Source organism: Conger conger, chromosome 6 (assembly GCF_963514075.1).
Source record: "Conger conger chromosome 6, fConCon1.1, whole genome shotgun sequence".
NCBI lineage: Eukaryota > Metazoa > Chordata > Actinopteri > Anguilliformes > Congridae > Conger > Conger conger.
Window position 1 is genome coordinate 16,302,003 of NC_083765.1, and position 114,362 is coordinate 16,416,364.

At 44.2% G+C, this 114,362-nt stretch overlaps 1 protein-coding gene across 3 annotated transcripts; it reads left to right on the forward strand.

Annotated features, from left to right (window-relative positions):
* Positions 1 to 6,937: 6,937 nt before the first annotated feature.
* On the forward strand, positions 6,938 to 113,706 carry LOC133130183 (A-kinase anchor protein 13). 3 transcript variants are annotated; one of them, XM_061244514.1, is made up of 39 exons: positions 6,938 to 7,172; positions 29,852 to 29,895; positions 38,828 to 38,981; positions 44,155 to 44,454; positions 51,374 to 51,557; positions 56,247 to 56,436; positions 56,813 to 59,240; positions 60,460 to 60,545; positions 76,455 to 76,542; positions 79,694 to 79,797; positions 82,223 to 82,542; positions 83,931 to 83,978; positions 84,618 to 84,680; positions 86,549 to 86,732; positions 87,241 to 87,343; positions 87,779 to 87,904; positions 89,844 to 89,874; positions 90,192 to 90,306; positions 92,977 to 93,133; positions 97,844 to 97,911; positions 98,970 to 99,036; positions 99,175 to 99,319; positions 99,460 to 99,572; positions 99,871 to 100,017; positions 100,529 to 100,779; positions 100,869 to 100,994; positions 101,427 to 101,544; positions 101,857 to 102,108; positions 102,825 to 102,901; positions 103,683 to 103,864; positions 104,375 to 104,457; positions 104,540 to 104,722; positions 104,891 to 105,040; positions 105,375 to 105,445; positions 106,040 to 106,084; positions 106,464 to 106,514; positions 108,221 to 108,658; positions 109,473 to 109,782; positions 110,507 to 113,706. In XM_061244514.1, exons 2-39 carry the CDS (start codon positions 29,863 to 29,865, stop codon positions 110,563 to 110,565), a joined length of 7,650 nt encoding a protein of 2,549 aa, XP_061100498.1. In that variant the 5' UTR covers positions 6,938 to 7,172; positions 29,852 to 29,862; the 3' UTR covers positions 110,566 to 113,706. The 3 variants fall into 3 exon arrangements, with proteins under 3 accessions (XP_061100498.1, XP_061100499.1, XP_061100500.1); XM_061244515.1 differs by having other exon boundaries at positions 98,973 to 99,036; XM_061244516.1 differs by lacking the exon at positions 87,779 to 87,904.
* The last annotated feature ends 656 nt before the right edge of the window (positions 113,707 to 114,362 follow it).

The following is a 114,362-nucleotide window of genomic DNA, read 5'->3' on the forward strand; positions in this document are numbered from 1 at the left end:
TCTCTGGGATGGCTCCTGGTCGCTGGATGCGTGTTGGAACACCTTCCGAATCTCATCGGCGAAGACTGGGTAACGAGGAGGAAAAGAATCCCCGGACCACACCGCCGTAGCCCAATCCAATGCCCTCCCCTTGAGCAATCCCATCACATAGCCTATCCGACGGTCGTCGCTGTTGTAGGTCTGGGGCTGTTGCTTGAAAACAAACTCGCATTGGAGTAGGAACGCCTTGCACCTCTCAGGTTCTCCACCGAACCTCTCCGGAGGGGGTTGTTGGGGCTCCCGGAATTGCCAGGCTCCCGAGGGGTTGACCGCCGGGGAAGTGGGTGGGTGGGTGGGTTCCTCCTGTGGTTGTGGCAGGACTGCGATGGCGAGCCTCCTCATCTCTGCACACAGTTCACGAATCTCCAGGTGAAGCTCGGAGATTCCTTGTGAATGCAGCCGGACGATGGCTCCTTGTTCCTGGAGGGCGTGGAACATGGCAGTTGAGTCAGCAGGGTCCATAGTGGCGAAATTGTTCTGAGACGGGTGCGTGGGGGTTGGACCCAAAATGCACGACTCAGAAACAATAGTAATATAAAGACCCCTCAGGGCTTTATTCGGGACGAATCCCAGGAGAGTAGTCAATCCAAGCAAAGTCCATACACGTAGATCCAGCCAAACAAAAAATAAACAAACAAAAAGCACGGTGCCGAGGGAAGAGGCAAACTCGTAGTCGGTAGACGTGCAGGGAGGTCCGGTAGCGGGAGAGCTGTCAGCGGGGCAGATGAACAGACGGGCGGCAGGCAGAGGCGTAGTCGTGGGCGAAGCGGGAGTCGAAACCATGAAACAATCAGCGAAGCAAAAGTACAAAAACGGTAGGCGAGGACGTAGTCAAAAAACAAACGATGGTCACAAAACAGAAATCAATAAACAATGGTCAGTAAACAGGCATGGATCGTAACGTGTAATCAAACAGTAAATAATGCTCAAGAGTTGCGTGAAAAAACAGAGGCAGACAATTTCGCAGTGAACAGTTGCGCGACTGGGCTATAAATGCAGGTGTAGACAGGTGTAGACAATTAGTAAGAGCGTAGCAAGGAAATGGAAAACAGGTGCGATGGATGACAAGTTTAACAAGGAGATTAGTAATCGTTAGTAATAAACCTATCCTGCCCTAGCATTAGTAAATTAGTAAATGACATGCACGAGAAACATAAGGTAACATGAACACATGATTAGTCTTGTTAGTTTCTACCCAATCCTGATCTAGCGTTAGTAGTTTTAGTAAATAGACAAATAGAACATTAGGGGAGTGAAGGACAGAACGAGAGAGAGAGAGAGAGAGAGAGAGAGAGAGAGAGAGAGAGAGAGAGAGAGAGAAAAGGCGGAACGCAAGGTTTGCGGAAAAACATGTAAAAGTGTATGCATAACAACGACCAGTTAAACGTAACAATAAACATACATCGAAACATAACACAAAGCGAAACTAAGACGATAATCACTCAACATAACCAGGTAATATAATCGTACGAAAACATAACTAGACATGACGAGAAAATAAATCGTAACGAGACATAACTAAACATGACAAGAAAATAAATCGTAACGAAACATAACTAAACAACATGACGAACCTAGACAACATGATACATGATAAAACACTACGTGACTAAGACAACATGAATAAACATAAATCAACATAAAACATGGTGAGACAGACCTGAAACGTGACACACCTTGTGTCATTCACATTTTTCACACATAAACATGATACATAAATGCGATTTATATAAATCACATCTTTGTCAACAAAAAATATATAGATGAATGACACTGGTTAAAGTGGCAAATGGCAACCATTAACAATTATAATAGTTTATATTGTTTGGAATTGAGCGAAATATATGACATATTATGATAAGTATACCTGCATACACTTTATTTGTATATTGCTTTACAATAGGCCTTCCAATAATGTCCTGAGTATATTTGACCCATGCAGGCTAATATTTTCAAAGTTTGTTTGCACACCCATATGGAATATAGTATGAATTGTACCACAAGCATAATTTAGAGACCAGAGTATTGAAATCCAATCAGCAGCATTTTTCTATGTTTAAAAAAAAGTACAGTGTGGTATGGATTATGTGGTTGTCAATTTTATTTAAGGAAATATGTTTGATTAATTTGAATTAGTAAGTAAGAAGTGCTATACTGGGCTCTCAGCTATATATTTGTTTGCAAAATATGCAATTTTCTATCATGCCATTCAACATTGGCTATCATAGATAAATACATATCTTGTAGATATAGATGTCTTTATGTGCTGATATTGTACAAAAAGTAGTTAATATATTTTACTAATTTTATTATGCTTGGAACCATTTGAATTTCACTGTACAATTGTGCTGGTTGCAAAGAATCATGGATTCATAGCCAACAGCACCCTCTGTCTGCCAAATGCATGCATCTAGTAGAATATGCATAATCGGTAGTAATCGCAGAAAATGCGCCACAAATGACACAAATCTTATATATTTTTCACTATATGGCCTCATTCAATAAAAGGCATTATGATCTAAATAATGACTGTATTTACATCTCATTAAATGTTTACAGACAGATTGTTACACCCAGGCATGAATCAGGCAATTTGACTTCTAAACATTTGCAATCAAATGGTCAAAATTAGTCCAATTAAAATTAAATTTAAAAACATTAATTGCAATTTTTCCATTAGTTACGAAAGGTTAAATGTTTTCCACAGACAGTCTGAAAATCAAGTGAATCACTGAAGCAAGCAATTTATTTGTTCTTACCCATACCATCATATGTTCAGCAGCCACTAAAATGACTATATTTAAACACACATTATATTAGCTACACATTAATTTCAGGTTTTTTCCCTCTATGTTTTACCTCAAATTTAAATGTCCATTTTGACCCGTGAGTTGAGATCCTGGGAGTATTACTGTAAAAATGTGCATCATCACAAAATATTCCACAGAGCATAATGGCAGAAAATGGCTTTGATATGTATTTACTGTACAACCTCCTATCAGCCCCCTAGTAATTGTGTGGTTCTTTGCAAACTGAATGCATCATTGTATTGAGGTGAATGAATGACCAAAACACACTTATACACATAGAAAAGGTACATTATTCTTTTGCCAATCAATTTATACATCAGTCATTGTTACAGCATAGTGGCAAAGTATCACCAAGTTATAGGTTGTAGATATGCCAACATGCTTGTTATGCTATGGATTGCAATTAACATAATATTTTCATGACAATTAATACTTCCACAGTATTATGTAACACTGTAGAGCAATTCACTATTACATTTTCCAGACTTGTCAAGGGAACACTTGTGTAACAAATAAAGAAAACAGCATAATTAGCCTATACCGTTAATTTGGGTTCCATATTTAAAAATTGAAATCTTTAGCACTCAGTGTTTGCTAATAGCCTGCATGCCATGTTGGAAACAAGTCATTATTATTTACAAAAGTGTGTCCAAAATGTTCTCGTCCAACAATAATGAAAACTACGCTATTCCACGGACAAATTAATTCATTATGTACAATTTCCGCTGAACTCCTACGTCATGTTAAGTGGAATTTGCGGTAGACGATATCAGTAGCTACTGTTTATGTGTTGCCGTGACAACTTAAGTGCTGTTGCCATGCCTCAAACGTTGGACGCAAGTGTATTTGCTAGACTGACTCCAAGGACTCAAGCGCGACAAGACGCAAACCACTTTGTGTTGCACTTCCAAATTCTGATTTTAATGTGAACGATTCAAGTTCATGATTTAACGCTTATCTCGAAAATATTCTGGTACGTATCCTCCCGTCAGCCCAGTTCATCGCATCCCTCAATCGCCAACTTCCATCAACTCATTCAGCTTACAAAACATCTTTTGTTGCTACACAAAGCGTTAGATGTACTTCTTTGTGCCCTGCTTGTTCCGCCGTCTTTCTCCCTTGGCAGTCGGCAGTGCTCGCTGCAGAATCTAAAGTTAAAATTCCCTTCACGTCTGATTAGACGTTTGAGCGCTGGGGCAGTGGTTGTAAATGTGTTTAGACATGTTTGTATACGATCTATGGTTTAAACGCAACTTTGCTCTTACCCTAGAATTGTGCACAAAAGAGAAAGAAGCTCCTTTTTTGCTTCAAAAACCATGAACGTTTTCAGCGAGGACTGTCAAGAACCTCCAGCTTCACGTCAACTCGAGCTTTTCAGTGACTTGACATTTGGACTGGTGCACGAAATAAGTTGTCCAGCATCTCAGCTCTCATGAAGAGGGAAAGCACATGCTAGAGTAAAGGGGGGGTTCTGGATGCAGCTTGTCCGGAGCTTACTTAACACAGTTACTCAAATTCTCAAAATTAAAATGGTTAAATTTAAGGGTTAGTTAGTTATTTTTTGCAGAAATGTAGGCCCCCTCCACTGTGTGGGACACATGGCCTTTGGAGGTTATAGGTGCCTTGATGTTACCTCAGTAATACCTCATTGCATCCACCCAGAGTTGCTCATGCAGAGTTCAGTTTTTTGGGGGAAGGCAGGGGTTGGTTCTAGCTCACCTGGCTTTATGGTATTTTTATCTCAGTTTCCTCGCTGTCTGTAATGCTGTGGTCCCTTGCTCTGACCAGCTCTCTGTTCCAACATCACTTGCCTCTCTTCCCCTCCAGACAATTCCCCCACAGTTCAGCCATGATACTACATCCAGCTTAAATTTACATGCAAGCACGGCAGAAACTGACCACCTGGTTTCACTTATCCCAAGCAGCTGGGGGAATATTTATGATCTGCTATATCAGGGATGCATAGGCCTTCTGCAGCCAGGTGGTCCATAGGATAAATATGTGATTCTTAGAACTATTCATCTCTGTTGAATGGATATGAATTCAGCACACTGTTGGTTTACAGTGCCTGTGCTGTGTCTTCCAACACTCAGAGTGTTTATATTGACTGGATGTATGGTGAGTGGATTCTGTACATAAAGGTCTATGCATTACCTAACAGAAGAGGCCAGTATTCCAACAGAACCACCTTGCGTTCCTTTTTTTATGAACGGACTCCAATACTTCCTGAAGACTTAAAAACACAGCTTACACTCCACTCATCCACAAAGTGCCCCCACTCTCTTGCAGCCATTGGATTGAAAGAAGTGTGTCAGTAGGCAAAATTGGATATAAAAGAGTACTGTTGCAAGGTGTTATTTCAGCTTGGATGCAGATAGGCCATTATTATTTGCTTTTCCCAGTTCCTGGAAACTCATGTTTTTGGGTCAACCACAGAGGAGCTGTTTAGAGTTTACTCAGATAAACTGTTGGGCTCATTGATTATTTTGGTTTGTTTTATATATTTTTCTCTTTCTGACATGATATCTGTTATATTAAAGGTTGTAACAGATATTTGATACAGGATGCATGCATTGGTTATATTTTCTGAAAATATCAGAAGGGAGCAGTGCAGAAAAGAGGAAGAGAGAGAGCAAGAAAAAGCCTGAGAGGGACACAGCTGTATGCAATAAGGTTGTTTACCAGACAGAAGATGACATCACTCCAAGCTCAGCCAAGACAGAGAATTGTACAGTGAATGAATTGTCATACATACAATACCTCAGATAAGAACTATTAAACAGAATGAAAATGCATTAACCCTGACTGTTGCTTGTACTCCTTCAACATTGGTGTAATGAAGTCGAGTTAGTGCAGACACAATACGATTTCAAAACTATGCTGAAACATTCCCACATCTGTTTTACTCACATGGTAAGAAAATATTGATTTCAGGGACCGATTAATCTGCATAAATTCAGATTCGTATGCATTCTACAAATAAAACTGTTCGCAGTTGCATACTTCCAGTAGAACGTCAGGCTTAGTAGTAGTAGTAGCCTGCCCTGGGTTTGAAATCTATGACCTTCCACCCAGGCGCAGCGAACACTTCTGTGTGCCAGATTACAAGACCCACGTGTTTGGTTAATAATCGAGGTGAAAATGCTGTTACTTTGCGCGTTACTTTGATAGGCCACTAGAGGTCTACAATATCCAGAAGAGATTTAGTCGTAAACGAAGCAACGATATTCAATGGAAATCTTACAATCAATAATAGCCTACATTATTATGGGTTTAGCTGTCTGAAATACATATTTGAAGACATTTCACTTCTTACCGGTTTTAAATCGAAATATATGTTTTATGTAAATTAAATTAGTTTAAATGTAAAAAATATAACAGTAAAGTTATATAGATATATATATATATATATATATATATATATATATATATATATATATATATATATATATATATATTATACTCACAAACCATCTAATATATATTAGATGGTTTGTGAGTGTAATACAATTTCTAAACGTCATTTTAAAGGATCTCACACCAGAAAACATGGAGACAACAATTTCTTTCTTCAACGTTTTTTATAGGAAGTTACTTGTTTGAATTGGGCAAGGTGATTAAAAACTGTTTGAGATTTTGCTTTACAGTACACTATCATTAACTAGCTGAGACAACGATATAAGCATTTATCTTGAAATAGGCCTGGTCTTTAAAGTTGAATTTCGGATAGACAGTAGACTACTCCGCTATTATGACGAGACAAAATACATAGGCTGCAATATCAAAAGGCATCTTGTTTCGAGATTTGGCGGTTCTTATGAATGTATCGCCCGGACCAGAAAACTGTAAGAACTGTGGCGCTGAGTTCGTTGATTGATGAAATAAAATGTGCAAACGGTGTCTATTGTTTTAATATAAAATGTTTGAAGGAAGATTGTAATTGACAGGTTGATGGCCCAATGAGAGACACAATCCAGCAGAGTCCATCGTTTGTACCAATCAACTGACTCCAACCGACTTAAGAGCCTCCCATTCCGACATGCGCTCTGAAATGCTTCTGAACAAGAATAGTTCGTTGGAGAGTGTAACAAGTGGGCGGGCGCTTTCCTTTAATATTGGTGTATAAAGTAGAAAAATAGTACTATTGGTAAATTGCTGCACCAAAGAAGTGACGGATTAATCAATGAAGCGGGCTGAGTTGATTATCGGGAATAGATCTTTGTTCAAAACAATGTTGGTTTGCCTTGTTAACTTGTAAAAGAACACAGAAGAGGCTATGCTTCTTAAAGCGGAACGCACACATTAAACGTCCAAAAGTTCGAGGTAAGTGATGTGTAAATTCTACATGGCAATAACGATTAAGGAGTATATAGTATTGTAAAATGCATCTTTAATGTGTGTGAACTCTCACTGGAAGAATTATTATTACCATTTATTGTAACCTAGCGACTGCATCTTGATAATTTATTTGGACATATTCTTTGTCAAATAACAATGCATCGGCTATTTAATGTCAAAACACTCACGGTAATGTTAAGAACACAATGATTACGTTGTGGTTTTCATTGTCTGTAAAATTGATTTTTTGTTAACGCTCGTAATTATTGGTGTCATTGCCGTTACGTTTGATATATCTGTAGCCCCGAACTCGGGAAGATTTAGTAGGCTACTATGAGAGCAGTATATTTAGACGTGCTATATTGAGGGTTGTTAGCAATTCATTGTGCTTGAATGATATAATGGTATACTGTTCCACGCAGCATCTTAAGAATGATCATTCACAGTAGCCTGCACTTCCCCATCCCCAGCATACACAGTATGACACCCTACAAATGGCTTTAGAATCTAGGCCAGTCGGGCCCCTGCTCAGTAAGTTTTCAGAACTGGACTCATGCCTGGTGGTTAGTAGGCTATAGTTGAGGAAAACGGGGGACTGTAGTTCATTGTTTTAAAACGAGGAACTATGGCATCTTGTGCTCTATGGCTTTCCACGCTCACAATCAGTTTAGTTACAACGTTATTCTGTTTTTTTTTTTTTTTTTTTTTTAATCACACGGGTATCTAACGAATATGTGTTTATTCTGAAAAGATTGGCAAATTTCTAGAACTCATAACTCCAGTTCTCAAAGTTGATGTTCGCTGCATTACGCCAAATAAGGTTCTGGTCTGGAGAGCTAGAGATACAGCAACGCAAGCTGCTTGATACTTTATGGCTATCAATGTCAAAAGAACAGAAGTCACAGCATACACTTTTTACATTTTTTAAATTATTTTTTATTTTATTTTATATGGACGTGTTGCATTTTATTATTCTGACCTATAGGCCTACTAGTCTCTATAAAACATTGTTACACAACTATTAGGGGTTTCTGTTTATAATACTTAATGTGCAGATACTCAGAAAGTGCTTTCATGGATGCACACTGTACACTACTGCTGCAGTTTCATTCTGAGACACCTCATTTGAAATCAATGGTTCCTTCTAGGCCATCACTTATACAGAAGTGTATGTATGCTTGTTCCTTCACTATTTCAAAACAAATCTATTTCTACATACTTTGCATGTACTTGAGTAAGAGTACATTTTAAGGAAGTATATGATGTTTTAGGCCTAGTATTTTCTGCTCTGGATTAGTAATTAAGACATTATTGCACTCATCATCTACAGTATAAAAAACAACAAATGTCCAGTCCCTCTTATTACACCTGTACACATATTTGTAAGTTTCAGTCATCCATATGGGTATAAGAATAAATGATTGTTTTCATCCTGTTTTCATTTCTCTCCACAGTCACAACTGTCACTTCCTTCCTTTTTGTTTGAATTTAATCAATGGCATTCTGTTTATTTTGATTTTCACAGCAACTGCTTTGTACTCTTGTCACCAAAATACATGGTAACTAGCACATGTGTGAGCAGTCTTTTGAATACATTTACTTGAGTGGTAAGCAACTCAGAGTTGTAGACATTGCAATACAGCTAGTGCACACAGACATTTTAAAAACTGAAGCCTTGTTATTTGTGGCCTTTTCCACTTTATTTGTTTGACTGAAAGCTTGGTGGTCAGATTAATTGAACCTGAAATAAAGTACCAAATTATTCTGAAGAAATATATTATTTTCTTACGTATTATTGACTTGTTTTGGTGAATGTAGCCACCTCCATGCATGCTGTTTGGGTTGGATTAGGACTAGTTGCATTATGTTTATACTATTGAGACAACACCATCTCTTGTCTACATTTGTGACAAGCCGGCAGCATAACGGTGTGAATCCTGCATGGGCCATGTGAGAAATGGCAAAACTGAACAGTGCTCTCACACAACTGGGGATTAATGGGAGACGTTATATGAGATGACATCCGGAAAAGACGTGAGGGTGTGGCTGATGCATCTCTCCCACCCCGTACGTTTACAGATTGACTGCAGATTAGATTGTATGCATGCCTGAATGATACAGCGTATACAGTCTGTTACTGAATGTGTCAAAGTGATAAGGCTGCATTCTGGTCCTGCTACATAACGGTATAACATCGGTACTCGTGTGGTGACTGAAACTGAAATGGGGCCGCAGTGGCTGACTTTCAATATTTTTGACCTACAATTTCAAGTAATAAGGCTTTAACTCGTATGCAAATTGAAGTGTGTTTAAACACACTTACTTGATGCCTACTTGATTTTACAATACATTGTTTATTTGATTGGCATAATGCCCTTTTTCAGCACTTCAGAACTTCTACCTTGTTACCTATTTATCTAGCATGATCAATGTGGAGTGGTACAGGCAAGCTGCCTCTTTCAAGATTCTTGCACCTGGGATTCTTGCACCTACAACCCCTTAGGTCTGAAGTCCATCACTTTAACCACTACACCACATGCTGCCCCAGCAAATGGCATATTTATTTGTATGTAATTATGTAACAATTACCATGTTGCTAGATGTGCTGTTAACCCAACTCCTAATCGTAACCTCAACTATCTTTAACTCTTTCAGACCTGACTACATATGTTCGTACTTCCATAGCCATTGCCTAGAACTTACTTGCAGTTCCACTCTGGTTAGATTTGCAAATAAGTTAATTTATGGAGCAACTACTACTATCATACAAGGTGTGAACTTCATATTATTCTTGATGTATTGTAGGATGCATGTATTGGGAAAACGGAATACCAAGGATAAAGAGAACAATGTTCAAGTTATCTGACTTAACTTGAAAATGTAGCTTGACAGTCGAAAGGCTGGCCTAGTTCCCCTTTAAAAGTTGAACCACAAACCTCATGATTTCTTGGCATGGGTGAATAATTGTTTTTGCATTTTCTGTCCTCTCTGTGATTACATATACCCTTGAGTTTGTTGTTGTTAAGACTAGAAGCATTGGAATTCCTTGGGCATGCTTGGACTCCAGCCTGTCTTCCCATGCTGTTCCTACAATACATTTTAACTCTCATACATTTTAACTCTCACAGACTTCCTTCCCCCAGTTTTTACCAACGCTTTTGCACTTGTGTGAAGCACCAGTTGGCTCTGTCCCAGTGCTGGTCTGGTTCACTGTGGTGTATTTTTAGAAGCCTGGAGGGTATTGGATATGCAAGATCATAGTGTATCGTCTGAAACAAGTCTTTGTGTCATTGCTTCATTGGGGCACATTTTGAGAACGCCTTTTTGTTCAAAAAGAAAAAAAAAGAAAAGAAAAAAGCAGTATCGTGAAGCTATTACCCTGGCATAATGCATATGGATGCTGAAGCCACTCCATATACATTCTTCCAATATGGATTTTCTATGTACAGTTTTTCAATTGTTCATGTTGCTTTACAACTGGACCACTCGCCACAGAACTGTAATTTGTGAAGACTGGTGCTAACAACCATACATTAGTATAGGACAAATCAGAATATTTGTAAACCGAGTTCACTAAGATACTGCACCACTCAACGACGGAATGAAGTAATGTTACTTCAAAATCGATTGAATCAGAGCTCTGTAGAAACCGTTAGCTTGGTAACTATGCCAAAATTGTGTGCTGTTTGGGACTGTAATGCCAAAGGTAATCAGGCACACAGTGGATTGGGCCTTTTTCGATTCTTAAAACGGAGGATAACCCAGATCTTGCAGTCCGTTTACAGGGTGGTCTCAGTTTTCACAGATGCTTTGCACAGTCAATGACAGCTGACACAGAGACGCCTGACATAAGTTTCAAGGTGTCGGAAACATGGGGGGAAAAACAAAACCGGAACTGATTGTTTTGCTCATGTCCTTCACAAACGTTGTTGGCAGCTAACATTTGCTAATGAAATGATGAAACGTTAAATTCGACCTTGCCTGTTGCAGGGATGTGGTATAGTAATGTTAAAGTAATAGGGTTGCCAATAACACAAGCTAGCTAGTTTGCCGTGGTTATTCATGTTAATGATGTTGGCTAGCTGACGTTAGCTACAAAGTTAGAGGGGTGCTGACCGCTAACGTTAACATTGCGTTAACTCAATTTCATTTTCAGTAATTATTTTTACATGCCAGCATTGACTTGGTTAAATGACACGGAAAACACTGCCTACTATTCATATTCCCCAAAGTAAGTTCATTGCTGTTGTGACGTCAGGCCTGATCGAATTCTCAGTACAATGAAATTCTAGACCTGCCCATGACTTGCAGCTTGATTTGAGTTCAGTTCATTAAAGAGGGGAGCAAAGCACAGGCCTGAATAATTTGCCTGAAAATTATTATAATTTTTTTTTTTTTCTGTCATTTTCAACTCCACCGAGGTAACCTTCTGCCTTCTCCTAACCTTCTTCACAGTCTGCCTTATGTATTTTCTAGATTCCATTCCAAGCAGGGTAAAGTTAATGAAGATGCAGCCAGTATAGTCCTCTTCTGTGCACTGTGGGTTATGCTCTCTATTGAGCTCTTGTGGTTTTATTGCTTTGTAATTCTATGGTCACAATTCCATACATTCCTACTTTTCCGGTTTGAAAATTATTCTCTGGCTAAAAAGTGGTTTTCCAGTGCTTAACCGTCTTACACACTGAAAGATTATATTTGTCTCGCGACTTCCTTTCATGAAATCATCCAGACAAAAATTGCGGTCACGTCTTTAAATGTGGCCCACATTTGCTGTAAATAAAAGCGTGGGGCTATTGGCAGGGTTTCTCAGATCGATGTCATGCAAACGGCAAAAACAGGCCGGAAAGCTTGTCTTGGACACATCTATTTGTTACATAAAGTCACAGACCATGTGGCTGGAACACAGAACATGTCTTTGTGTGTGTTGCAATGCATTACGATACACCCCAGCCTAAGACACAACAGGGGATGCGTTACTCAGCAGTTGCAGTCATGACACTGCCCATTGTAACACACCAACATAGAGACTTGCTTTGTTTCCATCCCGTGACGCCTAGTAGAGCTGTTCTGTTAAAATGCAATACAACAGTTATTGACAAAATGATTTATGCTTTGGTTTGAGTATCATTTTGCAACTTCAAATAAAACAATTTTTTTAGGGAAAAAAGGCCCCAAGCTGGGAAGAATTAGGACCAAGGAATATCCTTAGTCAAAACTGTTACGCATGCAATAAAAGTTACTGCACATAATTATATAGCAGAATTTTAAACATTTGGGATGGCCAACTGAATACTTTCCCTGACCTTCATCTTCAAATTGATCTAACCAAGTTGCCTTTTCTGGAGATCATAAAATAACAGGAAGATGATTGAAGAATGAATAAACAAGATATGTGTGGATCTGGAACGCGTTCACTGTTCTTCACTGCCTGACATGTAGCCAGCCTCTTCTGTCTCCCTCAGAAGTCGCATTTAGTCAGTAATCTGGAGAATAATTATCTGTGTACAAACCCCCGAAACTATTTGTGGACCTGTTTCTCGGCTACAAGGCTGATCGATGTTGAATCACGACACAACCACTTTTCTACCTATGATCGGTGTTTCATACTCGTCGAATTACCAACATCAAAAAAAACACATCTTCACCTCTAATCAATGTCATATCGACCTCCATGATCGATGTTGATTCGACATTTTTACATGCATTTTCATGCTTTTATTAGGTTGTATGATGGATGGTAGAGGCCTTTACAGGACAGGCCTTAACAGTTTGCTCTAGATAAAAAAAATGTATTTCTCTTTTTATATTTTAACATACTTTGCATATTTGTATGGCTCAAATGCTTCTTTAGGAACCGGTAATTAATTTAGAATCTTCACACAGCGCTGACGTTCGGTATGGTCCAGTTATCTGGCCCTTCTGTGACCTCAGGAAACGGAGCCCTCTATTATCACCCTGGACCGTTCCCGTTGCGTTTGGTTGGAAAGCATGTGTGCAGTAGTAATGAGCTTACATGTCTGGAGTGTTTCCTGTGAGCACTGCTGTTCTGGCTCAGTCCTGCTGCTTGGGTCTGTGCAGAGAGGCTGGCTGTTTCCTCACTGTGTGTGCTCACTGCAGCTCATCTTTGAGTCTTTGTGATCCAATGTCTAATGAGGTCCTTGCCAGTGTCCCATTATGGTGATAAGCATACGTGATTCAGTTTCTAATAATGTCCTGGCCACACTCCTATTTTGGTTATATCTCTCAAGACCAAATGTCTCTACAGTGACCTACAAATCACCCTTTGACATATGTATCAAGCCAAAATCATTTTGAATAATAATAGCTGTGCTTGTATGCTACTTGAAATTATGTTTCGGTTAAAATGGTTGTCTAGGATTCAGGTTTTAATAGGCCCACCTCTGACCCTGTGAGAGTAACTCTCGAGTGTTCTTCATTGTTACCCATAATACAATTAAACTAAAGGTAAGAGCGGTTGTCTGGCAGTTGGAGGTTCGATCACCCGCCCTGTGTTGAAGTGTCCCTGAGCAAGACACATAACCCCCAATTGCTCGCAACAGGCTGGTTGGTGCCTTGCATGGCAGACGTTAACAATAAGGCATTCATTGTAAAGCCCTTTGGATAAAGGCACTATATAAATGCAGTCCACACACTACAAATAATAATACCTAGGCAATACTAATGACATTCCTTTTTTAATTGTTATTAAAAGCAATACTTCTAACAATAGAGCCTATTTAATAAGTGCAATATCTGTAATATTCAGTAAATTAGTCCATTTGATCTTATGTGAACACTTCTTCTAGTAATAATAAAACTTAAAGGAGGTGATTCTTACATGTGATTGTGGGATTGTTCAGAAATTTATACCATGTCCTCTGAGCTATCAAAAATCATACTTGATGATTTATTTTATGGTCTGATTGACTCATGCAGTATCATTCGGTTAAATGTTTAGTCATTATGTAATCAGCACTAAGGCATTTGGTCATTTTTTGGGGAAATTGATCCCTGCTAAGTATTACTGTTTTTCCTTGTCCTTGTTCCTGGAATAAGTTGACATTTATATATAAAAAAACAACGTATCTAAGCAAAGATGGGGTTGGATATACAAGCCCTATTTAATAAACTGAAAGTTTAAATTTGTTTTCTGCTTTTAAGTGCAATGTGATGTCCTTTTTTGTGGACAACGTGTTTGTTTCGCTTGTGTGCTACTGTCAGTGGATTCTTTTTGTAATGCTTTGAAACCCTGCTTGTGACTTGGAAACCACTGTGTGAAATCTCTGCACATGCGGTAGGATCTGCTGAAAGATGACGCTTTCACAAACCACATGTATGTCTAGTGTTGCATCTACTTACAACTGAATCTTCCATTTTATAACAAAGAATAATATTAGTCTTTTTGATACTAATTTATCCATCTCACAGAAGGGCTCATTTCAGCCATGCTGGTGAATATACTTTACTCTATACTTTTGGTTCCCCTTAGGGCTAAATGGTATTGTGTAAGATGTGTTACAAAATGCTGATGGAAAATGCTGATCTGTATGTGGTATCATTATCAGTATTATTTCTTCTTAATGCAAAAGGCTTTACTTTGTTAGGCTATTGATTCCACAGCATCCTCCATTTTAAGGATTTAGTGTTGAATGCTCCAGATCTTGCAGCACCTCTCTGCCGGGTGGCCAAAGTCTTACAAGCTGCTTTAAATTAGTAACCAATTTATACCAGGAAACCCTGGTGAATTCACTTCCTGTCCAAAAAGGCTTCAGTGTGATGATTAAGAGGTGAGATGGAAGGAAAACCAACAGACCCTCCGGCCCTACAAATTGTCTGAGGTAATGAAAATTAGACACCACTTCCTCTGACATTTTTGGTCATGTTTCAGTCGTTACCATAATGAGATTCCCAAAGTCTGCGCTTCTCCCTGTGAACCTGGAAACTGTATTTTGGTTAGCCTTCATAAGTTCATAACAATTATTTTGCTGTCTGAGTAGAAGGGGGTTAAATGTTGACAATGAAACAATCAGTTTCACCTTCACTTCGCAGAAATCAACATTAGTTTGCAACCTGGGATTTACGGTACATTCCGAAGTACATGAGGTGCATTCCCAGGCCGTGTACCCAACCACTTGGCACATTCGGGTGTAGACGGACTGTACTCTGCTTGACCTTACATGGAACAGTAGCTTGCATTTTTGTCAACATTTTTTGGATATGCATGACCCGGGATCGATTCCAGCAGTGTCAGAGGTCAATTGCCCTAGTCTCTGCCCTTACATGCCAGCTGTTGATACAGGGTGACAGAGTAGTGGCCTACTTGCAATTTTTTTTGATGCACCTACTATTTTTAAAGTTACTCATTTGAAAACCAGCTTGAAAACCAATACATATGGAGGCTGAAGGAAAGTAACTGCGTGTCAGTACTATGGGTTACTCCTGTCATGACATAATTTGCATCCGGTACAACAGTGGTGCCCAATCATGTGCCGTGGATGTGCGAGAGTAGGTAGGTTTTCATTCCAACCAATCATTGACCTGCTGATTGCACTGAGTAGTTTGTGCCTCTCTCATTGTAGGTATGTTAATTGGTGAAATGAGCTGGTGTATTGATCGGTTGGAATGAAAACCTACATGCTCTTGGTGCTTGTTTGGGCACCGGTGCTGTAACAGAAATGGCTTTTCCTGACACGGTGTGAGACTGGATGCTACATCAGAAGAGCATCAAGTCTGTAATTCCTTCTCTTACTCCAAACCCCTGGGGATCATGTACTTTAATTAAACCTCCATTGAAGGGTGAACAATATGGTGAAACAAATATTTCAAATATACAAATATACCCGATTTTTGGGTGGTGCACAAAAGGTGTCACAATGTTTGTGATAATATGGTTTATATAGTGATGATAACATGATTGATGCATTATCCTTTTTGATAATGCCGATTTCGGAGTTTGCATGTTCTCCCCGTGTCTGCGTGGGTTTCCTCCGGGTACTCCGGTTTCCTCCCACAGTCCAAAGACATGCATGTTAGGCTGATTGGAGAGTCTAAATTGCCCGTAGGTATGAGTGTGTGAGTGAATGGTGTGTGTGCCCTGCGATGGACTGGTGACCCGTCCAGGGTGTATTCCTGCCTTTCGCCCAATGTATGCTGGGATAGGCTCCAGCCCCCCTGCGACCCTGTTCAGGATAAGCGGGTTCAGATAATGGATGGATGGATGGATGGATAATGCCAATTTCCATTTGTTATATAATATACTTTTACAAGTAAAGTAAAGCTCTTCCTTTACTGCTCTATTTGCTTCTGAAAATGTTCATTGTGTTACAAGAAGAATTTTGATTGGAGGTAGAGGTCACGTGATAGAGCTGGGGCAGATGTAACATCCCAAGAAGGCAGGGGTGCTCTCAGGTTGGCAGAATTGTAGGTAGGAGTTCACACAGGGGCTCTGGTTCGGGTTTGTGCTGGGGAAAGAGGGTTGGGTTGGGGTCCCAGAGTCAAATGGTAGAAAAATGATCATGGACCGAGGATGATTACAGGTTCTCCCTCCACTCTTATTACTTTCAAACTAGCCCCACAGGGGTTTGCTTTCATTTCAGGAGCAACAACTGTCATTACCTGCCATGACAACAAGGTCACTCTACTAGCAGCCTGCTTCACCTCCAAATGCCCCCGCTGACACTTCTGGCGACTTCACATTCAGGGTGGGACAGTGTTACTGGGTGATTTGTGTTTTCATTCAATCTATTCAGCCCCATTAGACCCCACATGCTTTCCAGTGTAAACAGTGTCATATATTGGTGAACTCAGGTCTCTTGCCCCTGACATGCTGCTCATAAAATATTTTGTCAAGAATAATTTCATATGAAACCCTCTTGTTTCATAAATTCTGTGGTCTGCTAATTAGTCCAATGAGCACTGTAATTAATTTCCTCTGTCCTCATGATAAGTGGTGCTTTTTCAGCTAGTTCTACCTGCAGGACGACATCTTGAATTCTTATTTTCTCAATAGCACACTGAGAGGGAAAGCCTTCATGGTGAAATGCTTGTCTCATTTTGACTCACAATTGGATAAAAAATGAACATGGCTGTTTACAGTTCTGACATTTTTAAATGGGAAAAAAAAGCTGAGGCCAAAGAGTAAAAGAGTGAAGTCTTTTTAAACCATCCACTGATTGATTCCAAACAAGTGACTGGGAGCGCATTGTTTAGCTTGTTTTGTTTCGTGTGTGGCATTGTTGCTATGTTGTTGCCTTAAAAAAACAATACCAGCAACACTGACTGTACATTGTCTATTTTTCCGAAACAAATGGATGGCTGTTCAAAGAGACACATGCAAGTGTGAATACAGGGAGAATGGTAGGTTTGTAAAGGAATATTGGGATGGTGACGTATAGGCCATGCAGTAGGCATGTCTCTGCCAGTTTGGCTCTCATGCCCGGCCCAACACCACACTGTTTAGGGAGACTGAGTTCAGCAAGGCCACTGGCAGAGGTGTTCAGATGGTGTGTTATTGTGGATCTGGCTGTGCTCATTTTACTCATAATGGTGCACTAAGCATCGCCTATAAACATTGAAGGGGCACACTTGTGGGTTTAAAGCCTCCCGCATTTTCACAAGCGTTTTAATTGCACCTCATTTTGCGCTTATTGTGCAACCTCAAGCCTGCTGCAGCCACACTGCTTAGAAGAGCGGGATTTTCTTTCGATGTCTAACTCTTTTCAGTCTAATATGCCAGGAAATCTGGTGTGAACTCTAGTCCGCTGGTATATGTGAAGATTTGATTTGATGCAAAAGTTGCAGAGCTATGGATGTCAGTGTTTTTGGCGAGTGCAACCCACAGTGTGCCTTCAGTTGGAGGCAAATTTTTTTTTACCCGACAGCCAGGTCCCCCAATCCCCTTTTCTTCTTGAAATGCTTATCCGTCTCGCAGGGGGAGGGGACTGTGTCTGGTACAAAGGCAAACCTACAGACAAGAGAAGGAAAGGTCCACCACAGATTATGTACGCTATTAGGGAAACTACTGGATCAACCTGTATATTTTCATCTGGAAGTTTTTCTTGCATGTTACAAAAGGTAACAATGAATACAATTCAGTTCAACTGGTACTTTGCATGTAGCAAAAAATGAAACTAACTGAAAATGTATCCCTCAAACTATTAACAAAGCTGTTTTTATCCCGAGTGTTTGTCATGTAATTTCACTTCCTTTCATAAGGGAAAGGAATAATGTTCCTTTCTACGCACCTGCACGTTGATGTGCATATCTCCACTCAGAAAACACAGACCCTTTGTAGGACAACTAATATCTTCTAAAACTGAAAATTATGATTATAGGAAATGCATTGGGGAAAAAAAGTGTTTTAATATCAAATCTCGAAATTACCCAAAACTATCTCACCCCATTGGTGATATTTTTGTCTTATTTAGCAATGATGAATATTCATGAGATTTAAGTCTCTAAATATAACTATACTTAATTATTTTTTGTGGTTTTGCAGTGTGTGATGCATTCATCTTTAAATTATTCCTCATTACCTGCACCCATGTGTTCAGACCCAGTAACTCTGCCATGTTTAATCCCACCTTTGACTCACTGTCCATTTTCTGAGGTCCACGGTCTTACATGCTTACCAGTCTGTGCTAGAAATGTCCCTGCAAACACCCAGGTGGTTGGCCCTGTCCATTTATGACATTACATTACATTATTGGAATTTGGCAGACGCTCTTATCCAGAGCTTGCTAGTTGATTAGACTAAGCAGGAGACAATCCTCCCCTGGAGCAATGCAGGGTTAAGGGCCTAGCTCAAGGGCCCAACGGCTGTGCGGAATTTATTGTGGCTACACCGGGATTAGAACCCCCAACCTTGCGTGTCCCAGTCATGTACCTTAACCACTACGCTACAGGCCGCCCTACGAGACATGCAAACATGCTCCCACTCCCCCGACACGTTCTAAACCATCTACCTTTTCTTTTCTGGTGTAGAAACCATCCCAAAAGGTTGTTAGTTACTTATGTAGTGACCCTGGGATGGAGGCTGTTAAACAAACTCTTGGTTAAAGTTCAAACCCTATCGTAACCCCTCCTCCATCTCTCCCTAGCCCAGCACCAACCCCTAACCGACCCCCGACCCCCCACCACAGCGCGCGCACACACATTTACACACACCGCCACTCACCCATGGCTGACACAGCTCCCTGGCGACCGAGTGGTCGCGGGTGCGTTCGTTTCACAGACCACAGTTGGACAGACTCTTCAGTGCAGCCCATGTTTATTGTCTCGAGTTTCATTTAAAAGGCACCTCGGGTGCTCGAGATGTAGGAGGAAGTGAAACGCGGGGGAACCGTTGGACACTGCTGTGGTTAGGCACACTGAGAACTTACAAATCAGCCCTGTTATGCTTACTGATGATCAGTGTGCGATTGGTACATGCATGGTACAAATACCCTTGCTCAGGATTCATGGTAATATTTTTGCTGACTTGTAAAACAAAAAGTTCCAACGACAAACTTTTCTTTTAACAGCCTGATGTGTTTCTTAATATCAGGATCCAGTAGGGTTGTGGCAGATTCTAGATTTTTCGTATTTTGTAGATTTTTGGTGGCATGTTCATAGTATATTCTTTAAAAAAAAAAAAAAAAAAAAAAGGTTTTATAAATTTGCACCCGATATGGGGCTGAGCATATCCAGTTTCCACCCCAATTTGTAATGGTCAATCATCTACAAACACGGCCGCATACCTGCACAAACCCCTCTGCCCATTTGGGAGACCGTAGACATCCATGGTTCTCCCATACATACACGTGGTTTCTCCAGCTGCGTCCTTACACACTTTCTTATGCCGGTTTCATTGCAATCTACAGGCACCCGACTGCCCAGCAGGGTCCCACTTTCATTGATATCTGACTGAACTCTTCCATTCCTTGGGGGACACAATTCTGTATCGCCCCATCAACCGAATGGCCACACTCTGTACTGGTACGGTCCGGAATCGGATGGCTTTTTTTAAATGTAGCTAGTTCAGTCTACAGTATTTTTTTGATGTTGATATGAATGTGTTATACAAGGTTCATATTCCTACACGACATACGCTTTGTCAGTTTGTTTACTCAGATTAGCTTTCATAACCAGTACACAGTGTGGTATATATGCTGTCTCCTGCCTGGTCCTGGAATGTCAGTCACTATTTTTAGCACACAGGAATAAATCTACAGGAAATTAAATGTAGATTCATTTTGATGTGCCAGTTGGTGGATCGATTCTTATCAACCCTGTATGTATGTCAGTTCAATGGTCAAACTTTAGTGCCTGCTGCAGTTACTCTTATTCTTTCTGCATCTTTTCTGCAGTTATGTTTGCCAGCCACGTACTTTCTTAAATAGTTTTAGCATGAAAACATGCCATTGCTTGGATTTGTCCACTCATCTTTCCTTATTTGTTTCTGCTCCATTCCTGTGTTGCCTTGCATCTTTGGCCACCTCAGACCTGCTGGCTAATGCCATCACAGGCTCATTAGAAGTCTCTGGGATTCTGAGCCTGTTTGCATTCAGTGCGGATCACGGCCCAACCTCCTTTATTTTTCCTCTTCAGCTTGCCAGCGCTTCCCTCGCTCTGGAGGGGCTCTCTGCAATTAGAAATCTCTGGTACTGACACGCTAGAAGGACCTCCTGACAGAGATATGGCTGAGCTGTTTGTGTGTTTGGTTGGCCTGGAGACCAGAGCTGAGAGCTGCTCGGTAGCTGATTGGTCAAACTCCAGCTGTTGCTGTTAGTACCAGCTTAGGAACTGTGGTACCAAAAAGATGTGTCATTGGCCTCTCTCTCACTCAGTCTCTCTCTTCCTTTCTCTTTTTCTTTCTGTATGTGTAAGTGTGTGTGTGTGTGTGTGTGTGTGTATGTGGGGGGGGGGGGTTTCGGCTTTTCTTTCACACACATTCAGTATTGGTTGATGACACCTTGGGAGTCACACGGCTCTGAAGTCCCTTGAATAACACTATTGTATTCCTAGCCAAATCAGGAACATGAAATGGCACAATGCATGTGAAGTGCTGGTTATTTTTTTGAGGAAAGCACAAAGAAATCATGGAATATAGGCCAATTTACAAGCACTGTTTATCTGGGGTTCAGGCGGTGTCCTTTGGCTCACAATTAAATGCAAATTGTACTTTTTTCTTAAACCAGTTTGGTGAGCTTGGGACAGTAGCAAAATGTTTTTTTCTAAATGGTATTTGTATTTAAATTTGCTTTAGGTTTTTTGGGACAATGTATGCCAATGCAGCAGGCTACTCAGTAAGAGAATGCGCCTCTCTCTGGTTACTATATAACCAATAGGCTCCTTACTGTTCAGCAGCCAGTGCTGCCACAGGCTGTTTGGGTTTGTCATTAACACCTTGTTGCCTAAGGCTGTACCACAGTTGGTAACCAAAGGTTTGTGCAAGGTTTGTGCAAGATGTGTGTATGAGGTGCCTCTGGTCATTGGATAAGGGCAAGCTCCTGAAATCACACTTAGTATAATTGGACTCAAGTTAATGTAACCCACGTTCATTTAAATTCCCTTTGCAATGTAGAAGATGGAAGCAGAATACACAGTAGGATGACACATTAGAGGAAGGCGCTTTTTCCAGTTGAAATTCCACACACAGAGCCAAAGACCCGCTGTCACAGAGTGAATTTCCCCCTCACAAGCTGCCTTTTATGTCCCTTACCGGCTGCGGACAGCTCGGTCTCACCGGGACCGCAGACACGCTACATCCTGTTAGTGTCACCAGGGTGCCCGCTACGGTGACCCTCTCTCTGCGCGCCTCCCCCCGCGAGCCGCACACACAAGTCCTTCACCGCGGTCGACATTCAAACTATTTTGCGAGGAGGTGTGACTAAAGATTAGCCGTGTAGCCGAGATTGTTCATGCATTCTTGGAGTATGACCCCCGGCTTCAACCGCATTAGCAGGGTGCCATATTCTGGCCTGCTTCCAGGGAAGGTCTGTTCCCCACTTTATTATCTGGGGATTTGAAATGCAAATACGGTGATCACGCCGTCTAACTTTGGCACACAAAAGTATCCCAACAAGATGCCGTTCCTCACTTTGGCATGAATGACCAATAAGGATTTTTTTGTCCTTACTGTGGGTGATTTAGAGGGAGCAGGCTGTCTCGTCGTAATGAATGAGTTACCAAAGTTAATCCGTTATCCCCTAATCCTATTTCAACCTTCATTTCATTCATGCTGCACAAGTAGCCGTCTCCCGGTTATTATTTAGCATTTTGATCACGAAGACACCGCTTTATTTCACCCACTGAGCGTAGATTAAAGGATCCACTGCCTTCAGCTTATTTATCTTTGGCATTGTTCTCCTGACAGTTTAAGATTTATTGTGCGGCTGGTGTTGGTAGCACACTTGAACTTGTCATACACTGCACACGTTTTATGGCTTTATTAAGAGTATGAGGCCTTTTAAAAGCAGTTAGTAACACTTTAATGGAGGCAGGTGTGTGCAGTGAATGAGCGTACTCTCGCCAAGAGTTTGAAACGTACGGTCTATTTGAGTAAAAAAGGTGTAGCTGATGAGCTAAGAGGCTGTAGTTCCTCTCAGTGGGACTGACCGTAGGGTAGGGCTGAAGGTTATTTTGGCCTGCTGTGAGGTTTGTGCACCCGTTTGGTGGTCAGGAAGTGTTGTCACATAAACTATCTGCTTGTTCGGACTTCAGACAATATAGATACTCAACAAAAACTTCATTCATTTCGGGTGGGGCATGGCACTGCTATTGTGGGTGGGATGGGCTGTGACAGAGACCCCAAGACCCCTTTGGTCCCCTACAGACTTCAGAATTGGACAAACAACACCTTTAATATTAATACATTGTTTCATGTAGTATAGCACTGTTTCAAAACCCAAGCTCACTACACTTTAAATTATATCAGAGTAGGTAGGCAGGCAGGCTATATCATACAATTAATAATAAACATATGGCAGTGGGTTAAAACCAAAATGCATACAGTGTTGAAAAATATGATTAAACTTCAATTGAAACTAAAACTGAAAAGGTTATGACAAGCAAAAAGACTGGAAAATATGAACTGTATGTCTAGAAGCGATAACTGATTAAATGAAACGAAGATTAAACACCCAACAGGTATTTAGATCAATATAATGACCTGTATGAATGTGTTTTTATTGCTCTGTGTAAAAAGTTCGATTTTCACTCACTACTCATACTGATATATTATAAGAGTGAATGTACTCAAGTTGTTGCTGTATAGCTGGGGGGTGATTTTGTGTTCTACCAAATTTTAGGATGTCTACTGTTATTTTGTGTTATGTTCATCTCTCTAGAGTATAGCATCCGTTTCAGGTGGGAGGAAGTCTAAATTTAATCTCCAGCTGCCTAAACCAATTACATTACATTAGGAGGAAACTGAATGTGTGAGTGGGTAGTAAATTTAGCACTTTATTCCTATGTTCATCTGACCTCAATGGAAAAATTCAATGGAAATATTTTCAAGAACACTGTGTTAATACAATGCTACATCACTCATAAACATGTTCTAAAGCTGTTTTGTGGGCAACTTAGTATTTATATTGGTAGTAAAGTAATACCAGCTTTGTATGGATGCCAATGCATCTGTGAATAGTGGCCTATTGTACAAATCAAGAAAGTCATAAACATAATAACATCTTCATTGTCTTGACATTTAATGCTCTTCATCATTCAGTCAGTCTAATTTATGATTTGTTAGTAGTGATTTAATTAATACCATCTCACTTCACTCCCTCGAAATGATGAGACGATGTGTTCTGTAGTGGAAGCCATGTTCTGTTTGAAGCTCCACGCATTAGCATCCTTGGCCGTGTATTTGCTGTATGTTGCGTGAGCCATAAGCCCTGGTTCAGAAACATTTCTGCACTGTTTCTGCGAGTCTCACCTGGATTCTGTCCCCACCTCGCTGTCCACACCTGCTCCCGGGCATTCCGTCTCCAGGGCTTTGGAGGTAACTTTAAACCGGCAGTTGAGTGACACCTCGGACAACATGTGATCAGAGCTCCTGTCCAATGAGCGGCTCCAATCACTGCACCACTGTGTGAACAATGGCACTGAATCCTTGAAGATCTGGTCTGCTGGTTGAATGTAGTACAAACAAGTACCTCACAACTGAGGGCAGCAACATCTGTCTGATAACCTGTGTGAATTCAGTCCATATGTAGATGTGGTGATAGCCACATTTTATTTTATTTTTCTCTGTAGTGTAATAATATTATGTGCAAATCCTGTCATGTTTGTGTTGCGACCACTGTATCAGAGCCATTCAGAATAGCATTTATATTAATAGTTTGTACACTCAGTAATGCTACTTAGAGAGTATTGCATTGGCTTTACTGTGTTGTTTAAACAAAGCGCTATACAAATGCCTTACAAGATGCAAATTTCCACATATTACGCTGACTGTGCTGTTTGTGTCTGTTTTAAGCATTGCGCACCTAATAAAATGATTGGTTTAACTGACATGCTCAGGCTGTTGCCCTTCTGGGAAAGAAAGTGAGGCCCAAAATAAAAATATGATTGTTCTGTTTTCAGAAACATAGCTTGCATAGCTGTGGAATTCTTTTTTCTTTTCTTTTTTTCTCGGAGCCAGTATTTGTTTTTGTAGACTGCAATGTTATGCTTCCCAGTGTTGTGATTTTGGTGTTTGCTTTTGGTGCAAAAGGGGTCTTACTTCTATTGACTGCTTTGGCGTTGTGCCTAGGCCCTAGGATTATATCCATCCATTGCTATCCATTTGCTTAATGGGTCTATTGAACAGTCCCAAACATATTATTTAGAAGTAAAATGTAATTGCATGCTTCGCTGCGTGAATTTATTGACAACCCAAAAGCAGTTTTACAGAAAATGGCACCTGGAAAGTAGAACTATTATGAAATTTGTTCAAGAGAATATTTTTGGAATGAGGACAAGAGGAAATTGTGCACTGAAAATGCGCTGGGATAAAAATACTAATTTGCGTGCGTACTTGTCTGTGCTGTCAGTGTGTCTGTGCATGTATCTGTGCATGCGTCTATGTTGTCATTATGTGTCTCTGTGTGTGTGTGTGCATGTTGCACTTATGTGCATGTGTCTGTTGTCATTATACGTCTGTGTGTGTGTTTGTGTGTGTGTGTGTATGTTGTTCTTAGGTGCATGTACTTGTTTGTGTATGTGACCATGTTGTCATTATTTGTGTGTGTGCATGTTGTGCATGTTGTGCTTAGGTGCATGTACTTGTTTGTGTATGTGACCATGCTGTCATTATTTGAGTGTGTGTGTGTGTGTGTTTGTGTGTGCATGTTGTGCTTAGGTGCATGTACTTGTTTGTGTATGTGACCATGCTGTCATTAATTGAGTGTGTTTGTGTGTGCATGTTGTGCTTAGGTGCATGTGCTTGTTTGTGTGTGTGACTATGTTGTCATTATTTGTGTGTGTGTGTGTGTGTGTGTGTGTGTGTGTGTGTGTGTGTGTGTGTGTGTGTGTGTGTGCGCACATGTTGTGTTTGTATCCTCTTATAACGTGCCAGTGTTGCAGGCTGTAGGGAATGCAGAGCGAGGTTCTGGGCATGCTCTGTAGGTCAGAGTGCGAGGCCGGCCCACCCCCATGCACAGCTATGTAAATGCAGTGGAAGCAACGGGACAGAGAGGGCTTAGGGCAAGAGGATGAGATCAGCGGGTATAATTAGAGCCAACTGATTATCCTTTTACCTCATCCTTCCTAATTCCAACAGTACCCTATTTATTGAGGAAAGAAGAGGAAAATTGTCCTGGGAACAGGGAGCGTGACCTGCTCCAGCCAGCTCCTCCCGTATGACTTCTTAATGGCGCAAGACGAGGCGCAGTTAGCATACATATTTTACTGCTGCTTCCTGTGTCTCGGGGCCATCTTAAATGGCGCGCTTTGTCAGGTTTATGCACTGAGGAGTCGCCTGATGGTGTGCCTCCAGTAGTGTTTCAGCTGTGCGAGAGATCAGAGAGAGCCACACAAACAGTGAGTGTCTTTCCACGTGGATAACAGAGGCACTCTCACATTCTGCTAATTGGAAGGTTCCAGAACCTTCTGGGAGACTCCTCGGTCTCATCTACCTCACTGGGGCCTATTTGCACCATTGGTTCATCTTTACTAATGTATTGCAGTCACTGAGAAGGGGCTGTTTTTAACAGGCTGGTGATTCTTTTTCATAGTCTGTTCATTGGAGATGCCCTTAGTGCCTTCATTTAAAGTCGGCACTTGATTCTCTGTGAAAATTCAGTGCTGTGAATTGAGCAACAGAGTTTCTGGAACATTAATGGTCCTGGTCTGATCTCAGGCTTGCCCTGGGTCTTTGAGTGGTCCTGGTCTGATCTCAGGCTTGCCCTGGGTCTTTGAGTGGTCCTGGTCTGATCTCAGGCTTGCCCTGGGTCTTTGAGTGGTCCTGGTCTGATCTCAGGCTTGCCCTGGGTCTTTGAGTGGTCCTGGTCTGTCACTGACTGTTATGAGTCTGGTCCTTGTCTGTCAAGCCCTGCTGTGGTCCTGATGTGGTCTTAGTCTGGTCTCGCTCCCTGCAGTTTGTGGTGTCAAAGTGAGGTGTGTCTGGGATATATTCATGGCACAATGAAAGATTGGCCTGTTCTGTTGTGAGGATTATTCACTGCTGGGGGTGTATTATACTATGATGTCATTAAAAGAGTTTAATTATTAGAACTGTGTAGTTATTTGGTCCTTATTGTAATGGGAGAGAAGGTCACTATGACAGTGTGAGGATACTGTGTGTGTTTGTGTGTTTTTCCCTGTTGTGTTGATTGCAGCTGTGCAGTACAGTACTTCTGTAAGAGCAGATTTAGGGAGGGAGGGAATGGCTGGTGCCCGTGCCACAGGCCAGAGTCAGCGGTATGGACAGAGCCGTGGCAGGGCTGCTGTTCTGGGTGTTCGGTGACGCAGTGGGCAGACCGTCACGTTGGCGAAGACGCAGGGTTACGGCTGCCTCGCCCAGCGGAGCAGTAAGCTCGGCCAAAGCCGGATGACGTGCCCGATGGCCCGCTACGAAATTCTGCAGCGCGATGCGCTCTTTGGACGCCCACTCCATATTCACACATACACATCACTCTGGAGCCCGTCTGCCAGATTCTCCCATTCTCACATGCACAGGCATCCGTGTGCAAGAGTGGCTGTCCTTGTATGCTTTAAAGCAGATGGGACCTATTACTGTTTTCTGAAAATAAGCAGTAATATTTTTTAATATAGCCTGCGAGATCCAGGGAAATGCTTGGGTTGCATATAGCCAAACTTCTATAAAATAAGTCTTTCACCACAAAATAAAAAGTACAGGGACCTGTACTTTGTGTGCTTGGTATAGTCCATACGTTCAAGTATGAACACTTTCCCTAGCTTTCATTTTCCAATGCTTTTCAAGCAAATGTTTAATCCGTTCAAACGCCTATTATTTCTACATGGTAAATGGTGAATGTGTGGTATTGAGTGCTGGTAATACTGTGTGCAGTGTGGCTGTGGGTGGACCGATAGCTGGGTTCACGTCGTGCTGTAAGGTGAGTGTGCAGCCCAGGGGAAACTGCACCAGAGCTCACCCTTCTGTGCAGATGTGGAGCTGAGTGTACAAAGCAGTCTAACAGGATGCAGCTGTGGAAGAACTGCTGCGGCCAGCAGTGTGTGTGTGTGTGAGTGAGTGTGCGCGCATGTGGCTGTGTGTGCGTGCGTGCATGTGGCTGTGGCTGTGTGTGTGCGTGTGGCTGTGTGTCTGTGTGTAAGCTTATCTAAATGTGCAAGTTTTTGCACATGTGCATGTCTGTGTCTGTGTGTCTGTCAATGCTTCGGTACTTACTTCTCTTTGTGCATGTGTGTGTGTGTGAGCATGTGCATCCGTGCATGTGCTTGTGTGTTTGTTTCCGCATATGCGTGTTTGGCTGTCTGTGCTAGCACCTGTGAGTAAGGATGCCTCTGTTTGCCTGCATGAGTGTGTGTATGTGTATGTGCATGTGCAGCCATCCCCCTGCAAATAGTTATAAGTGGGTTATTCATCTGTTTGAGACATGTTTGAGATTAATGGCAGAGGACTGGAGTATGCTTGTCACATGAGCGCCAGTGCCAATGTTGTTTACATCTCTCTTGTTGATTTAATGGGTTTGTTTCTGCCGTGCAAATGAGTCCTATCCCAGTAATATGAAAGCCTTCAGTGACTATGGTGAGATATGGATGATCGTTTCCTTTGCGGTTTACACAAACACTTGTTATTGGAAGCCATTTCAAATCTATCCAATATGAGATATGCTCTGCAAAAATGATTAACTTTCAGCAGTTCACATGGTTAACATTAACATGTTTTATTGTTTAAAAAAAGTAAACCTTTTTATTTTGTTAATCATAGATTGCATTTCATTGTTTGTTTCTGGGTTGTTTATGGAGGTCAGAGCACACTGGATATCTTGCCTGAAGCCACTGGTTGTTTGCAGCATTCAATTCAGGGGAATTTGATCATATTAGCAAAGCTTTGTCTGGAAATATATTCAAAACATATTGTATTATTTTCCAAAGGAAATATCATCTTATTTGGTTTGTTCAGTGTACCAAATATAATCCTTGCAGGTGACCTTCATGAGACCTTTTACACTTCTGGTAAAGTACGTCTAAAAGACAAATTAAGTTTGTTTGAGTTGCCTGATGCCCTGAAGCCCTGGTGGCCAGCTCTTGGGCATAGCTCTGCAACTGTTCACCTGCGAGGCAGAGGAACTGAAAGCCCTCCTTCTTATGGCCCTGATTTGCATAACTAATTGATGCAAACTGAAGTCTGTGTGAAATCCAAGCATTAATCTGTAGTTTGTGCCAGTACTGTTGTTTCATTGTGACATTGTTCATTGAATGGGTTGTGCAAATGGACTTCATGAACTCTGAGTTGAACCATAAGCAGCTCTGGCCAGAGATCCATATTTTCTGTTGGAACTTTTTAATCATATGAAACAATAATGCATGGGTTCCAGAGTTTATATATTTCTAGTTTATAACTGCGTTTTTAAGTCTCCTCTGTTCCAAGCTCACCCGCCTCCAAAAAACACTGTGGCTTTGTTTCACAGCTTCACACCACTGTTTTCAAAACTGCACAAAGACAGTCACGGGGCAGGGTGATCCACACATTAACAGTGTCACCCATAGGCTATGCCCTGGTACAATGTGCTGCCATTGGATGTTCTGTTATTTTCTAAATGAATTATTGAAAGCAAGTGTAAGCCTGGAGGGCATTGTGCTGACCCTAATGCTCACTAAAAATCATTAGCATTTACTCTCAGAAACAAAATCTGTTAAAACTGACCTCCTCGGTAATGTTCATTTATGACAATGCTCACTGGAATGATAAATGCTGTATCTTTTGAAATTTAAGACTAAATCTGTGTAAATGGCTTGGCTTAGTGTTAGTGTTTTGCTGGAATGTGAAGACAAAAAACACAAACTCCTCCCCCAACTAATGGCCAAAAGAGGTCTTAATGACTGCTATTAGGCCGTCACTTCCATGTCTTCTGTGAACTTTGCACAAACAGACTCCGGTTAGATGATTGAGACACCGCCATCAGAACTCCCAGGCGCAGATAACAATGAGTGTTGTGTTCATTTTGTTGACATTGTTTCTCTGACTCTAACACTGCAATCTCTTCTCTTTTCAGTGTCCAGTGTCATGAAACTTAATCCACAGCAAGCTCCATTATATGTAAGTATAAATATGTGCATTTATACTTAGAAACTTATTGGGTCAGTTTCACAGACACCGATTAAGCCTAGGACTAGACTAAATTCAATTTTGAATGAAGATTCATACAAAACAAAATTTAGTCCAGGATTAAACTTAATCTGTGTCTGTGAACCTGGCCCTTAATCTCTTCCTCATCCAGTTTTTTCTACATACACATCAAGGTTTCTTTGGTTCATTTTGTAATACAATTAATTCACTAAATAACTCACTAAATAACTTTGGATGGGTGGAAATAAATGGAAAGAAAGAAACGCATATTTGACTTCATCAGTATTTATATTTCTCATTTATATTTCATTTATTCTAAAAACTGACTGTCCTTATTCACGGTTCATTACAGTGTTTAAACTGGTTAAACTGCATATTTTCTGTTTATTTGGTGGAATTTTAATTCTATTTACGGGGCCAAAATGCACCGTTGAAGTGTGGAAAAGGGTGTCTGTACTGGGACATACTGTAGTAGTGTAATTATATTGGGTGAAAACATTTTTGGATAATTTAAAATGTGTGACATCTGGAGTTAGAGCTGGGTTTGTGCGTGCTGTCTCTGGCTAACCGCGCAGCACAAATGCTATTCTTTGTGCTCACGTTGCTGAGACACCCTCACCATAGCACCCACCTGTTTCCCAGGGAGCACCTCTCCCTGGAAGCCATCATTGGCTACGTTTCTCCCTGGCTGGGTTGGAAGCATTTTTAGTGTAGATTTCCGCGGAGTGTTCCGGAACCATATTGGCTATCCCCAGGTACCAGAGTCAGTTGACCCGGAAAATGTGTCAAGTCAAGTGGAAGTAGTTGTGTTTATCCATGTGAAATGCTGCAGTCAGAAAGTCTTCTTCAGTGCTTTGGCTTACCCAGGCAGTATCGTTCGCATAGTTAATAAAGGTATAACCTTTCCCATTAAAACTTATTGAGATACATAATGTTTTGGACAAAACCCCATCATTTATTTATTTGCCTCTATACTCCACGTTTTGAGTTATGTACTAAAATAAATGTGGTTGCACCGGCTTTGCGTTCTCTTTCAGTCGTGCCTTTCTTGGTGCGATGTGCTGATCACAATGTACAATGATGTTGGAGTAGGGCCAACATGGCAATTACACATAATAGAAATCCACTGAGTGTTACACTTGTATTTTTTATGGGTTTTTTTGGCAGATAACGATCTGAATTTTGAAGAGGCTTTGCAAAATTTGATCGAGGCAACCACCTCTATGCAGGAAAAACCCTGGATGTAAATAAAAAAAATAAAAAAAACGAGGGTTTCCCCTGTACTTCCCAGTTACACACAAGGAACTGCTAATTAGTTCATGTACTATTCTTTGACTTTGAAAAATGCACACAAGCAAGGGAAACACAAGAGGGGGGAGGGGGATGGCACTCCCAAGTCAAATTAAATTTCTTTAATTTGAAAAAGTAAAAAAAGAAATGTGATTACCTTTGGAGCACAAGTGCAGTGTTCTTAGTGTAGGAGTTGGCGTAGGAGTGACTAGATTAGATGAGTGCAGCTCGCAGCCACGTTCTGGGAGCTGATGAAGTCAAAGGGGGGGGGTCATGGAGGAGGGCCAGTCAAGCCCCAGATCCAGGCTTCCGGCTTCCATTGGCCGAGACGGCTGTCAGCAGCCTGCAGTGCAGCGGAGCGCAGGCCCGGGTGGGGAGAGCTGTGTGGATGGTGTCTGGTTTCAGGGACCCCGCCGGGATCCACTGCTGCCAGTGCGCAGAAGCTTGCTTTTCCCAGCATGGGCGCACTGAGCATGTTCGCTGAGCGCCGGGGAAGCCTCGCCTCCTGCAGACGAAGAATAATTCCTGATTTTCAGGGCCAGCTGATGCAAGCCCCCCAGCTGTGTCTCTGATGTGGCTGCAAGGCACCTATTTTGTTGATGACACAGCACAGTCAACCGGGAAACGCAAACAAACCCCGCAATTCAAGTAAAGGCTTGAGCAGAGTGCCACATATTTTACAGCTAGTCCTTAGTTAACTTGTATTAAAATAGGCTTTCAACAATGCGTAGTGGATTAGCATAGGGAAGGTGTCTCCTACTTAGGTGTCTGAAGTCACAGTCTGTGAAATGACATGCAAAATCACTTCAGAATGGCAGAGCTGTATTATGACAGGAGTCCGTGTACATCTGAAACTAACAGACTCGCTTTCTTTGCATTGTGCATGCAGCTTGTCTTTCCTAGAGCATGTGCAATCGATGAGAGGAAGACTTCGTGCAATACCACTACAGTATGTGGTAACCTGAAAACACCCTGGTGCATGCTGGGTTTCCCGTTGCCACATGTTCTTGAACTTTTGGCTGTTTCTAGCATGACGCTTGCACAATGTCTTTCCATTGCTCACTTTGTTCATGATAATAACCAAACAATCAAATACAGAAATGAATGTATAAATATCCAAAGTTTAATTAACATTAGGAGATGAGAAACATTCTTTTCTGGCAGTAAATGGAAAAAGGTCTACTTTGTGTGACTAAGAATCCGGCTGTGTGGAAGTGACTTTCTCCTCTTTGCTGGATCCCTGCTGCAAAGGGATCAAAGGGTGCGCCTTGTCCGTACCCAGCATGCTCTGCTTCGCCTGGCGACGGTGCGGGAACGGCCTGCTGGCCGCTATGCCAGGCTGTGCTGCCCTCCCCCCTCCTCCTGTGACCTTCGACCTCTCAGGTCTGTGTCAAAAGAACACAGGCGCGGCTCTTTGCTGATGGGATTACGGCGGTTTCATTAAGGCACGTTTCCGGCCTGCCCTTCCATTGTGGTGATGTCACAGGCAGTCCTGTGGGTTTAAATTTTCTGGGCGCTTCTTCAGTTACCGTACCCTCCCTCCACACCCTGGTGCCTTTCCGCAGAAACTGGAACCAACCCGACCTTTTCCTGCTGAGAGGCCGTCTCTGAGGGCAGTGAAGCGGCAGGTGTAACCTCTTCACACAAGCCTTGATTTTATTTCACTGGAGACTGAACCCAGCAGACCCTGTGTTCAAACACGCAATAGTGGAGCAGGCTAAGCACAATGTGAGCTGCTTGTAGTCATTCTCTTCAGATGTTCTGGCCTGCTTGTAGTCGTTCAGCGTGTCTGGCCTGCTCGTAGTCATTCTCTTCAGTTGTCCTGGCCTGCTTGTAGTCGTTCAGCGTGTCTGGCCTGCTTGTAGTCATTCTCTTCAGTTGTCCTGGCTTGCTTGTTCCTGTCAATGATTCTGGCCTGCTTGCTATCATTTTTTTCAGAGGTTCTGGCCTGCTTGCCCTCTAGTTTGAGCATGTGGTCTGTGAGGCTTTGGAATAAACATGTGTTCTCCCCACAGACCCTTAAAGTTTACATACCCCGGGAGTTTTCTTTGTAAGCGTCGCGTGGGGGACTAAGGTTGACCTTGAAGGGAAGCACGGCAGAGCCCTTGAGTATGTGCAGCTGTCCCCACTGTCAGAGGCTTTGTACCATCACACGCACACGTGCACACACACATACTGTACACTCGCACACTCACGTGCACACACACACACTCGCATGCACACACGCATACTGTACACTCACACACACGCACACGTGCACACACACATACTGTACACTCACACACTCACACACACACACACACACACACACACTCGCGTTCACACACACATACTGTACACGCACACACACACGCACACACATACTGTACATTCACACACTCACACACACACACACACACTCACGTGCACACACACATACTGTACACGCACACACACACACGTGCACACACACACATACTGTACACGCACACATGCACACTCCCACACTCACACGCACATGTGCACACACACACTCACACGCGCATACATACCGTACACAGACACACTTACACACACACACACACACACACACACACACACACACTGAATACAACAGTGAGCGTTGATAAATATGCAGTTGGACTTTCCATATTGGAGAGAAAAATAAGAATAATTTCCCATATACATTTGCAGTTTTTGTTTCATTGTTTGAGTGTAACTGAAAATCAAAATTTTTGTGATGTTGTCTCCGTGTTTTGGGGGTATGGTTTGATATCTTTCTTGTTATTTTAGCACAGGTTGTTTGCATTTCCACACATGGTATACTGCACTTCTCAGGTTTGCATACATGCAAAAGGCACATTAACATAATTTTCCTGCTTTTTGGAGGCTTTGGCCATGGCTCCTGTGGGGGCGGGAGGCTGTACTCGGGAGCAGACTTGGGTGGGATGCTGGGTTATTTACAGAGAGTGGTTTCATATCACCATAAACCTGATGCATCCCTTGGACTTAAGTAGCACAAGCCATGGAAGCCAGAGAGGGCCCAGGGGTATGCCAAGACTGTGCTGGCTACCACCGGGCCACCATACACCATCATGTTAGGCTATTCTAAAGCTTGGCTTTTTATCCTCACCAGACACTCCGTCTCCAAGCAAATCCTATTAATTAGGCCACATGCATACTGCAAGGCGCTGACAGTCTTATTGTTGAACCTGCTGAAAAAGGAGGTTATATCCGGTTATATATTTGCCTTCATCTCCTGACTCATTGTGTGTATTTAACCAACCCTCCCTCTGTTGCCTTGTCTGCCCAGGCACCTGTCGTGGTCTTTAAGCTTTGCGCTCTTAATCTGCCTTGTGGAATGTTCTGGAATGTGGCTGTGAGCCTGCAGACCACAGAAAGTGCCATGGGGCACATGGCGTGTCCCGTCAGTTTGTGCCGATAGAATGGAAGGAGGAGTCATTTGGTGACACCCGACTGATTCATCCTGTTTGATGTGTAATGTGATGATACATTTTCAGCCTCTAATTGTGCAGTTGTGTGAGCTCCTCAGGCTATTCCTAAAGTAAAAGTTCCTTTCAGCTTCTTTTTAAAGCCGCTTGTACTATTTGGACCTTTAGCCTCGCACTACACTGTTCTTCAGCCTCTTCATCTGAGAAATGTGCCTCAGCTCCGGGAAAACCATAGAAACGGTGTGTGCTAAGGCCTATCCAAGCCCCTCCTTCCTCCCCATCAATCACAGAACAGGATAGGAGGATAATTAGCTGACGGGACATTCAGGGTATTCACAGCACCTCAGGGCATTCCTGTAGGAAACGGCTCGTTTGGACCGTGATGAGCCTTCCCATCAGTCATCGCAGACGAGGGCTTTCCGACAGCACACTCACCCTACGGTCCTGCCGCGTACATAGGGGTGCTGCGTACGGACCGTGACCATCTGCGGTCGCAATGTCCGCCCCGCTCTTCAGGGGACTGCCTTCACGGCGTACGGCAGTAACCTCAGTCAGGCCTCCTGAAAGCTGCAGCCCGGCTGACTGTCATTTCTTCGAGTGAGGATCCGGCTGTTGCAGTCTGCCAAAAACGTGCAGTGTGCTACAGTTGGCAACAACACAAGGCCCTTGTAGGGATTCTTAATGGGTGTTCACAATACTAGTCAGACTGTCGTTTTAAGGTTGCCCTTCCCTTCCCTTTTTTTTTTTGGGTGGTGAGAAACCAGAAGCTTGCAGATCTGCACCCCCACACCCAGGTTCCTTGGTCACATGTGTCAGGAGAGGCAGTTGCACAAATGTGTGGAAAACAACACCGTCAGCCCTGCCCAGCCCTCAGATAGCCTATAAATAAAGCAGGCAGTGCAGGAAGCATAGCTGTCTGCATATCTTATCTGTTTCCTCTCAGGCTCTTCTATGAGGGTGGCTGATATACTGAATCCAGTCATGGGCAGCACTGCGTCATTAAGCTTTGATATAAGACTCCTTGTTCAAACGGAACAAAAGGTATTTCTGCATTTACACAGTGTGTATAAATATAATATATCAGCGCTCATTGTTGAATTCAGTGTGAGTGTGTCTGTAGCAATGAATTTGAGATTAAGGTGCAGACTGTCAGCTTTAATTGGAGGGTATTTTCATCCATATTGTGTGATCTGTATAAAAGTTAAAGGCTGCGAAGTGTAAACTGTGGCTTCCGGAACAAGGTCTGGTCTTATGGACTGACAAATATTAACCTGTACCAAAATAATGGGAAGTATGGAGAAAGAACAGAACCAAACGGCTCATGATCCAAAGCACCCCCCCAATAAAATCTGTGAAACATGGTGGAGGTAGTGTTATGGTTGTGTATGGCTGCCACTGGAGCCGGCTCACGCATAGTCAGTGATGTGACCGCTGACAGCAGGGCCGGGATGAATTGTAAATGGTACAGAAACATCTTATCTGCTCAGATCCAATTAGATGCCTCAGCTCTTTGTACAGCTCTTCACTTTGCAGCGGGACAATGAGCCAATTGCTAAAGCAACCGAGGTGTTTTTCAGGGCCGGAAACTGCAACGTTCTTGACTGGCCAAGTCAATCGATGGTCCTGAATCCAATTGTACATGTTTCTCTTGCTGGAGACGAGGCAAAACACCCAAACATGGATGGTAGATTGCTGCAGTCCAGGCGCCATTTCTGGTGATGTTTATTACATTACATTATTGGCATTTGGCAGACGCTCTTATCCAGAGCGACGTACAACAAAGTGCATACCCATAACCAGGGATAAGTTTGCTGAAAGACCCTAGAGGGAAGTACAATTTCAACTGCTACCTGTACAACAAAGATAAGGACAAGGGCCATTTTTTTTTTTTTTTAAACAAACAAACAAACAAACAAACAAACAAACAAACAAACAAACAGAGCAAAAGTGACCAAAGTTAACTATCCAAACACTGCTTACCTAGCCAACTAAAAATACCGATACACAAAGCAAGTCACAGAGACAACAATTAAGGTTCACAGGGAGGTAGGGAGGAATGGGGAGAGGTGCCGCTTGAAGAGGTGTGTCTTCAGCTTGCGCTTGAAGGTGGGGAGAGATTCTATAGTTCTGACCTCAACGGGGAGTTCGTTCCACCACCGTGGAGCCAGAACAGACAGTAGTCGTGAGCGTGAGGTGGAGGTTCTGAGAGGGGGAGGTGCCAAGCGGCTTGTGGAGGCTGAACGAAGAGGTCTGGCAGGGGTGTAGGGTCTGATGATTTTTTGCAGATAAGCTGGGGAAGACCCTTTAACTGCTTGGAAGGCTAGCACCAATGTTTTATGGGTTTTATGGGTTAATGGGTTGCAGACTTGGATTTGCTACCTAGTACTGAATGTGATGCCTAAATGTTGTCCAATTACTTTGAGTTGTTTCCCTAAAATCGTGGACTGTAGAAAGGACTGTAATTACATGAGTGACCTAACATGGATGCATGTACCTTCACCTTAAAGCTAACTCTGCACGGTGATCTCATATTCATGGTTTTATTTCAAATCCAATGTGCAATGTACACACTGCACTGAATATTGCATGCACACACGCACTCACTCACACACACACACACACACACACACACTCTGCCTCTCCCTCACACATGCACACAAAAGCCTGGTATTTATGACAAATATTTTCTCATTTTTACTGCTCAAGATGAATTTCCTGCAGTTACTCGGCCTGCAAATTCACTGAGACCAGAAGGATGATGATAATTCTTCTTCTGTTTTGTTTGGACTGCGATGACATTGTGCTCTTCTAGGCAGGGAGGCCATGATTAAGCACAGAGCTTGTCATGTTTTAGCGTTGTTCACCGCACGACACTCCAATGTGCACATTCGTCTGAGGGACCAGACGAACTACACCTTTTGTGTCTGGATTTGCCGTTCACACCCGTTATTGTTAGCTGGCCATTTTAAGGGTTTGTTCAATAATACTCCTCCTAGCGGGCAGTGATTACCCGCTCTGTCTGGTATGCTAGCATCAGACTGTGGCTTTTGGTGGATAGAGGTGGAGAAAGAAGTTTCCCCTTCAAAAAGTAGTTCACTGTTCCAGTATTTGCCTTGTCACCTGGGTTTTATTAGCCTTCCCTTCTCATCCAATCAGCAATCAGTGGGTATCGTACTGACCGCATTGGAATCTTTCTAGATTGCGTTTGTGAATGGTACAGTATGAGGTAAGAATGCACGCTTTGGGGTGGCGATCCGAGCCACAAGATGGTTTCTGTGCAGGAACGCAGGTAGTCAGGAGCGGCCTTTATCAGACTGCTATCAAACCGCCGGCCTTGAAGAAAGGTCTCTGAAATAACACAGTACCGGAGGGTAAAAATGGACACCAGATACCCCAGTGTGTTTTATTGAGATTAAATGGGGGCTACCATATGGGGAAAAATTACGATAGTTTAATATTGCTGTGATAAAGGAGTTTCCTGCTTCAGAAATGTACAATTCGGAAAGATTATGTTCTACGCTGGACAGCATGTGAAAATGCATGCCCACACGTGTACACACAATAATAATAATAATGAGAAAGGAATGATATGCACTCATACATGTTAAATCTCCAGTGGATTGTACATTCTGTGCTGTAATTGTCTGAGGAGGCCAGAGGTCATGTTTATTTTGCCAAGTTATTCAAGTTTACACAGCTGGAGAAAAATAACCCCTCACAAGGAACAGGCATGCAATCCATTTGTGTACGACACAGGTGTATGGATACTTGGCTATGATGATATTTATGTCTTGAGACTGGGAGGCCTGTTTGGATTGCTTCTGTGTGTGGGAAAGAAGTTTGTGTTCTGCTGCAGAGCATCTGTGATAAAACAGGGCACACTGAGTGAGTGAAAGCAGTTTATGAAAGCAATATATGACTATATTATTGTCTGTTCCTCCAACTCTGTCTGTCCTCTGTCCATTTTCTTTTTACGAATCTGTCTTTTTATAACTTATATGTCTCTAACCTTGTCTCCATTTCACCCCCTTTACTGTATCTCTAACTGTCTGCTGTCTGTCTGCCTACACAGTATATCTGTGTACGTATATCGACTGTAAGTCCTCCCTGTCTGTCTCTATCACTGTTTCATCTGTAATAGGCTAACCCAAACACTAACCTGAGCTCCACTCTTGTTGCAGGGCGAGTGTCTCCTTACAGTGCAGCTGTGCGATGAAGAGCACTTTGAGGAAGAGGAGGATGTAGAGTTCTACCTGCTGTTCTCCGGCACCACGCAGAGGCACCTCACCAGCACTCTGAGGATCAGCCATGTCACCCTGCAAGCCATCTGCCCCGGTAAGCCCCTACCCCTGCCCCTGCCCTAACTCACTTCCCAGCCCCACACTCATCCAGGGGAGGTACCAGCGTGTCCGTCCATCCGCAGCGTTGGTCGTGGTTCTACACCCTTTGATTTGGGCCTGGCCAAAGCCTTTATCAACTGCCAGATTGTTTTCTCCCTCTCCACCTCAGCTGATGTGTGGTGAGCATTCTTACACAAAATGGCTGCCGTTGCATAACTTAGGTGGGTGCTACCCATTGGTAGTGGTTGAAGTGACGTTCCCCTTGATAACTCTAAAGCACTTTGGGTATGAGAAGAGCACTATATAAATGCAACTATCTATTTATCTAGCTGTTTGAAATGAGTGGGCTGTTTCAAGGTGCACATAGCTGGAACTTGACATGTGGAACACACTATCACTGTAAAACCAGACCTCCCAACCAGCCCGAGAAACTAGAAATGCTCCTGCATTGCATAAGTCTTATTGAAAGGGCAAAAGCAGAAGTGATAAGGCCTTAAAAGTAATTATGGATTTGCCTTCCGAATACAGCCAGATTGGGGGAGCCAGAGGCTTGTCTGAGTTTGACATTATCACAAAACAAACATCTTCTGCCGCTAAAACTACAGCCTATTAACCCTGTGCCTTTTGAAAGTGAACTCTGAAAATGGAGGGTGATATTGTAAATGGAGTGCGAGTCTCCTCTTTGACCTGTTTGATATTAGATGTCTCAGAGGATGTGTTCCCCTCCTGAGTATGGCCTGCTGGCACTACACACGGGAGAAGCAGGGCCTCAAGGGTAAATGTTTAACCTGCATCCTAATGCAGAGCGGGTGTTTCTGCTAAGTAAGCCCTGCGTATTTACCCAGCCAGTGGAGAAAAGGGGTTTAGCACCACGGAGTCTGAGTGCTATCAGCATCCTGCAGGGTGCCACAGTCCTCCTGGTCACGTTGTGATAACAGCACTGGCTCCAGCGCAGTCTGGAGAGCCTGAGGCCTCAGAAGAACTCCGCTCCTGATTCCTAAGGGCTGCTAGGATGTCACTTATCTCATTTGTGTGGGAAAAGTCCAAAGGACAGTGTGTGGTTGGATGTGTCATGTATTTATGCATTGGCCTTATTTAGGACCGTCGACTTTGTGTGGCACCTTTCAAAAGCACTGTTTTCCATGCAAACTCAAGATTCATATGCTATATAAAGATATAATGACACGTCTGTCACAGATTTTTCCAGAGATCATCCATACCTTTCCTGAGTTTTATGTTATTAGAGCTCTATTTTTGTCTGCAGCTTGCTTGGATTTACATTTCACTAATCATATACCCAGTCCTGACAAACTTTAGCGATGGCCATTGTTTAAGCTGCTCATCTGCAATCAGAGGGGGAGATAACCCTACAGCTTATCACTGAGTGCTTCAGAGTTTCATTTATCTTCCTACCTCACATGATCCTATATCTTATTTTAATGAAACTCAAAAATCAAATCAAATCAATGGAATTTAAAGTTAATCACAATTAATTGATCTGAGATACCATTTTAATCATTAATTCAGTTTGGTAATATCCCACAAAATGCCTTTATCATATTTATTTATTGAATGTAATGACTACTGTCCATCATTCCTCAATTGTGTTCTGGAGAACTGCAGTGCTCAAGGCTCCATGTGTGCTTATACCACTGCCCCAAGATAAAGGGAAATGGCTGAACTCACCTTGAATAAACTCTTATGTAATGAAAGGGTCTGGTGGATTGACTCGCCATCACCTTGGTCTGTTAGCTGAAAATGGAGTGTTTCTTTATTGAGTGTAGGGACAGTGCCATAGACTTTCCAGGATACTGTTTGAGAGGCCTTCCCATCATTCCTCTTGATAACTCTACCTTTTTGGCTCCGTCTATGATCTTGCTGCCCTCAGGCTGGTCTCCTTGCAGCTTTTATCTGAGCCAAAATGGTAGTTACAGTTTGGTGAATTTGACTTTCCGTTGCATTGAGCCAGGAGAGAAACAGCCACCTCTGGCTCAGTGCCAGACAGTTAAGCTGAAAAATGGCTTTGAAGTAGTGTAAAAATATGCATTGAGCTGAGATGCACACCACTGTAGATACCAGCACTAGTGTGACACACATCACTGTTGGGATCTTTGGCCCAGCTCTGTAATCATTCATCAGAGGGAACACTTAAAGGCTTTTCACCAGTGCATTAACAACAGCGAATGAGTGTGGCGAAAGGGTTTTGGGAGACACTGTTATCCATTTCAAGGACACCTCTGTCTCTTTTGTTGAGTCGCCCCGCTAAGGAGGTCCCGGCTTTTGTTTTATTGAAGCTTTGGGTTGCTAAGACGCCTCTGTCAACAGTTATTAAGCATTGCCCATTTTAATGCAGGGGGCCATTAACAGAGAGATACATTTCAAACAACTGTCTTAAGCTCTGTTGGAAAATCTTGTGTGTGGCAAATCCATTTAGAGTACAATTGTTTGCGTTACGGATGGATCCGTTCTGCAAGATCTGTGATGCCACATCCCATGCAGCACACTTGGGCACATGCGTACGCACACAGACAAATATACACTGTGAGCACTTTATGAGGTATTTGTTAGATCTATTTTTTGTACTTTTTGGTCGTCTGCTGTTGTAGCCTATCCACTTTTTGATGCGTTGTGTGTTCAGAGATGCTCTTATGCATACTGCTATTGTACTGAATGGTTATTTGCGTTAATGTTACCTTCCTGTCAGCTTTGACCAATCTGGCCATTCTCATTAAAGGCATGTTTTTGCCTGCAGAACTGCTGGTCACTGGATGTTTTTAGTGTTTCCCATCATTCTCTGCAAACTAGACCGTTGTGCATGAAAATCACAGGAGATCAGCAGTTTCTGAGATACTCAAACCACAACAAAAACAATCATTCCATGGTTAAAGTCACATTTCTTTCCTATTCTTACATTTGGTCTGAATAACAGCTGAACCTCTTGACCTCATCTGCATGCTTTAATGATTAATGTTTTGGCTGATTAAAGCTTTGTATTAACAAGCTGGTGTGTAGGTCTAAAAAGATTGCTCACTGAGTGTACATGCGTATAAATAGACATAGAATAACATATTTAATTAATGTTGTTGACAAATTTTGGCCTATTCAGTTTCATTGAAGATTAATTTTGAAATTGGACAACAATTCTGTTGAACACACAAGGGTATTGAATGATTGCTTCAGGTCAGGTCAGCATTTCGATTTTTGACAATTTGAGTAGCAGAGTCAGCGATGGTCCTCGTCTAAACTTGTGGAAAGAGGTGGCTTGTAGTATACGTCCAGGAAGAGCCAGGAAGGGGGCACCTCCTCGGGCTGCAGCCGAAGGCCCTGGCCGGGGGCCTCCTTTATTTAGATTAACCACCCTGTGGAAACAGCCCTGGCTGTCACTTTTACTGGGGCTGTGCTTTCTAACCGCTAGCCACCCAGAGCTTAACCCTGCTAACAGATAATGGCTCATGTGGCATCAACAGTGTCTCACATAAGCAGTGGTGCCCCGCAATGACGTCACTTTTTCCACATTTTCATCGTCACTGCGGTAGAAAGCGGAGAAGGCGTTACGTAACCTTTTAAAAGCAAATAAATAAATAAATACAAAGCCCTTTTCTCTTTATCTGTATGGGCAAAATCAGGTTCTGGGGTAATGCAATTCACTGGTATATTTCAGTGTTAATCGGAATGATTTTATTTATGCTGTTGTTGATAATGAGTTGTTGTACCGTTCATATATGTAGCCTATAAATAGTGGAGGACACCAAGGATATTTTAGTTTGGTTGTTTTTGCAGTGTACTCAGACATCGCTAAAGTGGTGGTAAGCTTGTAAGTCTCAATGTATATTTACATGCTGTCCCGTCAGTCTTGTACCGTGGGTAATGGGAGATCTGGTAAATATATGTGCCTCATGTGGCCAGTGCTATTGAGTCCAGACATTCCTGAGGGAGAGAATTCTATATTCAGCAGCGAGGCAGCGCATTTCCGAAATGCCACTTGCATTCGATAAAAATAATCCCTTTTGTGCATGACCTACGAAGCTTCCTTTGTCTATCCAAATAGCCTGTACAATAACTGTTGGGTTAATTAATGTAAAATACCCTTTTCTCTTTAGTACATCTAGCTCACTGTCTGGAAGTCCAAGAAACAATTGCTGCCATGTCATGTGACATTAAATGCTGACGTGACACAGCATGTTTTTTTTGGTGTTGTCTTGCTCACGGATAAAGAATGTTTAATGTTTGGAAGTCGGGTTTCTTAGTAACTGCAGAAGCACAGTGAAGTCTTGGTTCGTAACGGAGGGGGGCAGCTGATGGTTTTGGGAGCCTTCTCGGCTTTCTCTGGTTTCTCTGGTCTGTGGCGATTCCTACGGTCCTGTTGCCCGGCTGAGGCTGAGGACTGAGAAAGCACTCCGGTTATCTATACCATCAGTCCCTGCACCCAAACCATCCCAAAATATCAATGATTACCACTCTATCCTTGATAGCTGTGAGATGTGTTTGCTCTCTTACGAAGAGTACAGGTACCTGGAGTGAAATCAATCAGTAGAAACTGCGGTTTGTTGTGTTTGTGGGGTCAGGGTGGGTCACGGCAAGCTCAGCCCACCCACAGTGCACTTCACCTGTCACAGCCACTGCACGCTGCAACCATGTATTTACTGGCTTGTCTTAGCCAAAGGAGTGGCATTATAGTCTGAATCAATACGGCAGCTTGTATGTCATCCAATGGAGTCTCATTTCGACATTCTTATTCTCATTCTTATTCTTCTCATCAGTTTTTGTTGCTAAGTTATGCATATTCATGATAAGGCGCTAACCCAAAGAAAAACATGAATTGTGTACATCAAAAATATCAAATACCAACAGTCATACCCCTGTCTTGAATAATCGTAAGATAAATAGAACATCAAATGGTAAGAATACAGAGTTGACCTTCTGGTTAGCTGATATAATCTGTGGCTGGTGTGCTTTGCATTAGATTTTAGCTTGGAGAAATCCCTTTAGGTATTGCTGACTGGCAGTTAAGGTGAGTCAGCAGAAATTTGCCTAGAGTGGTTCCGATAATCCGCCACACATGTAGTTGGGATTGAAGGTTGCACATACTGTAAGTAACATTAGCTGTTTGCGGTCTGGGGAGCGGTTTCTAACTGTACGTCCCCGGTTGACTCTTTCCCCCACACCAGCTCATGACTGCTGCGAGTCTGTGCGGGTCACGCTGTGCTCCGCCAGGCCGGGCCGGGACGTGGACACGGTGTCGGAGGAGCACTTCCAGTTCGTGCAGGACCTGGCCTTCGACATGGCGCAGTTCCTGGTGAGCACGGCCGGGCAGGACGACGGGCTGGAGGGAGCCATGATGCTGGACGAGTGTCAGATCCCCCTGCAGGAGTGTGAGCGGCTGGACGAGAGCCTGGCACTGGCCCTGCGCCACCTCACCCTGCCCCAGGGCTGGAGCGTGCTGGGCACCGACCTGGGCAAGAACACAGGTGAGCGCAGGGTCCTCACTGCCCTGCCCCAGAGCACTGACCTGGGCAAGGACACAGGTGAGCGCAGGGTCCTCACTGCCCCAGAGCACTGACCTGGGCAAGCACACAGGTGAGCGCAGGGTCCTCACTGCCCCAGAGCACTGACCTGGGCAAGCACACAGGTGAGCACAGGGTCCTCACTGCCCCAGAGCACTGACCTGGGCAAGCACACAGGTGAGCACAGGGTCCCTGCTGCCCTGCCCCAGAGCTGGGGAGTGCTGCGCTTCAACCTGGATCCAGGCCTCCCTGCCCAGGACCTCAAAACCCAGCGCACTCTTCTGATTGAGTGCCTTGGTCGTTTCTTCTTCTAAATATCAAACAATCTCTCCAAAGAGCACCTTCTGTTGCCACTACCATAGACAAAGCTGTTCACCTACAGCAGTGCTCCTGCCTTCCGCCTACCTTTTATAAACATTATAGTTTCATGAAGAAAAGAAAAAAGTATGTGTATTGAATTGGGTTGAGAATAGCATTGCTACAGAAAACAACCATTGACCCTCTTAAGTTCATCTGCACTGCATCATAGTCCACTTATTCAGCTACCCTAATTACATTTAATGAAGTATTGTAAATATTCATAGTAATGACTCAAACCACTGATGTTTTCAACTATATAGGGCCTAAGATTCCTCAAGATGGCAAGCTATGCATACAGTATGTAGGACAAATCAGTGAATTATGCTGCTGTATGTGTAGTAAAAAATAGGTTGTGTACCTGGTGTAACAGCTTGCCGTGAGTACTTCATGCCTGTAGGATGTATGGTATAAACTGCACCGCTCTGGTAATTACATATTTGTTTAACATTGGCACTTTTATTGGCAACTATTTATTGCTGACTGTATAACGTGACTGTATAACATGGCCATGTCACATTTCACAGTGATATCTGCTCTGGATATACTTATCTCAGTGAACTTTGAACACCTTTCTTTCTTTCTCTGAAATGTATTTGGCAGAAGCCCTGTTCTACTGTAAGTCTTTGGTGTTTCCCCACTAGGTGGTTCACTAATGATACCATAACTCCGCCCCCTGAACACAGTGGGCTCTGACTACTCCTGGCTCAAGGAAAGCTTTTTTCATATCTCGCGCACTCCAGTAAACTCAGAAATCAGAAATCATAGTGGGCTTCAGTGTTTTTTTTTTTCCTTTTTCTTTTTTCTTTTCTTTTTTTTGACATCTGCAACTCATTTCAATCTTGGAGGAGCAATTTGGTTAATTGGCAAAAAAGAAATCTCTTTAGTAAAAAACAGGAGGTTGCAGAGTATTAGCAAGTGGATTAGAGCGATTGGTTGTCCACCAGCAGAACTCAGACAGGAAACCCGTGGAGCAGCAGATCCCTAGAAAAGCGACACAGACCCATGGCTATTGTTCTTGGCTCCAGTTTACACTTTTTTTTCCCTCTCCGTCTCAGTTTTTCCTCTCTCTTTTTTTTTCTTCTATTAGGTTGCCATTACAAATGTGGAACGCAATGTCAGATATTCTGAAACAAACATTCCCACCCAATTAAAAACTTTCTCTCTGGCAACAAGTGTTTATAAGGCATACTAAGAAAGACTTGGGACATTTTTCAAACGCATTCTTTTTTAAAAGGGGCAGGTCAGAGCTGAAACTGGCTTTCCAGTCTGAGTATGTTGCCTTAAACCTGGCTAAAATGTGCTCTCACTATTACTCCTATTTTAGGACAGAGCGAAAAAATCCTTGGAAAATGTGAATGACGTATTTGAATCTTATAAATATCTTTGCAGCTATTCACTCAGTATTGCGTAGTTTCATAGGCCTTATTATGTTGTATCATGAATCTACTCCCATGGTGACCGTTTGATAAATTTACATACCGTAAGACCAACAATGTGGCATAACCATATTTAGTTACTCTGCCCTGAAAACTACTTGATTGAAATATGATTTTTAGGTGCACTTAGCCTGGAATGTAGTATGTAGGATGCCATTTCTCACCCAACAGGAGTAAGGCGTTCTGTAGAGAGCAAGCTATACTGATTCCCATTTGAAACTGGCACCGTGCCACAGGGCTCATGTAAAGATGCCAGCTTGCCTTTCACATGCCTTTTTCCATAACCTAGGGCTGACCCAATGAATGTTCCAGCCTTGAAGTTTGTTTTCCCTGCGGCCACCCCTACATCATTCTAGACATTTCCTGGGTTGACAGAATTTTTTTATTTTATGGAAGTGCCTCATTCTGTTCTGCAAATTTAAGTTCTGCAATTCTGCAACTCCTGTACTTTGGCACTTGTATATCTGTGGCTGTGAGCTGAAATTAAATGTTCTGTAAAGCCTGCAAAAACTATTTTTCCAAGTAACCTTCCATGATTCTTACCCGGTGGTTAAAAGCATACTGTACATCGTGGTTTACTATAGTTTAATTGACTTTGGCACAAAAAATAATGGCTAATCTTAAGCAGTGGTCTTACCTAATTCACTTGTATAACAGTATTGGACAATATATTATTGTATGCATGTTTTTGAATGATAGCCATTTTTAAAATCAGTGTTTAATAATTACACTGTCAGTTGTGAATATGACCATGACTGCTGTGATTCACTGCATCACTAGCCAAAACGATATATAAGGAAGAATGAATAAAGGTACCACAGCAGGACACTTGTCATTTTTTATTTGTTGAACTGATGCTAACAACTTTAAACAAGGCATTCCTATGGGCTAGCATTAAAATTCACGACTGGCAGAAAGTTTCATATGGGTCAGTATTTATGAAGCATGCGCAAAAATCCACACCGCTATGCTTTGGCCCAAGGTTTCCCTGCTTTGCCAGCAGACTTGGCCAGGCTAGGGTGCACCTTGGCTAGCTGGGAACAGGTGTGGCAGATGTCCTGGCTCAGGGGTGGTTTTAAGCAGGGGAGCAGTGAACAGACAGAACTGAACATCCTAGCTGTTAATCCGCCTGCAGCTGTATAATCATCATATGCCTCTGAAAATAAACCGAATGAATCGCCAACAAAGTCTCGCAGTAGATGTGTGGGCCTCCCTGAATGCTTGTTCTCACAGAAACTCTTGAGAATGGTGATGGAAAAATGTAAAAAGCAAAAAAATGTATGGTGATTGCATTTCTATCTGGAATATGTACTGGCTAAACGGCTTTACTAAATATGGAACAACAGTGATAAATGTATTGGCAAAAGTAAGTTTACAAAATGTACTTTGCGTACTTGTTTTGCCAAGTGGATGTGGAAGATTTGGTTGGTGCATAGTGAGTAAAAAAGCTTTCTCAGGAATGATAATTACAATCAGTTAAAGCAAGCTAAAGAGCCGTATTTAAGTGATATCTGATAAACTCTCACAGATAACAGCCACAGTAGAGCTAAACTAGGCCTTTGGGAATGCTTTTTGGGCAGTGTTAAATTATTTTGTCCTTTAGTGTACTGTACTAGTGATCATGAGTACTTACTGCCTTTTCCTGTATTAAAGTCTGAATAATATGTTTGGAAGTAGTGCTGACACCATCTACAGTTTGTGAGATTAGTTTCCGTTATTGCAGCTGGTTCTATCAAGCATTAGTTATGTTATGTAACATTTGCTATAGGACAGTAGTTCATTCACCTTGAATCACCATATCCAATTGGAGCCCCGTTCACTCAAGCTACTGATTTGCCAGAAGTAGTAAGTTACGGTTGTTTTTCTGGCAAAGCACACCTGGAATTTGGGAAGATTTATCTCCCATCAATCTGGCGACTCGGTTTGGCTCATTGTATTGTAAGTCTGTATTGTACTGTGAGTCTGAAAAGTGAGACTAGTGGTGTGATTGAAGATGTGGGTTGACATGTTATTTAGTGGTTAAGAGTGAACATTGGGCCTCAGGGTTATGGATTTGAATCCCATCTCAGCTATAAGCAAGGCACTTCAAGGGGATCTGTAAAAATCCCCTTGTATGAATTCCACAGACATTTGTTACATATTTGGCTATGCCAGGGGTGCACAACAATGGCCGATCCTTTCAGGATATTGTCAAAACTTTCTGGTCTTAATTATTTAATTGACTCAATCATATCTGACGTGTATGAATACCGTGACATTGAGGGGTGACATTAGCTCAGGCGGTAAGGCAGTTGGAGGGTTGCCGGTTCGATCCCGCTCTGGGTGTGTCGAAGTATCCCTGAGCAAAGACACCTAACCCCCAAATGCTCCTGACGAGCTGGTCGGTGCCTTGCATGGCGGCCAGTCGCCGTTGGTGTGTGAGTGTGTGCATGAATGGGTGAATGAGAAGCATCAATTGTACGGTGCTTTGGATAAAGGCGCTATATAAATGCCCACCATTTACCATTTACCGGCTACAGCTGTAGACTGCTAGTGTATCCTAATGATTTTACTGAGCTAAAGTACAGGCTTGAACCAGGGTAATTTACCGAGCTGTCAGCAAATTTAAAAACGAGACAATTGGTTGGAACAAAAACCAGTAACAGTTGTGCACCCCTAGGCTATTCAAAGTTTGCTAAGGTATTTGCTAGGCAAAGTACTAAAGAGGAATATAAATTTTTTGAATTCATTTGAAGAACAAAAATCGTGTCATACTTACACGAGCTGGAGCTGGTGCAGTTTGTGGGATTGGTGTAGTCTGCTGGCATTGCCTAGCAGGTGTTGAAAATGCGTTGTGTGCAGTATTCTGTGTTTGTTGGGAGCGAACATTTGCACACCCTGCTGTAGCTCTCCTCGCCCTGGATTTGACACTGGGACTGCCTGGGAATTTGTTCCACAGATGTGGAGGTGAAGTTTAGCCATGTTTTCATGGGTTATCAAGACACCAGACGCAATCTCACCGAGGCGTTATTATATTGGCATCGTAAAGCTTGTGGCACGATTGGGCCCAATGAGTAATCTGTGCTATCAGGGCTGAAGCAACGTTACTGCTGCGGCAGGAAGATAGAGTGTTAACTAGGGGCCCCTGCTCAGGAAAGATAAGTCCACACAAACACCCGGGTAGGCAGCTCCGGTCCCTTCTGCTTATGGAGCACTCTGTTCCTTCCCTGCCTGCGGGAGATTTCACGTGAGAGGGGAATTTACTTCATATGATATAGTGCATCAGAGAGTTATAACACCAGCAAAGCAGGTGACGAAGAACAGGATATTCTAGTGGCAGTGTTGCTATCTGCTCTACCAATGTTTAAAGTAGAAAAGCAGAAGTGAAAGGCTGAAGCCATTTTGAGGTGGGTTTATTTAATGGTATGGCGTGCTCAACATTTCCCCCAGGTCTGTGTTTAAAGTGAGCACTATCAGAAAGACGCATTTATTAGCCAACTGTATAAAGTCAAGATGGGGAGTCAGACAAGATCTTTTAGATGTCCTGCTGGCTTGGTAAAGCAAATTCTTCTCTAACCTGCCCGTGAAAGAGAGCAGCTGTGTGATGGTGTCTCCAGCCCAGCCATTCCTGCAGCTGGCCATGGGCACCTGGGATCCGGAGGGACCCAACAGACAGCAGCTGGCACCCTGCGGTCTGGCCCAAAGCTGCTTCTGGCTCAAATTAAATCGGTTACATGTGAATTTAACAATTGTTTCCTATATCCCTCTCCATGTCTAAACAGGACAATTATTGTTCAGAGACAGTTACCATTTTCAGCATCAGATATGGTCAGGCTGCCAAATAATTTTCAAACATGACTAATCTTTACAATACATATTGTATCTTATAATAGGCATTAGAATACATTGCAGAATAAACTGTACTTGAAATTAATTTGATAACAACAAAAGTTGATAGTTTGAATCTTGCTCTGCAGAAGGAAAAAGAGAAAAGCTAGGATGTCAACATGATGCATTGCTGTGTGATCCAGAGGGTTTTCAGCGGTCTGGCACGTTCCAGCATAATTCCTCTGATTTTGGCTGACTGGAAACCCATGTCTTTTGATTCTATATTATGAAGGTATGGTACACCAAGTATTGTTTTGTCAGGTTCATATCAAAGTTAGTTGTTGAGTCTTGAAATATTTTAATTCTCAGTGTTATTTTCATATTGACGGAATTATTCAGTATACTAATGTGCGCCAGACTCTCTCTCTTTTGAACTCTCACTTCCATTTCTTTTTGTAATGGCAGAATGCTTCCTGAAACTCGAGTAAACCTTTCCTTCTGTTTCACAGCTGTGCCTCCTAAGTGGCTCTGATTAAATCTCTAAAATTAAAAATAGATTACTGGAGTCAAGCCGAGTGCGACTGGGTCCTGCGGCCCTGCTGGAACACTGCGTTTTGTTTGTGTCTGAGCGTTTAGCAGGCGCTAGCACTAATCCCTCTGTGAGTGTCTGCTTCTGGATGCCACTTCTTCCTCCTGCGCGCAAATTGATTATTGCCCTCCCAATAGCCCATTCAAAATGGAGTGCTTCCTCCCTAGCCTTTCATTAACCGAGAGAATTCTCCTATTGCATCTGATCCTCAGAAGACCGCGTTCAGGGCCAGCGCCGCTCCTTAAGCCCCGAAAATATACCCATAATCCGCCACATTGAAAGCAGTGGGGAGAAAGCTCTTAAAGGTTTAATTGCACTGACAGTACATAATTAGACTGTGGCCCCGAGGTTTCTAAAAACAACCGGCGGTTGTGATTCACCTTCCCAGCGCACGGTGAGCAGGGCAGTGCAGGGCCGTGGGATCCGGGGGGAGGGGCCGGGGGGAGGGAGGGAGGAGCAGAGTGGGAAGGGGGGAGGAGCAGGGCGGTCGCTCACGCAGCGAGGCAGGTGTCCGCTGAGAGGTAGCCACAAGCCTTTTCACCAAACAGGTCTCGCCTCAGTGCTCTGCGTCGAGTTTCGCAATGGATTGGCAGTGTGCTTTGGTTCAGGAGGGCTGGTTTGCACAGCATGTGCTGATGCGGGGTTCTGTGGGTGTTTATTCAGCCTGATTTTCCCCCCCCCCCTCCCTCAGCTCCAGTTCCCCAGGAGACCCTCCTGCACTTTGCGGCCCGGCGAGGACTCCGACGCGTGGCCATCTTCCTGCTGCAGCAGCCGGGAGGACACGAGGCCCTGAGGGTCCCCAACAAGCAGGGCGCTGTCCCTGCCAACGTCGCACAGAGGAAGGGCCACTTCCACCTCCAGCAGCTCCTCACTCCGTGAGTACTGAGCCACTCTCTCACATCTCTCCGGGAACTGTTCCTACGTACGGCGACACTCTCTCACACCAACCTGCCTGTGTGCTACACGGGGTTGTTTACTTCAGGGACTGTCCGTACATACGGCAACACTCTCTCACACCACCCTGCCTGTGTGCTACACAGGGTTGTTTATGTCAGCGACTCTGAGTATTCGTGTAGATTCTCCACTCAGAAATGTGGTTTTCTTGTTTGAATCTTTTGTGAAGAATTGAATGAAGAAAGACTGCCAGTTGCCAAATACAATAGGAGAGGAATGCATAGTTGCATAGTTAAATTATACTTGGATTTATACTTCCCTCCAATGTTATTCTACTCAACCCAGAACAACAGAGACATGTTTTTATTTAATTTTTTCCCTCTGTATCAGTACAGTAAATTTCAATATGCAAACTTAAATCTGATGTTTGTGTAGTAGCAGAATTGCAAATGCAAAACCTGTCTTTTAAAGTGTGTTATGACAAACTTTGGACAAAGAGCAGTGTCTGAATGCTTAAAAGTATGCTGTGACAAAATTGCAGTGATGAAATGTGTTTGGAGGTACGCAGAAGGACAATGAGGTCAGATCGGACAGAGCTGTGGCATTGGACTCTCCCTGCATAAACAGCTAAAGTCAATAAAGCAAAAGGACTGTGTGTGTGTGTGTGTGTGTGTGTGTGTGTGTGTGAAACTCAGGGTCTGTACGTTCCCAGCCCCTCTCCCCTTCAGCCTGTGTTCGTCCCCCTCCCTGTGGTTAACATGGCGCTCTGAAACGGACGGTCCGAGCCAGACGCACAGCCTCTGGATTATCTGTGATGTAATCCTTCCTTCAGTGAGCAGCTTTCACTTGTAGCAGCTGCTCAAAACTCGTTGCAATACGATGGCGGCCTTGAGGACACACATGGGCAGATTCTCACACATGGTGCCAGTCACCGAGCCTGGCCCATTCCCCCCACGAGGCCGCTCCACTGAAAAGTGGGGCACATGACTATGTGACTACATGAATGCTCAATACAAATACTGTATTTTGCCTGGGGACCCCTGCCCTATATCTTCTCTCTCCGCACAGACCCAGTTTGTCCCAATTAGTAGTTTCAGATGGCGGGACTGGAAAAACAGCATTGCTGGAGCCTGCGTATTGAACTGAGCTCCAGTTAGCATTAGCCTGTCCGTGTTGTTTGAGAGGCTTTGCTGACGGACACGTTGCGACCGCGGGGCCAGGCTTTGCGTCACTCGAAGGCCTGTCTCCAGGGTCACCGGGGCTGAAGAGTCTGTGGCGCTTTTATCAGCAGGCCGTGGCGTAACCCGATAGCCGCAGGAGAGGGTAGGCCCCCCCTGCCGCTTGAGCATGTGACCCATGAGTCTACGGGTGGGGGGGATCGTTTACAGCGTCGCACAAAGCCTGGCTAACTGCAAACTGCAGTGGCACAGCCCTGGAAACAGCCTGACTCTCTCGGTTAGCCTCACTTATTGTTAGTGCCGCAACGGAAGTCTGCCGGAAGTGCCTGAAATGTTGGGGGGATTCGATGGGGGTAAGTGCCGTGTTCCCTGGTTGTTTTTAAGGAACGTACCTGGTTGTTTGAGCAGGGAAGGGCACTGCTTTTCACCTGTCTGTAACACAGAACAGGGATTCGCTTACTACGGTGGGTGTGGAGCAAGCCAAGAAGAGATTGGTTTCGCTGCAGAGGGCCCTTCCTTTATTTGTTCGATTAGAACAGTGGGTATCACCCACTAAGTGCCAGCTCATTTCAGGCAGCATTATGTTTATGTTCATCTCTGATTAGTGACTTATAATACAGGATTAAGAATCGAGTGTTCCATTGAAATATCTTGTTTTTCTTTGCTGAGTTTTATATGCAACATTTTTCAGGCATCTGTATCTATCATTCAGTCCTTTGTCGTAGTAGTGAATGCATTGATTTGATTTGATGATTTTAACTTGTTGAATAACTTATGCTCTTGTGAATCGCTTTGGCTTAAGTGTCTGCTAAATGACTAAAATGTAGAATGTTGTGCCGTTCAGGCTGAAAGAGCCTCTTTCATTATACTGTAGCTGTTTGTAAGTGATGTATTTGGTTGCCAAGGATACCAATTCAACAATTTATCTTTTACCCCCCACTATCACATTATAAATACAGCGATCGCCATTAGAGTGCACATAATCCTTTGCTTCATCTTGGGCAGTGCTACAGGAATAGCTGCTTATCCATGGAATAATTGATAGGCGTTTATGTTCTCTCAAACTGGTTTCACTGATTGTTGCCAGTGTCTGAACTCCTGACTCAGAGGGCAGAGGAGTGTGTCAGTTCCTTTGTGAGTGACTGGAAAGGATCCCTCCTCACACCCAGTCTCGACATTTCTCAGGCACATGTATTCAACGGTTTGCATTAACATTGAATGAGAGCGATTATACAGTTACACATGTGGACAAAATTGTTGGTACCCCTCTGTTAATGAAAGAAAAACCCACAATGAAATAACTTGAAACTGACAAAAGTAATAATAAATAAAAATTTACTGAAAATTAACCAATGAAAATCAGACATTGCTTTTGAATTGTGGTTCAACATAATCATTTTAAAAAACAAACTAATGAAACAGGCCTGGACAAAAATTATGATACCCCTAGAAAAGATTGAAAATAATTTGACCATAGGGACATGTTAAACTAAGGTGTGTCCTCTAATTAGCATCACAGGTGTCTTCAAACTTGTAATCAGTCAGTCTGCCTATTTAAAGGGTGACAAGTAGTCACTGTGCTGTTTGGTGACATGGTGTGTACCACACTGAACATGGACCACAGAAAGCGAAGGACAGAGTTGTCTGAGGAGATTAGAAAGAAAATTATAGACAAGCATGTTAAAGGTAAAGGCTATAAGACCATCTTCAAGCAGCTTGATGTTCCTGTGACTACAGTTGCACATATTATTCAGAAGTTTAAGGTCCACGGGACTGTAGCCAACTTCCCTGGACATGGCTGCAAGAGGACAATTGATGACAAATTGAAGAGACGGATAATACCAATGGTAACCAAAGAGCCCAGAACAACCTCCAAAGAAATTAAAGGTGAACTCCAAGGTCAAGGTACATCAGTGTCAGATCGCACCATCCGTCGTTGTTTGAGCCAAAGTGGACTTCATGGGAGACGACCAAGGAGGACACCACTGTTGAAAGCAAATCATAAAAAAGCGAGACTGGAATTTGCCAAAATGCATATTGACAAGCCACAAAGCTTCTGGGAGAATGTCCTTTGGACGGATGAGACAAAACTGGAGCTTTTTGGCAAAGCACATCAACTCTATGTTCACAGACGCAAAAATGAAGCATACCAAGAAAAGAACACTGTCCCTACTGTGAAACGTGGAGGAGGCTCGGTTATGTTCTGGGGCTGCTTTGCTGCATCTGGCACAGGGTGTCTTGAATCTGTGCAGGGTACAATGAAATCTCAAGACTATCAAGGCATTCTGGAGAGAAATGTGCTGCCTAGTGTCAGAAAGCTTGGTCTCAGTCGCAGGTCATGGGTCTTCCAACAGGATAATGACCCAAAACACACAGCTAAAAACACCCAAGAATGGCTAAGAGCAAAACATTGGACTATTCTGAAGTGGCCTTCTATGAGCCCTGATCTAAATCCTATTGAACATCTGTGGAAGGAGCTGAAACATGCCGTCTGGAGAAGGCACCCTTCAAACCTGAGACAACTGGAGCAGTTTGCTCATGAGGAGGGGGCTAAAATACCTGTTGACAGGTGCAGAAATTGTTTGATTGCAGTGATTGCCTCAAAAGGTTGTGCAACAAAATATTAAGTTAAGGGTACCATCATTTTTGTCCAGGCCTGTTTCATTAGTTAGTTTTTTTTTTTTTTTTATGATTCTGTTGAACCACAATTCAAAAGCAATGTCTGATTTTCATTGGTTAATTTTCAGTAAATTTTTATTTATTATTACTTTTGTCAGTTTCAAGTTATTTCAGTGACCATTGTGGGTTTTTTTCTTTCATTAACAGAGGGGTACCAACAATTTTGTCCACTTGTGTATATCATTTTTCACAAATTTGGCTATGTTTCCTTTGAAAAAGGAACCATGGGTGTCTCGCTGGCGCAGCCTGTAGAGCACTGACCGCATGCTCATTGTGAGCCGTGACGTCGGCGGTTCGAATCCGACCGTCCGACATTTGTCGCATGTCTTCCCCTCTCTCTCTCGCTCCCATTCTTCCTGTCTCTCTATACTATATACTGTCCAATAAAGCTGAAAAAGGCCTAAATATATCTTTAAAAAAAAAGAAAAAGGAACCATTGCATTTAATTTTCAAAGTTAATAAAAACTATTAATTGTATCAGAGATTCATCCAAACTGTACTTACGAAGGCATTTCAAAAGAATTTGGCTATATGTTCTGAAACATCAGTTCTCGAAGGTTACTGGATTACATTCTTACATTCTTTGATCAACGAAATGCCAACAGGCCAGAAGCCATAAGGAAGATGAACCTGTTTTAAGGATGCCTGAAACAGAAAGATTTAAGACAAGTGAGTGAATTAAGAGGGGTGAGGTGCGTTTAGGGAATTTAGCCCTCGGTAAGACGTAGCTTAATTGTGACTCATGCTATGTACTGTATGTGGAGTGAGTGTGTCATGTGACTGCATTGGCGTTTGGCTGTTTGCTCTGTACAGGGAGGAGACTACCCCGTGGACGACAACAGAAGCATCCTTGAAGACCTCGGAAGGGCGTGTGGTCCGGCATCATCCGAGACTCAACACCTACACCCTGACTGTGGCCACAACCCCAGGCACCTGCTCGTCTAGCCTGCAGGAAGATGTGGAGGAGCTGAGGCACTTGATACGCCGCCATGCTGAGAAGAAGGTGAGCCCCGCTAATCTGGTTGTGTGGCCTTCCCATGATTCCCTAAAAGACAGCAAGGTATGTCTGTGATATCGTGTAAGTCACTGTATGTCTCGGAAGTCAGTGAGAACATTTGACTGAATGTCAATTTTTGTATGTCTACTTTCCCTGGTTAATTCCTGGTGTTCATTTTAAAATGCTTATTTGGATTTACCTCCAGAAAACATGAAATGTATTTGGAGAATTGCCAGTGTTTTTCGTCCTTGGAAATCATTTTATAAATGTAAAGTTTATTCAGGTAATACTATAGCAAGGAGCAGGAATATCATTTGGCAAATTGCAAAAGAGTTGGTGAAGGAAGATGAAGCTAACGTGTCCATTCCTTGTTTGTTTTCAGGGAGCTCCCTTGTTGCAGCCACAGTCTCAGTCTGAACTCCAGGAATGTGGCGACTGCCTCGAGACTGTGACAGAACAAGCCTGTTTGGACCAGCTACAGCGGGACTCTCTCCACGCCGCAGAGCAGAGGTCTGAGGAAGACGAGGCCCAGCGCGTCGACCAGCCGAGCCAAGCCGGCGGCTGCTGGAAGGAAGCTGGGCCCGCTCCCGGCCCACATACCTCAGAGCCCCCCTCGGGCGATGGCTGCGTCGGGGAGAGCGTGCGGCCTTGTAAGAACAGTGACACAGATTTCCCAGCAGGAGAGGAAGGGGGGGTGGAGCTGTCTTGCTCTCTCACTCCTCTAGGGGACTGTGGAAAAGCGTCAGATAAAAGTGACACTGCGCAGAGCGGGCAGAGCCTTGGTTTGAGAGTGCCATCCTGTGGAAAACAGCAGGAGGAAGCCGATACAGTGGGAGGCGTCATCAGTGCAGCGCAGGGGGTCGATAGAGAGAGCCAGGAAGGGGAGAGAGGCGAGGAGCGGGTGGCTGACAGAGCTCCCACAGAAGCAGACATGGGGCAGGCACCGTCCCAGGAGCGCCTCGAGGGGGCGGACGAATACAAGGTGGGGCACGAGCGCACTCAGGAAGCGGAACAGGAGGGAGAGAAAGCGCCGGAAGCCCTGAGCGGCGGGGGAAGGGAGGGTGAGTTTGAGAGTGAGGAGCCACTTTTTGGCACAGTCTTTACAGAAAACGGCGAAAAGATGCAGGACGTCAAGGCCGGTCCTGAGTCTCTGTGCGACGCGTCTCCCCAACCGATTCCCCGCGAGACGGGACCGAAATCAGACTCTGAATTGATTCAGGAAACACTTGAGGTGGATTGTTCTTTAGAAAATGAGCAAGCTGTCAGCGAGGAGAATAGCTTTGAGACTCCACCGCACAACGTTCATTGTGGCGAGTCTCATTCCGACTCTGTAACAGAAACAGGAAGTGTGAGCGATGGAGCCAAAAACAGTGCTGAGTCGCTGCTTATCGCGGAGGCAGAGCCTTCATGGTTAGAAAGAGCAGAGGAACGTCTCGTCCCAGCGCAGCAGGAGGAGAGCAGCTCCATGGATGTGGGTTCTCCCAAGCCCGATACGGTGCCCCCTGCTGACGACCAGCCCACCTATACCGCGCAGGGTTCGGAGGAGCCCGGGGACTCCAAGGCAGAGCCTATACTCCACACGGAGTTGACCACTGCAGACACATGCCAGCAGGAGAGTCAGAGCTCTGCTTTCCAGAGTCATACAGAATCCACAGAATCACCAGCCTCTCAAAATGGCATCACTTCCTCCTCCTGTTCCCAAGAGGCTGGTTCATCCACTGAAGAAGGAGCTGGAGCGGGTGATGTAAGTTTGGGGGAACTTGTGCCCTCTAGTGAGGAGGATCCCCACCTGTCTGTCAGCTGCTCCATAGCTGAGCCCTCCCCCTTGCCTGAGGTCACCACGCTAACACCGCCCACTCAGGAAGTCCACTCTCTGGGACAGGAGAACGGAGCTGTGACCTCAGAAATGGATGAATCCATCACCCAGTCCCACTCCGATGGAACCGGCCCGGCCCAGCAGGAGGAAGAGGGTGGAGATGCTCAGATACCATCCAATACCGAGCCCAACCCCCCATCATCACCACATGAGGACATGATGGTGGTTTTACAACCAGACTCTTCTCCAGGGTTGCCCAGCGCGGAGCCTGAGAGTGATGGACCCCTGAGGGCCCCTCTGGGCCAGGGTGAGGAGACACAGGAGAGTGAGGGGTCTGGACCCAAACCGGAAACTCAGGACCATGTCCTGGGATCTAACTGCTCTGATCCACAACCAGCCACGCCCTCCAGCATACTGGAAGCTGTGATTCACAAAGAAGAACCACCCCTTCCAGAAACACACACAGAGGAGAAGGAGGTGGTGGAATGGACACATGAGGAGAAAGGTGATGGTCAGTATGCACAGGAACACGGTCCTGAGGTCCCGGAGTCTGGGGTGACCGCTGAGGTTGTTTCGGTGAACGGAGGGGACTCGGGATCGGAGAGTCTCCCAACAACACTGGAAGAGTCCACAGAGGACACCCTGGAGCAGACAGCGGTCTCGCCAAGCCAGGAGGGTATGATCGAGAGTGCGGAGGGTACAGGCGGCAATCTCACCTCAGGTGAGATCATTGCTTCCTCTGTGGGCCATGACGACAGCACGGAGGATGATATCACTGTTTTCGTGAGGACTCTGGAAACAACCCCTGAGGAGCCTGACCTGCAGAGCCCGGCTGCACCTGTAAACTTTGACCTCATGAACCCTGACATGGCTGGGGTCATCTCCCCCAAGGATCCCACCCACAACTTGACCCCAGGGCTGGAAAGAGTCGAGGAAGAGTCTGAGGAAACAGGGGAGAGTAAGAGTACGAGTGAAGAACTGTCTGATATGAGAGGTAAGTCAGATGATTTATTTTATTTTAATGTTAACAGTTAACAGTACCGCAAATGGGCAGTTGGTTTCAATCTGTTGTGTGGTATAATGTCTACTGTGTGAATAGTCAAGCTTTGTTCCAGTCTAAGCCAGTAACACTGAGGTCAATGCCTCCCCCTTATATATGACTTATGTAACCAGATTGCTTTTTGTCTTACCCGTTTTCTCTTTTGTATGGAATGATTATTCAATCCATGCGTAATGAGACAATGATCTGGTTTTCGTGGGATGGCAATCAAGCCCTCCTCTGAAGATATTGTCACATGACTCTCTGCTCGCAACCCTCTGTTATGTGCCTGTATTGACTCTGGCGGCTGTGTGAAAAGAGGCCTATGCTCTTCAAGTGTTCCTTGTCTCTGCTGTCCGCCTTTAGCCTGGTCGTGGTCTGTGATTTTAGCCAATGTTCTGATAAGATGCCACAATATTCTTTATTAGTTTTTAGGTTCTGCTCGAAATAGTTAGTATCCATTAGACATTAGTATCCAAAGTATCCATCTCTGTCATTAACACAAAAGCCCATGTTGGGAGGGGATGTTTACACCGTGTATTGTCCAAGTCTCTGTATCCTAGCAACACGTGACCTCAGCAGTTTCTCAGGAAAGTGTACACTTTTCCAGCTATGTTCACTTTCTTTTTTGGATGGGAGACGCTTGGACAGGCTTATATTTTTTCTTATTATTTTTGAACTTCCAGTAATACAAAAGCAGATGCTAAAATAGCTGCACTGGGATTTCCTTAAAAATCTATACACCATGTTATTGGTAGATAAGATGAGGGGTAATTATTCTTATTTTATTAGTTTTCTGCAAAAAAAGAAAATCTCCCTCATTGTTCTTTGTCAGCTTTTATTTATGGCTTCTGTAATCATGAAAATGATATGCAGAACACACACACACACACACACACACACACACATCACTGTGATCGAAAATCAAATTACCTATATTATTTAGATTGATTGATGGACCTGAAGGTATGCAGCTGTCGACAGGAGATGGTGAACCATCCCACCTGCATTAAATTAGATTGATTTACTCCTTTGAGGAAGTAGAGCCCCCTCCGGCTTCAGATTAGCATCAGTGGGTGGTGACTGATATGTGATTGGCAGGGAATCCCAGCTTGATCTGTTGGAGCATGAGTTATGGCACTTCTCTCATGTACTGTATGTTCCCCATGCACAGAGGAAACGGAGGCCCTTCCAGCCAGAGACGTTGTCGATGGTCGGAGAGAATCAGCATCCGGAGAGCCCACAGACACAGGGGACAAGGTAAGATCTGTCTGCTGTCTGCTTTTTGATTTGACTCTGAAAACGGATCTTTGTGCGATGGGCGTGAATATAAATGGTGAACTGTGCCCTGTGTCTGGGTAAAGGTTGAGTCTGATGGGAGTGATTTACAGTCATTTTTGAAGGCTAGTTTGGAAACGGGCTTGCTATGTCCTCGGTCTGTTTTTATAAATCTGCCCTTCAATCGTTATTTGCATTTGAGAAGCCCTCCAGTACATGACGTAGATCTCCAGCCAGAATCTGACCTCAGCAGAGAGGTTAGACCGGCGTGATGTGGGAAAGTGCTCAGCATGTATTTCACCGCGAGATGGAGATGGAAAAAAAAAAAGGATGATATCATAGGTAAAAAAGGGGAGGCGGGGAGGCTGGGAGGCTGGGAGGCTATCTGCCCCTGGCTGGAGCGGAGGTGGAAGTCCCTGATTGACTCCAGCATGCTTCCACGCTGAAAGGGCACCACACTGAGAGCTTTATTGTCTGTCGCCTTCCTGTGGGAGATCCTTTCCTATTCTGTGCCAAGTACCCGGATCCACCCGTGTGAGCATTGCATTACTGACCAATGAGAACTCTCGATGGTGTAAGGTCACTGAAAATCCCCGTCATTTGAGACGGCCTGTAATAATGGGGGCTGTGTCTAGCCTTGGTGGATTATGCAGTCAGTGTTCAAACCAGTGTCTGTGGTGTGAAACAACTTTGGTAACCGTATACCATGGACAGAATATCTTATTGCTCAACTGTTCAGGTGAACTAATTTAGTGTCCATGTCTTTTGGACACAGTTAATTCAACCAAAGGCCTTCTAATTTGAGGACAGGTACTAACACCCTCCATGCAGTACACTACCCCATATATCTATCCGACTCTTTTATTTTGTCATTCCATCTCTCTTATTGCTCGCTGGCAGCCTTAAGACTCATTTAAGGAGTGGATCTGGCATCTGGAGGCTGGGTGTAACTCAAGGATATACGATTTATCTTCACAGGTTAATATCTTTGGCATACAATTCTATGTGGTTAATGTTTTCAGTATCTTTGGCAGCGACAGTCCGATCATATGAGACTGAGTCAGAGTTTGCCTTTTAACAGTTGCTTTATTTTATATGAATAAAGGGTATGTCCACATTTCCACAATCAAAGTAGAGCGATCCATGGCAACTGCGCTTTTGACCCATGTGTTCTGGGCTGTTGTGGGAAAGGAGAGAGTGACATTCTGACCAATGAGGTTAAAGGTGGCCTGGTCAGAGGGTGTAACCAAGCTAAGTTTGTCCTGTCTATCAAAAATAGATCACTTTTTCTGGGCAACACAGTATTCAGACTCAGACAGACCATATGGACTGGCCATTCATGTGGGAGGAGCTTATTTTTATACTGGAATAAGACCTCAGTTTGCCACGAAGGTGAATTGAGACTGTTCTGTTGTGTGCTGTGTGTATTATTGAGGCTCTCTGTATATGTTTCACGCACAACAGTTTCTAGAGTTTGCAGAGAATGTTGCGAAGAACAAAAATACATTAATTGAGCTGTAGTTCTGCGGGCAGATATGAATTGTTAATGAGAGGGGTCAGAGGAGAAGGGCCAGACTGGTCAAAGCTGACAGGAAGTTGACAGTAATGCAAATAACCAAACATTACAACAGTGGTATGCCGAAGAGCTTCTGTGTCAAACCTCTAAGTGGATAGACTACAGCAGAAGACTTAAGTCTAAAAAGTCTATACAGTAAGTCTAAGAAAAGTTCTCACTGAGTGTATTATATAGTATTCTATAGGCCTATTCTGCTGCTCATTTTTAAATTTTCCTGATTAGTTAATATGACCGTGTACCATGACGTGGTGTTCACCACGTACTCACTGTGTTAAGAGCCTGTAATAGCGAAGTCCACTTGTGCACAGTCTTATCTTTTAAGCAGCATGACAAACAGCCATCGTCCTGTTCTCTTGCATGCTGGCCATTTGAAAGCCATTGCATTTGGGATCCTGCCCTTTACTAGGCTCTTAAGATACAATTATCAGCAGTCTAGACCATTCTGCAGACACAATGAACACTACACAGATGCAAAAAAGTAAAAGTAAAAGTTCTAAGTAAAAGGACGCCTCTGAACTTGCGATTATGTTACTTGTTACTGCCTTAGAACCTACTGCATCATGGTGATTGGATTCTCTAAGTGATTGAAAGACAGAAAATGAAGAATAACAAGCATGGGGAAGACACACAGGCAGACATCTTCTCTTCAGTGTGTAGCATCTGGCTGCGTTGTTGCTGAGAGAGCCTACAGACAGGAAACGTACAGCTAAAGTCATATCCCTTGCCACGTCGATGTATGTTGGGCTGTGGCGTGTGGGCGCTACAGACAGTGGGAACAAGGTAGTGCACTGCTCATATTTATGTTCCATCAGAGAAAGACCGCCTTCCTCAGGGGATTTGGCTGTATGAGAATATGGCGATGTTAAAACATTTTCAACTCGCCCCAGAGAACTTGTGTCTGTCCCTGCTATTTTCGACAGGGTAACCCTAAGTGAAAACAATTGTGTTCAGTGTGTTTGCTTAATTTCTGTCTGTATGCCTCGTCATCCTAAAAGTGGTAATCTGCAGCTACCAGTAGAGGGCGATCTATTCCTTCTGTCTCCTGGTGACCTGTTTTGAGTATTGGCATCTAAAGTAGACTTTTCAGTTTGAAAAATAATCTTGAGCATTTAGAAATAATTTTGTTAAGTAGCTGCCTCTGGATATTTTTCATTGTGTGTTGTACACAGCTTAATAATTGCTTACAGAAATGAGCAGGAAAGGAGACATTTTCTCCATTTAAAATTTCCTCTTGGTTCTGGAGGCAGGCAGGGTCTGTGGCCTGGAAAATGATCTTCAAAGACAGACTTGCTCGCTCTGCCAATGTTTTGTCCTGGAATGTCCTCATGCTCCCCCTTGTGTTGTTTTCTGGTATAACACTTTCCAGATGTGTTTCACAGAGTCTCCCGCTCAGCTTCCTCCTCCGTGCTATTGGGGGAAAAACAGGGAGTTACTGTTCAGGATCCAGGACTCCGACAGAGCTATCATTCCCACGTCCCATTTCACTCATTTAAAGCTTTTGTGGCCGGGCATGGCACTCTATGTTGGCACACTGTTTCTCTTTGAAGGTAGTTGAGAAAATAGCCCAGGAGTGGCTTTGTTTAAGATGGAATTGGCTGGCTTTGCAGGTCAGTCATGCCAACATCTGAGGACTTGGCCCTTGTTGACAGGCGGTGTTCTACCCAGAAGGGGATACCAAAGATTGTTCCACATCATGGCAGCTTTAATAACCCTGGGCATTTGTGAGGTGTCTTTAATGGCTCTCAAACCAAAGCGTGCTTGCAGGGGTAAATTTATGACTCTAATTGTTGCATTGTGCATCTGTGCAAGACTTGCATGGTGTGTACGGTTTTGGCTGGGTCTGTGGGTTGGTGCGTGAGTAGCGATTTTATTACCTCCCCTGCAGATTCAGAAATTGGCAGGTGATGCAATAAAAACATAACCAAGTGGGGCGATTGCATAGCAGGAAGTCATGTGACAACTTTTGGAGGCAGCACCAGTTATTATTATTTTAATGCTCTTCAATGTCACGCTTTCACTTGACTAAATGTAGGTGAAGCTGTTTTATTTTACATTTTAAATAAATAAACTGGCTTAGGGAGATCAACTGAACATCACATCTGGACTCAAGTGAATGATGAGTATATTTGTGTTGACACATTTTAGAACTAATCCTATACTGTAGGTATAAAGAGCTTCTGCTATGACATGGTTTGCAGACTCAATGCCACAATGTTTTATTTAACTGTAGATAATATGAGCCTAACAGATGTGACTGTATTTTTTAGACCCAGCGAGGATTTCCATTTGGTGAAGGCATGTAAGGATAAGATGGTCTGACGTCTCTGCTCGATACCCGTATGGCTGTCATAGTGCAGTTACACCAGCTTATTCACATTTACATTACATTATTGGCATTTGGCAGATGCTCTTATCCAGAGCGACGTACAGTTGATTAGACTAAGCAGGAGACAATCCTCCCCTGGAGCAATGCAGGGTTAAGGGGCTGGCTCAAGGGCCCAACGGCTGTGCGGATCTTATTGTGGCTACACCGGGATTCGAACCTCTGACCTTGCGTGTCTCAGTCACGTACCTTAACCACTACGCTAGAGGCCGCCCTACACGGCTGCCCACTCAACCGTTAAGCTGTAATGAAGGCTCGCCAGGTCCATCACTCCCAAGCACACGTCACTTGGCAGGGACAAACTCCAGCATATGCGTCAGTCACAGCCCCCGAATGTCAATACTCTTAAACAGTCAATATTGTACTGCAAAAATTTCACTTAACATAAATATGTACTTGAAAACTGTAGTTAGTGACTGGGTTAATCACTATCTATACCTTGACCCTTGAGAAAAGGGCATTTGTGGTGCCAAAAACTGCAGTTACTTAATGGCAGGCCGGTTTGAGGCTAATTAATAGATTCAATGGAACATCCAAACAAACGCTTTTCCTGGGCTTGACTTTCCCACAGAACCACCCTGTGTGCCCGTTAACAGGTGAGTGACTCATTTCATGCTCTTGCCAGTGCAGGGGGAAGGGAGGTGCCCTGAGAATAACAGAGTGGGTGATGTCACGTGCAGAGGGCAGGGGAGTATGTGTGGTTTTTGGCCTTTGAGGAGGAGGGGTTGTGCGTACGAGAAGAGGCTCCACATCATCGCTGGACGTGGTACACTCGGCCCATTCATGGCTGTTGGGATCAAGCACTCCTGCCCACAATGCAATGCACTATTCTCCCATTCTTTCCCAGCCTGGTGCGATACAGGGATCCCCCCCCCCCCTTGCTACATTCACTGTAACATCTGACATCTTTGTGTTCAATGCTTTTTTACTGTAAAGACTGCATGCTCAAAATGAACATCGGTTTATACTATAGATTAGTCAACATTTTATGTAGTTTTCTTTCCCCAATACCTTAAATAGTAATTGGTAAATCAGAAATGCTTCCTTCGGAGTAATCGGCTCTCATTTTTGGCCTTATTATTTGACAATATTATGAGAAATATTAAAGTAACATAGCCTTACTATCTCAAAGAAAGTTAGTTAAGTGCATCGTGCATTAATAGGTGGACATAGCCATAGCTAATGAAATGACTGTCACTGGGACAGGAGGCGTATTTGGAGATCTCCTGTGTGTCTGGTGGGTGGAAATAGAAGTGATCTCTTTGTTAGCGCTGGCTTGTGAAGCCGGGGAAATGTGGAAGTGTTTACTCAGGGAGGGGTCGGGGGGGACTGAAAGCAGGAAACCATGTGGCAGTGTATGTGCGCGCTTGTGCGCATAAGTGTGTGCGCGTGCGTGTTGCGCGCGTGTGTGCACATAAGCGTGTGCGCGTGTGTGTGCCTGTCTGTGCGTGTGTGTATGCGCATCTGTCTGTCTGTCTGCCTGTCTGCCTGTCTGCTGTGGTTGTTTTTTTAAAACTTTTTTTATCTGATTTTGTGTGTGCGTGTGCGCATCTTTCCGTCTGTCTGCTGTGGTTATTTTTTGGGGGGGGATTTTTGACTACTTTTATCTGTGTGTGTGTGTGTGTGTGTGTGTGTGTGTGTGTGTGTGTGTGTGTGTGTATTATGTGAATATATGGGATAATGAAGGCAGATTGAGCACTGCAGTCAGCTTGTCAGAACGCCAGAACACACAGCAGAACAGTTCACAGCTTTGGGGGTTTATTAGCGTGGAAAGAAAAAGTCATTCTCCCTGGAAAATCATGTTACATGCTAAAGGTTAATGGGTTTCACTCCACAAGAGCAGGAAACATCACCCAACTGCCTTTTATTAGCATTTTACCTCTCTGAGCTCACATGTGTATGATGTCAATCCTTTGGTGCACAATGTTTCTGAAACTTTTGCCTCTGCATTAATTGACCAAGCTAATATTTTTTGCAGAATAGTTTCAATGTTTTTATATTGTTCTCTTAAACAGAATTTGTTGATTTGCCATGTTCTCTGTGATGAGACCAGCCATACCTATTTGGCTGGGCTTCTGGTTTTCCAATTTTAAGCTGCCTTCCACTTAAAAATTATTATTAGGGAGACCTCTGTAGATGTCCATGGTACCAGCAGTTTGAGATCGTTTATTATTTAACACATCTTTTTATCGGTTTAATCTTCTTGGGAAGCCTAATCAAAGCGAAAGCAATGACAATGTCTTCTCTGAAATGGGAAATGGCTGCCTCTCATCGACGCGTGTATCTCCTTCCTTCTCTGGGAATGACGATTGGCGTGCTGCAGCGATTAGGCCGCTGTTGTCACTCGCCGAGCATCACCACTGCCCTCATCACGCGCATCACTGCCTTATCAGCCTGTCCCAGTGGAGGGACTCTTCCTGCTGCTCAGGAACTGAGCTCATCGCTGTGATTCAACGGAGAGGGAGAGAGAGGGAGGGAGCGGGAGCAAAAGAGAGACAGAGGGAGAGAGAGAGGGGGCGAGGGAGGGGGGGAGAGAGAGAGAGGGAGCAAAAGAGGGAGAGGGAGAGACTGAGCAAAAGAGGGAGAGGGAGAGGTGATGGGAGGGAACGTATGAGGGAAGAGGGCGGGGGAGCAAGCGGAGGGGCTGGTTCTCTGCACAGATGTGAACGATTGGGAGCCTCTCAGTTTTCCCAAGCCTTCTGCGAGGACTGAACTGGTCAGGGCTTCATGTCGGAATCTAGCGCCTTTCTCCTGAAAACCAGCAGCTTTCATTGGAAAAGATGTACGAGAGACACAAGCGGAGGTACAGCCTGTGCGCCAAAGGAGAGAGGGCGGTGAACGTGGTTCTGATAAAGGTACGAGACGGTCCCTTCTTTACCACGGTCTGCATGGACCGTTTGTCCAGGTCTTCCAGGGTTTGTTTTCCTTCGTTTTTCATTGAGCGGAAAACATGCCTACCCCAGTTCATGCAGGAAGCCTTGAAGGAATTGTCTAAGGAGTGTAGGAATCTCATCTCCTACTTTTTAAAATTGTCTTTGCTTCTACTTTCTCCATTGAAATGATGACATTTACAAGAACTATGATATGAAATTTGGCATGTAGGTTTTATGCTTTTGCAAAAGCTTGCATGTGGGGTTTTTCTTCCTCTTATTTTCAACAGCCTTTGGTTGGGAGCATCTAGCATTTTTAGGTGAGCACACGGTCTGAACCGTGGAGTGTGCTGTCAGGGTGGAGTTTGTTATGGGGTCTGAACCGTGGAGTGTGCTGTAAGGGTGGAGTTTGTTATGGGGTCTGAACCGTGGAGTGTGCTGTAAGGGTGGAGTTTGTTATGGGGTCTGAACAGTGGAGTGTGCTGTAAGGGTGGAGTTTGTTATGGGGTCTGAACCGTGGAGTGTGCTGTAAGGGTGGAGTTTGTTATGGGGTCTGAACCGTGGAGTGTGCTGTAAGGGTGGAGTTTGTTATGGGGTCTGAACCGTGGAGTGCGCTGTAAGGGTGGAGTTTGTTATGGGGTCTGAACCGTGGAGTGTGCTGTAAGGGTGGAGTTTGTTATGGGGTCTGTAATGGGGGCCTGTCGATCAGAACCCATGAACCGTTATACTTCACATAAGTTGATTTTGGTTGAGGTTTCGTCCTGACAAGTCTGGGGTTCTCTTTGAAGCTTTGTTGTTAGCGATTCTGTTCCATTGCCACATGCATGCTTGAGGTGCGTTTCATTCCCTTGCTGATTTTCTTTGATTTCCTCCCAGTGTTGTGCACTACAGACAGAGCTGGCCTTGTTGTAAGCTACTGCCTGCAACCCTCGAAAATGTGGGTAAACACTGTCAGTTATGACCGCCATTTTGATAATGGCATGATAAGCCTTGTGAATACATTGTATTTGACACCCGTTTCATATCCTTACCATTTTTTGATTGCACCAACATGGCTCCCAGTGCTCCACTCTACAGAGCCAGCATTGTAGTGCTGGCTGGACTGTAGCAAATGTGGCTAAACACTGTCAGTTTCAACCTCTCTGTAGATAGTGACATGATAAGAGTCTAATACGCACAGTAGAGCCATTATGAGTACCCACTACTGTCATACTGTACAAATGTGTTCAGGGAGAGAGGGAATGCTATGGTAGATATGCGAGGTGTTTGACGGACTAGCTGGACAAATCACAACTGGTGTGTGCACATCACTCTTTTTTTTTTTTTTCAAATGGCTCCGTTTCTCCGTTTCTCTTCTGCCCAGTGCTGGGCTTCCTTTCATTCCGTGCGGTGTGTTGGAATGGCAGAAGAATGCCAGTGACTGGTGCATGTATATTTAGCGGTCTGTTCTCAACGGCAACAACCAGACAGGGCGAGCGCATTCTGAAGGAATAGCTGCTTCATTAGGAGTGCCCGATAAGGGGCGGGCACTTTCGGACTTCGTGTTGTATCTCCCCACTTGGAGTGACGGGCGCTGCATTGGCATCCCACCACCGTGGCCCTGCACTCCGTCACACGTCCCAGTCCGTGGATGCGAGAACAGGAGTGGGACACTTGAGGGTTAAAGTAAACCCTGCTCTCATAGTGAGCTTGGCTGAAAGATCCCCTGCTTTGTAGACTTGCTGTGTTTGACTGGGAGATTGCTTGGAGCATAGCTTCATCTCCTCGGTGCATAACTTCAACAACTGCTTCTGTTGGTGTTGGCTGAGGTGACTTTGAGATTGTGAAAAGCACTGTATAAATGCAGTCCATTTCTGTCTTAAGGCCTGTTCCCACTGAGAAGGGTAGCGATAACTATATCAATAATAACTGTGCTGTGTAATGTGTCCAAACCAGAGAGCATTTTATTGTTTTACACACTTGCCAGTCAATAAAGCGCTGCTTTGGAAGGGCACTGAAAGTGCACAGCCCTGATTGTTTAGGCTTTACAGTATTATCGCTGGAGAGACCCGGAGTGACTGTCCTTATCCAAGCTCATTCGCACTTATCGCCATGGCCGAGCTACTTTTCTTTCTTTTATTTGAATTTGAATTATTTGTGTTATGGCAAAGTAACTGGTCCTGGTGGAAAAGGGCTTGAACTGCAGAAGATTGTGTGGAAGTGGTCCTGCAGTCTGCAGGGCCCCGGAGAGGGTGGCGAAGAGCGGGATGTGTTCGGTGGAGGTCTGGGAAAAGGAGCTCTCTCCTCCTAACGGTTTCCTCTGGCTCCCAGCCTGGCCACTTGGATGGAAATGGGCGGGCAGCCAAGTGACTTCATAACGCAGCGCGCCTTTGAAATCTCCATTCTCACACTCGTACCCGAGCTCGAGGAACTGCTGTCTTTCAAGCCAAGAAAACAAACATTTCTAAAATGGTTTCTGAGGCCCTAGCAACCGCAAACACGGTTCTGGACGGCAACATCTATTTATGGAGTTCTTATTAATTGATCCATCTGTCTTCATTGTTGGGCAGTTGTTTTGTGTGTCTGCCTGTCTACCGAACCACTTAACCGTGGATCTCTCCAAGTTCTTCCCCCTTCCTCTGAGTCAGGCCAGCTATTCTAAATGTGCCGGGCTATGACCGCTTATTTTTAAACCATATGTGTTTTTATTGGGAACATTCTTGAATATCGGGCTTCTCTTCCTGCCCACCGGCATCCGGTTTTCGCTGCAGTCCCAGGATTTCTGCTGTCGCTGTGGTTGAAGGTGAAGAGCTCTGTGCTGTACCGTCCAAACATGGCAGTCATCTCACCTGCGGTCTGCTGAGCACAGTCCTGGTGTGCCCTGGGGAATTGTGGGATGATCAAGTCAGAGGAGCCATTCAGCCAGTCAGGAGGGACATTGGAATTATGAAATAAGGCATCTGTGTCCTCCTTGATCCTACACTGCAAATAATGACTTAACAAGCATTTTAGTCTTGTAAGAAGACTGCAGATCTTAATGTTTGCCTGACAAGTGACATTTTCTCACCCCATTGGAAATATTTTTATCGTATTTAGCAAAAAAGTTCAAATACTAAAGTATTTGTTGAGATTGACTTACTGTATGTTTTTGGTTTTGCAGTGTGACATTCACTAAGCTGCAAGGTCTTGAAGTCATTTTGATTTCTCATATTTATTTATTTATTGAATTTAGATATTGCATATTGGGAGAAGTTTGTAGACTGGGGTGACAGCTGTGAAAACATTTCTGCTGTACACATGTTCTTTCTAATGTCATGAAGTATTAGTCAGCAAACACAGCATGGACACCTTGGACTATGACACAGCTCATTTCAAATTCAACTCACTGGAAACCCTGAGGTTATGTAAACGGTAGAACAACAAAAATGGCAGCAATTATATAAAGGTATTATTGCCATTGTATGGTAAAAGTTGTAGCACAATAAGTGAGCCAAATAATTTCACTTGTTTAAATGTTTTTCAGTATGGCTGCCATGCCACATGAACAAAATTTCACTTGTTTAAATGTTTTTCAGTATGGCTGCCATGCCACATGAACAATAATATTTTAATACAAAGAGATGGCAGATTATGGACTTGTCTGCAGGATTAGAAAATAACAGGCCAAGAGAAATGTGCCATGAATTTAGTTTTATACTGTATAATAATATTAATAAATGTATAAATGCATTTAAGATTGAGTGTGAATTTTAGCATTCAGATCATGCGTTTCTGCTTTGTGTGCTTTATTCATCAAGAGGTGTAGGCTAATTCATCAAGAGGTTTCCAAAAAAATGTATCACATATTCCCCCATCAAATTTAATTCACTTTACTTCAGCGCAACGGGTTTGGTTTGCCATAGTTTGGTTTGTCTCTGATCTTAAGTGTAAGATGGCTGGATGCCAGCCTGACAATTCCCAGATGTTTATGTGGGAAAGACACCAATCTCTCAGGTGTGTGTGTGTGTTTGCGTGTAGGTGTGTGTTTGCACATGTGTGTGGGTGGTGTACAGGTGTTGATAGCACATCGCCAGTAACGTGTCCTCCGCATCGCCGGCCATCTTGGCTCCAGACGCACACGCTGTCCTCCAGCTTCCACAGAGAAACCTCCCTCTGTTTATGCTGGATTCGGGTGTGTAGTGTGTAGGTCTGTTCATGTGGTGTCCTCTGGAATGGCTGAAGCTCTTTTATCATCAACATGTTTGTACTAGGGCATTGGGGGCTGTTTGATATTTGTGCGGCTTGCAGTGGGAACGGGCACAGAAGTGTGTGTGTGTGTGTGTGTGTGTGTGTGTGTGTGTGTGTGTGTGTGTGCGTGCGTGCGTGCGTGCGTGCGTGCGTGCGTGCGTGCGTGCGTGCGTGCGTGCGTGCGTGCGTGCGTGCGTGCGTGCGTGCGTGCGTGCGTGCGTGCGTGCGTGCGTGCGTGCGTGCGTGCGTGCGTGCGTGCGTGCGTGCGTGCGTGCGTGCGTGCGTGCGTGCGTGCGTGCGTGCGTGCGTGCGTGCGTGCGTGCGTGCGTGCGTGCGTGCGTGCGTGCGTGCGTGCGTGCGTGCGTGCGTGCGTGCGTGCGTGCGTGCGTGCGTGCGTGCGTGCGTGCGTGCGTGCGTGCGTGCGTGCGTGCGTGCGTGCGTGCGTGCGTGCGTGCGTGCGTGCGTGCGTGCGTGCGTGCGTGCGTGCGTGCGTGCGTGCGTGCGTGCGTGCGTGCGTGCGTGCGTGCGTGCGTGCGTGCGTGCGTGCGTGCGTGCGTGCGTGCGTGCGTGCGTGCGTGCGTGCGTGCGTGCGTGCGTGCGTGCGTGCGTGCGTGCGTGCGTGCGTGCGTGCGTGCGTGTGTGTGTGTGTTTCTGGGGAATCTACCCACTATCCGACCGGGGCCCAGGGCTTCACTCGAGGACAACAGAGCTCAGTGTTTCTGCTCTGGCCAGCAGTGCTTGGGGCAGACAGAGCGTGCTCAGTGCACAGCAGTGGGAAGGAGGGCTGGTCAATGGGGCGTTGTGTATTGTTAATTGCTCTTAAACTGTACAGGGCCCTCTGTTCAGACCCTCCAGGGGTGTAAAGACAATTAAGCATAGGCTGGGAGAAATATTAACTGCTCTCACGTGCAGAGGAACAGATCTGGAGTGATATCCTCAGAACAACATGCACATTTGACCCCCAACATGCATACATACATACAGGCACGCACACAGGCACGCACACAGGCACGCACACAGGCACGCACACACACTCTCGCAATGCACCAATTGTAAGTTCTTATATGACCTTGAATGGGCTACAGTTTATTTTTTCATTGTATATTATCCGTAAAACTGAATAATGAATTCAACATAAGCCTTTTTTATAGCTGTCCCATTTGCCATGGACATTTGCTAAAGCACAAATTAAGTGGTTTTCCACTATTTTAAATGGTTATTTGATACAAATGGTTTCCATTTGTAAGATGTAATATTCAGGTGAGCACACGTACGACATACTACACACACACACACACACACACCCACACACGCATATTTACGCACACTTGCACAGCTATCTTACATCTTTTCATTTTTTTAATATTTATCAGTATACACATATTGAGTGTTCCAGATTTTTGCAGCATATTCATTTTGATTGTTCAGATATAGTGGCATCATAATATCACAATTATCATATGTGATATAATTTCTTTTTCAAGGATTTAGAATGTTCTTCTTTGTTATTGTTCTTATTCTTGTTTCAGTTTGCGTTTGTGGGTCTAAAATATAAAAAATCTATTTGAAGGAATGTATCTTTCCTTCTTAAAAATTAGGTCCTGATATTTTTGCCTCTACTTCTGTCATTAAAAAAAATGTGTAGCATAGAAGTAGACCAAGAATTCTTCTATAAGAAGAAATAACAAAAAAAAAAATGTTTATTCATTACCAATCGGTAAAGAGCTAACCGTACATTATTGAGGAACGTATAGGTTGGTGTTGAATGTCAGAGTGCACCTGAACAGAACTGTGTCCAGCTCAGGCAGTAACTCTGCAGTCTGGATGGTACGTTATTAGTTGGCAGCAAATCGAATCAGAGCTCTTTCTCTGAGGAGCCCCAGGCTGCCCATAATTATCCCATTTCCTGTATGTGAGCAATTTGTGGATTATTGAGCTCTGCAGAGAAGTCTATGTATGGACGTGATGCGTGCACACACACACACACACACACACACACACACACACACACACACACACACACAAATGCACATGCACAGACACACACATAGAATATGGGCACACACGCGCACACACACACACACACGGGCACACACGTACACTAAAGCATACACGTATGCACACGCACAGACACACGCATAGAGTACGGGCACACACACATACACACACACAAAGACATGCACACACACACACACAAGCACACACACACACACATAGAGTATGGGCACACACAATCAGACAGACATAAAAGCAGAAACTCATACAGTTTCACCCTGAGACGGTTCATGGGGACCTTGCATACTGTTTGCGGTGGAGGTGAGATCAAATGCTTGCGCTTTGGGGATGTTCATGGTTAGTTTCATTGACAGAAGCTGGCATTTGTTTGTGGTGAGAGAGATCACAGCTGCCTTTAGCTGAGAGGGAACTGAAAATAATGCAGGGGTACACACGCACACGCGCGCATATACTCATTAATCACATCCACATGAATACAGATCGACTACTGAAGACTGTTTATATGGTTTTTCACACAAGATTGGTCTTCAACTTATACACACAAACGCACATTTGGGCTCAGAAAATGTATAATTTAATTTATATCTAATTCTAATTCTGATATCAGAAAATGCCAAAAACCACACTCCATAACATATTTAATTTTATTTCTCCTCCAGATTTGCACACGGTATTTGGAGGTACATCTGGGACACAGTCAGTCCTTGGCATGTGGTCTCTGTATATTTTACACAGAAATCTCTCTCTCTGGAATCTGACTGGTCCCAATTATGTCAAGGGTGTTTTTGTTGTTTCTGCTCTGAGCTGAAAATTGCATCTGGAATTGTGTTTGGGTATCACTTAAATTGCCTTGACGATATCTTCCAAGCCCATGTAGACTGCATTTTTATGATGCATGGCATTGAATGAAAAACCAAATGGAAAAAAAAAAATATATATATGTTCATGGCAGTGATACAATAGTAATTTTGTGATGGTTTTGTGATTTAATTTCTAATTTTAAATCACAATCTTTCCAGTCCTTTATTACATTTATAGATTTCTGAATTGTGTTAAACACAAGAACAACCAACCACTTTTTGTTTTGGAGCCTTTTACAAACAGTCCGCATGTCCATCATATCTTGCGGCACCAGCCTTGTGTAGGTGTCCAATGTTTTGATCGTTGAAAAGAGAAGATTAACACATTTGTAGTGGTCTGAGCAGATTAACTGTAGCTTTACCAAGCTCATTGCTGTTGAATGTTTTCCTAAGACATTAAGGCTCATTATTTCCCAATGCTGCCTTTGTTTGCCTGTGAAAGATGGGTATCAGCGGCGCAGTGTGGCAGTATTTGAGGGGCTGGCTTGGCAGGGCCATTGTGATGGAGCAGAGGGGCATAAGGGAGCCTTGTTGGCCTTTTGTCACCAGGCCGCATCTGCGTAGGATCCCTTGGAGCGTGCGGACACAGAGGCCTCCGAATGGGCCCACGGCCGCCGGGGACACTGAGCCTGTGTCTGTCCCCACCGGGGGCGGAACAATGGCGGCCTGTCTCCGGGCAGAAACGCGGACGCGAGGGGAATGCCGGAAAGGGGCAGAGCCGCGCCGCCGCGGGGCCGCTGTCCCGGCGCTGGAGGTCGCGCGGCGTAGGAGGAGCGCCTCTCGCTGAGGCTGGGTCATGTGACCCTGCGCTCCACAGCCAGAACGCAGGCACACTTCTGTTGTGGGGTGCTGTTGGAAGTGCACATCTAAAATGGCGAATGCACAAACTCACCCATCAGCTCCAGCGCTTAATAAACCTTTCTTTACCAATTTGGACTCTATCGTGTGCTCCCTCACGGTGGATGAATATCAGGAAAACATATATTTATATATACTTATAAGAATATAAGAACATTAATTTCCATATACTTATCTCCTATAAGTCAAGACCCATGTTAGAAGGCCGTGTTTCACACCCCTATTAGAGCAGCTGTAATGTTAGGCCTCCTATTGCCGTTAGCTTCCCCCTTTTAGCTGTGGTTGATATATTTTTCAGGGCTCTACTGGAGTGTGAGCGGGTGCATTTTTCACCCGTTTGCTTGTTATTCTTAGGGATATGTAGCACCCCAAGCACTTACAGCATGTTTCCAGAGCCTGTGTGAGGCTGGGTCCCCCACACTTCTCTTGTGCTAACGTCAATCACTCCTGATGTTTACATGCCGACTCAAGCCTTCCTCTGAAATTCGACACGCACGCGGGGAGTGGAAAGTCCTGTCATGAGAGCGACTGTGTGCGATCCCTCAGCCGAAGGGATGGTGTCTTATATGTTTTTGGAAACTCTTAAATATCTGCAATTTTTTCCCTCTTTTCATGTGCAACATGGATTTTTGTGGTAGGCGAACATATTGAATTTCTCCAAACCAAAAACTGTTATACTAAAATTAAAATAATAATAAGTGTGTCCAAAATATCACATACTACTGCTGTAATATTGCAATAATTACAATCATCATCTACATTTGAACTGCAGTTATTTTTTTGTAAGACTATAAACCTTCTGTTACAGACTGAAAAAGGATTTGCGGTTTGGTTTGTCTTGACCTGATGAAAAACAAGACAAACAAACAAAAAAAAAAAACATGACAAGCTTTTCATTTTGTTACACACCTGGGTTGTGGAACCTGTATGTGGGAAACAGAGTCTTTATCCTCTCTGGTGTTGAAATATGTAAATGGGAGCAATTTTGTGTTTAACCTGTCTACTTAACATGTAATCCTCTCATCTGTCACTGTGGAGCATTGCGAACGAGTTGCTCAGAGCTTGATGAGACGTGGTCAGACGCTGCAGTCTAAAAGTGGCTGTTCCTCTTTCTGTTTTCAGATCAACAGGGAGAAGGACACGTTCTACTCCATCGACCCCTGCGGAGCTCCAAATCTTCTGGAGCAGAAACCCATTCCAGAGTGCCCTGGTAAGACCACAAATGAGATTAAATATGCATAATAACAACTGAAGGTTGTGCTGTAATGTGTGTGGGTGTCAGTTTGTGTGAGATTATTAATTGTGTGATATATTTGTGGCATCTATATAATCATAAGCTCTCAAAATGCAGAATATCATTCAGATCGACTGAAAAACTGTATGAAGAACATTTTATTGTGCGTGTTTGTTCTGATAACTGAAAATAATTAGGGTTATTGTTTGGGTCATTGTTTCTTTGCTTGCTTTTGCTTCTACATCGTCTTTTTTTTCCCCCCGCCTCGTTCTGAAACGGTTAAAGGTGAGCTTAGATGAAAGGGCTGCTCTTGGATTGCTGGTGATGGCGATTGTCAGTAATGTGCTAATCGGTTGAAGGCGAGGAAATGGCTTTCCATGGCTTTGTGTCACTCAGCGAGGTCAGTTGAATCGGGGAGTTCCGATCTCCAAGAGCAGAAAAGGCGAAGGGAGGACAAAGGAGGCATTTGTGCGTGCTCCTCCCGGGATCTGAGAGGAGTGAGTGCCAGGGCAGGGCTCCGTGGCAGAGGGATTTAAAATCGGCGGAGAAGGCGCGTGATGCCAAGTCCCAGCGCGGTTTGAATGATGCCCGTGTCTGAGGTCTCTTTCTGAGGCAGCTGGGAAGGCCTGCTCATGCTTTGAAGTGAGGAAGTGTCCCCCCTGCCGTTGGCTCCAGCAGAATCTTTCTTATTTGCTGCATTGCTGGCCTTTTCTATGGATGCGTTTTACTTTGCTTATGAAGCATTTACATGCTTCTATTGTCTTTTCATATTTATTGTAAAAAAAATAATTAAAAAAATACTAATACTTTTTTTTTTATGGATGACATTTTGCCTGTTGTTTTCTTGAATTTGCAAAGTGCAGCCAGTTGGGTTAGCGCATTATAAAACGCGTTGTTACGCATTGCAGCACACCATACAAATTGGCAACCAGATTTCATGAAGATTGTCTTGCTTATAGGTTGCATAAATTCAGACAAAAAGAAGGACCTTGCAAGGGTAAACATTGTGTGTGAAACAGAGGGAAGAGCTTTCTGGTTATCACTCAAGTATTTATAAAGAAAAACCTGGCTAAAGACCCAGCAAAGCGCTAGACCTAGTTAACCAGAGCACATTTGGGGTGGGTAGCTGTGCTCTTACCTGGAGCTGCTGTTCTGGGAATGATGAAAACAAGCTTGGCTGACAGCAGTAAGGCCCCCTCCCTGTTTCCAGTAGCTGATGTTTGAGCAGAGTGTTTGTGACAGGTTTATGCTGACCAGTCAGGATGCAGGGAAGGGGAAAGGGGAGGGGACATGGGCAGTCATGCCGTTGTACAGTGGGACCTCCCAGCAAGCCCACCAGCTGTGTGGGGTGTGATGGCTGCCAGAGGTCACAGTCCCCTGGCAGTTTTCAGCCACCGGTGTGACCTACAGGGGTTCTAGTCATTCCCCGTCATCGCACTGTGACCTGTGAGCAATCGTCACACACACACACAAGAGCCAAGGAGGGACACCGTTAAAGAGGGAGGGCGAGAGAGAGGGAGAGAAAAGGCTTGGGAAATACTGTGGACCTTTTAGTCACTTTCATGTTTTTTTTACTCATTTAAGAAGATGCTGTCACATTCCATTAATAAACTACTTCTCTCATTAACAAGTCAAGTTAAACCCTTTGCCTGGGGGTGATTTCATTCTCGGTTTCAACTTCCAATTAGTCCCTTGTAGATCCCTTTTCTAGAAACCACATCAGCATGTAGCCTTCTCTTGCCAAACTGAACTGCTGAAGCTAAGCAGGGCTGTGCTTGGTTTTTATCTCGTGTTTTATTGTGAGACCACATAGGAGTGAGGTTCCTCCTGGTCATAGGGTTTGTAGTCCAGTAGGAGGCAGTCCTCTCTCCTCCTAATGGGGGCTGTGTGGGGCTGAAGGTCTTTCAGAGCAGATGTTAAACCGGGTCCATGACACTTTTTAGAATAAAATGAGCTCCAACCCCGGTATCCTGATTTAATTCCTTCAAAACTGGCGTACATGAAACTTCCCCTGTGCATGTGATTGACTGCAGGATCCCCGAATGGTAACTGATTTGCCTATAAAATAATAAAATGTAAAAACTATTTCTATTCATGTTTAGTTTTGTAATTTGAACTGCAGAATGTACCTTGGTACACTTAAAGTCAAGCTGCATTAAAAAAGGACATTTGTAACCTTGTAAAAAGCAGGTAAAATCATCAAAAATCATCCAACATCCAACCAGCTGAATGGAAACCAGTTTCATGTTTTCTGCCACAGCTGGGTAGCCAAGCCTAAGATGTTCCAATGTCTTCCGCTCAACTGAAATGGCGGTTTGTGTTTGGTGGAAATGCTTTGCCCGGTCACAGCCCTGTCTCAGAGGGGAGTGTGTCATCAGCCTGTCCCATGTGACTGCTGCCGGTTCCCATGGCCCCGTCCGTGTTTTTGTCAGGCTGAATAATGGCTCCACTGTGTCACACGGGCGGAAAAAGCACGCAGCCCCTGAGGAAATGAGGAGCTTCCTGCCCAATGACAGAAGGAAATCTATGAATTAAAAAAACGATCATCCACTCTGCAAACGTAGCTTAGCATCCTGTCCAAGTGGATCGCAGCAGGAGAGCCACTGGGTTTTTTTTTTTTTGGTAGATTTTGTGCGTCCATTATGAGTTTATTATACGGTTTCACATATGGGTGCGTGTGTGTATGCATGCATTTTGTGCAGATCTATACTTGTGCGCATAAAAAAGCATGTGGGTGAGTGGGTGAAGCTTTGCCTATGGAAGTTGTTTGATCCCGTGTTTGAATTTGCCTCGTGCCTACTCAGATTTTATTGAATGTTTTTTGTGGTTATGTTTGTACCATCTTGCCATGTTTGCCTGTGCCAAATTGTTTGTATATGCATATTTATGCTTGTTTATGCACAAGTGTGATTGCATGCTTGTGTGTGTGCTTGTATGCATGTGTACAATATACTGTATATATATTTTGTTTATTCATTATGCGTGTGTTTATGTTGGTTTTTCTTATTCTTGTCTATATTTGTTATACACAGTTTGCATGTGTGTTTGCTTGTGTGTGTGTGTGTCCTGTTTACATGGGTGTTTGTCTACATTTGTCCTCTGACACCCTCATTTTTTTTTGTCCCAGAATTCCCTTTGTCTCCGACCGCTGGCAGATCCGTGTCCAGCACCCTGAGTGACGCCGATGGCTTCTTCATCGCGGACACGGGCGAGGACAGCGTGTTCAGGAAGGTGAGGAAAGTGTGTTCAGGAAGGCGAGGACAGCATGTTCAGGAAGGTGAGGACAGTGCGTTCAGGAAGGTGAGGACAGTGCGTTCAGGAAGGTGAGGACAGCGTGTTCAGGAAGGTGTGGACAGCGTGTTCAGGAAGGTGAGGACAGCGTGTTCAGGAAGGTGAGGAAAGTGTGTTCAGGAAGGCGAGGACAGCGTGTTCAGGAAGGTGAGGAAAGTGTGTTCAGGAATGTGAGGACAGTGTGTTCAGGAAGGTGAGGACAGCGTGTTCAGGAAGGTGAGGACAGCATGTTCAGGAAGGTGAGGACAGCGTGTTCAGGAAGGTGAGGACAGCGTGTTCAGGAAGGTGAGGACAGCATGTTCTGAGCAGAACGCCAAGAAGCGGCCGCTTCCACCAGAAGTTAACGTCTGTGCCATGGTAGTTTTTCTCCTGGGGAATGTGGTTTCTGGTTATGGACGCAGACACTAAAACACTTTGAATGATGTGAATTGGACCAATAGTGATAGAGATGACACACAACTGCACAATGTCCCTGTGTTTGTGCTCACGATGGTCCAAACACCACCGTAAAAGCCTTCCCGGTGCACTCTCAGTAGTAACAGCTGCCCCACCACACTGCCACAGGGGAGCACCATTACCATGTCAGTGTATGCTGAAATGGATCGGGTATGTGACTCGTACCAAGTTTTCATGAAAACTGAAGGAATTAGACTTTACACACACACACACACACACACACACACACACACACAAAGCTGATCAGAAAAAAAAAATTTGTTAATCGTCATGAAAGTTGTACTGTTCGGAACATCGTCAGCCAACTTGGTGTTGAGAACACAGTGAGTTTACGTTACCCTTGCTGTGAGGAAAAAAAAAAAAACAAGAATAAAAAAGAAAAAAAGAAAGAACATACACAGAATATAGTAGGTAGAGGAATAAGAAGACCATAACATAACATAACACGCTGAGAGGACCAGCAGCCCAGCCTCCTGCTCCAGGCCAGGGAGTGGCGGTCCGCTCTGCCGAGTCGTGCTGCTGATGTCATGTGACGTCAGTCGTCACTCTAAGGGGATTTTGGGCAAGCGCGCTAATCATGACCTCACCCCCTGGCCCCCTCCCCCTCACCCCTCACACACATTTAATGGAAGTCATTTCTGGGGCACATGAATGGGAACCTTTCATCCCTGTGTCCCAAACAAACCCCCCTGTATGTCCCCTGCTCCCATCCCAGTCACTCGCGCCAGTCCCAGCTGCACTTTCTGCCAAAGAGCTAGATCCTTTCCTCCACATTAACAAAGTGCTAATCTTCATTCACTGCTCAGTCTTTTTACAAACCCACATCAAACTCTTCTCCTCAAAGCTGTCCCAGTGTAGTACGAATGCTTGGTCAGAATGCTTAATGCAACCAACAGTCTTTCCTCACTCTGATGTCCTTCCGGTTTTGGAAATCGGTGTCTTTAGCATAGACGGCAATAGTGGTCATCAAGCAGGTTAAATGTTTCATACCTTTTCAGACAACGTTTGGTTAGGTGTTTTTTCACGCCGAGGACGTGTTAGCTGTGAAATGTTGAGTCTTGCATGACCTCACGCTGAGTCATTTATTCTGGAAGTGTTGTTCCAGGCCCCGGTCCTCATAAAGTTGAGTGCGGCAATTATCTCCCAGCCACCGCATCCGTTACCCGCTCGCCGCTGTCTGGGCTTGGCGCTCGTTCACAATGGTCAAACTAATGATACGCTGTTTAAATGAAATGATCTAGTCCCACTCCCATCTCTAATTTCACAAAGGGAGCAATTTCTGCAGTTACGTAACGTCACAGGGCTGGAAAGGCCATTTCAGCATGTCGTGCGGGATTAGTCCTCCGGCCACAGGCAGAGTTGCAGCTAGCTCACACGGGTGTGATCTCACATGTCCTCTTACTGGGCTAAACTGGCCCGCCCTTCCTCAGCTGGGAGCCAGGGCGTAGTGCGCTGACCTCCTTAAAGGATCCAGGTATTTATTCGCAGGTCATGTGGACGCATTAGCACTGACATGACTTAATAAGAGGAGACAAGAGCGCGTTTGCAGCAGCACTAGCATCAGCATTTGTGTAATGTAAAAACGAAATCTAATACCAGCAATACATTAACAATTCCAAAGACAGAACAGCATTATTGCATACTATATTAACCAACACTAAACTTAATGTTGACATATAAAATGAATGGGAACAAAATGGAGGCCGACTAAAGTCTACTAAAATCGACTAAAAATAAAAGCCATCATTAGTGTGTTATCATTACAAAGTGAGAAACGAATAGCTTGAAAATGTTCATGCATCATAATTACTATTAACATGAAATGAATGAATGCGTAAATAGGGCACTTTATGTGGACGTGTTGGCAGTCTGGGCTCAGTGGGTCTACGTCTCTGCTCTCGCTCCCCAGGCAGAGGAGCCAGTGACGGGGGACAGCACCAGCGAGGTGTCCGTGTCCTGTTCCTCCACGGACGACACTGCCAGCCTGGGCCCGCCCAGCTGCACCCCCGACAGCTGCGTGGAGGCAGGCCGGAGGTGGAGCGCCGAGGAGGCGCGGCCGCTGGGCGCTGCAGGAGGGGGGGAGGCCGAGGAGGAGAAGGACCGGCTGACGGAGGTGCCTGTGCGCTCCGGCCTCCTCCGCTCCTCCGGTCGGTCCCTCTCTCCGTTCCGCAGACACAGCTGGGGTCCGGGCAAGAACCCCGCGGGAGAGGCCGAGATGAACCAACGCAGGTGCGCCCCCAATTCCCAATTCCTAATTCCCAATTCCCAATCACGAGCACTCTGCATTACAGCCCCAGTCCTACTGTGCCTGCTACACACTGGCTTCTTTGGGCTGTATTGATCAGGTATTTTATTTACCTTTACCTTTCATTGCTTTTACAGTGTATTACTTCCACAACCTGTGAGAGAAGGCTGAATGAGTATTGACTGGAACAGTGCTGTCATTTCAATGAAAGGCTTTTATTTATATTTGCAATTTGCAGGAAAGTTATCCATGCCCAACACCTAAATAACACAATCTTTCATAGTAATTTAAATCTGTACATTCACATTACATATATATAAGTAATAGTCTGGCAAGCCAGGTATTATTATTTTGTATTATTTATTACCTTGTGTCTAATTTTAATAAAAAGGTGTCTAAAAATCTAAAAACACTGCCTCTCTGTGAACAGTTGCATTTGTTACATTATGAATGGCATCTGGAAGTTATTTAGATTGTGCAACAGAAAATTAATGTTGAGAACAACTGAAGATGTATTACAATGTATGAGTCATAAAGCTTCTTTTTGTTGGAACTTATTTTACTGGACACCAGCCTGGGAGTGCAATCACATGGAGGCTCAGTCATGTGACTAAATAATGTATCACATGATTGTCACACCCACATTCCCTCCCTGCCTTCCCCTCTGACATCATTCAGGGACAACAATGCTCTAAACTGTGACATTAAACCTTGGTTGTTCATATTTGGAGAAGCGTTTAGCTAAGCCGCATAGCTCTCCTTCGATATTTCTGTAATGACTCAGTTGCAGATGAACTTGCGATTTGCCTTTCACTCACATTCACTTCCCATAATCCCCTACATGGTAGAGGTTTGATGCCACTGCCCACAAGGCATTGTCATTGGTCACTGCTCTGTAGGTGTAGGGGCCTTAGTAATCTCCCTCTCTGTAGCAGAAAGAGCAGCTCCGCCCGGGGTCAGTGGTACCCAGGCCGAGTGAGGTTCTAAAGAGGGGATGGCATGGTGGCTCATTGGCGATGGATATGAATATAATATGAGATGCCCACTGTATTGACCGCTCAATTCCTTCTTTCTCTTCCTCTCTCTCCTGTCACTCTCAGTACTGTGGGAGGGAGGAACTAAACACATTCTACTTCCTCCTTTTTCAAATATCCATTTAATTTTAATTTGTTCTTCTGCCACCTCATTTCCTGCCTTTTGTCTACCTTGTGAAATGCCATTTTTTTTCAATGTAGCAGAAGGGCATTATGGGTAATGCAGTGCTTTGATGGTGCTTTATTACATTATTGCACATGTTGCAGTGAGTTCAGAGAAGAGTCATCCCTCTCAACTCTTCCTTCTCCTGATCATTCTCCATCCATCATTTTTTCAGTTCATTGAGAAGTCTGGGGGAAGGGAAGCCCACCTATCATAGGAGAAGGTATTGCACTGATATTCCTGCATTTTTCCATGCTGATTTATACATTTGTGCCAAACTTATAATTACTGCAAAAAATAAATAAATGCTGAAACGTACTGTTACACATTTACTATATATGGGTAGTGCCATACACTGTACAATTTGCAAAGATGGTATAAAGGAGAAATACACTTTACACTGCAAAAAAGTCAAGGTTAACAAGTATTTTAGCCTTATATTTAGACTTTTTTCATTAATATTATCTGCTATATAAGACACAAAGATGAAGTGAGACAGTTTTACTAATTTTAAGATGTGCCAATAGGGTAAGAGCAAAGTAAAGATGAACCTAAAACATGCAAAGATTTTCTACTTATATATTTTAGTCTCATTACAAGACTGAAACCCTTGCTAATACAGACTTTTTTGCAGTGTACTACATGTAATGTTACATACCAGACTACATATTTAAATGCTGTCTGTATGAAGGATTTTGCGGAAACATGGCCTTGATGGGGTAGGGCGTATCTAAAGAATACAGACTCGCCAGTCTCTCTGTTTAACCATTACATTGATTTCCCTCATCCCAATAATCCCATCCTCTCCTTATCTCTGTCTCTCTCACCTGTCTTGCCCATTCCCACCTGCTTGCCCTCCTAGTATGAGCTGGTGTCCCTCGGAAGTCCCCCCCAGTCCTGACCCGGATGAGATTAGTAGCAGAAGGTACGGTGTGGCAGTTCTCAGGAAGGCCAAATACAATTTACTAAGAATGCCCCCACACCCCCACCATCGACTTTGCTACCGAGAACACCTTGTGCAGCCGAGTTTTGCATGTGCTAAAATGCTAATATTTGCATGGCTGCGTGTGTGTGTGTGTGTGTGTGTGTGTGTGTGTCTGTGTGTCTCTGTGTCTGTGTGTGCACAAGATCTCCACTTCCCCTCATCTACCCCCCACCCCCCCCCTCTGCCTTTTTATCTTTTCTTAGTATGTCAGTTCTGAGATGGTTTCGTTCAGAGAGCTTCATTTCCTCCAACTGAGACTACAGAGTAGGCTTTTCCTGTCTCTGGACCCAGAGTGCTGTGAAGGGTTAGCATGCATCTATTAGCCAAGCTGGACAGCGTGTCCACTGTTAGAAATGTCTAAAATGACCAGCAACATCGTCATTATCAGCAACCCAGATGTCTGTTTTTTAATTAGTACCGTTAAAGTTTTAATATTCAAAACCTTTGAATATTAGCTTCATCAGTATTTGCATAATGGTTTTTCATCTGAGAATCAGTCTATGTAATACAGGCAGAATTTGGATTACGTTATCACTAGTGTTATAAGTATTCATATCTACATTTTAAGCAGGTTAAACCGTTTTAGTGTAAATTATGAAGGAAAGCATGTCTACTATGACATAAGCTTTTGATTCATGGAAATTACCTGCATGGCTGACCATTTTAATCCAGCATATATACTGTAAATAATATCTCCCTCTCCTTCACTCCAGCACTTTGGTTTCCCTCTTTTATTCCCTGGTGTTGTCTCGAGATTCCTTGCTGCCAGTGGCATAGGTCCAGTCCCCCTCCTGACAGTATCCCTGTAGAAAGGGCAGTGTGTTCTACCTGATCCAGAACTGACCCGGGGCAATCGTTCTGAGTGAAGGGTTCTGACAGCCCCTACAACCCCCCCCCATGTAGGGGCCCCCCGTAGTACATGGGTTTGGCCCCCCAGGTCTCTCTTTTGTACTCTTGTGCTCCTGACCTAATGACTGTGTGAGCCAGTTTGTCTTCTAACGTATCCTATTCTCGATGGGTTAAAGTTGTGTTCAAACTGGGACATTCTTTACACCAGTGTATCCTAAGTTACAGTGTATGGTTTAGCATCTAATATCCATCAGACTGTATTTCAGATTAAACCTAATATGCAACCTATTTGATGTTTTAAGCCTAATATGCATCCTGTTTGAGACTGTGTTTTATCTCTAATATCTATACTGTTCTGATTAAGTCTGTTTTGCAATTCCCTGCTCAAGTGAACACCGAATCACTGGCTGATACTGTTCTGGTGATATATACGATATGCTTAGTCTAATCAACTGTAAGTCGGTTTGGATAAAAGTGTCTGAGTGTATATGGATGTTTCAACAATAATTGAGGTGCAAGTCACATTACACATATGAATGATAGCTGAACTCAAGGTACAGTCTAGCCCAGAGGTGTCCAATCTTATCCTAAAAGGGCCGGTGTGGGTGCAGGTTTTTGTTTTAACCCAGGAGCAACACACCTGTTTATACTAATGAACTATTCGTGGTCTTTAATCAAGACCTTGATGAGTAGAATCAGCTGTCTTAGTCCTGTGCTAAAAGAACAACCTGCACACACACCGGCCCTTTCTGGATAAGATTGGACACCCCTGGTCTAGCCTGTCTGTCCGTGAATTGGAAAAATCTCAGGTAATCTGCCAAAGACTTGTGGTGGAACGTTCCAGAGAGCGGTGCTTTTGTTGGCGTGGTGTAAGAGGAAGCGGCGGCCCTGTGCCTCTCTCCCTGGATGCAGTCGGGGCCTGGGATGCTAAGCTCTGCGTTTCCTTGCTTTGGCTGCAGCTACAGTCTGGAGGGCCTGACAGCGGACCGCCCGGGCGGGAAGGAGTCCCCCCCTCAGAGGGCATCGCCGCGGGATCCCCGGAGGATTCCGCGACAGGAGAGCGAGGAGAGGGGCTCCCTGGTGTCCCTCACCGAGGAGGAGCAGGAGTCCGACCTGGGGGAGTGCAGCAGCCTGGACAGCCAGGTACCTGTCAATCTGGAACACAGTTTCCACGATTAACATCACTTCCACTGCACTCTACTGCCACCTGTAGGCTGGCGAGTGGTCTCTTTGCATGACAGAGGTGGTTAACATTTTTATTATTTTGGTCACTGCTCTGGACAAGTGTTTTTCAATGTTTTATTTTCTCATCTCCAAATCCTTAACTCCCCGTTTGGAAATGCTGATTATGCCTCTTGAGTCACAACTGTGCCACCCAGGGTCAAACGCGCTCTCCTGCAGTCCACTGGGCCTGCCTTTGAGCTCATAGTACTACAGGAGAGCTTGTGCTGGTCTCTCACTGACCCCACTAGCTTATGGCCGATACAGTAACCGGGGAACCCTGGCCAAGGTGAACGTAGCGTAGTTTGGTGTAACTTTGCAGTAACTGCAAATAGTGGTCCCGGCCTGTCATCCTCACTAAGCACTTGCTTATTACAAAGCCGCTCATTACTGATGTAACATCTTGTGTTTTTAATTTCCTTCACTTCAGATATCTGGAGGATTCCGCTCTGTCAGGCACAGCAGCCAGTCCATGACCCTGCCCCTGACTAAATCAGTGTCCATGCTGACCATCAGCCAGAAGGAACTGGACGGTGAGTGCTGTGGATGGCCTAACCTGGGCACGCCCTCTCCTCTCTTCCTCCGTGGTCTCCTCCCCTGTGGTCACACGGTGGTGTTTGCGTTCAGGCCCTGTTTCACGGTCGCATCCTGTAGCAATGGTGTCCTCCCTCAGGCAGCCCCGTGGTTCCTTCTGCTTCTCGTCCCTCTCCCTCTGTTTGGTGCATGTCTTAGGAAGCACCGAATCCGATTGGTTGCTTCCTCACTGGCTCCTCCTCACTCTCCCAGTTGTTTTGTTTCTTTACCTTTCTTATTCGTACCCTCTCCCTAATGCCGCCTCCATCTTGAGGGTCCGGGTGTGAATACCCCTTTGTGGAGTGTACTGTTTGTGGGTGCACGGGACGTCCCTCGGCCCTGTTTTTAACGCGTTGGTGCTCTGATTTCTTTGTGCTTGTGAACGGGAACCCCAGCGATGGGCCGACCTCGACCAAAGAGACGAATCTCCTTCTCCTTCAGCATCTCTCCGATCCTCCCCAAATCTAAAACTGTCTTTTCTATTGGCTCTTCATCCAGTGATGAGGAGGAGGAGGCTTGCAGTAAGTACGCTCCCACGATACTCCCGCCCGAGAATGGTGCCTAAACCCCCACTCGCCGTTCTACCGTCCCTCTGTGACTAAAAGGCTATGTTGTTGTCCCAGATAAACAGCGTCTCTAATAACTCCGAGCTGAATGGCAGCGTGTGTATCTTCCCTTTGTTAAAGGTCTCCAGGGTCACAAAACCATGATGAAGTTTACAATGTGTCACACGGTGTGGTTTATTTGAATATTAACCTTATAGCTATGACAAACACAGGCTTTTCCGGCTTAGCAACGTCACTCGCGCCAGTCTCAAAATTATAATATTCGATCTTTATCCCCAGAGTTAAAAAGATTAGTTATTTTGGGCTATTTGACCTAATCAAAGTTTCTGAATAATACTGCTTATATTCACGGAAAAGAGAAGTGGCTACAGAGAGCTGTACTGGAAGTGTGAGCTTTCTGTTTTTTAGTGTCTGCGATTCTAGGAGCCCCTAACAAGTGTGCACTAATTGGTTTGTCTATATTAAAAAACGCATGTGCGATATGCAGCACAATTAGTTTGAGTCTGTGTTTCACCAAAATTTGACCAAATGTGTGTACAATGTTCGGTGATTATTGTTGATTTTAACTTTGGTCAATGTTCTGCAAACCACAATGTTAAGATGCTATCAATGTCTTAACATTTGAATCTTTACAATGTGGAGATGAAAAATGAAAGGGTGGAAAGAAACAAACCGCAGTGTGATGACTGCTTCTTTAAAAAGGCAGGAGAAAAAGCAGGAGAACACAAGGATTTCGACTCGGTTCCAGCTCTCCCATCTGGAAGAACCATCAATCCACCCCACTTTCAATAACTGCAGTGGCAGCCTTTGTGTAAATGGGGATGTTATTGCACTTATTAGTCTTAGGGAGTCTTAGTCAGGGAGACTAAAGAAATGCTCCCAAGTCTTCTAAGTGATTATAGCTGGTCATATCTGAAGCTTTTTGCTCCTTATTTAATTATTTTAATTGGCAAATTCACCTATGAGTGCTTTTTAACTTTATATAATTGTACGACTTAGTTCTGTGCAGGTTTATGTTTCTCTATTTTGTATTTAGAATGTCCTATGTTCATATGGTTATGGGTTCAGTACTGGCCCTGGCTTATTCCCATAGTTTCTGCTCTCTAGCTACATGGATGATATGCTTCAGACCCAATTGTTTTGGAGGGTATGGGTTTGTTGGCCTGTAAGACATGTGTGAGATGTACATTATTGTGCCCTTTAACATTATCTGTTCTGAACAAAATTGTTATATAAAGTGTAGCTTATGGGGGATTATTCTGATGCACTTGAAAATGTATGTGAAAAACGTATTGTTCAGGGGTAACACCTTGTTTATTCTTGTTTCAAAGTTATCTCGAAGAAAATGTTGTGTCTAGTATCTATAGCTACAATATAGCAATATACAGTCTGTGAGCACTTTATTAGGTATTTATTACACTTATTTTTTGGACTAATTGGACTTTGAGGTTTTGTGTTCAGAGATGCTCTTCTGCATACCACTGTTGCATAATGTGTGGTTATTTGTGTTATGGTCACCTTCCTGTCAGCTTCGACCAGTCTCATTTTTGCCTGCAGAATTGCTTGCTCCAAATTTTTTTTGCACCATTCTCTGTAAACTTTGTTGTGGGTGAAAATCCCAGGAGTTTCTTTGATACTCAAACCACCCTCTCTGGCACCAACAATCATTCCACGGTCAAAGTCACTTGGATCATATTTCTTCCCCATTCTGACATTTGGTCTGAAAACAGCTGAACCTCTTGACCACAGCTGCATGCTTTTATGCTGCCACATGATTGGCTGATTAGATATTTGCATTAACAAGCTGGTGTACGGGTCTACCTAATAAACTGGTCACTGAGTGTAGTATGATGTGCCACAGTTTATGTGCTCACTGCTCTTCTTCTGTTTTCAGAGAGATCATTCTCCGGTTCCTTGGGAAACAGGTGAGACCTCTCCACAACACCACACACCGCCAACAGTTAAAAATAAAAATGTTAAATTAATCTTTTTTATGTGTATTTCTGCACCATATAGTACATGCCTGTCTCATGTTGTAAATTAATGCCTCATGTAGTACATGCATTTTTCACATTGTGAATCTATGCCTTATATAGTGCATTCATTTCTCAGGCTGTGACTGCACGTCTCATAGTACAGTACATAGTTATTCTGCATGTTGTATATGTGTGCTTCATATAGTACATGTATATCTCATGATGTGAATGTATGCCTCATATAGTACATGTATGTCTCCTGTCAGTATTTCTGAAGAGGACCCCGGCCCCCTAAGGAGCGACTGTGAGGGGAAGGGGGTGTCAAGGGGAGTGAGCCGAACCTTCAGCTACCTCAGGAGCAAGATGTACAAAAAGACCAAGGTGGGTCTGATGTGTCCGTGCCATACAAAGCTAGCTAACCAGCTGTCTGTTACAAAGCAGGAACAAACTTGGAATAGGATTCGGTTGATAGCTAGCTAGATTAGATCTGATTCAATTATTGCAACATATAAAGGACATATAATTTTCCTACTAGGATGTCAGGTGTTTACTTGCATAATTGTAGTATTTTGTTCTATGCAGGTTTGTATTGGTCTATTCTGTATTTAGAATGTTCTATGTTCATTAAGGGAAAGGGTGGGGGGGTGCCTCCAAGGACAAGTTTACTCTTGACAGATGTATATAATATGATAATGGAGAGCAAGCATACATTTCCATATTAGCTAGCTGAGCCCCTAGCTATTGAATTAGCTAAGACTCTTGTCAACAGAGGCGCGTTGCCCAGAACAACCGCTAACCTGAAGGCAAATGGTAGGTAAGCACGGATATACAAGTATCTTTGTGTACTGTAGTTGTATAGCTGATTGGCCAGGTGGCACAAGTGAAGAGCACACACACATTAGCTTGGGGTGTTGATCAGACGCAATTGTGTACTGGAGCCCTTTGAAGAATCTTACTTTTATGAAAGTGTTCAAAATATTACTCTCTTGCATATTTTAGCAATATAGCACTGCTCTGTTAAGCAAAATGAAAGGTTCAATTGAAGTCCTATTTCTATTGTGAGTGTTTTTAGACCCCTCCGCTTAGTACTCAATCATATGTAGAGAACAACGAGAGAGCAGAGTAAACACTATCTCCTCACAGTTGGGGAAGTTGAAGAAGATGAGACTGGTTTGTTCTTTCTTCCTGTGGTGAGCCGTGGTTTTAAAGTGCCAGCGTTTCAATAATTTGAGTGTTCTGGTAGCCCTACCCTTTGCATTAATAGATTAAGGAGCAGTATGAGCAATGCAGTTTTTTTCGGTGTGCACACTGCTGTGAAATTAAGGGGATGTGTTATTCATCTTTTTAATGTGAATGTATACATGAGAATAATAAAGGCTTGTTCTGTGACTGTCATATTTTTTTGATTCAAATGATTCTGGACATTAGGCCTTATTATTGATGAATAGCGATTATGTCATATATTTTGGAATTCAAGCTTGTATGAAGGCCCACGAAAACTATTGTAATAATACTGGATGTCCACAATAACTGCCTCACTGCATTCCTACTTCAAACTGCATTCAGTTTTGTAATTGATGTGCTATAAATAAATGGATAGTTCCATGGATTACTTTTTGGAAATGCTTGTCAGTGTATATGTTTTATGCTTGTCGTCGACTATAGTGGGTATTTCAGCTGTTTTCTGCCCAGGTCACAAGAGATTTTAACCTGGTTAAACAAAAAATGCTCAGCCATTCTTAATCGAGTTTAGAGTTTGCATGTGGTGTTTTGTTCAAGCTGTTTGTACGGAGGTTTGCTATGAGCACTGGGTGGCTACAGATGTTTGGATGGTGTTGAAGTACGTGGGTGGTAGCCCTGTGTCTTTAAGATGAGCTTGTGAGGCACAGATAGACAGTCAAAACACCCCCTGCAACCAGCCCTCGACTTCCTCTACTGCTTTGTGCTGCCGTCATGGGAACACTAGTTTTTGCAGCAGTAGAGTCGGCCGTGGGTTGTGGGGCAGTGGACTGACTCTCTCCTTCAGGGATGCTGTACCGAAAGTTCTTTGAGGGGCATGGCCGCTCCTTGAAGCTGAAAGATCTGCTTGGACTGGAGGTGGGCTGGTGGTTGTTGAGAGCTTGGGTTTTGGGAATAGGCTGCTACTCTGAGTCTCTATGTATGGGAGATCTCTCTCTCTCTCTCTCTCTCTCTCTCTCTCTCTCTCTCAAATTCTCACTGCTTGTCTGTCAGCTTGTTAAATTTGTTGAGCTTAGAGCTGTCCTTTCAGTGATCCAAACAAAATATATATAGATTTCTGAATGTATGTAGGTTTGCAACTAGTACTGGGTGGCTACAACTGGTGTTGAGAAAGCACTGTGTGCAAATATATTTCAAAGTATAAAACTATTGTATTTCTTTAATTTCTATAACCTATACAGTTTATATATATTTGTTGAAGTGAAATATATAAACTGACTTTTTAAATATTTTAAGTATATGTATTTTTGTAATGTTGTATGCAATGTTAATTGACGTATTCCTTCATTGTTCAACTTCCTGTGTTGGGTTTTTGGCCAAGATCCTAAAATGTACAACATGGTATACTCCTGTATGGCTTTGGCCTTGATTGATTCCGACTGTAAGGATTAAATAAAATTTAGTATTTGAGTACTGTATGGAGTATCAGGCAAATCCACTTCTGTTTTTTATAAGCAATCTATTTTCCTATCTGCATAAGATGGTAGAAAAGGGTTGAGCAGAGGGCATGACCGTTTACTGTTGCCACAGAAGTAGTGGAGAAATAAGAGCATGTCATCATGATATTCATCTTATGGATGTTGAATGGGTTGGAGATGTTTGAGGAATGTGATTGAGTGCACTGTGATTTGCGGTTTAGAACAGGGGCAGGTACAGGTAATTGCAGCACTAATAGAAATTGCTGACAACCTTACTTTGGTCTTGGTAACACACCAATCAAGGGGGAAATTAAACCGCAGAAAGACCTTGGTTGAGTGTAGCTGGACTTTTTCTTATACTTCTGTTCCTAATATATATTTTTTTTCTGTGCAGGAAAAAGACAAAGACAGGAGCAAGGATAAAGAGGCCAAGGAGAGAGAGAAACGGACCTTGAATGGACATCTTTTCAGCCCCGTAAACCCCACCTTCCTGGTTCCGTGCTACCAGTGCAACAAAGCAATCAACACTAAGGACGCCTCCTACTGCACAAGTAAGAGGCCATGCCTTTTCAACCCCCGAATAATGGCCGTGGTAGGGGAAGCCATCCTTAATTAGCATGCCATTATTTATTTTTCATTGGTGCAATAAAAGGTTCCCCTAATTCTCGGTTTACAGAAGTGAAGTGTGTCATCCAGTGACAATGGTTTGCTGGCTTATTCATCTACATTGATGGAAGTGACTGTAGTTATATAAAAAAATGAATACGACCACAACTATGCACAAAGATATCCTGGGCTGCAGGGTGTGCTGTCATTGGTTTAGATAGACTCTACTTTAAGATGTATTTTGATTTTAGTTGTATGTTTGTGTGAACACAGTCACTTTGCTTGTTTAGTGGCATATTGCAGTAGAATAAGGGGTAGGCTTTTGAAATTTGCATTTAATAGGAAAATAAGTTGTACCACAGCAGAAGATCTGTGACTCACTTTGTCTGTCCGTGTCTGCAGGCGGCCTAAAGAGGATGTGCTTATTTCACAAGCCTGTGACACTGCTCAAAAAAAAAAAAAAAAGGGGGGGGGGAGGAAGCTTGCAATTACAATAAGTGGCGACATCACTTCCTACTTCCTATTGCAGTTTTAGTTTCGCAGACCTGAATCCAGTAATACCTGTACTATGTCTGGTGACTCACTGTCCACTCTTCCAGAATAGTCATGTGGCCACCCTGGAAAGGTTAAAGACGTCAAGAAACAGAACAGTACTAGCTTCCCCATCGTAATGCAGCAGAGAAACGAATCTTTTGGGGGGAATTTTTGAAGGGCGGAGAGTCCTGACATCAAATGGGGAGGAGGGAAGAATGCATGGCGCTGTGTGAAACCACATTGATTGGAGGAAATGGAATGGAAAACTGACAGACATTTGATGTACATACTTGTCCACTAGCACACATGATGAAAATATTATGATATTAAAAACATTTTCCAGGAAGTGGTTGTAAAACAAACTTACTCAGTAGATGTATATACTGTACTGGTGCTATTGTCCCTTTAAGCAGGATACTAAACCTGGATTAAATGTGATAGTGGAAGATATGAGAATGCAAGCCATCCAGTGCATCATGCATTGGGGCAAATTGTTTTGTGTGACTAAAGAAGCAGCATTTAGGTGAGATTGTGGTGTATTATTAGCGCAGAGGCGATGGTACCGGGCTGAGTGGAGACACTCCTGTGTCTGGTGTGTGAGTAATGTCTGTTCTGGGAGCCAGTAGGGGACAGCTTCCAGCAGGCCCAGGTCTCCTCCAGCAGGAGTCCCACTCTTTTTCCTGTCAGCGCTCTGAGACTGATGTTATCTGTACACACACCATGTCCAGCTCCAGCGATGAAAGTCTGAGGCTACGGTGGGGGTTTTCAGCTCGCGTGTTAGAAACTAAAGGCTTAAAGCCTGCTTCTTCTTTCAGTTTTTGTATTCGGCGGATTCATTTTGTGGCTGCCTCGGTTTCAGGGTGGTAGGGAGGGAGTCGGTCGGGTGCTGAGAAGCGAGTGAGCGAGAGTGTGTTTGGGGGAGGGGGTTGGTTGGCGGTCGGAGCAGCGGAGAGACAGACGTGGCTTGCTCCCCGGCCAGCCTCCTCAGTTTTGCACAGGGTTGCATCACCCTTCCCCTGGCCCCCGCTCCCTGCCCGTCCACCCACCCCTGCCTCTGCTGGAAGACGTCAGCTCAGTCAGACGCTTCTATTCATTTATGGCTTTGTTTAAAGAGGACTTCCTGTCAATAAGCTAGCTCAGCTTCGGTTGCTCTTCGTCACGTAGTGCTGCGGGCCTGCTCAGATGGTTTCTTTTCGAACGTGTTCCTTGTTGTATTCACACGGTATCCTTAATCCACTACATTTACTTCTGGTCAATCCATATTTTAATAGGTTTTAGTGATGCCAAGAAAACAGCAGCCCACATAAAGCATGTCTGGATGAGTGTTTGGATAATCTACAAACAGTAAACCGATGCTATTATCTAGGAATGGGAAAGGTAATGGTCATTGGGTCCCATGATGTCAACATGGACACGATAAAACGTATAGATCATGTTTTTGCTTCTGCTTTTACAACCTCTATTACAGTTTTTTTTTTTTTCTGATCCAATATTATTCTCTTACCAGCAAACATGTATAGCTCTTTTAATGAATTATTGTCAAGAAAAATGTTGCAATTCGGCATATTCAATCATACCCAATACTGGGGGAATGACGTCAGGTTGATATAGTATATATTTATCTCCTGCAGATTGATTCTGTTTTATAAGCAGAATCTATTTGTAGGAGATGAAAGTGTGAAGGACATACACATGCGTGCCTGTAGAAAAATGACCATGTTTATAGGCCCTACCCTGCGGCTAAAATTGTGGATGTTATTTATGTGTTTGGTGGAGTTTCCTGGCTGGCTCTTGGGGTTGAGACAAATGACATATTCTTACTTGGCCAAAAGTATCACAGAATTAGAGATGGGAATCCAGAAAACACCTCTACTCCTCGAGGTGTTGTTTAAAAAATGATGATGTGTGGTGACCTATCCTGTAAATGTTTTGGCCTTTTTGTACTCCGTTTAACCCTACAGGAACTTTTCCTTTGTTTTGCAAACTATGCTATTCAATGTCACTGCAGTTATCTCATATGATAATGTTTGAATATTAATCAGCGAAGCACCGTTCTCTATGCACTGTAGACAGTCACTCTCTTTAGTCACCTTCCATAAACACTTGCACCTAGGCTCACTGACTTCCATCAGCCCTAATATTGTCATATTGCTAGCCTAGAACTAGTCATTTTTTTATGTTTATATTAAAGATATGCTGTCATGCATGTTTTAATGGGGCTCTCTACCTAAATGGTTTGTATAGAGTATGTTATGTTATTTGTTATTAGACTTGCCATACTGTTGCCATAATTGACTATTTAGAAGTTACTAGAATGTGTGGGCGTGGGAAGGAACAGCGTATGTACACTGTTTTGTTAATCAGTGTTTATAGGTCTCAAAGGAAAGGAAGACCCTAGAAACGGAAACTGCAGTGTCATATGGAGAAATCCCATTTTTTCACCAGGGAAGCAGTTGGGAGTGGAGTGGGTGAGGGATAGAACCAGTGAGAATGTTCTGTGCTGGTTGAGTGATGTCTAATCCGCTGCAATTGTACTCTTGTCTGTTGAGGTTATCAGGGATGCTTTCAATACTGGCCTTCTACAGGTCACAGAAAATGCAGAGCTTGCATTCATCCTTTGCATGGGTCTTATATGTATACTGAGTAATACAACATATTATCGAGCCTACCCTATAAACATTTATTTTAGCAATTTGTCCTGACCAGGTGTACTGTACAAACTGTCCCAATGTACATGATCGACTATCCAAAGTGAAATATTGTCATACAGTGGCATTGCTGAAGCCTTCCTGACTTATTATTTTTTTAATCAAATATCAGCGCTCATTGGGGCTCATGACAGTGGGAGACCTCACCAAGATGGCTGACGAGTGTTGTTTGGTTCCAATCATTCATTAACACTATTTATGAGGGGAAAAAAGCTAGCCTGAGATGCTGTTGCAGGAATGAGATGTTTTTTTTCGGTAAAATTGACCATTTACCAAATCAAATCAAATTCTATTGCAAATAGAAAAATGCTGATATTTCGAAGCCTTGGGGATATCAAACTGAACACAGCCGTCTGTGTCCAGGCAGAGTTCCCTCTGCTGGGACACTTTTGAGGGGGTAGATGGGGATCTGTTTGAGATGCACAGATGAGCTGAAAGAGCTCGCATCTTGGTTGTGCACTAGAAAAACTAAGAAACAAAAACACACCCTGTGCCGAAGTCTTGTGACAGCCGTTAACAACTTACACATCGAGTAGCAACAAAACACATATCGTTTCCTCTTCCTCTAGTGCTTTTGAAGGAAGGCTGTGTGTGTGTGCGCAACACTTTGTTGTTTACCGTCTCGTAGAAGGCTGAGCTTGTGCATGATCCGAGCAGCAAAACAAAATCCCTTTCAATTATGCACAACTTGACTGTCTACTTCACCTTTAAATGGGCGTGTCTTTGCTCACTGTGTACGGTAAATAAGACTCTGTGGTCGAAGGTCAATCGCTTTGAAAGGCTAAGAAAGGTAAGGCCATGGCAAGGAGTTGTGAATCCTTTTTAATAAAAGAATATATGATAAATGGGATAGATAGGCCTGCTCATTAATGATGTTTTCAATAAACCGCACATGATTGATAGTTTTTGTATTCTTATTCAGAGCAATGACATTTGATTCAGTTGGACATTTTCTGTGCTTGCATTCAGTAAGACATGAGTATTTTGTGTTTATCTCCGATATCTTGTTTATGTATTGTACTGTATAGGTATAACAGATTAAGTGGCCAGACATGTTGTGTCTGTTGTTGTTTTGTGAAATGTATGTTTCTGTTGCCCTTTGTTTCAGTTAGTTAACAGGTACACCCTCTGCAGTGTACTTTTATTTTTCTAACTATTTTCAGAAGAGGTTCTAAACCTGATAGCAGTGTGACTCTGCTCTTGCTTTGTTGTATCGGCATCATGCTAATCCAAGCCATCTGTTTCTGTTGCTCTTTAAAGCATTTCAGTCCAAGATGGGTGCCAATGTTTATTCCATGCCTTTATTGAATTGTGCCCTCAATTTGTGAGAAGAATACTTACATTGCTGTGGAAATCTTTTTAATCACTCAGACAATCACAGAACTAAACTAAGTATGTTTTTATCTCTTTTAGACTGTTATGCACATGTTCATAAGGGCTGTAAAGATATCCTACCTGTTTGTGCCAAGGTCAAAATGAAGGTAAGACTCGCTCTCTCGCACTCATTCTCTGTCTATCATACTCTTTTTCTCTGTCTCTCACTCTCTCTTGCTTGCTCTCTCTCTCTCACTCATTCTGTCTCTCATATTCTTTCTCTCTCTCTCTCTCACTCACACTCTGCACTGTCATTTGCAGTTGAAAAGCCATACATGTGCAGTGAACATGTGTTATTCAGTACAGAGCTGCAGAATACAGCGCACCATAATTAGTGTTGTTACAGTCAGAGGAGAGACTGCCCTGCTTGATGCTAAAATAAAGTGAATGAAATCCTGAGACCAGCTGGCCTTGTGATTCTCAACTAGGTCCAGGGCAAAGCCATGTATACATTTGCCATTTTGCATACATTCCAGTTCCACAGAAAATGCAGGCTTGTTGTAACCCAGCTGGATATTGTTGACGAAAATTACTTTTACTGTACCTGGATTAAACCCTCTTTTTGGAATGTACAAATGTGTTCTACATAAAATACATTGGAGACTGTAAAATAATTTGAGCTGTTCTGCATGAAATACTTGGTTTAAATAGGCAGTCATAAAATGCAGAGCTATATGTAACTGTTGTCTGGATGGATAGTATCAGCTCAAATTTTGGCTGGCAACATACAATTATCACCTCTTGACAAGTTTAGGGTCTGCAGTTTAGGGCGGCCTGTAACGTAGTGGTTCGAATCCCAGTGTAGCTATAATAAGATCTGCAGAGCCCTTATGACCCTTGAGCAAGGCCCTTATGCACGATTGTCTAATCAACTGTATGTCGGTCTGGATAAGAGCGTCTGCCTAATGCCATTAATGTAATGTAATGTAATGCAGTTCTTTGGCTTGTGACTGGGTTGGAGACTTATTTTGCTGTAATTCTGGGAGTGATATGTCCTCTCATCATTGCCATTGTACCACTGTGCCCTGTTGTCTGAAGGTTGTGAATTAATTATCAGCACATATGCGAATAGGTAAAAGACCTTGCTCATTCAGTCCGGTTATGAATTTAATGGTTTCTTTATTTTAAGTGATGTTGACAGGCATTTTCTTTGTCTGATTTTTAGCAGCAGAAACAGCAGGCTGTAGTAACTGACTCTGCTACAATGCCTGCCGTCACTTTGAGAAGCAAATGTAAGTCATAATTATGCCTTTCTTTACATTTTTCATGTTTATTGTCTAAGGTAGCATACATTTTTCCAATGCTCATGTAACATAAGCATTCTTGTCTAACTTGTGTGTGTGTGTGTGTGTGTGTGTGTTCACTTTCAGCCACGCCATCACGAGAGCGGCCTTGGTCGGCCATGTCGGTTCCTGACGACCCCGCCTTGTCAATGGGGCCTCGCAGGCACACCAGCATAATGGCCTTCAACAGCAGCAACCTGTCCAAGAGCATGTCAATCAGCAACATCGCAGGGTGAGCCATGTTCTCTACCAGTCTCTACCAGATCCAATATCCCTTTACTACTGATCATCTGCAGCACACGCTGTAAGGAAACTAATGAAATATAAAATGGCTTTTATAATAAATGTAATGGAGATCTCTCGCTTGTCCAGCCCGGTGTTTGACGAGATGCCACTGAAGAGCCTGAGGTACCTCTCCCAGTCCACCGATTCGCTGCATAAGACCAGTAAAGTCAACGAGTCGACCGAGTCCCTGACTGACGAAGGTGAGCCTCGCCTGGCCCGCACGAGATTACCCCGCCCGTCAGACAGGAAGTGGCAGTGAAATTCAGCCCGTTTCCTTACTGGAGAAATAATGACCCGGATTTCTGATGTGCATTAGAGCCATTCAAATTGATATTCCAGGGCAGTTGCACAGAACACTTGGCAGGTTTGCAATGTTTAAAAATAAGCCGTTCCATGATCTGATTTTGTAATAGTGCTTTTTTAAGTGTCATTTATAGCTTAGCAGGGAATGGTGGGAGGTGCTACCAGGACTCCTTTTTCATTTGGTATTTTTCTCAGGCACAGAGATGATGGACAGTCAGCTGATGGGCGAGTTTGAGGCTGATTCCAAGGAGCTGGAGGCGGATTCCTGGAGCCTCACCCAGGACAAAAAGTTCCTAAAGCAACTCAAAAAGGACATCATCAAGAGACAGGATGTCATCTATGGTACAGTCATCAGAGTAATCTCCCCTTTGGTTCGGGAGGTTGGGTTATGTAGGCTTCTCCATAGATATGTAGACATTTTACTCAAATAAAATACAAAATAAAACATGCACAGCGCACAGACTGGCACCGTTGATTCAGCTCATTTCTGCATGGGCTCCCTCTAGTGGACAACTGGTGACAGTATATTTTCAAAGCCTTGCTGTCTCCTATACATTATGGATGGATATTCACCTAATGTAGTAAAGTTGCTGAGACACCTATACAGTCCTTCTTTGTACAAATGTATGAACTGACTTGAGCTGCTCATCTCCTGGATATGCTTGCACAGACACAGAAATAAGGAAATAAGATTGAGTCATGGAGTGTCGAGGTGAGTTAAAGGCCTCACGCCCATTGAATTGCTAGCAGCTTGCACTGAGCATGTGTGGGACTCAGACGAAAGGTCAGACTCTGTAACTGAAAGCCTGCCTCCAGCTGTGGCTGATGAGTTACCCCTCCACTCGCCCCACAGAGCTGATCCAGACGGAGATGCACCATGTACGCACGCTGAAGATCATGGCCGACGTGTACAGCAAGGGGCTCCTGAAGGAGATGCAGCTGGAGGCCAAGACGGTGGAGCAGGTGTTCCCCGTCCTGGATGACCTCCTGGACCTCCACACCAGCTTCTTCAGCCACATGCTGGAGAGGAGGAGGGGGGCCCAGCAGGAGGGGAAGGACGGGGGCTTCGTCATCCGCAAGATAGGCGACGTGCTGCTCACGCAGGTGAGAGTGCGTCCGGGTCATGGGTCGGGGGAGGGCTCGGTTTGTTCCAGCGGTCTGTTCGAGACTGACTTCCGTCCCTGGCCCTCTAGTTCTCAGGCTCCAACGCGGAGCGCATGAAGAAGGTCTACGGAAAATTCTGCAGCCGCCATAACGAGGCAGTCAACGTCTACAAGGACCTGCACACCAGAGACAAGCGCTTCCAGGCTTTCATTAAGGTAACCGTCTTTAACATTACACACAGTAACATAACAGTAACATAATGGCTATTCAGCCATTTTTCTACAAGTACAAGTTGACCTAAAAACTAGATGGTATCTACCGCTGTATCAAGCCTAGGTCTTGAAATCCCCCACGGCTTCTGCTACCACTTCATGATGTGGCAAGCTCTTCCACACAGTGACCACAGTGTATATGGTGAAATGCGTCCTAATTTCTTTGTGGAATTTACATTTTGTTCATTTCTATTTACGTCCCCTCGTTCTACTAACAGAACACAATCTCAACTCTCTTAAATTAGTGCATGTACCTGTACAGCTACAACCCAAAAAGCCAGTACAACGCTCCACAGAAGTAGCCAGTGAAAGGATATAAAGAGACTACATTATGGCAAAGCAAATGTATCAACACAAACTTTGCTTGCCTTACAGAAAAAGATGAGCAGCACTATTGTTCGAAGGCTAGGCATCCCGGAATGTATATTAATGGTGACGCAGCGGATAACCAAGTATCCTGTAATCCTGCAAAGGATCCTGCAGCACACCAAAGGTGAGGATCTTCTGCTTACAGTGTGAGTGTGTGAGTGTTGGGCTCTCAGGTCGACATGGGGAGAGTCGGCCAAAAGGCTGAACCCCCCCCCCCGCTGTCTGAGCAGCTTTAGGGCGTGTCTCTCACTGTGGGGTTGCGGCGTCTGTTCCCTGCATGCACTCTGCTGCTCGTGCCACATTAAACGATAAAACCCTCTCGCAGTTTTTTCAATATTTTTGTCCCAGCAACCCTGCCGCAGTGGAGACGAGAACAGCACCGTCGTCAGAAAGGTAGCTGGTTGGTGAAAGCGCTCTCTCTCTCTCTCTCTCGCAGAGAACGAGGAGGACCACCGGGGCGTGTCGGAGGCTCTGCGGCTGGTGAAGGAGCTGATCACGGCCGTGGACAGCAAGGTGAACGAGCACGAGAAGAAGCGGCGTCTGAAGGAGGTGTACAGCCGCACCGACAGCAAGTCCATCATGCGCATGAAGAGCGGGCAGATGTTCGCGCGCGAGGACCTGGTGCGCGGCCGGAAGCTGCTCCACGACGGCACGCTGCAGCTGAAGAACGCCACGGGCCGGCTGAAGGGTGAAGAACACGCTCTCTTTAACCCTTTCACTCACATACGGCACTCAACTTTATATATGTTCTGCTATACTATTGTTTTGAGATCCTATTAAAACCCGATTGAATGTTCTCAACATTCTCAATTTTCTCAACGGAAGCCAAAACCCCTTCATATTGGGCTTGGGGACTGAAAGGGTTATATTCCATCTTTCTCTCCCTTTTTCAGAGGTGTGGAATATAATCCTCCGTCTCTCAATACCTTTCCTCAGACTCTCTTTCCCTCTCTCCTTCTCTCCCTCATCCACACTTGGGTGCTTTCCTGTCCATTCAGCCTAATCTCTGCCTGTGTCCTCTGAGACACACACTGCCTGTCAGTATGGGTCTTCCTCTGCCTCTATCCCAGTGCTTTTCTCTTAGTGTAACCTGCCTGTCAGTATGGGTCTTCCTCTGCCTCTATCCCAGTGCTTTTCTCTCAGTGTAACCTGAGCCCTTTTCCTCTCCCATTTTCAGTGAAGTCTATTCCCATTTAAATCACCACATCTCACGTCTCACTCCCCCAATAAATGGTTTATTTTCCCATTTATCCCACCTAGAGTACTTTCTTATGATGTTACTTTGTTCTGCAATTTCACAGGTAGACATTTTCACTTGTCACTGTCATTCCCCTCACAATGTCTCTTCCAGGCTGTTTTTCTTCCCACATTTAAGCTAAAACGTTGTTCTTTCTCTCCCGGCAGAGGTCCAGGCTCTACTCCTGTCAGACATATTTGTGTTTCTTCAGGAAAAAGACCAGAAATATGTATTCGCATCACTGGTATGTTGTTGATTATTGATTTCCCAGCTTTGTAACATGTCTTGCATTGGGTGCGGGGAGTGTTGACTAAGCTACCAGTCGCTGCTGACTTTAAGGATATCTTAGTCAAGAGTTGCAACACACATCCTCAGAGCCACCGCTGGCGTGTTGCATAATCTCTCCTGCCACGCAAAGCTTCTGCAGACACTGGCTTTAATAAAGCAGCCAGGCTTTTGGCAGGCTCCAGGCCTTCGATCCTGCAGTTATAAAAGGTAGAGTTTATATTTTTTTCCCATGCATTCTCCCAGCCCGTTTACCGTTTCACAGGCCAGGCCTGGCGACGTTTCCAAACGGCCTCTGGTGCAATGGGCGGGAGGTCGTGAGTCAGCGCAGGGTTGCGTAACTTGTGGATCTGTAAAGAGTAATCAACAGCGGAGACGGCAGACATATTCACAGCAAGATGGCTCTTTATATTGATACCAATAACATCAGCAATGTGTAGACTGGTGCATACAAGGACATTATTAAAAATGCAATATCTCTTTGGTGTTCCTGTTTTAATTTTATTTGTACAGTACCTCTCACAAATGCTGTTAGCTCTTAGCAATTAATCCTGAAAAAGCTGCATTGAACCTCATTGGGATTTACTTAACGAAATGAAGAATGAACAGCATACTCTGGGGATCCTTGGTTGATTGAAACAGTACTGTGGAAGCTAATGACTGAGGTTAGTGCCCACTGAAGGGGCTAGGCTGTGCCCTATCTGGTGCCTCACCCCTCCCTCTGTCTCACTGTGCCCCAGGACCAGCGCTCCACGGTCATCTCCCTGCAGAAGCTGATCGTGCGGGAGGTGGCTAACGAGGAGAAGGGCCTGTTCCTCATCACGGCCGGCATCGCGCAGCCCGAGATGGTGGAGGTGCACGCCAGCTCCAAGGAGGAGCGCAATACCTGGATGCAACTCATACAGGATGCCATGCAGTCCATGTGAGTGGAGGGGAGAGAGGGGTGCAGGGACGACTGCCCAGAGCACCCGAAAGTCCCATACTTATAGCACAGGCAGTTAACAGGATTAACCTGTAGCATGGGAAGGGTAGATAAGTAGCTATATTTTTAGATACAAAGCACGTCATGGACCTTGGTTGTAACTCACACGCACATTCAATCACTCACTCATTTACTCACTCATTTACTCACTCACTATCTCACACACACACTCGCTTACTCACTCATGTTTTTCAGGGTGAAGTTTCTCCACAACGGGGAGCTGTTAGCACTCAAGGTGCATGTCTTTGTTTGATCACGGTCTTGGTTGCAGAAAGAAATGAGATGTAGAGAGCGAGAGAAAGAGAAAGCACGAGAGTACAGTCTTGTTGCTGGTAGAATGAGAGCCCCTGAAACTGAATGAGAGCAGACAGATTGCTCCCCTTGTTGTGGATGTGACTGTATAACGGAATGGACGGTAACGGAATGGATGTGCCGGCGATGATTTCACAGAGATAAGGACGAGGACGAGGGCATTCCCAGCGAGACTGAGGAAGACAAAAGGCTGCTGGAGACCAAAGCCAAGGAGATGAGAGGTGAGGAGGCGATGGGTAGGGTGGGGTCGGGGCCCGGCCTGCACTGGGACGGCAGGGGCTAACGGCATACCCTCCTCCCCAGACCGGCTGCAGAAGAAGGACGAGCAGATCGTGGCGCTCCTGGAGGAGAAGGTGAAGCTGTTCAGGGACATGTGCGACTGTGGGCCAGCGGAGGAGGCTAGCCCCATGTCCCGCACGCTGTTCAGGGCCAGCGCACACGACATGCCCAAGGGCGAGCCCATCATTAAGGACGCGCTGAAGGAGGGTGGGTGGAAGAGACGCTTAAAATACACTCACTGAGCGCCTCGTTAGGTGGACCTGCCTGTCTTTTCAATGTGTGAAATTAGTCTGTATGTGTACTTCGCAGTGGACACGCTGCAGACTCTGGTGAAGGGTAGTTTGTGAAATAAGTCTGTATGTGTGTACTTTGCAGTGGAGACGCTGCAGACGCTGGTGAATGGCAGTTTGGGCGGGGCCATGGGGCAGTTGGAGACGGCCAGCGGAGGGGTGGGGCCCGTATGTCTGCCTCGGAGGGCCGAGACCTTTGGGGGCTTTGACAGCCACCAGATGAACATCTCCAAGAGTGAGTGAGCCGCCCCTTCACCCCCGCGTCACCACAGCCACACAAGTACTAAAATAACTCCAGTCTTACAATCTTATTTCTATTACGTTCTATTACATAGAAAAATAATGCCAATGAGGTGAGACAGTTTGACTCATTTCAAGATTTTCCAATTTCACTTGCAAACCATAACATCAAGAAAGCCATTATCTTCTTGAGAGAAGGAAAAAAAAAGACTCATCGCACGACTAAAACGTTTTTGAAGACTGATGTTTTTGAAGTGCCCTCACTTGCTGCAGACATGGCCCTGAATCCCAATTGCATCGTATGCTAACATCCTTTCCGTTCCTGGCAGACGGGGAGAAAGACGAGGGAGAGGATTCGGCTGACCTCCGGAGGACGGAGTCGGACAGCGTGTTAAAGAAGGTAATGAGCTCAAACCCCAGCGAGAGCGAGCGGAAAACTGAGCGCGCTCAAACGCAGAGCTACGGCTCTACCGTCACCGATCCGAGGGAAACGGTACCGGGGGTACGGGGCGGCCTCTAGCATAGTGGTTAAGGTACATGACTGGGACACGCAAGGTCGGTGGTTCTAATCCCAGTGTAGCCACAATAAGATCCGCACAGCGGTTGGGCCCTTGAGCAAGGCCCTTAACCCTGCATTGCTCCAGGGGAGGATTGTCTCCTGCTTAGTCTAATCAACTGTACGTCGCTCTGGATAAGAGCTTCTGCCAAATGCCAATAATGTAATGTAATGTAATGGTACCCTCTGCACTGGCATCCTGGCGGATTTCCCTCCATTTTGTAGTGAGCTTTCATTTATACCTGCCCTTCCTTAGTACAATTGAGCTGCCTTTGAGCTGCAGGGATTATGTAAAGAAGTTTTAAGCGATGGAATGAAAATGTGCCCGTTACAGACCCCCGGGTGTGTGAGGCCTGTGGTTTAATGGCTGTGATTACTCTGTGCACCAGGTGGGATCACTGATTACCGTCATTCAGCTGTGCTCTTTTCTCCCCTCAGGGCGGGAACGCTAACCTGCTGCTGCTGCTCAAGAGGAACAGCGAGGTAGGGCCTCCGCGCCGAAAACCATGCCAAAACCGTGCCGTAACTGCTCGGGAACCGTGCTGAAACCACATCAAAACCGTGCCGTAACTGCTCGGGAACCGTGCCGAAACCCATGCCAAAACCGGCCCTTCAGCCCCCCTGTGGAATAACGCATGCCTCACTGACCTGGGCCAGGATTGAGCTAAAGCAGCTGTTCCAAACATTCACTACTAGGATAATGTTGCACTGGCCTAAATACCTCTACTGTGTATTTTCCACTTGTCTTCATTTCTGATTTCTTTGAAATGACATGTCAAATGACATGAAATAACATTTATGTTTGCTGAAGTCCAAGATTGAATTTAGTTTTGTAATTATTCTTTTATTTCCTCTCCAACAGCAAGTTCTGCACAGTGTCACCCACCTCCATGACCTGCTGAACACGTTGCAGGTAATGTACAGCACAGGGGCAGCCTGGGAACTGGGCAAACACAGCTGTGTTCATGAGGCGTTCTCTGTATTTTCTGCGTCCAATAAACCTAGTTACACAGAATGCCGTGTATCCAAGCTGAGCACGGCTGAAGTAATGAACCTTGATGCTGGCATGAGTTTGATGCAGTTTCACACAGAGGACCGTGGTTCATTTCCCGATCCAGCCAAAGCCGAGGTTGGCCGGCACACGTGGAGCGGCATAATTGGCCCATCCCTGGTGGGGGGAGGGACTCGGCAGGGGCTGTAGGATCGCCGTATACAGTAGAGCCCTGATTGCACTCGCCTCAGAGTCAGGGTCGCAGGGTCTGAGACGATGCGCTTGTAGAAGACGTGTCGTTCTCTAGATCACTAGCTCTCTCCTGGGCTGCCGGGGGACAGGTCCGTAGTGATGTATCCTCGGCTAACATGGGCAATTGGAATAGATAGGGTACAATTGGCTACAAATTTGGGGAGAAAATTTAAATGACAAAAATAATATAAATTTGAAGAATGATGACGAGAGAGTGTTACAGCTTTTTAAGTTAAAGCCTAATCACAATCTCTCATATTTTCCATATTAATAAATGTCACCAGCACCTGCTTAAAGCCACTTTTGAGTGGGCGGTGTCTTCTGGCACTGTGGGGTAATTTTATGAATCACCTTATTGCTATGCAGATGGTGGGTTTCCTGTTATTTCCAACATCGACAGTCAGGTCGATACCTTTCCATTAACCCTTTTTATGTTTTTTTTAAATGGTGAAACTAGCCATTACAAAATTAAAAGCCGTCATAGTGTGGATTCCTCAAAAGGAAGAAGTGGTGTGTGTGTTGACACAGCAGTGTATGTAACATACAAAGAGAGCAGTGTGTGTGAGGTACAGAAAGCAGTGTGAGGTACAGACAGCAGTGTGTGTGAGGTACAGACAGCAGTGTGTGAGGTACAGAGAGAGCAGTGTGTGTGTAACATACAGAGACAGCGGTGTGTGTGAGGTACAGACAGCAGTATGTGTGAGGTACAGACAGCAGTGTGTGTGAGGTACAGACAGCAGTGTGTGAGGTACAGACAGCGGTGTATGTGAGGTACAGAAAGCAGTGTGAGGTACAGACAGCAGTGTGTGTGAGGTACAGACAGCAGTGTGTGAGGTACAGAGAGAGCAGTGTGTGTGTAACATACAGAGACAGCGGTGTGTGTGAGGTACAGACAGCAGTATGTGTGAGGTACAGACAGCAGTATGTGTGAGGTACAGACAGCAGTGTGTGTGAGGTGCAGACAGCAGTGTGTGAGGTACAGACAGCAGTGTGTGAGGTACAGAGAGAGCAGTGTGTGTAACATACAGAGACAGCGGTGTGTGTGAGGTGCAGCCAGCAGTGTGTGTGAGGTACAGACAGCAGTATGTGAGGTACAGAGAGAGCAGTGTGTGAGGTACAGACAGCAGTATGTGAGGTACAGAGAGAGCAGTGTGTGAGGTACAGAGAGAGCAGTGTGTGTAACATACAGAGACAGCGGTGTGTGTGAGGTACAGAGAGAGCAGTGTGTGTAACATACAGAGACAGCGGTGTGTGTCAGGTACAGAGAGAGCAGTGTGTGTAACATACAGAGGCAGCGGTGTGTGTGAGGTACAGAGAGAGCAGTGTGTGTAACATACAGAGACAGCGGTGTGTGTGACCCTGCGTGCGGTCCCCAGGCGGTGGTGGTGCAGCAGGACAGCTTCATCGAGGACCAGCGGCAGGCCCTGAGCGAGCGCCCCCCATCCCGGCCCCCCTCGCGGCCCAGCTCCCTGATCGAGCAGGAGAAGCAGCGCAGCCTGGAGAAGCAGCGGCAGGAGGCCGCCAACCTGCAGCGGCAACAGGCCGCCCACGCCGAGGAGCGCAGGAGGCGCGAGAGGGAGTGGGAGGCGCGCGAGCACTCGCTGGGAGACAGGGAGGCGCTGCTGGTCACCGAGGAAGAGGAGGCGCACAGGAGGCGCAGGGAGCTGGAGGAGGAGCGGCAGGAGCTGCAGAGCCGGAAGGAGGAGTACCAGAGGGACCTGGAGAGGCTGAGGGACGCACAGAAGAGGCTGGAGAGGGACAGGGAGCAGGTCCGGCGGGAGCTGGAGCGGATGGAGCAGAACAGGCTGACCGAGGTGAGCTCATGGGAATCACAACACACACAGACCCAGGAGAACAACAGCCTCCGTAACTAACTCACTCACTTTCACATAATAGAGGTTTCCTGGGTGATGAAATTGTTTCAGTGAAACTATTTTCTAAAATATATTTTATTTCATTTTAATTGAATTTAATTGAACTGTCCCCTGTGCTAAAAGAAATACTGTATACAGCTTAGGAAAGCCAAAAATGTATGTCCTCATTTGAGAACACAGGTTCTCAGGAGGTTAAATGTGAATTTAATGAAGTTGAGCTTGAGTCTACCATGTGTGGCAGGGCCTGGAGGCCCAGGAGCCTCACCCAGAGAGGCACGGTTGCATTCATCACAGTGTCAGGTTTTTGGGTCTTACAAAGAAATGCCTTCAGCATTTGGTCCTGTAACTGCAGTACTGAAGGTTGTTGTAATTAAGGCTGTTGTAATTGATTGATTAAAGCGGTTGATTAAATTGCCTGACAGCATGCTGTAGGGTTAACTACCTGCTTCATACACCAGTAGCCATCTTTAAAATAAAGCAATCTACAAGCAGAGTAGTAGATGGTAATTTTCTTGGAGAACACTTTTTTTCACGACAAGGGCCAGTTTTGCAAACGTAGATTAAGCCTTGTCCTAGACAAAATTTGATTTTGAATTAATTTGATTTTGATTCTCTGTACAAAACTCAATTTAGACCAGGACTAAGCTTAATGTGTGTCTGTGAAGCCAGCCCTGAATGTGAGCACTGGATTGGCGCTGCAGGCAGTCCTGAGAGACACTGTGTGATGACTCTGTGAAATGGCCGTCTGTTCCAGGAGAAAGGGATGTGCAGGACTCCGTCCACCACCTCAGAGGACTCGTTGCTCTTTCAGAGCAGTAGCTCGTTGGACAGAGACATGGGGGAGTGTGAACTGTCCTCGTCCCCCAGGAAAGACTCACTGATCAGGCTGAACTCAAAGCGCAAAGGGAAGAACTTTGGCCCCTTCACCTCCAGCGCAAGCCAAAAGGCCCAGAGCGGCGAGGCCCAGAACCAGCTGCCCAACCGGCTGATGCAGCTGGCCAAGACCAAGGACAAAAAGGAGAAGAAGAAGAAGAAGGGGAAAGGACAGCAGGCACAGGGGCCAGGTACAAAGCAACACACACACTCTCACACACACACACACACACATGCACACGCACACGCACATGCACGCACACACACGCACTGACCTTCATTCAGCACACACGCGCTCCTACCTTCATTCAGCCTCAGGTACAGTGCAACGCACACACACACACTCCTACCTTCATTCAGCCTCAGGTACAGTGCAACGCACACACACACACTCCTACCTTCATTCAGCCTCAGGTACAGTGCAACGCACACACACACACTCCTACCTTCATTCAGCCTCAGGTACAGTGCAATGCACACACACACACACACTCCTACCTTCATTCAGCCTCAGGTACAGTGCAATGCACACACACACACACACTCCTACCTTCATTCAGCCTCAGGTACAGTGCAATGCACACACACAAACACATTCCTACCTTCATTCAGCCTCAGGTACATTGCAGTACGCACACATTCTACCTTCATTCAGCCTCAGGTACAGTGCAACGCACACACACAACGCACCCAGAACCTCCTCTATTGAGGCAACAGCACTAACCACTGTGCCACCCTGACGCCCAGTACAGTGAATTAGTTTGATTTGTGAAGAATAAGAGTAACTCCGCCTTAGTGACAGAGCCCAAGTGGGAGTTTTTTTTAATGGGAGAAAGAGTCGTCCCGCTGGAAGCCAGGCTGTCATGGTAACGGTCTACAGATGATATCATTAATGCACTCGCTCTCCCCCAACAGAGTCGTCGCACCTTCCTGTCTCAGATCAACCTCTGGACGGAGAGATCTTCTTCTGCTGACCCGCTTCTGTCCTCCGCTACCCCACAAAGCTCCACTGTCCAGAACAAATGCACCAGCTGAATGTAAGGTTGAGCGCGTGTCGCTGTGGAGCCGGCTCCCGGGGCCAGGGAGGGCACGGAGCGGGAGTGAAGCCCCAGTCACCTGACCTCCCGTGGCCCCTGGGAGACCTTGTCACCTGTGGACTCTTCCAACACCACACCGCTCTGGAATGCCTGTGTTATTCCCCCATAAGCTTGCTCTGAAGAGGTTTAAACCAACAAAGACATTTCTGTTCTGTACATTCTGTTCTGCCAAGGTGAACACATCGCCGCACATGGCACGAAACTAGGGTAGAGAAAGAGTACTTACGCTGATCGAAGGATTCTGGGGTTATGCGGTTCATGAAGTAAAACGAAACAATATTGTGAGTAAGGGAGGGTTTACAGAACCCCTTAGCTCATAGCTATAACAGCCAGGACTGTAATGTCATACTGCTGTGTGGAATAATGGGTGAAATGTTTTATTTCACACCATATTGTTTCACAAATGAAGATGCTAACTGTAAGCATGGTATTCGAAGAGTATACACGCTTCCTGAATGCAGTTGTTAGAGTGACCGATCCTTCTGAAAGGCCTGTTCCCTGCCTGTGGCTGTGACTTCATACTTTGCATTTTTCTTACTTCCCAAGAGGAGTTTAAATACAATGTTTTCAGATTATTATTTTTTTTTTTTCACCAGTTAGTTAAAAGTTGGTTCCTCCAAGGGTTAAAGGTCATTGCTCTTTATACTTCTGCTACTGTATGCAGTACAGAGAGAGGCTTTCGCAAAAGGCACATCTCCATTACACGCACACGCACGCACACACACACACACACACACACACACACTCACACAAACAGCTGCAGGGACAGAGACCGAGATGAAGAAAGAGAGACGGAGAGATAGTGAAAGGTAGAATAGAACGTGACAGAGAAAGGCATGTGCTTGATTATTTTGCTGTGCGGTACACAAAGCAACTACACAGGTTAAAGTGAGCTAGAGTTCCATTACAGACATTCGGAGAGAGGCAGGGATACAGACAGCCATGCAGAAAGAGACGGACATACAGACACAGCCAGAGGGACAGGGATTGACAGAGATGCTACACACGGGGGGCTAGTTTAGTCTAAAATGGAGGGCAGTGCCGCACACAGAATGGGAGCCCAGAGGTTCAGATGCCTGTGCTAGTCACGGGAGCCTCAGTTGTGAGTCCTGTACAGAGCAGCGTTCCTAACCCTTCAACCTTGTGTTTTTTTAAGTTTGTGTCTGAAGTTAATTACTTCCTCGTAGCACAATTAACAGTTGAATGTTATATCCATCTGTTGAAAATGATGGAAGTTTGAAAGCAGAGACGGCATTTAGGAACACATGCATGTTTCCCCCTCTCCTTCAGTTAGTATAAAATCTTTCTACTGCAATCATCTCAACACAAATTTAACATGGTTTGATGCTGCAGAGCACTTTAAAAGGACACTCTGTTACAAATGATGCTAATTCTTGCTTTAATATAGACAATCAGCTAATTAGATTTGAGTGTAATAATGATCTTTCTTTTAAAGGGGGGCTGTGAATTGAAATGGAGTAACAGTTATTTTGTATCATGTGAATCTTTTTTTCACAAATATATTTGATCCAAACACACATTTCAATTTGGATTGATTTAGTTTGCCTGGTACTTTGAGCGGTACAATTATTTTTGCCATTGCATTATGTGCAATGCTGAAAGCTAACACTTGGGGGCAGCACAACTCAACACAACTCAACAACAACTAAGGAATAACAATGTTGTGTTTTATTCCAGTTTCAAGGTGAACTATAAACTACTCAAATTATCAAAATTTCAAATGTCTTTTGTGAGGATTTTATTTCAAATGTATCTTTTTCATACTGCTAAATTCTCACTGAACAAAGACAAAAAAGATGGATCAGACCTTGAAATACAGACACCCAGCTGTTTACCCAAATCAGTTTACTGTCCTCAGTCATTAGTGTTCATTCTGAACTAATGGTAACTGTTCATCAAAGAAACATTGACATTAATGCACTTTTCCAAACTGTTCTGTTTTTTTCTGAAATCATAAAGTTTATTTTATGTCCCTGGATTTTGCAGATTCACCTTTTTTTAATTTTTGGGGGGATTTTTACTGTGTTTTACTGCATAATTCTTTGATGGTAAAAGCCCATTTGGCCAGTATTTCAGCTGAGTCATTTGTTCTGTTAAAAGAATGGAATTAAAGCGCAGCGTGTCATGCCCTCAGCCTGAAATGTGGTGCTAACTACAATCCCAGTTGTTTGCCTTGGTTAATGTTCAGTCATTCTGCCTTGTTCGATCCCCCAGAGGGTTCAGTTCTCCCTTCGAATTCCCTCCACTCCCACAGTGACATAACAATCAAAGGGAATCTCTGCATTCTCTCCATGGGGAATACATAGCGCTGTTATTCCTATATGTATTCAGAGATCAGCACATGTACTAGGAAAGAGAACCTGCAAAGTCTTCCTGCATTTGTAACTCAACAAAGAGAAAAGTACAGGTGAAGATTGTCATGATACATTATGACCGGATATGAAACGAAGATAAAATATGTTTTGCCTTAATAACGTGTTGTCCTGGGCCTGCCACCCACATGCCCAATAGCTTTTGAACCCTTAGTCTTAAAGGCCAATCTGTAAAAATATGCCTGAAGAAGAATCTCTTTCACGTGTAAAGATGAGTTTAGCATTTATTTGTCACACAGTTGTATTCTTAAAAATACAATGAAGAAAAAAGCAAATGGACCTTACGTAGCCTTATTCTAATGATGAAATGCACTAGACCATTAGCCAGCTCTTCTCAGGATCTCTCACTAGGTTTTATACCTCTGCTTTCAAAGTAAAGAATTTGTTTGTACTATGGGTACAGTTTTATTTTCTTGCTGATTTCTGTATAAAAAAGGGCAAAACAACTATTATGTAAATATCATTCATGTAAAAATTTGAATTGTAAAAGTATTAATTTTTTTGTGATTCGTTTCAGCTTTTTATATAATGAGGCGTTATTTATCTGTGCTCTCCCCGTTGTGGAGGTATAAAATGTAAAGTCATTTTTCCCCCCCTCATAATAAATAACTATTATTGAAAGTCAGTGATGTATTGCAGTCATTTGTTGCTACCCTTAACAGCCGCTGGAAATGTCACACCCACACCAGGGAAATCATGCCTGATTATTTCATATTAATTTAGCAGATACTTTTACTCAGCAATTCACAATGTCATTAGGGCATGACGTGTAAATATTCATATTGTAAGTGGCAAACATCACCTTTGCAAGTGGTACAGATCAGAATAAGCAATATAGTTTATGTCAAGCAGTGGCCTTTATACGATTGCACATACACTGACACAGCACTATAAAATGCTTTGTATTTACATATTTATGAACCAAATTACATGCCATAATAAATGGCAAGGGCTATAGCTTGCAACAGTCCATTAAAAAAATAGTCGAAGTAGAATCTCCCCAGTTATAGACTAAGAAAAAGGTTACCTGAGGCTAAGGCCTATGGCACATATTTTGGTTCCCGACTCTGGGCCGTGTGTCTGCAACTCTGGTCAATTACCCTTTTTTTTTTTTTTTTTGTCTAGCGCAGGGGTGCACAGCAAGAGCCGATCCGCTTCAGGAGTTCGTACCAACTTCTGCGATTAATTATTTAATTAGCTAACTAATGTCTCGATGTATGCACCAGCTACAGCCGTAGAATGCTAGTGTATCCTAAGGATTTTACTGTGCTCAAGTAAAGG

Excerpts from the sequence above, each read along its gene's own strand:
- LOC133130183 (XM_061244514.1), top strand. The coding sequence starts at position 29,863 with ATGAAACTTAATCCACAGCAAGCTCCATTATAT. Across the intron at positions 100,780-100,868 it reads GCGACGTGCTGCTCACGCAG|TTCTCAGGCTCCAACGCGGA; the intron begins GTGAGAGTGCGT and ends CTGGCCCTCTAG. Across the intron at positions 103,865-104,374 it reads CAGGATGCCATGCAGTCCAT|AGATAAGGACGAGGACGAGG; the intron begins GTGAGTGGAGGG and ends ATGATTTCACAG.